The sequence below is a fragment of the Phoenix dactylifera genome, chromosome 6 (genome assembly GCF_051530095.1).
Source record: "Phoenix dactylifera cultivar Ajwa chromosome 6, Ajwa_hap1_PhDact_Kaust_v1.1, whole genome shotgun sequence".
NCBI classification, from domain to species: Eukaryota; Viridiplantae; Streptophyta; class Magnoliopsida; order Arecales; family Arecaceae; genus Phoenix; species Phoenix dactylifera.
This window is the reverse complement of record NC_143195.1, coordinates 552,679-695,467: the sequence shown is the minus strand read 5'-3', so window position 1 is coordinate 695,467 and position 142,789 is coordinate 552,679. Positions and strand designations below refer to the sequence as shown.

General features: G+C 40.5%; 11 protein-coding genes, 1 long non-coding RNA gene and 1 other non-coding gene across 32 annotated transcripts in view; 9 read left to right on the top strand and 4 right to left on the bottom strand.

Annotated features, from left to right (window-relative positions):
• LOC103712487 (serine carboxypeptidase-like 35) overlaps positions 1-2,612 on the bottom strand; it is a 9,478-nt gene extending 6,866 nt beyond the window's left edge. Inside the window, exons 1-2 of one of the 4 annotated variants that reach the window (XM_088724279.1) lie at positions 1,994-2,612; positions 1,581-1,910 (exon numbers count right to left, since the gene is read on the bottom strand). In XM_088724279.1, the coding sequence (XP_088580405.1) occupies positions 1,581-1,833 (253 nt within the window). In that variant the 5' untranslated portion in view covers positions 1,834-1,910; positions 1,994-2,612. Of the gene's footprint in view, positions 1-1,580; positions 1,959-1,993 lie in introns of those variants that run through there. The other 3 variants (XM_088724280.2, XM_088724281.1, XM_088724278.1) reach the window with 3 other exon arrangements.
• Positions 2,613-22,003: 19,391 nt separating this feature from the next.
• On the top strand, positions 22,004-27,602 carry LOC103712488 (serine carboxypeptidase-like 34). The gene is made up of 10 exons (XM_008799017.4): positions 22,004-22,344; positions 24,691-24,798; positions 25,205-25,300; positions 25,415-25,507; positions 25,617-25,705; positions 25,860-26,153; positions 26,314-26,450; positions 26,666-26,758; positions 27,145-27,250; positions 27,340-27,602. Exons 1-10 carry the CDS (start codon positions 22,071-22,073, stop codon positions 27,487-27,489), a joined length of 1,440 nt encoding a protein of 479 aa, XP_008797239.3. The 5' UTR covers positions 22,004-22,070; the 3' UTR covers positions 27,490-27,602.
• A 1,765-nt stretch (positions 27,603-29,367) lies between these two features.
• On the top strand, positions 29,368-38,199 carry LOC103712455 (Tetratricopeptide repeat (TPR)-like superfamily protein). Of its 10 annotated transcripts, none has more exons than XM_088724273.1 (4): positions 29,368-32,228; positions 37,223-37,290; positions 37,570-37,714; positions 37,803-38,199. In XM_088724273.1, exon 1 carries the CDS (start codon positions 29,591-29,593, stop codon positions 32,147-32,149), a length of 2,559 nt encoding a protein of 852 aa, XP_088580399.1. In that variant the 5' UTR covers positions 29,368-29,590; the 3' UTR covers positions 32,150-32,228; positions 37,223-37,290; positions 37,570-37,714; positions 37,803-38,199. The 10 variants fall into 10 exon arrangements, with proteins under 10 accessions (XP_088580399.1, XP_088580400.1, XP_088580395.1 ...); XM_088724274.1 differs by having other exon boundaries at positions 37,570-37,760; positions 37,841-38,199; XM_088724269.1 differs by having other exon boundaries at positions 37,212-37,290.
• Positions 38,200-41,245: 3,046 nt separating this feature from the next.
• LOC103712457 (sugar transport protein MST6-like) lies at positions 41,246-44,198 on the top strand. The gene is made up of 3 exons (XM_008798984.5): positions 41,246-41,553; positions 41,798-43,158; positions 44,130-44,198. Exons 1-3 carry the CDS (start codon positions 41,421-41,423, stop codon positions 44,196-44,198), a joined length of 1,563 nt encoding a protein of 520 aa, XP_008797206.3. The 5' UTR covers positions 41,246-41,420.
• Positions 44,199-46,129: 1,931 nt separating this feature from the next.
• On the top strand, positions 46,130-47,521 carry LOC103712458 (transcription factor TCP7). The gene has a single exon (XM_008798985.5). The coding sequence runs from the start codon at positions 46,378-46,380 to the stop codon at positions 47,062-47,064; it is 687 nt and encodes a 228-aa protein (XP_008797207.2). The 5' UTR covers positions 46,130-46,377; the 3' UTR covers positions 47,065-47,521.
• A 609-nt stretch (positions 47,522-48,130) lies between these two features.
• LOC120110908 (uncharacterized) lies at positions 48,131-53,610 on the top strand. Its single transcript, XR_005512032.2, has 2 exons — positions 48,131-49,802; positions 52,099-53,610. It is a non-coding gene; the product is annotated as an uncharacterized LOC120110908 (long non-coding RNA).
• LOC103712459 (putative RNA helicase SDE3) lies at positions 52,293-56,929 on the bottom strand. Of its 2 annotated transcripts, none has more exons than XM_088724268.2 (3): positions 56,007-56,929; positions 53,845-54,042; positions 52,293-53,340 (listed from the first exon to the last, which is right to left on the bottom strand). In XM_088724268.2, exons 1-3 carry the CDS (start codon positions 56,472-56,474, stop codon positions 52,402-52,404), a joined length of 1,605 nt encoding a protein of 534 aa, XP_088580394.1. In that variant the 5' UTR covers positions 56,475-56,929; the 3' UTR covers positions 52,293-52,401. The 2 variants fall into 2 exon arrangements, with proteins under 2 accessions (XP_088580394.1, XP_008797208.3); XM_008798986.6 differs by having other exon boundaries at positions 53,845-54,060; positions 56,007-56,927.
• Positions 56,930-67,145: 10,216 nt separating this feature from the next.
• Positions 67,146-68,837, top strand: LOC103712489 (uncharacterized). The gene is made up of 2 exons (XM_008799018.6): positions 67,146-68,308; positions 68,624-68,837. Coding segments are annotated over exons 1-2 (747 nt in total). The 5' UTR covers positions 67,146-67,562; the 3' UTR covers positions 68,625-68,837.
• Positions 68,838-78,190: 9,353 nt separating this feature from the next.
• LOC103712460 (myosin-1-like) lies at positions 78,191-129,426 on the top strand. 5 transcript variants are annotated; one of them, XM_008798987.5, is made up of 23 exons: positions 78,239-79,287; positions 82,890-82,991; positions 83,077-83,220; positions 83,354-83,504; positions 83,617-83,644; positions 84,908-85,073; positions 85,313-85,376; positions 85,506-85,519; positions 85,608-85,692; positions 94,793-94,896; positions 95,007-95,145; positions 102,163-102,281; positions 102,369-102,521; positions 102,599-102,688; positions 104,984-105,061; positions 122,281-122,439; positions 122,527-122,730; positions 124,510-124,715; positions 124,795-124,930; positions 125,285-125,414; positions 125,565-125,711; positions 125,807-125,886; positions 128,346-129,426. In XM_008798987.5, exons 1-23 carry the CDS (start codon positions 78,877-78,879, stop codon positions 129,015-129,017), a joined length of 3,582 nt encoding a protein of 1,193 aa, XP_008797209.3. In that variant the 5' UTR covers positions 78,239-78,876; the 3' UTR covers positions 129,018-129,426. The 5 variants fall into 5 exon arrangements, with proteins under 5 accessions (XP_088580388.1, XP_008797209.3, XP_038982822.2 ...); XM_039126894.2 differs by having other exon boundaries at positions 78,309-79,287; positions 82,877-82,991; XM_039126893.3 differs by having other exon boundaries at positions 78,737-79,287; positions 82,893-82,991.
• A 442-nt stretch (positions 129,427-129,868) lies between these two features.
• LOC103712461 (uncharacterized) lies at positions 129,869-133,045 on the top strand. 2 transcript variants are annotated; one of them, XM_088724264.1, is made up of 3 exons: positions 129,869-129,886; positions 130,122-130,573; positions 131,892-133,045. In XM_088724264.1, exons 2-3 carry the CDS (start codon positions 130,210-130,212, stop codon positions 132,794-132,796), a joined length of 1,269 nt encoding a protein of 422 aa, XP_088580390.1. In that variant the 5' UTR covers positions 129,869-129,886; positions 130,122-130,209; the 3' UTR covers positions 132,797-133,045. The 2 variants fall into 2 exon arrangements, with proteins under 2 accessions (XP_088580390.1, XP_008797210.2); XM_008798988.5 differs by lacking the exon at positions 129,869-129,886 and having other exon boundaries at positions 130,082-130,573.
• A 1,267-nt stretch (positions 133,046-134,312) lies between these two features.
• Positions 134,313-134,385, top strand: TRNAK-CUU (transfer RNA lysine (anticodon CUU)). The gene has a single exon. It is a non-coding gene; the product is annotated as a tRNA-Lys (tRNA).
• A 1,876-nt stretch (positions 134,386-136,261) lies between these two features.
• On the bottom strand, positions 136,262-138,209 carry LOC103712462 (GRAM domain-containing protein / ABA-responsive protein-like protein). 2 transcript variants are annotated; one of them, XM_039126891.2, is made up of 5 exons: positions 137,806-137,945; positions 137,486-137,718; positions 137,273-137,353; positions 136,878-137,152; positions 136,262-136,779 (listed from the first exon to the last, which is right to left on the bottom strand). In XM_039126891.2, exons 2-5 carry the CDS (start codon positions 137,637-137,639, stop codon positions 136,603-136,605), a joined length of 687 nt encoding a protein of 228 aa, XP_038982819.1. In that variant the 5' UTR covers positions 137,640-137,718; positions 137,806-137,945; the 3' UTR covers positions 136,262-136,602. The 2 variants fall into 2 exon arrangements, with proteins under 2 accessions (XP_038982819.1, XP_088580391.1); XM_088724265.1 differs by having other exon boundaries at positions 137,486-138,209.
• Positions 138,210-142,704: 4,495 nt separating this feature from the next.
• Positions 142,705-142,789, bottom strand: part of LOC148703049 (uncharacterized) — a 544-nt gene continuing 459 nt past the window's right edge. Inside the window, exon 1 of the mRNA XM_088724266.2 lies at positions 142,705-142,789. This exon is cut by the window's right edge and continues 459 nt beyond it. The gene's annotated coding sequence lies outside the window, so the exon portion shown is untranslated.

Genomic DNA, 142,789 nt, shown 5'->3' with positions numbered 1-142,789 from the left:
CTAAAGAGAGGAATGCCAGATCTAGACCTGTCATATGGAATTGTCTATGCACACCACCACGTCAAAAGAATGGTCCAATTATCTGTACTTACGAAAGGCTTTTTTTTTTTCAAAAAACAAAAGTACGGATCTATGACCTCTGCTTTGTAGAATGAGATGCCATGCTATATCTAGATTGATGTTATAGAAAATTATAATGTTACCAATAACCTTCTCTCAACTTTTTAATCAAGTAAATCATTTTTTTCCTTTAAATTATAGTTTTAGATGGCAATTTTGTAACAAACACAGGATGCAAAAGAAAAAGCTAACTAGAAGATGTTATTTGGATTCGTTAGTTCTAAGTATGAAGGTATACATAATACATGGCTAATATGGGATTAAACACACACTTGCATGAATTCTTCCATGCTCATCCTATTTAAGCTTTGGTGCCTTCGCTAAGATATGGATTCAAATTCAATCACAAATACTATAATTAATTTATGGTCAATACAAATAATATCGTGCTACAGTGTCTTCTGATTCATATGGGTAATAAGTCAAATCTACTCTAATAGCATTCGTAAGGATTAAGAACCTTATCCAAAAAGCTTGCTAGAAAATGTTATATGGATTTCTTGGCTATATATAAGTATCCAAGGTATACTCAGCATATAGCTGATATAGGACTAAACATATATCCGCACGGATTCTTATCACACTTTTTTTTTTTTAAGCTAGGTTAAGTTAAACATTGGATGACCTGCTTAAATTACTGGGGATTGCCTTGGCCAATGCGTACTTGTGGCCGACAAGACATGGATCAACCCTAGCTTTGTTAAACATGGTAGAGTGGGCACTCCCAACCAAACTGGTAACTAACTGTGGTTGAGTTTTCAACCCGGCCGGACCCAAATTAAACACATATTTTATATAGACCTTCAGGTACAGGATAGCGTAGACATGACCCCGTAGATTTCCAATTAACATCCTACAAAGATACAATAGGCTCAAGTCTTCGATCAAAAGATTAGAAGATTGTGTCAATTTCAAGCATGGGTATATAAGTTAATTCATGTGGGTTGCCCAAACGGGGCCTCCAAACATTTATCCATTAAATTGAAATTCAAAATAGAAGTGATGCAATACAAAGCATGAGCACAATAATGTAAGCACGAAGGAAAATTAGGATTCATCTTAGATTGATTGCCATTTTACATTTAACCCCTGGTCTGCCCCTTGATTTCATCTGCCATTTTGTGTTTACTTTCTACTCCGTGCATAAAGATTAAAGAATAAAGAATTACCACACCAGTTGGACTAAATAGATCAAAATAAGGAATTACTTCATCAGCCTTGGGCTGATTAATTTCAAGGTGCTCAGCTCAGAGAAGTTTAAATGATAAAATTGCTGGATGGGCAGATGGCAGATCTGCGCTTCCACAGTTACACTACTAAAATATTTAAGGCCGCAAAAATTGTCCTATATCTATATATATTTTTCCCGATTGCCATGAACGACGAGCACAACAAGCAATGTCCCAAAAACGAGAGAGAGAGAGAGAGAGAGAGAGAGAGAGAGAGAGAGATTTGCTGACCTCCATTGAGCCAGAGAACGAGAGGCTTCTTCTCGGCTCTTCCCTGAGCCTCGAAGAACCAGTAGAAAAGGGCCTTCCCCACCCCTCTCCCCACCATCACGTAGCCGGCGTAGTGCCGGAATTCGACCGGCGGCTGCCCGGGGAGACCCGTCACCCGGTCGGACTCCGGCCGGGACTCCACTCCGAAGTTCCGACCAGCCTCCAGTGGGGAAGCCAAGGCCAAGAATAGCGCGACCCAGACAAATGCGGCCATCTCTCTCCGTCTCAGCTTTCTTCGGGCAGGGCGCGGGTGGAGTTCACGGGGCGCACATAAATTATAAAGCGACGAGACTGAATAAATAATGGAAGGAATTATTTAACTGGAAAATGTTTGGGCTTTCTTGGGCATGGACTGAGGGCGTGCGGAAAATTACCTGCTGCATTTCCTTGTCGTCCCTTTGTTAATGCCCCTCCAACGATTGCACAGGCAAGTGGTCCATGGAAGCTGTTTCTTGTCCCCTCATTTACGAGAGCACCTTAATTACTCCTTATTTTTCTCGCCTCTTTACATGTGGAAAGCCAGAGCACCGGCAACAACAACAACAAAAAAAAAAAAAGGAGTATATAAGAATTCTCGAGAATTGGAGTACTAGGAAATTTATAACTAACAGGCAACGTTGCTTGTTTTCTTGCACTTCAATGCATGGCAGCATGGTCAGGGCACCGGTGGTGGGTGGCAAACGGTGGGTTGGATGATCGAGTAATGGGAAAAAAGATGATGGCCGCTGTAGCTCGGCATGGGTCGAGCCTCGGCTTGCACCCCGGCGACGGGGCTCCGGCATACTTCCTTTGAAACAGCTCCCATTCTGCCGCATAACTAGCGTCCTCTGCATACTTCTTTTTAACATCCATGCGCCACCTCTTCTGCCAATTCAAAATTTTAAATAGACACACAAATCTAGGCCTAGCTCGCCGCGAATTCCAAACTCCGTCACTTCCTTCGTAAGGACGTACAAAAACATGATACCCCACTTGAAATATTAGCTCTCTTTTTCTATTTTCTGCACAGCTTGAGAACCTGCTCCCTAGTTAAATGCACTTCCTCCATAGCCTGTTGCACCATCTCTTGGCTGGAGCAGTCAAATGATTATGGTATGATTATTAATTATCATTCGAGAAAAACAAATGTTTTAGTAGTTACTTTAGAAAAAAAAAATCTAGTAATTTAACTGCTATAATTATTATAATTTTAAGAAAAAAATTAATTTTAAAAAAATAAATATACCAGTTTTACCTTCTAAATTTTTGATGGTTTAAAAACTTTAAAATTCTTACCCTCTTCTTCGGACACTTCTTTCAAAAAAGTTATGACTCTTTTAAAAAAAATGTTGGTTTCAATTTTCATAGAGATATGATGTTTTTGAAACATCCCATCTTCAGAAAAGCCACACCGTATCAGTCATCGGACAAAGTTTATTAATAGGCTCTGGGTCTGAGTGTTTAGATTACTCAATCCACATTATTACTTCTCCGCTTTCTGAGACAAGACAGAGAATTCATTTCTTTTTTTTTCTTCTTTTCTCTTCTTCTAAGCCTCTTTCGAGCTTTTTTTTATAAATACAGACATCTGAAGGAGTCGGTCGGATCAAGCCTCCCAATAATTATTCTCGTTAGAGGAGGATCGGGCTGAGTCAGGTTATTGTATCTTGGGGATGAGATTGTTACAGACCTGCACGTAGGGGTTGAATCATATTCTTAGAACAATTAGACTATTGTAATATCTCTTTATTTCTCAATGTAAATGGCAGAGCACATTATCATAGATTTCGTAACTAGATTGCTTGGAACTCCCAGATATTTGGTATGGGCGACTGTTGATCAACTAACCAAGTTAACACACTTCTTACTATTTAAAGTTGGTTTTTCTTTGAAAAAATTGACAAGCTTGTATGTAGAGCAGATTGTGAAGCTGAATAGAGGCCCAATTACTATTGTGGCAGGCAGGGATACTTGGTATATATCTCATTTCTAGAAGCGCCTTCATAAAGCTCTGGAAACCAAATTGAATTTCAGTATAGTTTTTCACTCATAAAGGATGGACAGTCTGAAAGAACCATACAAATCTTAGAAGACATACTGAGGGCCTATGTCTTGGATTTGGGGGGTATGGAAAAATTAATTGTCATTAGTAGAGTTTGCCTACGATAATAGTTATCAAGTAAGCTATGAGGATCCATGTGGGCGTGTGTTTAGTTCCACATCGGTTATTCGTCTAAGAGATCTTAGGTACTTATACAGAATTAAGAAAATCATAAAAATATCTTCTGGCTAGTCTTTTTGGGTGAGATCCTAAATCGTTATAAATAATATCAAACAAATCCAGCCATAGGCCATGTAAACTAGGCGACACTATAGCACAGACTTATTGAGGTTGACCACATGCTAATCGTAGTGCTTGTGATTAGATTTGAATGAATTTATATCTTTAGCTTGACGACGACATCAAGAGTTAAATGGAAGAAATATGTGAGGACTCAGCAGACATATGTTTAGTCCCACATTAGTTATTCACCATGAAGATCTTAAGTACTTATACAGAACTAAGAAATCTAAAAAAAAAAACTTCCAGTTAACCTTTTGGGGTGAGGACTTGAGTTGTTACAAATGACATCAGAGTAGACCTGGCCTATAGCCTATGTGGACTAAGGAACATTGTATCACGGGCTCATTAAAGCTGATCATAGGCCGATCGTGGTGCATGTGATTAGATTTACATGGATTTAAACCCTTATCCTAACGAGAATGTTAGGGCTTAAACGAGAAGAGTATGTGAAGATTCGTGCGGGTGTGTGTTTAGTCCTACATTGGTTATTCGTCAAAGACATCTTGAGTACTTATACAGAACTAAAGAACTCGAAAGAAATACCTTCTAACTAGCTAGTTTAGGTAAGATTCTGGGTTGTTATACAAGCATTCAAATTGATCCTTTTGAGAAGTTGTATGATAGGAAGTGCAAGTACTCCATTCGTTGGGATGATGTGCTCGAGAGGATACTACTAAGTTGAGAGGTAATGCAACATATTGTGAAAAATGTGCAACTAATCAGGGAGCACTTTCACATAGCTTAAAAAAGAGTTATGCAAAAAAACTGATGCTGAGATGAAGTTTGAGATACACAGCAAATTGAACTTTAGATATCTGGGCCTATTTGAAATCTTGGATATGGTAGAAGAGCTGTCATATTGACTAGCATTACCACCAACTATCTCATGTGCACAATGTGTTTACATGTTGATGTTGAGAAATTATGTTTCGGATCCTGGCCATGTAGTGGAATATAAACCATTTCAGCTTCATGAGGACCTCACCTATGAGAAGTACCCAATACGTATTGTGGATAGAAAAGATCAAGTCTTCAAGCACCGAAATATTTTTGTATATAAAAGTTTAATAGAGCAATCATACAGAAAAGTAGGCTACTTGGAAGTTCGAAGATGATATAAAGGCCAAGTATCCTCTACTTATTGAAATCTTAGATAAGTTAATTTTCGGACGAAATTATTTTAAAGGAGGAGAATATAGGTGTTGAGATAGAGGAAGAAGAGAGGAAGACGAAGAAGGAAAGATTATGCTCTGTTATTCATGAAATAAACAGTGTCATAGCCCTCTCTTTTTATAGATGAGGGTAGCTATGTACAGCTAATATACAGCTTGTGTGTACAGCTAATATACGGTTAATAATATAGCTACTATACAACTACTAAGACAAGGCAAGTCATACTGCTAACAAGACAAGTCATACTGCCAACAGTCTCCCTCAAACTCAAGATGGTAGCGAAGATGCCAACTTGAGTTTGCGAACCAAATTCCGATGACACCCCGGTGGATGAGCCTTCATAAAAATATCAGCAAGCTGATCTACAGAAGCAACATGTACCAACTGAAGAGTGCTTTGCTTGATATGATGCCAAATGAAGTGGCAATCTATCTTAATATGCTTTGTTCGCTCATGGAATACATTATTATGAGCAATCTGCATAGCAATTAATGTTATCACAATTGAGAAAGGAACCACTGGTCACAGGAATACCCATATCATGGAGTAGCCATCGAAGCCAGACGAATTCAGAAGTAGTATCCGCTAATGCACAATACTCAGCCTTTGTACTGGAGCGAAACACAACTGTTTGTTTCTTGCTTTTTCAAAAAATAAGAGAATAACCAAGCAAGAAATAATAGCCGGTGGTAGAGCGACGATCTGTAGGGTCTCCAGCCCAATCAGCATCAGAATAGACTTGAATATTCAAGGTAGAGTGGGCTGAGAAATAAAGACCGTGAAATAATGTACCCTTAATATACTGGAGGATACGTAGGACTGCTGCATAGTGTGTAGAACGTGGTGCATGCATAAACTAATTAACCAATGTGGCTGCATAAGAGATATCCGGATATATAACAGTCAGATAGATGATACTACTAACCAATTGTCGATACAAAGTCACATCTGTCAATGGTTCACCATCAGTGGGAAGAAGCTTCACATTCATTTTCAGAGGGTTCTCCACAGTCTTGCTATCTGTCAACCCAGCACGAGATATCAGCTTGGAAGCATACTTAGCCTGGGAAAGCTAGTAGCCATCTGAGCTAGATGTCACCTCGAGACCAAGAAAGTAGCTAAGGGATCCTAAATCCTTCTTCTCAAATTGTCGTCCAAGAAACTGCTGAAGTGCATGAATCCCTGAGATGTCAATAACCATATCATTCACATATAACAAAAGAAGAACAATACCGGCCTTAGATCGGCGAAGAAACAATGCAGAATCATATGCACTAGGAGAACCAAGTGCGAGGAGACTGCTTAAGACCATAGAGCGCCTTTCGGAGGCGACAAACCTTTCCAGGTGGATGAGCAAGACCTAGAGGAGGCTATAGATAAACTTCCTCAGCTAAATCACCATTGAGGAAAGCATTCTTAATATTTATCTGATGCATCTTCCATCACTTGACAGCTGCAACTGCAAGTAAAGAACGAAAAGTGGTAAGATGTGCTACCAAAATAAAGGTCTCTTCATAGTCAATACCATACTTCTGAGTGAATCCTCGAGCCACCAAACGAGCCTTGTAGCGATCCACTGAACCATCAGCATGTATCTTGATCTTGTATACCCACTTGCATCCTACTGCAGCTTTCCAAGATGCAGGTCAGTCAGATCTCATGTATAAGTGGCATGGAGTGCTTGAAGTTCATCAGACATTACCTTCTGCCAAAGGGGATTAGAGCTGGCCTCGCGATAGTTACGAAACTCATAGAGGGTAGCAAGAGCAAAAAAATAATGATAGTCATTAAGATGAGATGGAGTGGATCATACCTTACTAGAGCGGTGGTCGGTGGAGGGTAGTACTAGGGAGGGGCTCAGGCTCGGATGATCCGGTTGTGATGATTGGATCAGTGGATGATCCAGCTCCAGTGCAGTCGGGCATTGAGCGGTCTCTTGATGAGCTCCCATCACCTGTAACACAAGAGGAATCTGGGAAGAGATCAATAGAAGGATTATTAAAGACTAGGGAATACTGAGGAGAACCCGTAAAAAGTGGAGATATGCTGGTAAACATTTTGTGTTCCCAAAAGTGAACATGTGAGATATACGAAATCGTTTGGCTATGGGGTCATAACAACGATAACTTTTATGTTCGATGCCATAACCAAGAAAACAGAAAAGATGTGACCATGGTCCAAGTTTAGTATGTTCATGTGAAGGAAGTAGAACAAAGCATGCATAACCAAAAACTCTTAGAAAAGAGTAATTAGGAACTTTTTCATAAAGAACTTCATATGGTGATTTATTTAAGATCGTGGGAGAAGGTACCCGATTGATGGTATAGACTGCTGTAAGAGCATCCTCTCCCCAAAAAGATACAGGTAATGCAGCAGAAAGAAGGAGGGACCTAACAATGTCTAAGATGTGTTGATGTTTTCGTTCGACATGACTATTTTGCTGAGAGATGTAAGGGCAAGAACGATGAGATAATATTCCATCTTGTTTAAGTAATTTCACGAATGAGGTAGAGGTATATTTCATGGCATTGTCACTACGAAAAACTTTTATGAGCCGATCAAACTGAGTTTTAACCATCTGCTGAAAATCACGAAAGGTGTCAAGCAACTCAGAATGATCATGTAAGAGATAGAGCAATGTATATCATGAGTAGTCATCAATAAATATCACAAAATATTTTGATCCTCCCTTAGTGATAACAAGAGCAGGTCTCTAAACATCAGAGTGTATCAAATCAAAAGATGCAGTAGAGAAAAAGACACTTTTATTAAAGGGTAAAGTATTTTGTTTTCCTAATTGACAAGAGACGCAATCAAAAGGTTGAAAACTAACTTTTTCCAAGTAAACATTTGAAGCTAAAAACTGAACGCGAGACAGAGAAGCATGTCCTGACCGAGAATGCCAGAGACTTGAGGATACAGCAGCGACTAATGGAATAGGACTAGATTAGGGACATGTAATGATGTGAGCTCAAACAAACGACCAACTTTATGCCCGATCCCAACGAGCTGACCCATCTTCTGATCCTGTACATCGCAACCTCTACCAGTAAAAGTTACTTTAAGGCCATGTTCCACAAGTTGACCAGTAGACAGTAAGTTGAAAGATAATTTTCGAACAAGATATGTATTAGGTAAAGAAAGGGTAGGAGTAGAGACAAAACCTACGTGGCTCACATCCATATGAGAGTCATTAGCAGTGTAAATAACAGAAACAAAGTTTAAGTTTGTGCTCGGAGAAATTAGGGATGAATCAAAAGTCATGTGATTATAACATGCGGAGTTAATGAACCAAAAGGAGGGTTTACCTAAGATGGTAGAGAGGGCAATGTGAGATAGAACCTAATGAACTATTGTCTCAATGTCAACTGTAGTAAGGGATAAAGTGGGCATAGAAGAAGAAGAGGATGCAGAAGCGGACAAATCAGTAGAAGCAACGGCCGCAATCCGGTGTGATGAGATCGTCTGGGCTTTCTAAGCTATTTTCATCTCCTTAGCTTGTTTCTTCCTGCATTCTGAAATCTTATGGCCTATTTTGCCATAATAGAAACACTGTTTCTGAAATTTGCTAGGTTTTTTCTTGTCTGACTTCGAAGAGGTAGCTGCAGCAACTGGAGCAGAAGCAGAGGAGATAAAGGGGGTGGGTGTCACGACCCCCGCCCCGTTCCCGGCGGGCCGCCGCGACGGTCCTAGGGTGCGGGTAGGCATAAGGCCACCAGCCACCACGTAGAACCCTACTACCTATCAATCATCCATAAATTCTGAAAAATTTTGGCATGATGCATGCACAAAATGATCACCTTTCCTATGGTGACCTGTCAGGATTATCTCAATACATATAACACACTACCTGTCAGAGCAGTAATCACATAATCTGTCACATAATAAACCTGGACAATATATAGCAATACATTATCACAGGCACACAACTGATCTGCACACACATATATATATACATGCTTCCCAATCCATCCATGGTCAACCCATATCCACAACAGGATCTATGACTGTAACTATACACTATATACAACAGAAGGTTTATAATACACCAAAAGGGTATAAACCTCTATCTACATTATGCTATACTATGGAGCGGCACAGCTAACAGGCAATCACTAATCCTGCTCCTCTCTATACAATACCTGCCCTGCAATCAAAAACACCAAACTGGGGAGTGAGTATATAAATACTCAGTGAGTGGAGTAGAGAGTACTATGCACATGAGACCAGATATAATCATGGCTCGAGGTGAAATCTCAAGATCAATAATAAGATGAACATGATCTCAACATAGAGAATATGGAGTAAGTCATCAATATCACCACAATCAATATCAACTCATCTGAAGCATATATGGAATAATCAAGTCAACATATATGCTACTCATGAATATGCTCAACAGATCATAATGCTGGAACATACAAATCAGGTGTCAATATGCTGAAATCATCACTAGACAGCTGTCGGAAGGTGGGTTTTACGCCCCAGGCGAACCAGCAACAACTCCCTACTGCCATATGCATATATCGAATATGACACCACACCAATATGTAAATCATCACTAGACAGCTGTCGGGAGGTGGGTTTTACGCCCCAGGCGAACCAGCAACAACTCCCCACTATCACATGCATATGCAGGATAAGACACCATATCGATAATGTAAATGCTAGACAGCTATCGGGAGGTGGGTTTTACGCCCCAGGCGAACCAGCAACAACTCCCCACTGTCACATGCATATGCAGGATAAGATACCACACTGATCATGTAAATGCTGGCCAGTATCCAGAACAGAAATCCATCTCACATCTACATACTAAACGGCACCTCGCGGGAATTCTACATCCGCGGAAAGCCATACTGCACCTCGCGGGGTCTTACTATGCCCGGCGGCAAGCAGAATATAAGTCGTAGGACCGGCCGATCCTACGCCTAGGGCCGTGTCCCTCCCTAGGAAGGGACTGGGCTCCGCCCACCCAGAAGGCTACTATGTGCACAAAGGCCGATGTTCAACCCCATCGACTATAGGTGTCCTGCAGATACTGCCAAGCCATGCATAAATGCCATAATGCACCCTCCCAATACTCTACTAAAAAGGAGCATAATCAAGACTACCACTCATAAGTCTTTGAAATAGAGGAAATGAAATCAATTTACAAAAGAAATCATTTCACAATTCGAAATCAATTTGATTACTCATCAACCCCTCGTAATTCCTCTCAATGTTTCCTCAAATGCATGTACAGAATAATCAAGCATGGAGAACAAAACATAGAGGAATCTACCACAACAATTAATCAATGAGCTCAGGTGGAATCAAGTTACACTTGGCAATATTCATGAAAATGAATAAGGAATGTGCTCATGGTGCAAAGTACAAACTCCCACTCACCTGTCAATCTGGCACAGCCCTGATACGCCTCCAAAAATCTACAGCTGGCAGTGGAAAACTTCTTCCTCTTGTTCCCTAGCTTCTTGCCCAACTGTGACATGCATTTACAATACATTTAGTCTTGTATCAAGGGCTATAATCTACGTGCCAATTATAACATAGGAAACTTTAATTAATTCAACTCCCCCGTTCCCTAAATCTTTTCTTTTCTTTCTCTTTTTCTTTTTCTATTAATTAACTCATCATTTATATGTATTAGGGACTCCCTTGCATGAGTACAAGGTCCCTTTTAGCTTGATCTAGGCTTAATACCCTATTATAGCATGAAATCCCCTATTTTCCACCCGGATGAACAGTAACCCGAACTGACAGTGGGTTACTTCATCCCGGTTTTGATCCACTTTCAGGACTCCAAATTTGATGAAATTTTTACCTAACATTCTACACTCATAGAGGATTCCAAAGAGATAACATGCATCATCATCGGAGGCCGTTTGACCCCCTAAATAATTCGCCAAAGTTGGGACTTCGACACAATTTTTCCGTAGTGCCGGAAAAATTTGTCAAAATCCGATTCTTCCTCTTTTAACCACCTCTACAACCCTTATCCTACCCCTCTAGACTATATCCACCCTTTGTATAGCCTAATGTCATCAAAAGACTAGATAGGAATGGATATTTACCTTTTTCTTTTTGAAAATCGAGGTCCTTGCGTAGAGGGGAAGGAGATCTACACTTTTTCCTTCAGCTGGCAGCGCAACCGGGATCTCCTTCCTTTTCTTTTTCTTCTTCTTCTTCCTCTTCCTTTCTTCCTTTCCTTTCCTCTCCTTCTTTTTCTTCTTCTCTGTTGCCGTCTGAGAACCCTCCCTTTCTTCTCTCGGTTTCATTCCAAAAGCCACAGTAAACCCCCCTTTAAATCACATCAAAGCACTATTCACCCTTTTTTAATATTATTAAATTCTCATTTTGCCCCTAACACTTCAACATATCTGCTGTTATGCCATTAACTTTTGATTCCTTCCCATTTTACCCCTTATATCAATTTTAAAGGACTATTCTATCCCTTTTTATATAAAAAAAAAATTTTGGGGTTATTACATCCTCCCCTCCTTATATAAAATTCGTCCTCGAATTTAAAAGAGTAAATTACCTGATTACTCAAAGGGGTGAGTGTATCTGCTTTTCATATTCTGCTCGGTGTGGTATTGGAAATCAAATCAATTAGAAGTGTTTTACTTTCTATCTCTACCACACAGGTAGGATACACATACTTCGCTTTTATACTATCCCCTACAGATGTACTAATAGCTAAGGGAATATGCATTAATATCTTATCCTTAGCTAACTTCTTAGCAAAATAAGGGGACACAAATGAATGGGTAGCTCCAGAATCAAACAACACTCTAGCTTTAATCTTATCAATGAGGAGCATACCTGTCACAGCTGCATTCGATGCCTGTGCCTCTTGTGGATTTACCGTAAACATCCTTCCTTGCCCTCTGCCTGCTGGAGCTAATGGCTGAGATGGTCCGGCACTCTGCTATGACACTGGTGTCTGACCTCTGCCTCTGCCTACAGGCCCCCTACTACTAGGCCTGTCCATCTGCACAGAAGGATAGGATTCCAAGGGCACAAACTGCTGGGTGGCACCCTGCGGGCATTCTCTGACAAAATGACCCGGCTGTCCACATCTGTAGCACACTCCCTGACCCATTCTGCATCTACCAGGGTGCTGCTTCCCACATATGCCACACACTGGCCATGATTGAAACTTGGATTCAGTTCTGGCCATAGTGACCGGAGGACGAGGTACTGATGGTAGAAAAGTATCTTGTGATTGACCTCTTTCCCTCCACTTCCTCTTACGTGGGGCAGGTGGAGCTGAGCGTACAGACTGCTCCGTCGGGCCCTCCGAGAGATCTACTCCCTCAGATCTATCTTTACTGCTTTGCTCCTTCCCCACACTCATTTTTCTCTGTTCTCTTTCAGCTCTTTCCTCTTTGTTTCTGGTCTCCCACTGTTTTGCTTTATCTATCAGCCTAGACAAGGTGGGGACCTCTACTGCCAACACCGCATTATAAAGCGGGGAAATCAGACCCCGCCTGAATCTTTCTATCCTGACAGCTTCAGTGGGGATGATGTAAGGAGCATACTTTCCCAATCTAGTGAACTCACGAGCGTACTCAGATACGCTCATTCCGGGCATCTGCTTCAGCCTCTCAAACTGAAGAGCCCGATTCTGCCTCTCAGCAGGAGACAAAAACTCATCCATCACTGCTTGCCTGAACTCTTCCCAGGTTGGAGGATTCCTACTGTACAATCTGTCCTCCATATGCCTCTGGTACCAGTCCCAGGCATCTTCCTTCATTGTAAGCCCTACAAGTTCTATAGCTCTTGCATCAGAACAGGGCAGTCTCCGTATCATCTTTTCAGTCTCCTCCAGGAATCTCTGAGGATCTTCACCTTCTTCCCCCTTAAACTCTGGGGTTCTGAGCCTCAGAAATTCCTGTACAGTAATCCCCTCATCATCTAGAGCCCGCCTGGCCAAACTTCTTGGCACAACTACAGGAGGTGGGATGGATACTACTGACGGGGCAGGAGATTTCCTCCGAGCAATCTGCTCCCTCAGAGCCTGATTCTCCGCCAGTAACTGTTCCATCAATGCATCTCTACTTCCTACCTCCCCTTGATCATCAACTCTCCGCCTGTCTGCAGGAGGAGATTTTTCTCTTTGGGGCTCGATATGTGTGGAACCCGCATCCAATGCTATATCTGGCTCCATCCTCCTTCCAGGACGAGCAGATCCTCTCCTTGGAGGTATTCTTTATATCTTTCTAAAAAAGTCAAAAAGAGAGGATGGTCGTTACACGCTGAGTCATGATATATTTTACTGAGTTGTAAATGACTCATAAAATAACATACAGAAAAATCCTATGCTCCATAGTATAATCCTATACTTAATCCTGACTCATCCTATTGCTCTGACAGGACTCTTCTTAACCTTTGCTCTGATACCAAGCTTTGTCACGACCCCCGCCCCGTTCCCGGCGGGCCGCCGCGACGGTCCTAGGGTGCGGGTAGGCATAAGGCCACCAGCCACCACGTAGAACCCTACTACCTATCAATCATCCATAAATTCTGAAAAATTTTGGCATGATGCATGCACAAAATGATCACCTTTCCTATGGTGACCTGTCAGAATTATCTCAATACATATAACACACTACCTGTCAGAGCAGTAATCACATAATCTGTCACATAATAAACCTGGACAATATATAGCAATACATTATCACAGGCACACAACTGATCTGCACACACATATATATATACATGCTTCCCAATCCATCCATGGTCAACCCATATCCACAACAGGATCTATGACTGTAACTATACACTATATACAACAGAAGGTTTATAATACACCAAAAGGGTATAAACCTCTATCTACATTATGCTATACTATGGAGCGGCACAGCTAACAGGCAATCACTAATCCTGCTCCTCTCTATACAATACCTGCCCTGCAATCAAAAACACCAAACTGGGGAGTGAGTATATAAATACTCAGTGAGTGGAGTAGAGAGTACTATGCACATGAGACCAGATATAATCATGGCTCGAGGTGAAATCTCAAGATCAATAATAAGATGAACATGATCTCAACATAGAGAATATGGAGTAAGTCATCAATATCACCACAATCAATATCAACTCATCTGAAGCATATATGGAATAATCAAGTCAACATATATGCTACTCATGAATATGCTCAACAGATCATAATGCTGGAACATACAAATCAGGTGTCAATATGCTGAAATCATCACTAGACAGCTGTCGGAAGGTGGGTTTTACGCCCCAGGCGAACCAGCAACAACTCCCTACTGCCATATGCATATATCGAATATGACACCACACCAATATGTAAATCATCACTAGACAGCTGTCGGGAGGTGAGTTTTACGCCCCAGGCGAACCAGCAACAACTCCCCACTATCACATGCATATGCAGGATAAGACACCATATCGATAATGTAAATGCTAGACAGCTATCGGGAGGTGGGTTTTACGCCCCAGGCGAACCAGCAACAACTCCCCACTGTCACATGCATATGCAGGATAAGATACCACACTGATCATGTAAATGCTGGCCAGTATCCAGAACAGAAATCCATCTCACATCTACATACTAAACGGCACCTCGCGGGAATTCTACATCCGCGGAAAGCCATACTGCACCTCGCGGGGTCTTACTATGCCCGGCGGCAAGCAGAATATAAGTCGTAGGACCGGCCGATCCTACGCCTAGGGCCGTGTCCCCCCCTAGGAAGGGACTGGGCTCCGCCCACCCAGAAGGCTACTATGTGCACAAAGGCCGATGTTCAACCCCATCGACTATAGGTGTCCTGCAGATACTGCCAAGCCATGCATAAATGCCATAATGCACCCTCCCAATACTCTACTAAAAAGGAGCATAATCAAGACTACCACTCATAAGTCTTTGAAATAGAGGAAATGAAATCAATTTACAAAAGAAATCATTTCACAATTCGAAATCAATTTGATTACTCATCAACCCCTCGTAATTCCTCTCAATGTTTCCTCAAATGCATGTACAGAATAATCAAGCATGGAGAACAAAACATAGAGGAATCTACCACAACAATTAATCAATGAGCTCAGGTGGAATCAAGTTACACTTGGCAATATTCATGAAAATGAATAAGGAATGTGCTCATGGTGCAAAGTACAAACTCCCACTCACCTGTCAATCTGGCACAGCCCTGATACGCCTCCAAAAATCTACAGCTGGCAGTGGAAAACTTCTTCCTCTTGTTCCCTAGCTTCTTGCCCAACTGTGACATGCATTTACAATACATTTAGTCTTGTATCAAGGGCTATAATCTACGTGCCAATTATAACATAGGAAACTTTAATTAATTCAACTCCCCCGTTCCCTAAATCTTTTCTTTTCTTTCTCTTTTTCTTTTTCTATTAATTAACTCATCATTTATATGTATTAGGGACTCCCTTGCATGAGTACAAGGTCCCTTTTAGCTTGATCTAGGCTTAATACCCTATTATAGCATGAAATCCCCTATTTTCCACCCGGATGAACAGTAACCCGAACTGACAGTGGGTTACTTCATCCCGGTTTTGATCCACTTTCAGGACTCCAAATTTGATGAAATTTTTACCTAACATTCTACACTCATAGAGGATTCCAAAGAGATAACATGCATCATCATCGGAGGCCGTTTGACCCCCTAAATAATTCGCCAAAGTTGGGACTTCGACACAATTTTTCCGTAGTGCCGGAAAAATTTGTCAAAATCCGATTCTTCCTCTTTTAACCACCTCTACAACCCTTATCCTACCCCTCTAGACTATATCCACCCTTTGTATAGCCTAATGTCATCAAAAGACTAGATAGGAATGGATATTTACCTTTTTCTTTTTGAAAATCGAGGTCCTTGCGTAGAGGGGAAGGAGATCTACACTTTTTCCTTCAGCTGGCAGCGCAACCGGGATCTCCTTCCTTTTCTTTTTCTTCTTCTTCTTCCTCTTCCTTTCTTCCTTTCCTTTCCTCTCCTTCTTTTTCTTCTTCTCTGTTGCCGTCTGAGAACCCTCCCTTTCTTCTCTCGGTTTCATTCCAAAAGCCACAGTAAACCCCCCTTTAAATCACATCAAAGCACTATTCACCCTTTTTTAATATTATTAAATTCTCATTTTGCCCCTAACACTTCAACATATCTGCTGTTATGCCATTAACTTTTGATTTCTTCCCATTTTACCCCTTATATCAATTTTAAAGGACTATTCTATCCCTTTTTATATAAAAAAAAAAATTTGGGGTTATTACAGTGGGTAACATACCAGCTGATGTGGCCATAACTATATCAGTAGAGACACCCCGACGAGTAGCCTGATGAGTCTTCTCTGAAATAAGCTCAGTGAGGGCTGCCTCCACAGTCGGTCGAGGAGATCAATGAAGTAAGGAAGGCCTAATGGTCTCAAATTCATCGAAAATGCCCATCATAAGCTAAATAAATTGTCGACGATCCCTATATTCTTGAAATTTCTTAGCAGAGTCCTCATCTATAAAATTAGGGCCAGCCTGGAAAAGCTGATCCCAAAGACTGCTGATCTATGAATAGAAGTCAAGAATGGATTGACCAAATACTTGATGCAACTGGTGAATCCTGGACTTCAACTAAAACTGAAGAGCCAAGTCACCTGAACAATTATAACGATTTGCCAGAAATTCCCATGCAAGCTTGGCATTTCAAAATTTTGGGAGGAGAGTTTGAATGAAAGGCACAGATGTATTAATAAACTAAGATAAAATCTTACAGTGTGTACTCTCCCACTCCTTCCGTCGTTTTTCAAAATCAGCATTAGGTTCTGTAAGACCCTGTGTAGGAGCATTCTTGTCTCCGGTGATGAATCTCCATAATCTACGCCCAATAAAAAAACAGGCATCTGTTGGGACCAAATATTATAATTGGTCCCATCCAGAACAACCTCAATAGGGTATGTAACATCAATAATTGACAAGGCCATAATTGAAATCTCAAAAAAAAAAATTAAATTTTAGGGAGACGTGACAGGAACTTTTTTTTTTGGGCTGAATACGGGTTTTCATATGATACGTGTACGAATACACCCAATAAAGTGAAAAAACACTAACTCATGGAGTGTCAGTGGCAGCTCCCCCTCCCCCACCCAAAGGGTGTACCCTGAATGATGAGCCGCAAAGGCAGCCACCCAATCGGCCGCCTCATTGGCTTCTTTGAATACATGTTTGGCCTGGACGGCCACCCCAAACCCGCACATCATCCCTATATCCCGAACCAAAGGGTGGTCTGTGTCCTCACCCCTCAGCCCCTCCTCGATCCATCTGATAACTGTGGTCGAGTCGCCCTCTAGGACAATCGAGCCAGCCTGCAGTACCTGCCTCGCATATCGAAAACCCATCCAAGCAGCTCGCAGCTCTATCCCGGGAACCGACGTATCGAACAACTAACAGCCACCTACTGCCACCACTCTGGAGTGTGGGTCCCGTATCACAAAGCCTGCACCACCTCGCGCGCCTCTATCCAAAACTGATCCGTCGAAGTTGACCTTGAGAAAACTTGGGGGTGGGGGTTCCCAAGTAAAGAACACTATTTGAGGAGTTGTCGGAGCAGAGAGGGAAGTTCAGGTATCCCGAACTATCAAAGATCCACCTCAAGAAGGTCTGTCAGGAACTTCTTTGTGTCACGTCTCTGGCTGGCTTCTTAGAGGCTTTGGATCACGTTTTAATGTCAAAAAGACGTGACCAAAAAGCTCTTTGAATTTTCAACTGCAGAGGGGTCAAGGGCAAAATGCAGTGACTGAGGGGGTGGCTCGAGGAACTGAGGCAGGGGTGACTTAGTGGCTGAGAAAGAAACAAGGACACCGACCAAAGTGGAGAAGGCTCGAGAGAAGGAGATGAGCTCCACGGCTTCGACCAAGGGAGAAGAGCTCGGGATCTCAAGGCTCGTGAGAAGGAAACCGGTGATGGTGGCGGGCTGGCTTCTCTTCGCTGGCGGGGGTGACAATAGGTGGGCTTCACTCCACCACGCCGTGCGAGACGCCGGATGCCGAGCTCGGGATTTGACGAAGAAGAAGCACCGGAGAGAAACAAAGAACTCTCGGGTCCTCTCCTCTGGAATCGGCGGCGGACGATCCTCTTCTTCGAAGCCAGCGCCGGGCGACGAACGGGCTTCTCCTCCGGAGCGGGCGACGCAAGGCGGACAAGCTTCTCCACTCCGGCGATGGACGACGGACGACGGACGGGCTGCATGGGGTGGTGCGGCGGATGAAGGAGCCGGTTACAAGAAAAGGTATATGTATGTTAGATGGTCGATGAAATGCCGCAAAGAAGAGAAATACACTCCCGAGCAGGATATTCGATGGAATGCCACAAAGAACAGAGGCCTACTCCCAAGAAGAATGGACGTGCCAGATCCCGACGATCATGGTGATGCTTGCTGCTGCCGAGGAAGGAGTGGCCGGCGGTGGCCTACGAGAGGAGAGAAGAAAAAAAGAAGAGGAAATAGAGAATGAAAAACGAAAGAGAAGGACTGCTTCAAAATCTCTATGGCTCTGATACCATGTTGAGATAGAGGAAGAAGAGAGCGAGACAAAGAAGAAAAGATTATGCTCTGTTATTCATGAAACAAACAGTGTCATAGCCCTCTCTTTTTATAGATGAGGGTGGCTATGTACAGCTAAGATATAGCTTATGTGTACAGCTAATATACGGTTAATAATACAGCTACTAAGACAAGACAAGGCAAATCATACTGCTAACAATAAGATCTAGTATGTTTGGAATGACCTTGACGGGACAACACCAACCCACCTAGCTATGGATCGGCGGCCTGCTCCACAAGCGCAAAAGCCTAAGATAGACTCCTGTTGGGGGTCTCCTTCCCTTGTCAACTCCGAGTGAGAATTGGAGTTCTAGGACTGGCGGACTCGAGCAGAACCTTCATGCTCTTCTATTAAAGACCCTCCCATCCCCTTCTACGCACCACCATCGCAGATCACCGCCCCTATTTCTCTCTCTTTCTTCTTCTTCTTCTTTCAGAAAACCCTCAGTGGTGCAAAATTGTTCTCACGAGCTTATAACTTGTTGGAAGACACTGTATAGGAATTCTGATTGACTTATAACTCATTATTTATAAATGGGTTAGTGAAAGCACTTATCTCATGATTGCTGCAGGCTTAGGTACGCGATTGAAAGAAAGTATACAATAGTGAATACTAAGCCATCATTGGAAAGCTTACATCCTTTTGCGACAAGCAAGGCTCTCCATTCATGGCCCGATCAACATGGGTCCGAGTTTGGAAATTCATTTGCATCCGATGGCATACATACGGTGTTGTAAGCAAAGTTTCGAAACTTGCAGTACAGTGCTGTACTGCGAGCTGGTTGGTAGGATACATAGCGTACCAACATTGCTTACCAGTTGGCATGACTGGGGCTGGTTGATGTACTCTTGGCAAAGCCAAATTTGCCTCGAATTTGTTTGTTCTTTTTTTGGATCCGTTAGTTTGGGGTTCTAATTATCATACAAAGTGAGACTAGGGGGAGTTTTAAATCCACCAAGATTCGACTTTTCCATTCCTTCTTTTCTGGAAAAATTAAAGTTGTCAAAGCTGTTTTACAAGCACAATGGTGATGCAGCTTTCATATGATAGAAGGCAAGCAGTGGCAGTAAGATATAAAGATCTTGTGTTCTAACTTTTATGATTAAGGTACCTGGTATGGTAAACTCTCACCTGGATATCACTATATATAAAGTTTATTTAGTCTTATATTTGATGAATTGTCTTTAGCTGTGACAAATAAGTATTTTGAGCATGATAATTCTCTAAGGGTGCAAGTCTCTTCCTCGACATGATGTTACTCAGCTGGAATTCGGTTGGTGTTTTTGGCAATGGTCGGAAATCAGATCTCTTAGGATTAGCCATGTTAACCCCTTTTAACTTCTCATTCTTATCCACAAAGCTTACGCCAATATTCCCTTGCGCCAATCTTTCATCCGCTTAAACCCCATCATGCCACCTAATCCCCTCCCATCCGCTACTTCTAATCTCATTAGGATTCAGATTAATCCAAGTTTCACGCCCCAAACCCTTCACACTCAAACACCATCACGTCCTCCCTAGATTCTCTCTCCAAATGAAACTCTAACTAACCATATTTCAGCCTAACCAACATTTGGTCCAACCAATTTCAGCCGCCACCTCAAATTCGTGTCCAATTTTAGTCAACCGGTTACTTATCCTCGAGTCCAATCTGATTCAACCAGCAACCCATCTTCTTCCTCCTCCATTCCACCCACAAAGAACCCTAGCCATCATTGACAAAGAAAGAAGAAAAAAAAATTCTGCAACCTACCCCGACTGCGTCATCTATCCAACTTAAAAAAACAAAAAAAAACCGTCATAAATTTGAAATTTTTAGCCATTGATATAATATATTTGAATGTGTAATATAGACATACTCCTATATTAGGCATTATTATAAATGGTCGGACTACATTTTCTTTGACAATAAATTTCTCTCTATGTTTACCAGCTGAAATTAAAATAGAGGAAATTCGGAACCTCTGTCTGATCAGATATGGAAATATTACCAAAGATGCGATGAACATTGCTCCAGTTGAAATCCTGAGATTTTGATAAGAGAATGGCTTGCTATATTCCACACTTCCCCTTTGAGCAGTTTAGCTGGATAGGGGACTCGCATGTGCTTGGACCTTTTAGGTAGGGATTGTTGGAAAATTTAATTCCACTCTCTTCTTAATTGCTTTCTCTCAAGAGAAAGAGCAATGTTATGGTAAGCCAAAAATCTTCATACTATGTTAAAACTCATCAGATTTTTAGCCATGTCCCATGCATCCATCCAACTTAAAAAAAAAAAAAAAAAAAAAAAAAAAAAAAAAAAAAACCGCCATAAATTTGAATTTTTTAGCCATTGATATAATATATTTGAATGTGTAATACGAATATAGAAATATCTCCTATATTACACATTAATATAGGAATTATGTAGCTATAATATACTTGAATGTGTAATTCTATTCGTATTAAAAGAATTATTTATATTCCTTTTTTCGTCCTTAATGAATGGCATACTAATTCGTCTCAATAGCCAATAGGTAATTAGAGATACTGAATAAAGGGAGATGACAGATTCGCTAAAAGATCCAAATCAAGATGCCGCATACAAGAAAGATCCTGCAACTATCTCAATGGCCATACTCGTTTGCCATCGTTTGCATTCCCGAAAAGAAAAAGGCATTGCAACAAATTAATCAGCCCCGCCTATCTTTGGAGCCGGAGAGAGAGGAACATCGAAGGTTTCCAAAGTAAGTAGATATAAATGAAAAAGAAAGGAAAAACTATTTATTTACCTTGTTTTGAAAGGAAGAAAAAAAGGTAAATAAATATATCAAGGTCCTTATTTACCTTGACATATGTCATGATATTTTATATTTTTATCATCAAATCTTTTTGTAACATTAATCCTATTCTCTTTGATAAATAAATAAATAAATATACTTCATTCTATTCTTTACGATATTTTCAAAGGTTAGCTATTTGAATATTTAAAAAAAAATTATACATAAGTTTTCTCATAAGCTTTCCGAAAATAGATAACTACTACAAATGTTAGAATTAATTATTAAATTTTACTCAGAATATAATTAACATCCTATTTTTATTAATACCGTCTAAAACAAATATAGATATATTTCATATCCGATTCCTCTCTTTATATGGATTTAATTTCGGCATCTGCTTAGCATCCATAACAGGATTAGTATATCTATTAGTATACGTTTAATCTGGACACATAAATGAACATTACCGATATAGTATTTTTTTGCATACCAAGGAAAAAATTTCCATCTTCTGTATCCTCCTTCCTTTATATATGGAGGAGAAGAGCAAGAGATGGTTCACATAAAAAAAAAACTACACAGGTCCAGGGCTCCAAGCCCCTACCAACTATTCACCGGATGGGTGTCTTCTCCTCTTCTCTCTTCCTTCCCCTCCTTCTCTTCTTCTTCTACCACTCGACTCTCGTCGAATCGAGTGGATTAGAGAATGATTTCTTGAAGCAGCAAGAGGCCGACCGCGTGTTCTCTCTTCCCGGTCAGCCGCCGGTGAGGTTTAAACAGTATGCCGGCTACGTCACGGTCAACGAGAGCCATGGGAGGGCGCTCTTCTATTGGTTCTTCGAGGCCACTCATGACGTCGAGAACAAGCCTCTTGTCCTATGGCTTAATGGAGGTATATACGTTGGGTATGACCGTAGAATTATGCTCTTAGTGTCCCATACTCTACGTCCAATCCATTATACCTTCTGTTTCACTCTTATTTTATTTATTTATGTATTTATTTATTTTGATGAAAACGGTAGTATCTGTTGGGATTGGGAGGTAACAACAAACAAGATAATTAAAGCACAATGGAATCAACAACTCTTCCATCTTGTGTAAACCTGTTAGAAAACAAACAACTAGAGCCAATCCACCTAATATATATATCAAGGCATTCACAAATACTTAGCTGATCAGAAAAAGAAAACACAAACACCAAATTTTTACGTGAAAAACCTTCCCAATGTGGAGAGTAAAAACCACGGGACCGTAGTCCACCCAAAATCTTCCACTATCAACAAATAACGTGTATACAATCTGTTCTCTCTAGCCAAAACTAGAGGCATATATCACCACATAATCTCAAGAACAATATTCTTGGCAAACATCAATAATAAGAGAGAAAGATTGAGAAGATCTCATATAAACAGCAGCCACGTTTCTGAAAAATCTGACTGTGATAGAAGACTGCAAATGGCGATCACACTGTACAGATTGAAGAACCATGTGTTGCGAACCTGCTGTCCAAATTTCAGCTCGATCGGACCACAGATCACCTCCCGATCATCGTTTGATCAAGACTGCGCGCTGAATATCAATTCTGCATCTTCTCCCCTGCCTCCCTCTATTTTTAATTCGTGGAAGATGGCTCACATACCCTGCATTCTCAACATAAAAGGTTGCCCTAATGGGCCTCACGTTTTGGACCAAAAATAGTCCAACTAAATAGGCTAAAACTAATTAATTTAGCCCACATTTGTTGGGCTAAGTCTCCTCCAACATAGGAGGGATAACCCAACAGTATCATGTATAACGTGTACGGATACAACTAAGAAAGTCCAAAAGCAAAATATCACGGGGAGCACTCGGCAACTCTGCCACTCCCACCGAGAGCTGGTTCCCAGAATGGTTGGCGACAAAGAACGCTATCCAATTCGCAGCCCCATTGGCCTCTCCTTTTATTGTGCTCGATGAGAGCTACTACGTACTAACTGCGATCTAATTCCATTATCTTCTCGTCACAATTAGTATGGATAATAATTAGCCTGCTGAATGGATTTTGTCTATGATGGTGGAGCGTCCTGACTTGTAATGGTAGGATGGAAGTATTAGAGTGGAGAGTCCTGACTTGAACATTGCATGGTATCTTGAGTTCTTCAAGCTGCATGGAGTCGGCTCCTAAGTTTGCATGGTGCTTTGTCCTTCGCTTCAGGCTTGTCTCTTCCCTCTGGTTTAATCAAGCAACATCTTCCATAACTTAGAAATAAAAAGGGAAGTATGCTTATAGCTCAGGGTGTGATTCCACCCTCATTATAAAGTCTATCAATCTGCTCCTATTTTCATATTGTTTGAAATAGTACTGTAACAACAAGTCCAGCATTGCAGCCATGATCCTAGACTGTAATTCAAGAGATCATTCATCAGTTTCATGAATGTTTACTTCCTTTGCTCGCTATACCGGCGGCTTGTCTAGTTTCATCAATCTAGTGAATATATTTTATTGGTGTTCATGATCACCACTTGATGAGATGACTTGTTATTTTTTTTCTGTCTGGAATTTACGCAAATCTTTTGTTTCGTTACTGACCATTATATCTGTTGTACGTGTTCTCTTTTTACCTAAATACGGCCTGTATATAATCTTGGATTTTTCAGAAGTGAAGTGTTATGCACATAGTTGACATCTTATTTGACCTTCTCTCATGATTTAGTTGATTTCCCTGAGATATTGATGATGAAACATACCTTGAAAAGATAACCATACCGGCCCTGGAGAAGTATCTTAATTCAAAAGGGGGACCATTGTCCAAAGAAGAACGATGTAAGTGGGAGAGACGTGTGGAATAGTTTGCTAGGACTAGAGCAATGGTGCCTCTGCCCATGAGCACATGAACACCATCATTTTGTAGTTTCCCCTCTACTTCTATTTCTATCCTCTTGCTTTCTTCCCCTGCATCAGATTTCACTAACACTATCCTTCATTTCCACTATAATAAGTGTGGGAGAAGTGCCTCATTTTCCTCCATTACATCTCAGATTTCCACTTTTCCTTAAAGTCACCATGCATCTGCCATTGTGTTGACATTGGGTTTTGGCAGTTCGAGTCAATCATCCATGCATGCATGCAAATTCTCATTAACTTTGGCTAGATCTCGATGGAAGGCTCTTATTTACTGCAGAATTGTATTTTTTTTTTACCTAATACGATTTTTTTTTCTAATGGAAAACATCAACTAACTTTTCTAATACATTTCAGGGCCTGGTTGTTCGTCTATTGGGTATGGAGAGGCAGAGGAGCTTGGGCCTTTCTTAACGCAAAAAGGTTGGCCGGAGCTAAAACTCAACAAGTACTCCTGGAACAAAGGCAAGGCCACTCATCACTCACCTGTAGCTGAATTTCTAATGTGTTAGGAAATACTATAAAAACTTGAAACGTTTAGTTATGCATTTTTTTTTCAACTAAAAATATTCCATGCAAACACCTATGCTTCTCTTCAAATCCAGACTGTACGGGTTCGGCATAAACAAACCCGGCCAGACCCAAAAATGTTGGATTTGAGTCAAAAATCTGGACCTGGTTCAGATCATTTTGACTGGTTCATCATGGCCTGACCTAATTAGGAGGAAGTGCGCCACTTAGCGGTCAATTTGCTATATATGGATGTGCTACATCCATAATCTCGAATTAGTTTTGTCCAAGAAAGATTACTGCAATTAAGAGAATTGCAGGAATAGATAATCAAACCCTAATCTTCTCGTTTATTATACAGAGGCTAATTTGCTGTTTCTGGAGTCCCCAGTCGGTGTGGGGTTCTCTTATACGAATACAAGCTCTGATTTGCAGCACCTTGGAGATAAGATCACTGGTAAGCTTGGGGAAGTACATTGTCATTGATTCAGTTATGGTCAATTTTAGTTGGTGGAGTTTGTATGCATTTTATGAATAATATTGACATTCTTCATATAATTATCATTAAAAGCTATCGACTCGTACAAGTTCCTTGTGAATTGGTTTAAGAGATTCCCACAGTTCAAGTCTCATGACTTCTACATATCTGGAGAAAGTTATGCAGGTAAAGATTTGCTTCTTCTAATGGCCATCACATTACCTTTCTAGCCAATTCATTTGTAATTCCTACAGCCGGAATATAGTTAATTACTTTGCTATCACATTATCCGCAGGGCATTATGTTCCACAACTAGCGGAGAAAATCTTGGATGAAAATAAAAAAGCCTCGGTGGATGATTATATAAATCTCAAAGGACTCATCGTAAGTTCTTCGGAAATACTGATCTCTGTTATAAACTTCCTGTGCTAAGCTCTTGGAAATGGTTATTTCTTCTGTCACCTCTCGGCCATCTTTTCTTTAGTGATCAGTCTTGCGCATTTATGCTCTTAGTCATGCATCATCTCTAATGATTCAGATAGGAAATGCCGCATTAGACGAGGAAGCCGATCAGCGGGGGATGATCGACTACGCCTGGGACCATGCAGTCATTTCTGATCAACTGTACCAGGAAGTAAAGAAGAGCTGCAATTTCAGCAATGAGAATGTTAGCTTGGCTTGCAATGATGCATTGAACGAATACTTCGCTGTTTATGATATCATCGACATGTATAGCTTGTATTCTCCTGTCTGTGCTAGCCAGAACACTTTTGCGACCTCTAGAAAACACTTTGACGTCGTAGGCGCTGGTTCTAAGCTCTTCTCCAAATATGTGAGCACTCCCTTGGCATTCTTGCTCTAACCATGCACGAGAATTACTTCAGATAACGCAGCTCCCGTCCTCTTTGAGGAGCTGCATTTTGGCCAACTCCATAAGGACGTGGCTGCTCTTGTCCAGATTTTGAAGATGATTGGCTCTCTCTTTGTTGCAGAGAGCGTGGCATCAGAAGCCGTCAGGCTATGATCCCTGCCAGTCAGAGTATACTGAGGTATACTTCAATCGTCCAGAGGTCCAAGAAGCTCTGCATGCCAACGTTACGGGTATTGGGTACAACTGGACTCACTGCAGGTACCCTTCTGATTCAGTCCCTTTGGGGAAGCTTTGGATGTGTCCTTGATTGTTCGAAGGAGTCCTCCTCTTTTGACGGACTCTAATTCTTATGATTCTTTCCTATGTTTTCTTAATTGATTTGGAAGAGTACAGAGGAACATTGGTTTCAATTGGAAAGAGAGCACATTATTCAATTACGATGGATGCTAACTATTTGCTACTTGTTATGACAGTGATGTGATTACCCAATGGAATGATCAGGCCGCATCTCTGCTCCCCGTCCTCCGTAAACTCATTGGTGCTGGCCTCAGATTGTGGGTTTACAGGTGAGTTTGTTTACCCGATTTAACTTTTTCGATCGATATTTAGCCATACATAATACCAACTTAGAGTTCATGTATATAAATTATCATGCAGCAGAGTCGCAGCACTCCATTCGAATGATGCTCCTAAAAACCACAAAACATGTATATAATTACCTCCACAACAGATAAAAGAAATTCATGCAATGTCCATTTAATACAGATTCATCGGCTTCTTACCTCTTAGATAGTGTATATACTTCACTATTTTAAGCCAAATAGATTTTGATGCAAGACATGCTCATGCCAGTGGAAGGATTTCATGATATCATCATATTGGTTAGTTTGATACGGTGGTTGCTGAGTGGTTCTCTTTCCTACTGACCTCGTTCTATCCGTCTACTGTGCAGTGGTGACACTGATGGAAGAGTTCCAGTCACGTCAACAAGGTATACATTGAACAAGCTTGGCCTCAAAACTGTTCAAGAATGGTCGCCTTGGTACCACCATAAACAGGTAACGATTGTTCTCTAAAACCTTATGGCTGTCTTCATCGTCACCTTAAAATAACTAGATGCGATAACTCCATGCATGCGATTGTTTAGGTTGGTGGGTGGACAATTATCTACGAAGGACTTACGTTTGTTACAATCCGGGGCGCTGGGCACGAAGTTCCAACGTTTGCTCCTTCACAAGCGCTGCAGCTTCTGGCGCACTTCTTGGCGAACCAGGAATTGCCTCCTGCAGCATTCTAGCAATTCAGACTCTCGATCCTATCGTCTCAAGAATTCGAGCAATGTAAAGAAAAAGAAAAAATAACTGTTGGAAATGGCTGAAATTAAGCCAAGTTTCCAGTCAGGCTGATTTAGCTGGGTGTTAGTACATGCATTGTGATTTCTATATATCATTCATGGAACTAATTTTGTTATGATTTATGTCCCTCCTCTTTGAAGTATTTTAACAATCAAGGATTATATCTTTGGTCAGAACACATCTATGTCTCAAGGAATATGGTTCATATCATGAACGTTTGGAATACTGCAGAGACGAATTTTGCTGATTTCTGGTGGGACTTTTCTTGCCTCTTGCATGAACATCTCCGTTCTAGGCCTTACGAAATGCCTCGTTGGCAGAACCACTTGCATGGATAATGAGAACGTTTATATGGAGAGCAAATTTGCTCTAACCAAACGGAACCAGTACGTATTTCCCTGGGATATTACTCATGGCTGTCCTCAAGAAAGAGCTTGTATAGTCTATAGACATTGACATGCAAATTTTCGAATTAGCTGAAGCTGATTTTGTCCTCAAGAAAGATCTTAGTCATGGCCCCTGTGGATATCCTTAAACTCATTTATAATTTTGTCCCACCGGTTGTTGTCTTTAGTGCATGCAGTGTGGTCATGTATGTTCTAAATTCATCAAAGTACGGTTTAAGCCCAACTGACATGCTTTTTCATTATGTAAAAGAACCACACTTTTCATACCATGCGGTCATGGTGAACCATGGGGACACCATGTATGGATATTGTCTTGGTTTCTTGATTCTCTACAAGTACCTAAAACCTATCCAATATATAATCAATGCGAGATTAAAGGTCCTGGCACACTTCCTTGTTTAATACCCACATGCAGCTGAGGTGGCTGTTTAATATTATTTATAACAATCTTGAACCTCATCCAAAAATACTATCCATATAGTATTATTAGAATTTCTTGGTTCTATATAAAGATCCAAGATCTCTTTCTCCACACTCTTGCTTGACTGGTCCTGTATCGCCTCTTCACTCCATCAAAAAGATCAAGAAGCATGCGATAGCCTGAAGAATTCCTCGAGTACCAACCTCTTGGAAATCCCCTCTTCGTGCAATGTGGTCAGCTCATTCAACCAAAATTGCCCCGAATACCTCCATGCAAGATCATTCATGTCTGACACCATTTTACACCACAATCGCATTGCAATAGGCTCGTATCCTTCAAGCCTAGGAGAGTAGGGAATACGACCAAAGCTCCACACTCCTCCTCAACGAAGAGGAATCCCCAAGTATCCCAATACATCTTGGCAATCCGCCACTATACCAAATATGATGTATGGGCTTTCACACAATGGAACAAATCCACGTACTCATTTAAAAAGACCAACTAGGATATATTATTTGAGTTTTTTGGTCCTATATAAAGAACTAAGATTTTTGTAGTACATAATCGATGTTGGCACTGAACACATACCGATACGGGCTCCTACATAATCTCCCATATATGCCCAAACTAAAGGTCTGAATTCAATCAAACCCAATCACAAACATCATAATTAATCTATAGTCAACTGAAAAGAATGTGTTACGGTATTCTTTATTCCACATGGGCTATGGGTAGATCTACCCTACTTCCATTTGTAACGACTGAGGAACTCATCTGTTCTATCGCCATCTGCTATCCAGCAAAACTAAATAGATTCGGATAGCCGATGGTTTGGATGGGAACGGTCATCGACCGTCCTTAGGAAAAATTACATCCTACCCTGGTGTACCAGCTTAGCGGTACACCGGACTAGTAAAATGCCGCCATGTGGGTATTCTAGCCACCTCAGCGGCAACAGTATATTATATCCTCCCGGTCACCGCGACCGATCCAGGTGCCTGCCTGTGGAATGCATGCCATCGCCCAGCTTGGAAGTTGAAAGAGCAGCAGCTTTTTGGATCGTTATTTATTCCGTAACATTTTTGTGCCTCTTCGTTCTTCCCCAAACTCCGCTAATGGCGGCTCTCTGCACCGCCCCGAGGAACCCTTCTCGCCGAACCATCGCTTGCTTCAAAATTTGATTGGATATCTTCTCTCGCTACCCTCCATCTTATCATGGCTTTAAGAGCAATCAGAACGACCAGCAGCTTTTCCTCTCCCAAACTACTCATTCCTTCGCTCCCATTTAACCCTAATTTCTACTCGGACTCCGCCCCGATCGATGCTTTCCTGCCGAGCATTCAACTAGTCCACCAACTGCTCGACCTATTCTCCCATCCACCCAGCCTCCGAGAAAGGAGCGAGGAGCTCAGCCACCTCGGCCGCAGACTGACACCCGAGACGGTCGAGACCGTCCTCAAGGACCTCGAAGGGTGGAGCGCCGCGCAGAAGTTCTTCCGGTGGGCCTCGTGGCAGAACGGGTTCCACCACAACTGCTACACCTACAATGCCATGGCCTCCATCCTCGCCCGGGCCCGCCAACGTGCCCAGCTGAAAGCCCTGGCGGCGGAGGTGGTTTCGGTTCGCTGCCCGATGACGCCCGGAGCCTTGGGGTTCTTGATCAGGTGCCTCGGTAATCAGGGCTTGATTGAGGAGGCCAATTTGGTCTTCGACCGTGCTGGGGATTTGAATTGCGTTCCAAATTCATACACTTATAACTGTTTGCTCGAGGCCTTGGCTAAGGCCGGTCGGGTCGAAGCAGTGGAATCAAGATTCCGGGAGATGGTGGTTGGTCGCGGATGGGAGCCTGACAAATACACCCTTACATCGGTCTTGCAGACATACTGCAATGCCGGGAAGTTGGAGGAGGCGTTGGAAATCTTCAACAGGATGAATGGCAACAGGTGGGTTGATGGGCATGTTTTGACGGTCTTGATTGTCGCATTTTGCAAGTGGGGAAAGGTTGACAGAGCATGCGAATTGATCCAGCGGATGGAGGATTTTGGGATGATGCTGAGCGAGAAGACATTTCACGTCCTGGTCCATGGCTTTTCGAGGCAGGGGAGAGTGGACAAGGCGCTCGAGATGTTTGAGAAGATGAATGGTTCAGGTTTTCGTGGGGATTTGGCGCTTTACAGTGTTTTGATTGAAGGGCTTTGTGAGCGGAAAGAGCTCGTGAGGGCTTTTGGTTTGTATATGGAGATGAAGGACAATTGTACATATCCTGATGCTCGGTTAATCAAGAAGATGATCTCAACACTCTGCGGGGAAGGAGACTTAGTCAATGCAAACCAGTTGCTTGAGGAAAATTTGGAGATGTTGAATTTGGGTAGCTTGGTCTCTCTTTACAATGCAGTTCTAGATGGGCTAGTTAATCATGGTGATGTAGACAAAGCTCACACGCTACTAAGGGCAATGATGGAATCGCAAAGCTTGCAGGCCTCCCAAGTGGAAGTAGATGAGTATGCATTTAGTGAATTGGGTGCTGCAACTGAAACCCTATTTCAGATCAAGAAACCTGTTTGCCCAAATGCTGATTCTTTTAATATTGTGATCTGCGGTTTATGCAAGATCCAGAAACTGGATGTCGCTTTAGTTCTTTTGAATGATATGATCAAAGTAGGTTGTAAAGGGAAAATTCTGATGTACAATAATTTGATCAGCGAGCTGTGTAATGTGGATAGGTTGGAGGAAAGTTATGAGCTTTTGAGAAAAATGAAGGAATTTGGATTTACACCCACAGAGTTCACTTACAATTCCATATTTTACTGTCTTTGCAAAAGAAGGGACTTATCAGGTACCCTTGAGTTGCTTAGCGAGATGCGATGTCAAGGATATGTGCCATGGATAAAGCATTGCACCATGATGGTCCAGCAGCTCTGCCAAAATGGAAAAGTTGCAGAAGCTTCTGGTTTTTTGGATGACATGGTTAAGGTGGGTTTTCTTCCTGACATGGTTGCTTACTCTGCGGCTATTGATGGAATGTGCAAGATTGGAGAGGTAGACAAAGCACTGAGCCTCTTCCGTGGTATATCTTCAAATTGTTATTTACCAGATGTGGTTGCTCATAATATTTTGATTAATGGATTTTGCAAGGCTGGTAGAATGAATGCAGCACAGGAAATTCTAGATGAAATGTTAGAGAAGGGACTTGTGCCTTCTATAGTTACCTACAATCTGATGATTGATGGTTGGTGCAAAGCTGACAGGATTGACAATGCACTTGCTTGCTTTGCTAAGATGATTGATGATGCAAGGTCACCCACGGTAGTCACATACACAAGCTTAATTGATGGCTTGTGCAATATTGGAAGAGCTGAAGATGCTCTTTCTTTGTGGAATGAAATGAGGGAGAAAGGATGTCTTCCAAACCAGATGAGTTACATGGCTCTTGTCCATGGTCTATGCAAGTGTGGTGATGCAGATGTAGCTCTTATCTATTACAATGAAATGAAGGAGAGGGATTTTCAGCTAGATACTTCTGTCTATTTGTTGCTGGTAAACTGTTTGATTTTGAAAGGAAACTCGGTTAAAGCTTTTGAGCTTTTGAAAGATGTTCTTCGAAAGGAAAGCTTTCCTTCTGCTGATTCTAAGAACTTCCGATTGATGAAGAAGGCAGTACACAAGCTATACAAAGATGAATCTACTTCTTTGGATGTGAGGATACTCATTGAAGGGGGATATGTTCCATTCATACAAAGTGTCCATGACATTGGGGAGGATGTGAGGGAATAACATATACTGTTTATTGATCTTGGAGAAAGGTTTCCCAGCATGCTTCATGCAAGGCTGCCTTCACATATAATGCTTCTGGGTACATGCATGCTTGAGCCTCATTTCTTTTACAAAAGGCTATAGGTTTCATTGCACTCTTTCTGCATGGAATGTTTTCTTCCATTATTGACCAAGGTTTTTACTATTTCAAAAGAGTTAACTAGGGGTTTCATGCTCTTCAACTTTTATTCCTTGAGTCATAGTTCAGTAATAGTTTATTTTTTATATATACAGGCATAAACAAAAAATTCCATTTCTTATACCCAATGTATCTCGATAGATTACAGGATTCTATCTAAATTAACAAAACTTCATTGCTCTAAAAATCTGATCTTGAATACATAGCTTGGGGCTCATTACGTATGTTTCTGCTTGAATTTCAGATAGGTCTTATGGAAGTCTATTATGTTGTAGATAAATGACTTACTACTGCACTGGGCTATGCATATATTTGTCCTTGACATCTAAATGCAAAAGTACTTCAAAATCTCTCATTAAGAGATGTCATCTCCCCATATATTCATTTATTATTTTTGTACAAACATGCTTTCTTTATGTCCAACAAAGAATATTTCATTTCATTAAATGTAACAGAACAAGAAAAGAAATAGATCTTAAGTTTCTCATAATGCAGGTCAAAGCACAGAGCTCAGTTTTTATGCTCCAATTAGATTTTAATAATTTCTTATATAATTTTTTAGGTTATAGAACAATTAATTTACTTTATGCGGCTTTTTGTACACCAGTTCCTGGCTCCAAAATATGAATAGGCATTAACAGAATTTTTAAAGAGACATCCACCTCACTCCAATATCTGTTTGCAAAAGCTTTAACAGTGGCAGCTGGCAAGTTCAACCCATTTACAAGTAGTTAACAAGAAGACAATTAATATCTTCTTTAATGAGGCCAAAATAGGCTGCAGCAGGGGTGTACACCACAATGTCAGTAAGATATGTGGTATATACATACATTACCGACTAGGACATGGTATGCTCTCGTAACTCAATATTCTAATTCTTGCTTAAAACCATGTCCAGGCAATGAGTATGCGTAAGAATACATTTCATATGTATTATAATTTGCATGATTACAGTGAGCTTCTCTATCCCCTAATGCAAATGAACTTCACTCCCATGTTCATATTTGGTTATTAGGAAACATGATTCTTGGGCTTTTTGAAGGCTAAAAAGCTTGAACTTTTGTAATTCTTATAAGCTATATTCATGAGTCTTTACTATTAAGCTATCGCACATTTTCATTTTAAGGGCTATTTTTCTAGGTGACTTGATATAAATGTAATGTTCTTGTACATTTTTAAAATATAGAGCTCATATTAAGGTTGCTAACAAGCTTGGGCCAGCGCCGGCCCACTAGGTCAAGCTTGCTTAGGATCTTGCCAATCTTGGTTAGAATGGGCCATGGCTTGGGCCTTGGCCTAAATCCTTCCCATCGACAACGGGCCTTGTATAAGTGAGCTCTAATCCATGACCCTTTCTTTTACCCTTCCCTCTCTTCTCGTTTTGACGAGCTTGCATGGTGGATGGGAGGCTGTGGCGAGGGCTGTGCATGGTGGATGGGAGGCTGCAGCAAAGAGGCCATGGTGGCAATGAGTGGTGGGAGATAGTGACGGCAGGGTGTGGATAGGAGGCAATGGTGGTGTTGGGCACTAGAGGGTGGTCATAGCAGTGAGTTGTGGATGGGAGGTCCTCGTGGTGATGAGCCTCGAGTGGGAGGCCATGGTGGCGAGAAGCCATGAGTGGAGGCCGCTGCCTTAGTGAGTAGGGAGGTGAGGTGGCCATGACAGTGTGCAAGGTGGGGAGGTTATAGCGAGGGCGGGTGGTGGAGGGGAGACAGTGGCAGCATGAGCTGTTGGGGGAGGCTGCAATGGAGGGTAGGCCGCAGTGGTAGGTAGGTAGAGGCAATGACGGAGAGGAGGTCGTGGTGGATAGTAAGCCTATGCTGTGACAAGCAAGGGAGGCAGGAGGGGAAGCAACTAAAGGAGAGCGGTGTCAGGATTTTCTTTTGAGTTTTTTTAAAAATAAATACAATGAGAAGTTTCTCATTTTCTATTAGACCGTGGGCTGATTCCGGGCCAAGCCTAGGCCTAATCTTCTTTCCAATAAGGGGACCTTGGCTAGGCCTGAGTTGATTGTGAATATGATGGGCCAGGCATGAGCCTAAAGTGGGCTAGCTCGATTACAGCCCATTAGCAGCCCTAGCCGATATCTTCTTGCCTATCTCCTCATTTTTCACATGTTTGTTGTTTCCCACCATATTAATTCATGCACTACCACATTAATATATGTTAATTACATACTGACCTTTTAGTTAAGCTTTCAAACTTCCCAAACTTTTTTATTTTGGCCTTCCCACATGAAGTGGTGAGCATGATTGTATTATGATTTGAATTGATTTTCATATTGATGGTCAACCTAGTTGAAGGCTACTTTGCTGGTGTAAACTTGGATGATACGTATTAGAATAAATAATATTGAGAGAAGTTTGGATAATGCCGTTCTTTTTGTAAACTATAACTTTGACTAATTTGCGATATTTTGGCATTGTTAATATGGCGAATGACGTTAGTTTGAACAGAAGCATTGTATTTGGTATACCAAAATATGTTTGGATACTTTAACACCATTTTTGGACCCTTGATAATCATACTTTTGTGTACACATTTGTTTCATGATTCACTGAAACTCTTCCTTAAATTGAGAATCAATCAATTCATGCTAACATTTTTTTTGGTACATTTGATTCCCTTTATTTATATATGTAACTTCCAACAGAAACTATTTTTTTTATAAACAAAAAGTTATTTGACCAGCTAAAGATTTAACAGATCTGAATAAATGTGCTAATCATTTCTAGATTTTGATTGATTTCAACTATAAATGGGTTTTAGAATTTTTTTCTAGAAAGATATGATCTTAGCATGTATTTGAGAGAAAAAGGGTGATATTAGTTCAAAATATCAGATACACAATTTAAGAATGTTGACCAAAAGGGGATGGAAGAGAAGATGATTAACCTTGATCAAGGGCTTTATTGGTTCTTTCTTATCGAAGGTGCGCATGATTGCTTTTTCCTGCTTGGACAAATACAAGTTCAAGCCTGATTATTAACAATATCAGTACTTGGAGCTTTGTCACTGGGCCTCAAGTGCTACAACATGCTGTACGCTTCCTTTGTTTGAAGATGGTAGATTTAGGATGGGGTAATTGACATCTGGTTCCTCTTGTTTGACTGCCATTTGATGTTTAAATCCGGTTGACTGAGTTTTTGTACCGCCTTTTGCTTTCAACGGAATGGCCATTTATTATTTAGTCCCTGGCTCTGTACACACTTACACCTGGGTGCAAATTGGATATGTGTGTATCCAGGAATGCGTTGCGAACAGGCGTAAGTGTATGCAGAACAGTAGTATAAGTGTGTACAAGCCTAACATTTAATGCTAAGTGTTTAAGGATTAAAAATGAAATGGCAGTCAACTAAAAGATCAGGTGTTATGTTTCCCATTTAGGATAGGACCTAAGGTGGTTGCTATAGCAACACTGATGCATGGTCTTAGTTGCTTGAATTGGGACCAGATGCATAGGTGGTTTTGGGTGTCAGAGTGGGGAGTCTTATTCATAAAAAATTTTAGTATGCAGAAGTGTCCAGAAAGTAATTATAGACTAATATTAAATATCATTTTTGGAGAAGTTGCTTAGTTGAAAGTTAGTGAGTTATTGAGAAGCAGGTGTCGCAGTAAAACAAATATTTTGAAGCAAGTGCTATGAGTATATCTTAGAGCTTAGTTTACTGATATGGGGCTTAGGGTTGGCAAGATGCTTAAGTAAGAAACAAAAGTTACAAGTTGCTAGAAGTTTCTAGTGAGAAACTAGTCAGTGTCCTTCGTGCCTCTCTTGCAGACAGATGAAATTGATGTTTAGGAGATCTCTTGCAGGTCAGATGCAAGATTACATGCTTATTGTCTGGTAGCTAATGATGTGAATTTCTTAGAAGTGATGTAGTCGTGGCACTTTAGATTGCAAGTGATCTTCTTTAGGATTGGTCAATCTATTATTGTTTAAGCTCTCTAATGGCCTGGCTGAATGGAACTGGGAGAATTCTGGATGTGTTATTTCTTCAAGGATGCTAACATTTTATATAGCTGATTTCCTGAAAAGTTGATGCAAAAATGAGGCTAAAGTTGATACAAAAATGAGACTATGTCATCTCATTTCTATCAGCCTGCAAACAAGAGTCCCTACCTCGTAATGTCGTCATGGACCATCACCTTGTGTCTAATGCCAAATTATACAAGAAAGGACTTTGAAAAGTTCTTGTTCAGTAGCATCTTGTATAAGCAAGCTATCCACCTTTCACTGAGGAAGGAACTAAGGCATCAAAGTGAAGGATATTCATAAGATTTCCCTTCAAGCTCCAAATGTCACCTCTTGATGGTTCATGGCGCTTATATGCTTTTTCCTGAAATCACTGACTTGCATCAAGTATCCAGAATCACCAACCTTGCGGATATTTTCCTAGATGCTGCAATTTTTAAGGTCTGTCTATAGTCCTATTTACCTAATTCTGTTCTGTGGCTATTATGATCGATATATGATTAGTGTTTGTTACTCTCTGTAAGATGCCATAGGTATAGCCGAGTATTTTTTGGTTCTGAAAGCACAGTTTTGCAAAGATGATTAAACCATCTCGGCATGTCTACTTGACCGAAAGTATCAGCTTTTATTTGAAAGAAAGATTTAGTCAAATGCATGAATGAAAGTAAAGTGCTAGGGATTCTGTTGTTATAATTAGAAGTTTTGCCGTCCACGGCAAATTTTTACTGTCTACCTAGCGTTTTGCAATTTTTCATATTATGTTATGTGCTGGTATTTCCTAATTTCCCAGTAAGTGCATCGCAAGGCTATTTAGTTGTAATATTTTTCTTTCTATGGATATCCAGTAAGCCAATGTACAAATGGTTGCTTATTCCTTCTGCTGATTGTATATCTGAAGCTTTACTTTTTAGTTTGATGACAGCTGGGCTCGCTTGGGCATGGAAAGGAATGACATTTCAGGCGAGCAAGAAATTGTTGATACAAATGCAGGTGTGTTTATTTTTGGCGCAACACTAATGCTTATGCTGCACTTCTCATCCTTGAATTTATAGCACATCTCTTGAAGGAAACTTGTACCTCGTCTTAAGCATAATTGTTTATCATAATGACTGATTTATACCGCATCTTGGAAAACAGAATATATTTTAGCACTTCTCGAGAATTTTCGATGGCTGATTTAATCAACTTTTAACTGCAAGCTGTTCACTGATTGCTGATACTTCTAGCTAACAACTTTTGTTTGTGTTATTTTGCTTGAGACGCGCTTAGGTGATCAGCAAAACAACCATGTCACCTGGGTTTTTGGCAGGAGAGATCATGCGAGTTGATACCAGGAGAAATCCTCACAGGAGGGTTAGTGTTTTGTTGTTGGAGTAATGATGCTTCAGTCGCTATCGAGCATGTGTCTCGACTGGTGATACGTGATGTCCTATTTGACTTTCGACGTACTATAATCACTGGTAGCATTCGCTTTCACTGATGGTAATTCTCATTGGCTGCAGATAAATTAAGTCAGTAATTATCCAATTTCTTGTAGCAGCTAGAGCAAGCTTATATCAGAACTTCAACTCTCTCCCCACCAACTTCTCTACATTTTGGACATGCATGGATTCTTAACGATGGGCCTGTCTTGCCTTTGCTATCTTTTGGCGCTTATGGAGGCAATGGAATGGACAAATCTTCATCAACAAATCCTCTTCTGGAAAATGCATGCATATATTCTTTGTAAACATAAGCACCTGCTTAGTTTCAGTGAAATCCGAAAAAGGAAAAACTAAGCATCTTCGAATTCACTCCTTTTCCTTTTTGTTAATTGGATGGTCTAACCTCTTTCCCATTCAAAGAAAATATAAGATGACTGAGAAGAAGAGAAATGAAATTCTTATTTTCCCCACCCTATTGGACCCTGTTTGGTTCGGGGGCAGCAAAACTAGATTAACTAGACTTTGGGAAAATATTGTGATGAAATATAGAGGGATGGATTAGAATAAACCTGTTCCATTTTTTTTACAGAGTCGTTTTTTCTAGATTTATCCAAACTTGATGGATTAGCTGGGTCAAAAAATAGTGTTGGCCGCATGTTAATTTTTTAAAATGCCTCTGTTGCTCCTCCCTTAATGTCTCTCTTCTCTGTTTATTTTTTTTTTGTCTTTTGTTTTTTTGGTGATACTGCGCTGAGTATGTGGTCATCTGGTTAGGTAATATAAGATGACAGAAATGCAGAACCAAACAGGCGTTGGTATTTATTTTTTCACCTGTGAGCCATATTTTTTTAGCTTCCATCGCATCAACAGACCAACTGTTGGCTCCATCTATTGGGTTGAGATGTACAGGAAATTGGCCGAATGGCTAGGCTTGGGTAAGTGAACAATAGCACCACTAGTGCCCAAACTGAAAAGAGATAGATAGCAGTGAGTTCTACTGCAGGACTTTCGCTATTGGCTTCTCAAGAAAAAGTGCGGTGACTAGGAGCTATGAGCAATGAGCTACAAATTAAAAACTAGCTAGGAACTAAAGAATATAAAACGAAAGATAAAGATAAACCCATAAAGAGACCGATCATTGATTTGGCGAAGAGCTTTTTCTCAAAGTTACAACTTAATAAATCGCTTCTATAAACTTCGAGGATATATATCGCTGCTTAGTTTTGACACTTATCCCTATTGATTTTCGCGATTATTCTCCTATATTTTGGGTAATGCTACCACTACTCTCATGTTCTGGATAATTGTAACTCCAATTAGCCATCCCTACTCTCATGTTCTGGATAATTGTAACTCCAATTAGCCATTCCTCTAGGGTTCTGCTCCATTAAAGATCTGATCTTAGGATGATAGCACTCTCATTCTCAATTTGCACCCAGATACTTGGACTGCACCTTCGTGTTACAACCTACACCTTTGGTGATTTGACTTGCACTCTTGATATTTCAACCTGCTTCTCTAGTATTCAATATGAGGTTGGCATCCTTTCGATACTACTAGGCTGATTGGTTGTGTACATTGGCTTGTTGACCAAGTACAACTTAGGTTGTTTATTAAGCACAAATTTGGCCTATTAGTCAAGTACTTTAGTGATCAAATTCTCAATTTGTAGCTTGGTACTTGATCGGAGGTTGAATTCGTTCCAGAATCTCTAATTAGGTCTGCAGAAGATGTTCTATTTGAAGACCTACACTACAGGAAAACTCATCTTTTCCGACGCTTTTTCTAACCTTTACCGATGCGTATACGCGTCGGCTAAAGGCCCGGCAACGCTAATTAAAGCGCCGCAAAAGCGTCGGCGATACCGGAGTGGCAAAAGTTTTTGCCGACGCTACACGAAAGCGTCGGCAAAAATACGGATTTGCCGACGCCTATAAAGCGTCGGAAAATCTATATTCCTACAAAAAAGAAATATATAGTCTATTCCGACACTTATAAGCGTCATTGTAAATAAAATTTTTTTAAAAAAAAATTATTTACAAATCTCTGGGGCCTTGAGGACGGCTTATAAGCCCTGATCATTGCCGACGCTACATGAAGAAGAAGAGGAAAGAGGCAACCTAGCCCTGATCATTGCCGGCATCTCAGAAGAGGGAAGAGCTCCAGATCTCAGGAAAAATAAACGCATGCCAACCTAGCTTAAAAAGGTGTAAATAAATAGCCATACCTAGCCCAGGAGCTCCAAATCTCTCTTCCCGCTATCCACAGCCATCACTGCAAAAGAGAGAGAGAAAAAGATTCAATCAAAATTTGTTCTCTGAAACTATATCTTTTATCCTAAAAAAAAGAAAGAATGAAGAACGGGAAGAGAAAAGAAGATGAAAAAGGAACAAAAAGAATAAAAGAAGAAAAGAAATGAAGATAAATAACAAGGGAAAATCTGAAAACCCCTCCGGTCGATGGAGCTATCATCAACAGCGAGGACGTGCAGCTCTCCACCGGTGCGCATACACCCTCTCTCCGTCGCCATCCACTGTTCTCCTCCGTCGCCATCCCCTCTCCGCCGGATCGAAATCCTAAAACGAAGTAGAAATATAAATAAAGAGAGGAGGAGGAGAGAAGAAAAGGACCGCCACTTTTCTTTGGGGTTGGAGCATCTCCTCCACCTATTTGAAGCTGGACCATGGCCATAGCTCCGGATCAGGGGTTAGGGATAAGGAGGGCGGCAGGCGGCGGGTGGCTAGACGGGTTAGGGATCGGGAGGGGTTTGTATATATGTGGGTGGGGGTGGGTGAAATGAGAAGCGTCGTGGGATTTATATATGTGGGTGGGGGTGGGTGAAATGAGAAGCGTCGTGGGATTCCGACGATGCTTTTAAGCATCATCTAATCTCCGCTTCTCAGATCTAGCGTTGTGACCACCGACACTTCTTAAAAGCGTCGGCAAATTTTGACGCTCGGCGAAAATTACCGATGCTTTTAGAAAGCGTTGGCGTGTATGCGTTGGCACGTTTCTCCTTTTTCCTGTAGTGCTACTACTGCTAACTGCATGTTGGATCACTTTTCGAGGTTTATTATTAAGCAGGATACCAATTTCAATGGTCGGTGTGGATGCCGTGTAAACACCAGCCCATGCATCCCTACAACTTTCATGAGACGACAATATCTCTCGATGCGTCAAAAAAAAAAAAAAAAACACCCAGCCATGACCAAAATTCTCAGGTTACCACGTGCTAGACGATCCGCACCTGAATCTCTGATAGCAAGTCAACAAGTCAACACAAACGTTGTCAAGATTTTGACCACGTCCTGTTCCTTACAACAAGCGGCTGACATCCAACAACTTCAGAATTTATTGGATTTCAACACGAAGTTAGAAAGGAAATAAGCCAACGGCCAAACCGAACATTGGAGACCTTAAATCCAAACCTCCCATTCACCTCCAGATCCTAACGAGGCTTCACTCTTATCGATCGAAAGAAAAGGGTAGCTTACGAAAGGCGGAGGACAAGACGGAGGCATACTCTCAACACCTTTCATGCATGGGCGATCAGACCAGCTTTGTTCTTGTTATTAGAAACCAAAAGGAGACAAAGGAGGAAGTGTAAAGGAGCCCTTTTAGATTTGGGAAACGTTTGCTTCCACCATTAGAAAGAGTAGGAGGGCGAGTAGGCTTAATTTTTTGTTAATCATCGGCATGGCTGGTGGAGGGTTCGTCGCACAGGGGGAGGTTAAGGACTACAATGGGAAGGTGACCTTGTTCGTGATCATCACCTGCATGATCGCCGCCACCGGTGGGCTCATCTTCGGATATGACATCGGCGTATCTGGTGATTACTCATCTCTCTCTCATTTTGGCTTCAAGAATTATGACTCATTTCATAGTTTGAGCTTTCTTCGTGACCGGTGTCAATAATCCCCCACGTCCACATTTATGCTCTTGATCGAAATAATCACTCACTAATTCGGATTTATTATATATATTTCGTTTTAAAGTTTGATTTTGCGACATGATGGTAATATTGTACATAATTGTATATATTAACGTTCATTTGATATTTGATATACATGCAGGAGGTGTAACTTCCATGAATGTTTTCCTGGAGAAGTTCTTCCCTTCGGTGTACGAGGATCAGAAAAATGCCGGGACATCCAAGAACCAGTGGTGCTCGTTCGACAGCCAGCTGCTAACCGCGTTCACCTCCTCCCTGTACATCGCGGGGCTCATCTCCACCTTCTTCGCATCGACGGTGACCAGAGTGCTGGGACGGAAGGCCTCCATGCTGTGCGGCGGGGCGGCCTTCCTCATCGGCTCTGCTCTGAACGGTGCCGCCGTAAACGTGGCGATGCTCATCATCGGCCGCGTCCTGCTCGGCGTCGGTATCGGCTTCGCGAACCAGGCCGTCCCCCTCTATCTCTCCGAGATGGCCCCGCCGAAGCTCCGAGGAGCTCTCAACATCGGCTTCCAGCTTGCGACGACCATCGGCATCCTGATCGCGAACCTCGTCAACTACGGCACCAACAAGATCAAGGGCGGGTACGGGTGGCGCATCTCCCTCGCGCTCGCTGCGGTTCCCGCCGGCATCATGACCATCGGCGCGCTCTTCCTGCCCGACACCCCCAACTCCCTGATCGAGCGAGGCAAGCTCGAAACGGCCAGGAGGATTCTCCAGAAGGCGCGGGGGACCGACGACGTCGGCGAGGAGCTGCAGGACATGGTCGAGGCGAGCCAGGCGGCCGGGCAGGTCCGGCACCCCTGGAAGAACATCCTCCAGAAGCACTACCGCCCGCAGCTCGTGATGGCGTTCTTCATTCCGGGATTCCAGCAGCTCACCGGCATCAACATCATCATGTTCTACGCGCCGGTGCTCTTCAAGACCATCGGCTTCGGGGACAACGCGTCGCTGATGTCGGCCGTCATCACCGGCCTCGTCAACGTCGGGGCGACCCTCGTGTCCATCGCGACGGTGGACAGGTTCGGCCGCAGGTTCCTCTTCATCGAGGGCGGCGCGCAGATGCTTCTCAGCCAGGTAGCGATCGCCGTCATCCTCGGGGTCAAATTCGGCGCGGACGGGACGGGGGCCATGTCGAAGCCGTACGCCGACGCGGTGCTGGTGCTCATCTGCACCTACGTGGCGGCGTTCGCGTGGTCCTGGGGGCCGCTCGGGTGGCTGGTGCCCAGCGAGATCTTCCCGCTGGAGATCCGGTCGGCGGGGCAGTCCATCGTCGTCTCCGTCAACTTCTTATGGACGTTCCTCGTAGCGCAGTTCTTCCTCTTGGCGCTCTGCCACCTCAAGTTCGGCCTCTTCTTGCTCTTCGCCGCCTTCGTGATCGCCATGACGCTCTTCATCGTCCTGCTACTGCCGGAGACAAAGAATGTGCCCATCGAGGAGATGAATGTGGTCTGGAAGAAGCATTGGTGCTGGAAGAATTACGTCCCTGACGATCACATGGCGGTGGCGTGAAGGACTGGGTCGATGCATGCATGGGGCTGGGCGATGATGGACTTCCAACCTCTTCTTCCATCTGCTAGCTACGTACTTGTCGTAAAAGCGCTATCAGGAATAGAGTTGAAATCTAGCTAGGGCCTAGGGAGCAGCGGCGTGAGAGGTATATATATATGGGCGGGAAGAATATTACAAGGCCTAAGGGGATGCTTGCAAAAGTTTATAAATCTTTATTTTTTCAATTGTTGATACGTAATTTCGTCAAAAGTACCGTATGCTCTCTTTGAACTCACACAAATGACACAGTTTTTCTTTTTTTATCAATTGTAGACATAGAATAATTATGTTTAAATAAATAGCTCAATTTACAAATACTCACTACAAAAAATCTAGTCTTTTCCGAAGCATTTTAGAGCTTCTACCAACGTTTATAAGCGTCGGTAATTTTGGTGCCGATGCTTCCAAAAGCGTCGGGTAGGTGGAGGTGAAAATTTTTTCTCCACACTTTTGAAAAGCATCGGCAAAAAACGGAAGCTATGTCGACGCTTATAAGTGTCGGCCCGTTTTGGAGTCCGCCGACACTTATAAGTGTGGGCGGAAACTGAAGATAGGCCGACGTTTATAAGCATCGTTAGAATTATTTTTTTAAAAAATAAAAAGGCTAATTAAAAAAAAATCTGTTCAATGGTTCTTTTACAAATGTCCGATATTTTTTTTTACAAATTATAATTCATATGATGTTTTTTTGACAAATTACAATAGAAGAGACCGATCAATGATTCTCTCAAATTCTATTTTCATCTCCTTCGCATCCCTAAATTACAATGTGGATTAAAAAAGAACATATATTTTTTAACAACATGGATAGGATTAGAGATGAATGCCACAAAAATACAAAAAATAGTAAAAAAAAGAATAAAAAAAGCATACAAGTGGGCAAACGACCCACTTTGGACAAGCTTCCGGAGCTTCTTCTCGGCGAAGGGTTTGGCGATGGGGACTGCAACGTCGCCCTCCGCTTCGGATAAGCTTCCAGCGATGGGGATGTAATGTCCCCCTGGTCCTCTTCGGGCTTCGCCATCTCATCAAATTTTTGGATCGCTTTCCGAACCACGAGCGTCGATCCCTCGAATGTGGAACTGTAGAGAACAGAGAACTTCGAATTCCTCTGGGCTCGGTTGGGAAGCAGGGCGTTGGCCAGAAAAATTGCAAACCTTTCTGAAAAGCATTCAGACATGCATGACATATAACTCTAAAACCAAAACATATAACCCTCAAACTTTTGATACTCGAATCGATCAAACAAATAGAGAAAGATGACTCGAGAATCAAAAACCTAGGTTGGAAAAACAAAGACACTAAACACGGGAAGGGGATCCCAAGTGCAAGACAGATTTGGTGAAATTTTTACTTGGACAAATCCAAAGTTCGGAGATGGCGATATTTAGGGATTTTCTTGCCAAGACAGAGAGAAGAAAGAGGGGGTTTGGAAACCTTTCGGCTAGGGTTTCCAGGGTCGTGACGTTTTATAAGGGGGGCGAGTGGGATGGTGTCCGACGATGCTTATAAGCATCGTCGGACACTATGGACTTCACCCGTCATCTGGGCCTGGGTTGGCGTCCGAAGACGCTTTTAAGTGTCGTCTGGTCCAGAATTTTAAGAGAAAAATTAGTGTTAAGTGGGATGTTTAGCGAATAGGATTCCGTCGATGCTTCTCTTTGGCCTCCGACGACGCTTAGAAGCTGTCTTATAATTTGCTTTGTACAACGCTATTTAGCGTCGTCTTAGTTTCATCTCCGCCGATGTTACTAAAATACATAGGTAAATTTTTGCACGCTTACAAAATTGCCGATGCTTTTTTGTTGTTTCAGCAGGAAGGAGTCGGAAAAACTAATTTTTGCAATAGTGACTATTGAATTTTTAGTTGAAAAAAATTACCTGTCCGGTGATCGATCGAAGAGTTCCACGATATGCTTATCATCTCCTCTTCAGAAGATGAAAAGTTGGTGATACGCCATCGTTGGCGTGATTCATGGCGGCAAGTGAAGCCATGGATTGACAGGGAGCGAGTGGATCCTTCCATGATGGCGAGTGCTCTTGCGGCCATGGCGTCAGATTAGCCTGGGAAAAAAAGGACATCAGCTTCTCCGCATGGCCTCAATCCGAACCCTTTTCTTTAAAGGCTCCGACACTTCGTACGTGCCACTACTGGCGGTTTTTTTTTTTTTTGAATTTACTGCGAACAAATGAGATAGCGTGGATTTTTTACCCACGTGTCAGTCCACAACGGCCTATTTCTCCCGTCCTATAGGAGTTCACATTCTCTCTCTCGCTCTCTCTCCTGGCTTGCATTATTTAATGCGCTCCTGCTACGACTTATCCAATTCCTCCCGTTCTTTCTCAACTACCAGCCTCTGCATGCAGTACCGGAACTGGAAAAATTACTCAGTTTGGCCGGAAATGAATGGCATTCTCTTAAATTTGTACATCGTCTCTAAACCCATGCGTGAAAGGAGCATCTAACAATCCTGCCCTTTCCCTCTTCGGAGTCTCGTCGTCTCCTCGTGAACATCTATTGGGAAGACCACGCATTTATGTCCTATCTTTTGTATTATCTTTTCTGATTTTGTTGGTTTCACTCAAGCCCGTCGCATATGGACTTCTATTATACAATATATAAATATATATATATATATATATATATATATATATACTTTCTTGGCCCATTCAACTTCAGCTTCAAGAGATGACGGTATTTCACCGCCTCCGCTACTTTCATGCGATTGATGGCTGAGTTTTTACCGTATTGCCGCCTCCGGGGAAGGAATTGAAGTGGTCGGTCCATGGAGGGGAGGGCAGTTGTGTTAAATGTTAATTGGGCCTTGGTGGGCCTGTAACCGGCCTGGACCACGGAGCCCCTCACTCGACATCGACAGTGACAGGATATCCATCTTTACCTACCACTCGCCGCTCGCACCCAGACTCAGACCACCACTTCTCCTTATCAATCAAATATCAGGCTCTACACAGCTCTCGCTCGCTCACCGAGAGTGACTGTAACTTGATAGACTGATTCCCTTCACCGTCCCTGTGCTCTTACCTCTGTCTCCACTCCCCTCCTGCCTCTCCATCATCAGGCCTTGCTCTCCTCCAACTCATCGCCTCTTTCTCTCTCTCTCTCTCTCTCTCTCAGCTCATCGCCAACAGATGACGGCGGGGAGCAACGGTAACGGTAACGGCAACGGCAACGGAGTCCCGCTGGCGGTGAAGAAGGCGACCTCGAAAGACCGGCACAGCAAGGTGGATGGGCGCGGCCGCCGGATCCGGATGCCGATTGTCTGCGCCGCCCGGGTCTTCCAGCTGACCCGCGAGCTCGGGCACAAGTCCGACGGCCAGACCATCGAGTGGCTCCTCCGCCAGGCCGAGCCCTCCATCATCGCCGCCACCGGAACCGGCACCACCCCAGCCTCCTTCTCGACCCTCCGTCACTCCTCCTTCGCCTCCGCCTCCTCCTCCGCCCCCCCTCTCGACCACAAACCCCAGCACCTCGCCCCCGCTCCCTTCATCCTCGGCAAGCGCCTCCAGGCCGACGACGACGACGACGACTCCGCCGCCAAAAACGGCGGTGTCGGACTCGGGCCGATGGGCGGTTTCTGGGCCGTGTCGGCCCGGCAGGACTTCGGGCAGCTGTGGAGCTTCGCGGCGCCGGAGATGGTCGTGCCGCCGGCGTCGCTCTCCGGGAGCTTCGCCGCCGCCGCGCAGCCCGTCGGGGACGCGTCGGCGGCGAGGGTCGACGGGAACTACCTCCCCATGGTGCAGGGCCACCTCAACCTCCTCGCCTCCTTGTCGGGCTCGCCGGCGGCGGGCAGGAGGGAGGACGAGCAGCCTCGCTGATTGTTCTGGCGTACGTTCTGCACACCTATCTTCCATGGAGTCGGGAGGGCAAAAAAAAGAAAGAAAAAGAGGTTCAGGTTTGTGCACTTGGAACGACGTAGTTAGGGTTTTATTGCTTTCCCTTTCTCCCTCTTTCTTTGTTTGTGCCTCGCCATCCCATCTTCTCCTCCTCTCTTCATTGGACCCCAGATTCTGGGATTGAGATGGCTCTCTCTCGATCAATCTCTCTCTTGTTTAAAGGAAATATTATCGGTTTGGGAAAAGCTTCTGTGCTTGGCCAGTAAGTTCTCCACTTTCAAAGCTCCTTCTGCATTCTAAGCCAGAATTCTTGGGTCTATCAGCATGCAAGTTTCTGTATGTAATTCTGGACCGTTTGAGTGATCGAGTGCAAATAAAAAGTGCAGCTTTGTACCAAAAAATAAAAAAATAAAAAAGCGTAGCTGATCTTGCTGCTGAACTTGGTTTTGCTCTCAGTATCTAATTAGTGTGAATACAAATCTGTATTCTCTCTTCTTTTGCTTCTGTGTCTCGCAAAAAAATAAAAGATAATCATCATCATATTCTAGTGTAGTTGAGCCTATGTTTGGTATTTTGAGTTTAATGGATTTATACTGTTCAGCTTTGAGTAAATTGTGTTCAGTAGATCACAAGCTTTATTCTTGAACTTTTTCGGGAAATATCAATAAAGACAGCAGATTTGAATCAAGTATTCTTTGCTAAACGCAGCAGTATCCCAAAAACTAGGACACTTGGATGCATTGGGGTATAGAATTAGGGTGATTCCTTCTAGGTTTGGTCAAGAAATATTGAAACCGACTCTAATTGATGCCATCCCGTGCAACCATACCCAACACTCTCAAGTTTGAATCAGTTCAATAGATAACAAAAATAATATATAGCAATAGATAACTTTTGCTTGTTCATAAAAGAATTCTAGGATGTTAAAAAATAAACAAACCATCCTGCTGAAGTAAAAACACAATGTTGTCTTTCTAGAAATTTGTCAAAAACGTTTGGAGCTTAGGATTTGGTTTGACGGCTTGAAATTTGAGTCATGTTTCCTTAGTGAAAATCAGAAGGATGGCAACCAATCTCTAGCTTGCCATGTTCAAGAGAACTTGGTTTTTCTTAGGTTGCCAAATGGCTAACCCAAATATAAATTTCTGCATGCAAATTTGCAAGTTCTAGCGGGTTGCTGGGTCTAGCCCAAGTTGCCACTCTCACACAGGATCACTAGGCCTTATAAAGATTTATTAGAACTTTTGCCGAACATAATTGGGAGTACAATCCAAAACAACTTCAAAAGTTGGTTTAACCATCAAACGGCTTTTAATACTAGTGGAATATTATCTTACCAAAACTAAACTAAATTATGTAATGGATGAGGTGACCCTACATTGCTATATATGTTAAATCAAAAAAGAATTATGGGCTGTTTGGAATTTCATAATTGGAATCTCATGCAGCACAAATTGCAAGTGCAGACTAACTTGCTTATTTGGATGTCTACAACTCAAATTATATAGTAAATTGCTCGATAGTTTCAACTCAGAATTATATTGCAGTAGGTGATGTTTGCATCTCAAATTATATAGTAAGTTGCGTGATAGTTTCAACTCAGAGTTATATTGTGGTAGGTCATATCTGCAACTTCAATTGTGCTCGATAGTTTTAAATCAAAATTATATTGTGGTAGCTCATCTCTACAACTCAAATTGTACAGTAAGTTGTTCAATAGTTTCAACTTAAAAACTATATTACGGTAGGTCTGACTTATAGTCAAAATGGGTGCAAAAAGAATTTGCAACCGTAGGCGCTGCCATCTCACTAAAACCCACATGTGAAAGTGAAGGCTTAACCATGATCTTTAAATCGACTATCCCAAGCGCCCCTCCGGCATTCGATTGCAACTTGGCCCACACCAGCCTCCACCACGGGTGGCCCCCAGCAAGGGATTTTTTTTATTTTTTAATCGCTTATACTAGGAATCGGACCTATGCTGTTGGCTCTGATACCACTGTTAGGACCGTAGGCGCTGCCATCTTACTAAAAACCGCACGTAATAGTAAAGGCTTAACCATGATCTTTAAACCGACCATCCTAAGCACCCCCTTGGCGTTCCATTGCGACTTGGCCCACATCGGCCTCCGCGAACAAGCAAGCCCTGCTGACTTGGCCCACACCGGCCTCCGCCAACAATATCTTATTATTTTCTTTAGAAAGAGAAAAAACTCTGTTCCTGCGTCCCTTCCCAACCTACTCTCGCTCCTTGCCGCCACCCTCGATGCTATAATTGGCCACTGCCGCCTCTGAGAAGCCCACAGCCACATCCTCAATCTCAAACTTCACCACAAAAGCTTCTCCTCCTCCTCCTCCTCCTTCCCTTCCTCTGTTCTGCCCCTGCCCCACTCTTGAGAACTTCCTCATCGCTGCCATCGATGTTGCTGCTGGCCCTCATCGCCTCCAAGGGATCCACAACTGCCTCCTTTGCATTCAACTTCATCATGCCGCCCTCCTCCTTCACATCACCTCCTCCTTCTCCACCGCTGCTCGCTCTCTCTACTCCTCCTTCACCTTCTTCGCCTCCTCAAGTGTTATAGTGCCTCCTGCTCCCTCCCCATGGCGGCCCAAATTCGTGCCCAGCCCTCTCCACCAGCAACTGTGACGCCGATCTCTTCAACCAGAAGACCACTATCTTCATGTGTGTCAAACACTCTGGCTTAGTATCCACTTGCAAGGTATTTGATGGAATGTCTATGAAAGATATCCCTCTTTGTTCCAAACTCTCTTCCAAAAATATGAATTGAGTTTTCTTACAAGTCAATTATTGAAATGTAAGTTGCAACGCAACTTGAGTTATAGTTAATTAAATTTCTTTGTATTTAAACTAGCTGAGATTGTTGTTAGGTTAGCAGACCTTGTTGAGTCAAATGTGTGTGAACTAAAACATAGTAATCAGGCTTGTGCTAATTAATTCAAAACTTGATTTGGTTGATTGCAATTCATGCATTATTTGGACATGCTATTTTGTAGATGTTTAATACTTCACTTGAGCTAAATATATAAATCAAAAGCAACATAGATTCTGGTAAGCCACTTTTAATGAGGATGCCATTTTGAAAATTATGCTAACACACGTACACGAGGAAACCCTCTTTCAAGTGAATTGCTTCAAGGAAGTCAATAATAGATGGGAATGCATGACAACCTTCAACACAACGTTCTTAAAGGCTTTATTTATGGGAGTGTCCATGATCCAATAGTCTTTCCAGAATAGTTTATCAATATCATTTCCAACTAGATATTTGGATATATTCTAAAATTAAAGCACTTTCTTTTAGGTTTCCAGCTAGGAGCTAGAAAGCAAGACTTTTTTGAAGTAAATAGAAGACAGGAGCTTTCTCCATGGATCTGGTTCTCTTTTGAGGAACCTCCAAGCCTATTTGGAAAGCAGTGCTTATCTGAAATCTTTGAGATTTTTAATATCGAAACACTCTGCTTCTTTAGCCATGCAAACTTTGTCCCAATTGATCTCATATGAGAGCCCCTGGATATTATCTGAGCCCTTCCAAAGGAAGTGCCTTCTTAGGGAATCAATTTTTTTGATAACCTATGCTGGATGTTCGAAGAGAGACATAATATAAGCGTAGAGAGGAGAGGACAACATTTATAAGTGTAAGCTTGCCACTGAAGGAGCAAAGTTTTCCTTTCCAAGCTGAGAGTTTCGATTCGATTTTGGCCACCAATGGGAGCCAATTAAGTTTAGAGAGCTTATTGGGTTTTAGAGGAATGCCAAGATAAGACATGGGTTGAAGAAAATAGTTGGTGGTACCATGGCAGTCATTGAAGAATTTGTAAGTCGGGTCTAATAACTCCTATATATATATATATATATATATATATATATATATATATATATATATATATATATATATATATATATATATATATATATATATATATATATATATATATATATTCTTCAGAATGCTTTTTTATCCTTTTAGCCAAGGGTTTGCAATTTTCTCTCTCCAATTTATACTCATTTTTATTGCTGCAAATTTGTTATGCACAATGCTTCTCTTGCTGGTCCTGGCCACGAAACCTATGTTGCCCCTAGAGAATTTGTTCCTAGAAATTATTGTGCTGAAAATTTTTATGGTTTTTAGGCTGTATTTAAATTGGGATTGGACTAATTTGGTGCTGATGCAGATGCAACCAAGTTTTAAAACTTTGATACTGTAAATATAAAATTTTGGTGCCCTTTATCGTTCTTGCTATTCTTTTTAGAAAAATTTAGTTCTTGCGCTTTCATGATTTATGCGTCTTTTATCTAGAAAAAATAAAAACAAATGTTCAAAACATATTGAACAGGGATTCTGTTAGCTCTTATTATAGTTTTTTTTTGCATATATATAAAAATCCTTTATTACTGTAGCTCCACAAACTCCAGCTTAGATCACCTTAAAATCGGCTATGTGGTTTTGTAATATTTGCTAGAGCAATGTGAGACCAACAGGCTAAGATTTCTAACTATTATATATTCTATTAATTGAGCGTAACAAATCACATATCATTGTTTTGGTATACTCCTGTTTAGTGCATTTACTTTCACTTTTTTTTTTTGCGAGAGAGAGAGGCATTCATGTGCTAAAGGTATTACCTTGCAAAATTGTTAACCTGCAACAAGTATAACATACTAATATAGTATCAAATCAAAGTATTATTGTTCTTCAAGTCCTATCTATTCTTCACCGCTTCTCCAGGCATACAACCGTCTGTGCTGGTACATAAACTTTCACATAAGATGCTCAACATACACATTGTTTCATCAGCTTCCTCATCGTAGTGCCTCTAAGGAGGCCATGCTTAAAAAAATATATAGCATCTAGATACGATACTTTTTATTTAGAGAAGTATCCTATGCAATTATAATCATGCCATCAAATATTATGTAATTTTTGAGCTCCCCCGTGCGTATAGCGAGGGGCTCTTGCTAGTTTATTATATGCTCATGCCGAAATAGGATTTCAGAGTTGCAAGGAGGGAGATCCATGCATGGGGTTCAGCTGCTTATATGCAACAAGACTGACTATATATATATATATATATATATATATATATATATATATATATATGCAAAGGTGTCGTGAAAAAAAAACCAATCTCCTGCAGGCACAGGAATTTCAGCTGCTACGACTGTAGCAACTTGAACACAAGATGCTGACTTTGTGGGCACTTGATCCATTATATATAACAAACCTTCCAGGCTCAAAACTTCAGATTAATTCAGAGTTTACATAAAGAAACATCATAGGATATGCTGCATGACACTATTTAGTTCTCGCTCTCCTCATCCAAGTTGCAAACACATAGCGGATCATTGCTCGAGTATGGCTCGCTCTCCATCAGTCTACGGAAGTATGATCTCTTCAAACCATTTCTTCGAGCCATGTCGGAACGCACTCTATCTGCATACTTGGTTCGCGAACCTGCTATCACAACTGCTGTCTCATCTGTTACAAAGTTTGCCAGTGCCACCATTGCATCAGGTTCGGTGGCTGAAGAAGCATCCACCATGAAAATATGAGAGAAATAGCCAGGGCTGATGCCATTGTCTCGAAGCCTGAAACAAGTCATAAGAGTTGAAACTATCACTCTGAACTTCTGGAGAACAGAGAGTGGAGGACTGGAGAAGCATTCGCCATCATGCGAGCACAGCGGGAAGACATCATCTGGCACATCTTCAACCTCCCGAAAACTAGCATTGGCCCGAAACAGATCCGAATCTGGGATTCTTTTGTTCAAGCAACTGATGAGTGTATCGCAGGTGTGGTTTTTAGGAGAGCACACCAATATGCGGCTGGTATCCATGTGGAAGTAAATTTCGAGGATTGCTTCTGTAATGGTAGTGCCAGCTTTGGAGAGAGAATTATTCTGTGTTACAGAAGGTGGTCCATTTATGAGATAAGGGGGAGGCCCTTTGAGCCGTATAATTTTGTGGATTGCTGAGATTTGATGAACACCAAGGCGTTGATTCAAAAAAGTTGCAGATGGTAGAGAGATCTCTGCGGTTCTTGGGTGGCAACTTGGGAAAAGCACATGATGAAACGAAGGAGCTAGTGCAGCTTCCACAGCCTGGTGAGATCTCTTTAAACAGGTTCTATTGAAGGAAAACTTAACATCATACTTGTATGATGGAGAATACTGTAAGAGAAGATCATTTCCAAACTCGGTCAATACGTGAGTACTCTTTACCACCCCAATCACTCTTCCCTGGTTCAAAAGAATGAAAAATTATGTCCTTCAAAGGAATTTTACCTCAAGAAAAAAAATGAAATGACCCAAAAAGTTTGATATGCTTATTTTTTTTATTTTATTTTACAGCTTGTTTGTCGATAGAACATATCAGGAATCTAAGACTTGGTTTTGCTTGTTCTATAATTTTCTTCTGTTGTCTTGCGGTGAGTAATCTCCAACGCTCACCAAAATGATGGGATGAATTTAGTTATAATAAAAGAATTGAGCATATGATGTCATTGCATAGATGAAGATTGCTTTTTTTTTTCTTTTTTTTTTTTTTGAGGAAATGAAGATTCCGGGTTAAAATTCTGCTTTTGCTTTTTCTTAATACTAAATCTTCTTGTAGTTGGTGAGAATTTCAGAGTATATCCATGCCGTGTTACTTCTAGGAACACAAAATTACAATCCAAATGTGATTATAAACGTGCAAGGTTGAACTGATCTTAAACAATCCATTTCCAAATTATAGATACTAACCTCAAATCTGGTCTTCTTTCCTGATCGTCGCACAAAGACATAGTCCCTTGATAATAGATATGGTCGTCTCTCAGGAATGGAAGTGATTTCGAATGACACATATGTTTTCTTATCATTCCAAGCACTCTTGCAGCTATTCTTCTTCTTCGTTACCTTCTTCCACCTTTTGTTATCCAGCTCCAGAGGTACTCTATACAACTGGAAATTGGTCCATTTCTGGTCATAGTAAATGCATATAAGTTGCTCATGGTAATAAAATGATGCAAAACGAACTAAATTCAATATCCAAGACTTAGGATTTCAGAATATCACATAGCTCATGAGCAGTTGTAAAGGGAAAGAAAAAATATTTGCCATCTTCTGAGTTGATTTTAGTGGTTTGTGCTATGTATTCAAGGTCTAGTGGCAACTACTCTGTATAGGCATTTAAATCTTTTAATGACGCACCACAGATCGAAATATATCGTTTCCACACTGCCTTTCCTGTATGGCTTGATTGTTGTGGTCCAGCAATCTCATCCATACTTGGTATGGGCCACTTAGAAGATGCGGTTCGGCTACCAAAGCTTAGTTTGGCTAGAGAAATTTGATGTGCTGAGGATAAATGGAGTGTGCCTCGCCCAAACTTTTTCTTTTAGTGGGTGTTAGTTTTTGAATTTGAGTAGAAATCAAACATCCGATTCACATGAACTCTATTTAAAAGGATTTCTGGTGCCTCTTTTAGAGTGGTGTGAGAAAAGAATGAGAAGGAGAGTGAGGTGAGAAGTGTGAGAAAGCCTTGGCACAATTTTTTTTAATTAAATATTTTTGTTTCCAATAATTATTTTTCTTCCAACACCTTTTATCTGTTTTTATTGTTTGTTGTTTGTTCTAGATGTTGGGTAGGCACGGTCGATCTACTCCATGTAGCACGACCTTCTATATAAGATTTATTTTTGTTCGATAACCATTCTATTATCTTAGATTGCCCAAAAGAAATTGGCAATCCAAGAAGCCGATAGCAGTAACCATTCGATTGTTCTTATTTATCTGGCTTGCAAGATAATTTCATATTGGTTATGTATTTTTGGATATAGTTATGTTTTAATATATGCAGCACTTGTAGGAGCTGCAAGAACACCTTCAGGGAGGTGTCACTAACAATTTGCAAGCTAAGACATCTTCATTTTTTTTTTTCTCTTCAGGGAATAATTTGTTTTAACCTCTTTGGTCCTCGTCAGGCGAGCCTTCAAACTTCTCCTATAATGTGCTTATAATAATTAAAGATATTTCCAATTCCATAATGTCCATCCTCCACATTTATAAATCACATCTACTAATTAGGTGCCCATTTGTTCGTAGTTTATGGATAACAATTAAAATGCAGCTAAATCTGAGAGGATGGCCTACCAGCACTAGTAATATGTGGACTAAATGGAGAAATAAAAAATTCCAATAATTAATGAAAAAAGCTGCGGATCACTTGATTGCTGCTATTTGTTGGAAAATATAGAAGGAGCAAAATGCTCGAATTTTCTTAAAAAAATCAAGTTCTATTTATTGTGTTTTGCAGAAAATCTTGTTAACTTGGAAACATCCGTGTTCAGAGAAGCTGCTTGATTTTTGTCTACAAAATTAGAATAATCTCACAACATTGGCGTCGCACGTTAAGAGACGTTGATCTATCTTTTAGAAGAAAACTAACTCATATAAGGAATACAAAGCTTATATAATTGATCCTTCAAATTACTTAGGAGATTGATTTGCTTGTTGAATAATTTAACATGTCTACTTACATACCACTATTTTTTGTAAAAGATTTTTATTGTTCTTTTGTAATTTGTTTTCTTGCAATTTTTTTATAAATAATTTATGTAAACTTTTCTTTGCTAATAAAGGCTGGTTGGCTCTGCCTCCCTCTTCATAATAAATAAATAAATCACACATCCTGCACGTTCATCTGGATTCCCATTGCTTCCTAAAATGTTACTGAATAGTTTAACCAAATATTTAGCAACTATAAATTCTAAAATTACTCTGCAATCTTAGCAATTAAACGCAATATTTTTTTTAAAAAAAATTACGTTTGATCTTCTGTTCAAAAACTGACCATGAATGAACACCTCATATCCAATTAAGTGAAGAACAACATGATATTTTTTTAATTAGGACGTATCTCTGACCTCAATGTAGAAGTCCTCTGCGTAGAGCAGAACGGCAAAATAGGCACCATAATTTGATGGCGAGAGAGTTTCATGGAGAACTTCAGGCACTGCATCCATCTCGATCTGCCGTTTCAGATGCTCGGGAATCGCATATACCGGCAGCCTTTTCTCCTTCTTCTTCCTCTGCCGATCAGCCGCAGGCGGTACATCATCTTTCTCTGAATCCGATTCGCCCGAAGACGAACCGGAAGGCAGTGGAACACTGATCAAAGAGTTTGCCGGCGATGTCCCAGCCACTTCTGGCGCTTCCTCGGCAACTGAAGCTGATATTTCCGGCGATTCTTTGGAAACCGGTTCTGGCGATTTTTCTACAGCTTTCCACGAAACCTGACCGGCCGCAGAAACTTGATCCTGTGGTTTCTTCACGGATTTGACCACCCACAGGGATCGAACCGAAGGTTTGTTTTTCTTGCCAGATTCGTCCATGTATCAAAATCGAAGGGAGAAACTACTGAAATCTTTCTAGATCGATCGGACGTAGCTAGGTTGAGAGAAAGCTTTGGTGATGGTGCTGCAGAAAGCTTGGGTAGATGGAGAAAGACTACCATTGACTAGAAAATCGCTCGAGTCGAGTGAAATAAAAGCCTTCGTTCGTAGCCGGTGCGGACCACGTGCTGTTATCTCCGCCAAGCTCGGGGTAAGAGGGGAGTAACCGCTCCTGCGGCTAATCAAAAGCAAGAAAAAAAAAGTGAACTTTGATGGCAGGATCTATGAGAATAAAGCACTAAAAGTATGGACTTCCTTATCAGCCAGCATCGGTGAGAAAGAGAGCACTAAAGGTGTGGACTTCGTTATCAGGGACCATAAGGCCAGATTAATAGTGGCAGAAGGTCGAAGAATAATTGACACCTCTGTTGTTAGTGTTGAACTTAGGGCATCATGAGGGAGAGTCACGTTTGCGAGGCAGGTAGTAGGGGCAGACTGCATCCTCTTCGAAAGAGACTTCATCATAGTAACCGAATGGATCCAAGGCCAAAGGCTTTGGTACTGGCTTTAGACCGCTACTACGTAATATTTGCAGTCTCTTAGCTGCGTATAGTCTCTCTCGAGCTGTACACGTCTACGTGGAGGCGAACAGTGTGGCTGATTAGACGACCTCATTCGCAGACTATATACTGAGAGATTCATTTGGGCTGACACCGGCAAGGTGCCCTACGTTTTGTGACATTTATTTATTTATTTATTTGTTTATTGATCCTCTTAAATATGTTTATGCCGATGTAAAAAATAAATAAATAAATATAAACGAGATGCAAGTGGAGCGCTCAGGAATGCATGTACGGGCTTTCAGAAAGAGTCGTGACAGATCGCCAGCTACATTTTTTCTCCATGTAAACATCGCAGCCAGCATGGACTATGTACTATTATCTCGGACTATGCTATAAATTAGCGAAAACGGGTACGGAGTTGAACAATGCCAATGGCAGCTGCGATTTTCTTTTATAGTACTTTTAATTAAAGTTCTCTAGGAGAGAAAAGAGATTTCCATGCTTTAATTATATCAGGAATCTAATCTGCAATCTTTGATGGTGAGGTAAAGAGATATCATCATGAGGACAAGCTTCACTTTATTCTTTCTCTAGAAGTTCAAAGGATGGATATCGATTGAAGGTCGGTTGCAGAATTCGATTTATTTTTCATTAATTTTTAATTAGTGATATATTTCGAAATTGATTTATAAATTTATAATGATGATATTATGAAATTGAATTTCCACTCTCAACCAAACATCTCTAGCATCATGGATGGTGGCTATTGTTATTGCTGGAAAGCGGACCTGAAGGTGATCGCAAATCAGGAGGAGAAGCTTCTGCCGCAGACAGTAGCGGACAGCTGTTGTCTTCGGCAGACCTGCAAGAAGCCTAGGCCGGAAAATTCGGCGAAGGCCCTCTGATGCTCAAGTCAGATAGGATTTGTAGATATTTTAATGGAAAAATCTTTTCTGTTGAGAGAAGTCTCTCTCTCCCCGGAGTTCCTCCCTCTTTATAGGAGGGGGTGTAGCGGTTACTCAGAATCGGATATGATTGCGCAAATCTTGGGTTAAATAAATTATCTTAGATGGCACGGAATTTCAGGCTAGCTAGCAATCGGTTGAGATTGCAAGGATTCAAATTTGACAGCTGTTGTGACAAAAACTGCAGGATTTGATTCCAAATATGGAGGATTTGGTGACCCCTTCTTTATGCAGTCGCTCCGATTTAGAGACCGGCTTGACCTCCTCGAGGTCAATCAAGCTTTGCTTAGCCAAGACCGAGATCATGCCCGCCGAGACCATGCTTACCGAGATCATGTTTGCCAAGACCATGCTTATCGAGATCACATTCGCCGAGACCATGCTTACCGAGATCACGTTCGCCGAGACCATGCTACCGAAATCACGTTCGCCGAGACCATGTTTACTGTTGGATTTGGGTGTTTTAACCCTATGCGTTGGGTGATCCACTTTCCCCCATCAGCTATGACAAAGACTATTAGCACTATGGGTTTATTAAGGCGGAGAGCAGTAGCCGGAAAAAATTTAAAAATATCAATCATTTTGGAAACTAGGTTAAATTTGTAAGAGTCAATATATTGAAATATCTATCTATCAATGCAAATTTGTGGCATCAAAATTTGTAGGGCCATATTGCAACAAAAATTAAGTGGCGGTCTTTAATTGAAATTTTTTAAAAATTTGGAATCGAAATATTTTTCGTCCAAGCTTGAAGGAATATCTTTATATTTTTTTCTAAGTGTAATATTTCATGGAAAATACTGCTTACAAATTATTCATTTTATTCATTTATGTAATGGAGTGCAATTTATTCATTTTGCATAAACTCTAGCAAACTACATGATTATGTACATGCATTTTACATGGGATCCCAATAACCTAGAAAGTATATACATAATTAGATAAATGGAATCAGAATAAAGATGGTCTGTAAAATTACTCTATTGTAACATCATGACTTCAAAACATGGAAGTATCTCTTCCCCAAATCATACAGGACTAGAGCTTATAAGTTACATACAACCCTAGTCCCTGGAAGTTGGACTAGCTGGTGCTTATCGACTGATTGCTACCATCACAACCGACCGTCCTACACGAAACCTATGCAATTGATAGCCTAGCTACAAACTACAAACCCCTGCCATTCTGACCATCTTACCCAATCCATCCATCATTAAACTTACCATATAATAGAGTAATTAACTTTTCATATCATTAAACTCCGTAGAATCGACTCCATAAACTGTGCCGGATCATAGATACAAACAAGCATACTCACTCTATTTGGTGATGATGTTTTGCGTTTAGAGTTGATGCTCGTCAGATGAGCACCTTCTACGTGCCATTGTTTTTCTCCTACTGTAGGGACAATATATCTAAATGGCTTCATATCTTTATCCGAAGGAGGAAGGTATCTTGATTTCGCAAAAAGATTGACAGTGTTATTTTCTTGGAAACTAAAATTGAACTTTCGATGATGAGCATAAAGATGTCCACAGCCTCATGAATACATGACACTATTGTACTACTAATCAATTCTTTGGCAATCTGTAAATCTTGAAACAACTCGATGGTGTCTAAGATAATGCTTTCATCCAAGTGGAGGATATGTACCAATTTAACCGGCTCTTGGTGTAACCAGAGAATCTAGAAGATGCATAGCTGTCCTGCAAGCATGCACCTTCTTATACTTTTCCGATGTTTATGTTGCAAATATAGTTCAATAGTTAGTTTCAGAGAGTGCAGCAATGTTACATCTTAACAAAGCAACAAAGCGTAGGAAACACGAAATCTATATGTTTGGGAATACGTCTTTTTGGTTATATACCTTTAAAAAGATGAACCCTTTCCAAAACCTCCAAGTCTCCCCGATCCTAATATTTTCAGGGTTGGAACCCAGGTCTTTAGCATAGCCTCACAATTAGGTTAAGCTTGCATCTTCAATGGCTGAGAAACACTTCAGGAAACAATAAGAAACTAGTAGTGGTTTCCTAATTTTTAAAGTATGCTACTTAGGCTTCCTTAAAATATCATTCATTCTTAGTGGAAACTAATTAGTCAAACGAATTAGTCCATGTTCCTTAAATGGACTTCTAAACCTATGAGATGCGCTAACTTTTTTTTTTTTGGAGGGACAACATGGGAGGACCACCAAATTAGAGTTTTTTTTTTTTTTTTGATACTAAGGGAGGCAAAAGCCACCCAAGATTTTATTAAAGAATTGGTAATTACTAAGAGGATGAGTTACAGGAAGTAGAGAGTTTGTCAGATCAGAATTGCAGGTGTTAGTTGTAACCAAACAAACTCATGAGAAAGTAAAGAAGATAAACATTTGTTAGCTATGTGTAAGCCAAAATAGAAACAAAAAGAAAGAATTGTGTCATCTTTTGAAGAGTAGACCAACCAACCACTTTAGCACAACCAAGAAGATCATTCTAATTGCGGAGTATAGATCAATCCTTAAACAAATGCATTACCTTCCAAAACTGTTGAGGAACATTCTAGAGTTTCTTTCCTCCTAGCAACAATACACAGTTACTACCACCAGCATAGGAAAAGCTCATTTTGTTGAGGAGACTATTAAGCAATATTCTTCCATTTTTCTCAACCTAGCAGCACTATATAGATCCTTGATAATGGCTGAAGTTCGAGCTTGGCAAATGATAGTAAACAAAGGTTGAACAAGAGCTGTAGCTAAAGGAAACAAAGTTGCCATCCCTCAGTCATTGGATAGGCTGATTATAGCTGAGGTATAGGTTGAAGGCGGGGCTAATCTATTCTGCACTTAGAGAAGATGTTACTGGCTAAAACTTCATCATATGCAACCAAGGCAGAACCATGTTGACAAGAAAAAAATAGAATCCTTTGCTTGACCAATTTGAAATAAGAGCATTTCGTGAAAAAAAAAATATTCTTTACAGCTCCCTCTGCGTCTTAGGATCGTATAGCCCCGACCAGTCATTGAAACCTCAAAGTTCCTCTACAGTAATTGAGGCAATTGAAGATCTTTTATTTAGAAAAATTCTGGAGTTCCGCTCTTTCCAATAGGTCCAACATATAGCAACAATCAGCATGAGAATGACGGTCTGAGCACATTTTGTGGTTCAACCTTCAATCAATGCATAGATTTTCAAAACTTAGTTGAGGATGAAGCACCCTAAGAGAAGAACAAATGGTCTTCCATATAGTGGAAAAGAACTTATAGGAGCAAAAGAGATGATCAACAGTCTCATTTATATCATGGAACAGAACACAACTGCCAAGATACTTACCCAATTTTTTTCAAGGTTGTCTCTGGCGTTAAGCTTCTTTTTCCAGCACAACCAAAGAAAGCATTTGATTTTAAGTGGTATTGAAAGCTTTTACAATGAGTGAGCAAATCTACATTTGATATCCCTGGTGTTCAAGATGTGGTAAAGTAATTTTGTGGAGAAGAATCCATTGCTACTTAATTTTCAACATATTTGGTCTTCTACCTGATTAAGAGTGACCGAAATCAAAAGAGACGAAAGATTAACGAACTAGATTCAAGCTTTCAAGGAGGTAGAGGATGGCCTCCTAAGCCTCCAAGACATAGAATGTGGGTTATAGTGATCGATAACAATGCCATTTTTTTTTCTACTAAGATTGTTTAAAGCTAGAAATAGGAATTGGAGAGGTGCATCACAAACCCAAGGATCTTTTCAAAATAGTGTATTATGTTTATGGCCAATTTTGAACTGAGCTCTATTCTAAAAGGCAGGGAGAGCATTAATAATGTCACACTATAGATTAGAACACCTTCTAATAGATTTCTAACTCATAGATAATTTGACTTTTCTATGGTATGCAAATTGTATCTGCTTTCTCCAAATTTTTGGGTCATTTGAAAGATACCTCCATCCCCATTTTGATAATAGGGACATATTCAATTCCGCCAGATCCTTGACTCCCGAACCTCAATCCTCCTTTTGAAGATAATCCGTACTCCAATTAATCTTATATGATACTCCATGACAACTCAAAGAGCTTGACCATAGAAAAGATTTTCAATATTTATCAATCCTCTTGATCACCCATGCCAGAAGCTTGTAAGTTGACATAAAATAGATAGGGAGAGAGGAGAGCATGGAGTTGATTAATGTTAACCTCCCTCCAAAATACAAGAATTTGCTTTTCAATGTTGCCAATCTAGCTTCAACTCTTTGAATCAAGACCATCCAATTAGCTTTAGTAGGTTTACCTCTACATAGAGGAAGCACAGGATATTTAATTGGAAGAGATGAGCAACTATAATTCAACCAACCTGCACATCTTGTTGTAGCCATGTTGTCCTATCCAATAGCTGAGATGGAGCTTTTTATGATAGTTAATAACAAGCCCATATATCATTTCAAAATAGTAGAGAATGATCTTCATAACAGCCATATACTCCTTCCTAGCATGAGTGAACACCAGAGTGTCGTCCACATATTGCAAAATCTTCATCCCTCTATAGATCCAAGGATTACCAAGCCCTTCAAAAATCTTAAACGCTACGGCGTAGTTGAGCATTCTACATAGGGGATCAGTAGCAAGAATAAAAAGATATGGGGAAAGAGGATCTCCTTGCCTTAGCCCTCTCCTACAAAAGATCCAATCTCCAATCTCGCCATTTATATTCACCACCTTGAAGAAAATTTTCTGACTAGAAGCAGATTTAGCAGAAATTTAGGGTCAATTCTATCAAAAGCTTTGGAAAAATCTAACTTACAAATGATTCCATCCGTAATAGCCTTTCTTGTTTGAAACAAAATCTTAATGGCATAGAAGATGTTGTCCATAATTGATCTTTCTTTATGTAAGCCGTCTGCACCGAGTCAATAAGCTTCTTCATAAAGAGCTGCAAATGACCCGCCAACACTTTGGTCACAATCTTGATGCAGCTATATATAAGATTGATGGGGCAAAAATCACTCGGTTTCGTAGCAGCTTCTTTTTTTGGAGTTAATATTAGTATTGCATAGTTTAGCTTGAATAGGCCAATATTGATGTCATAAAGTTGTTGAAAGAGAAAGAAGAGGTTATGGTGCAGAATACTTCCACAGAATAAAATTCCATTCTTATGGTGCAGCACTAAAAGTATGAGGTTATCGTATTGCATATCAAGTTAAGTCCATCCAATTTTGAGACTATTCTGTGGTTCTCGCATCAAGAAGCCTAGGTTGCCTGTCCTTATTTACCCATGTCTAAATAATGATATCCTAGAGTGCGGGGAGTACCTTACTCCTTCCACTTTTCTCCAAAAAAAAAAAAAAAAAAAAACATGATATGGGTGAAAGTCACAACTGACTTTTACATCTAAGTGGCAAAGTAAAATATGTATCATTGTCAAAAGGGAGATCCCATGCAACCATGTTACTAATTCTTAGCCATTTATGTTGTAAATTAAAAAAAAAAAAACATACTTTGAGATGTGCCATAGATATCATGCACACTGCCGGCTCGAGCCTTAGGCGACCGCCATGTTACTAATTCTTAGCCATTTATGTTGTAAATTAAAAAAAAAAAAACATACTTTGAGATGTGCCATAGATATCATGCACACTGCCGGCTCGAGCCTTAGGCGACCGAGGCGGTCGCCTAAGGCCCCTGGCCCAGGAAAGGCCCCCACCAAGGCACGACAGCCACGTTTTTTTTATTATTATTGTTTAATTAGAGAGTGGGTGACGACGGATGTGAAAGGCACTGGGGGCTGGGGGTGGGGCTGGGCGGTGGCGGTGGCGTCTGGCAGACGGCTGAGACGGGGAGGGGACTGGGCGATAGCTACGAGCTCCACCCGTACGCCGCTACAGTGCGTCCCTTCGGCGTCTCCCCGGCGTCACAAGCTAGGAACGTAGCTACGGTAGGCCCTGGGCAACGGCTACCGGCTACGACAACGTTGACAAGCAACGGGCAACGGGCCAACGGGCATTTCCTCCCCGGCTCCCCCCTTCTCTCCCCCCTTCTCTGCCGCCTTAATTTCTTTTTTATCTTGAATCCCATTGTACTTATCCCTTTTCAAAAATTCATCCCTAATTTTTATTGGATCTAGTTTAGATTGCGGCTGCGGCCTGCCTTTTTAATGCCTGAACCTTCTCTGGTTCTCGGCTCTCGGCACTCGGCAGAATCGACATTCGGCAGCTCGGCTTGCAGACTGCAAAAGAAACGATTTTAAGCTCCGCTCTCAGTCCTCTCTAGCTCTCCTCGCCGGCTCGCCGACGCCGCCGTCCTCGGCTCCTCAGCCTCCTCCCATCCTCCGGCTTCGGCTCCGCTCGACCGCTCGGACGGTCTGCTCTAAAGTCCACGGTCCACCTCCTGGTCCTCCTCCGGACCTCCTCCTCCGCTTTTGTCCGTGCTGCCTGCTTGCCTCCTCCTCGGCTCCGAGATCCTCGCTCCGGCCTCCCGTCCTCTCCTCTCCAGCTCTCCTCGCCGAGTCGCCGTCCTCGGCTCCTCTGACCTCCAGGCTCCGCGGCGACCGAGGCCTCCCGGCTCTCCTCGCCGTCCTCGGCAGTCGGCTCCTCCGACAGTCCGACTCCGAGTCGCCCCCACCCACGGTCACGGCCTCATGGGTCGGTTGACTCGGTTCCCACAGCCATAGGCCACAGTCCCACACTCCCACTTCACGGGTTGGCTGGCCCAGTTCCCACTGATCTCATTCCCAGGCACAGGCAGTGAGGCAGGACCGGCAGGTGAGTTAGTTACTAGTTTATTAATTAAATTTTGGTCCAATTAATTTTTATTTAGTCCAGTAATTAATTTAGAATTGATTATTTTTAAAATATTTTTATACTTATTAAAAAAATTATTATTTAAATAATAATAAAAAAAAGGTCTCTTCTAATGAGTTCGCCTAAGGTCCCCAAATGTATTGGGCCGCCCCTGATCATGCAAGTCTTTGTTTGTGACCGCGCCACTTCACCACTGGAGATCGAAGAAATGCATATAAGTCTTTGTTTGTGACCGCGCCACTTCACCACTGGAGATCGAAGAAATGCATATATGCATCCCTTTCAGTTTCTGATTATGGTTGCAGCCACGGATTAAATCTATTCGTTCCAACATCTTATAACTAGTCTTAAAGCTAAAGAAAGAGCAGAGGAAGCTTATGATTGAACCGGGACCTGCTTAATTAGCCTGCAACCTAACCTTGTCTTCCATGTTTCTCTGCACCATCCTTAGAGCCTAAGGCACCCTTCAGCCATCCATGAATTATTGCGTGGCCACCAAAGTGGCCCGGATCCTTTTTTTGACGAAGAATCTGAGGAAAAAGGAAAGGAAAGAAAGTAGGAAATTAAGAAGAGAGAAGCCGGCCCACCACTTTGTTGAAGTACTGGTACATGATGGATGACCGAGGGGGCTCCAGCGACATTGTGGGAACCCTCTCTTGGCCTCAATGCCGGTGGCCACTGCGCTCCCCGCGGCCTCTGCGCACGGCTCTCATAGAAAAAGGAAAGCACATGCAATCGGTACAATAGTGCGAGGAATCATTTCTTCCTGTCATGGTTTTTTGTAAAAAAATCTTATGCCAGGTACTCATTTGGAGAGGATCGGAATAAGAAGATTATATATATGGAAGCATGATAAATTATAACTTGTTTATTAAATTTTCATAGCATCGAGTTGTGGGGCCCGAATGGTGGATGTGATGAGCAGGTCATCCGCCAAGAGTGTTATGTATGTATATGATGGATTTTCTTTTATGATGACGACCATTTGGTTGTATTCAGCATAAATCTCAATGCACTTCAAACTCTACAATCATCTGCCTCTTATATTGTTATACAGATCTTGAAGAGACCATTACATGAATTAATGGTGGATTTGTGCGAAGGAAGATGCAACCCCTGTCCAAAGGAGGAAGCCCATGGGGAAATGCTTGCACGGTGAGGTCTACAACCATCTAAGTTTGTTGTCTGCATTTTCCTAAGATGATATCACCTATAAAGTCTCTAGGTCATGCTGTGCAAGAAACGAACAGGGATCGATGCAAAAATTAGTATGCATCAAATTTTAAATATCTGTCTATATGAAGATGCATAACTACACATTCTCTAATTTTGCTAGATTTATGTTTTCCAAAGACAGCAAGATTTTATTTTTTAAAAAATTATGCTTAGCAGACATTTTTACAAGAAAATAAGATTTTAGGATAATTTTTATAACAATAAACTAATATTTGCCTCTTAAAATAGTCTGCATGCGCAGTACATCTACAGTTGCCAAAGATGTGGCCGCCAAAAAAATTCATTTTGTGGGGGCTTTTTTTTATATAAATAATCAAAGTATTTTGCATAAGTCAACATATTTCAGTCATAATTCTTCTCCTTGACTCTATCACGAGTCTTGGCAATTACTACTCTTACTACATTCATGGATGAGCACGATTTCGCTCTAAGAAAATACTATGGCTTCTTCCCTTGGTATCACATCCACTCACGTACATTGCATGTGCAATGGCTCGTGTCATATGGTGCTGGAGAGCTAATAATTTTAATGCTGTCATTTGTATGGTGAGCAAGTACTGGTATCCTACGCACAAAAAAAATTAAAAAAAAAAAGATTCACCTTTCTTTGCACCAACCCACTATTAGATCACCTAATGCGCAAATCTTTGAGCACTCCAAACTTCCATATATTTATATGACTCTCAAAGCGAGTAGTTGATGATCCAACTTTGGATAGGTGCAAAGGGTGGAGAAACTTTTTTTTGGTACGAAGGATAAATAAGGGAGCTGTATCTTTCAGGAGAAGAAGGATTTAGTTTTCTTAATCGCCATAAATAATTCTACTGTCTATGCAAATCTATTGTTGGTTCGTCCCATGGTTATTTTGAGATCTATGCAAACGGATGAATAATAAATTAGAATCAACTGAGATCTGTGCAGAGAATGATTCAACGGTGGATTGGCGCGAAAGATGCAATCCTATCTCGAAGAATACAACTGTGATGATTTACTTAGAAAAAGGATACAACTATGATCCTCTAGTACCTCCCCAAACCTCTATCTTGTTTGCCGGCGCCCGAAACGTATCTAATGGGCTCAATACTCGCCTCCACGGCTCATTCCCTTCAACTACTTGTGCTCCCTTTTAAATACCAATTTAGCCTAGGCTATCCTGCAAATAAGGCTGTGCCCCCCAGGGGCCCCGACATTTGAACCAACCTCCTCCTCTCTCTCTCTCTCTCTCACACACACACACACATCACGATCTCCTCGCTCCTGGATCCCAACCAGCAAAAAAGAAAAGCTTCTCAATCACCGATAATGACCTGAGCCCGCGCCGCCCCCCCCCCCACCATATCCTCTCTTCTCTTTCATCTCTCTTCCATCCTTTCCTCTCTTTGTTCTTCTCTTTGGCCCCTTCCATCCACTCCTTCCCCTCTACTGATAGCCTGTTGTTTCTGTAGAATTTGTTGGTGCGATCTATATATATATATATATATATATATATATATATATATATATAGAGAGAGAGAGAGAGAGAGAGAGAGAGAGAGAGAGAGAGAGAGAGAGAGAGAGATGAGGCCATTATCCATGGCTGATATGTTCTGGAACATGAAGAAGAAGAGTGGGCTGGAGATGGCCATCTGGTCGGCCAAAACCGCTTTCCTCCTGATAGGCTTCGCCGCCGCTGTCGTCTTCGCCAGCCTCGCTGTTGCCTCCTCCCTCGGCCTCCTACTCTGCAGCCTCTGGATCGTCATCCAGATCATCATCGTTGCTATCTGGAAGCTCTCCGATGCCAAGCCCCACGGCGACCAGCCCCACCACCCCGAGGTCCCTGTTGCCCCTCCTCCTGACTCGCCGGAGACCTGGTACGACGTCCCTTCCTCCCCCACCACCTCCACCGCCAGTTCACCAGAATTCAAGTCCTCGCTGCCACCGGAACACGTCAATCCACCGGAGCCGTCCGTGACGGAGGCGGCGGCGTCGAGCCCTGATGATGGCAGCAACAATTCATTGGACGGGATATGGAGGGCAGTCATGGAGGGCGGCGGGTTGCCGGCAAAGCCGGCGTTGAGGAAGAGCGGCACGTGGGAGAGGCGGCAGAACGTGGCGGAGGAAGCGGTGGCCAGGCGGGAGATGAGCAAGTCGAAGACGTTCAAGAAGGAGGAGGGCTGGAGGAGGAGGGATGTGCTGGTGGTGCGTCAAGACGAGCTGTTCCTGCGCGTCGAGACGCTCATCAAGAAGCACCACGACCATCTCCGGATCCAGCGTCAGGAGTCCGAGCAGCGCCGCTTCTTGGAGAGGCTTCGCCACATCTACTAGTAGATTCGAATGATCTCCTCCTTTCCTCCAAATCCGCACCTCTATCAAAGCATCCAAAAATAAATAAATAAATAACTTTATTCTATATATCGATTACTACTACTACTACGACTACTACATGTTTTCTAATGTAGTGCTCGTAAATGTGATCTAATTAAAGAGGAAGTGCAGTCCTCTTATCCTCTTCTCTTAATTTAAGCATCTTTTAAATATAGTCATTTACGCTGAGATTGTTGGAGTTTAAATTTTCAGGAAAGCTATGTGCCAGCGTTTGGATATCACTAAGTTTCTTCTTGGCTTTATATATTCTGCAGGCTCGCGCATTGTTTATGCTGGAGATGGATGGTGGAGACGGATATTTCACTCTTAAAGCTTGGTAAACTTCCTTAATTACTGGATTGAGGTGTTAGTGTGCTGTATATAGTACATATATGCTTTGTGGAAATAGCTAGCAGCTGTAATCGCAATTTCAAGAGGCATCCATACGACTGCTTTCTATGGTAATTAGTGTACTCTTTGTGATCCAAACGACATGCCTCTCCTCCTCATATTTTCAGCTTTTAGTTCAGACATGTCATATAGAATAAAAAAACTTAAATCAATTAAGATATTTACTAAAATAACAAATATATGCAGGGACTCGCACATTATTTAGTAGATACTGCCCATGCACAGTTTTTAAGTAGTTTTATTTATATGCACTTAAATGGCAACAAGTAATCGGATAGCTAAAAAAGTTGTTCTATGGCAACAAAACATTAAAAAAGTTATCAGCAAAATTAAGCTATCTGCACATTTGGTGCTTAGCACATGAGATGCAGGCCACATATTTAACTGAAAGAAGCATGCAATAAAGGGATGGGCTTCCATTAATAAATGAAAGTTAGATTTATTTTGCTATGAGGTATCTTTTGTTTATGAGAACTGATTACTAAACTCATTCTATTGTTTGATATGTATGGAATTCATTAAAACTTTTGGTGGTGAGATGAAAATGTCAATTAATTCCACAAACGATGTATATATGTCGTAGTTTTTCCTTTGATGTAAATAAAATATGGATCAAAATTGGTAGCAATTCAATGTAATATATCTTTGATTTATGCTATTCATATATGTATGGTGAGTGCTACTTGTCTGTTGTAAACATAAGTGAATATTAGAAAGAGAGAAGAGTTCATCAGGAGGGTAATTATCTTATGGAATGAGACAGGGCAAACAAATTTTGCTTCACCTGAGTTAGAAAATTCTATATCACATTTGAAACTTATGCTATTATAGAAAAAGAAAAGAAAAGCTTGCCTAGCAACAAGGGCAGTCACTAAAATACGGTACGTAAGAAGGAGTTGGAGAAGTTACGTACAAAAGCTATATATGTGAACGTGAGTGCGCGGAGAATTCCAGCCAAATATTTAATTGAGGTAGTGCAAATTTATATTATTATCAGTTATCAAATAATGAGTGGCTTGTGAAACAACAAACGAACAACTAAAGAAAAAGCATATGGTTAATCCTTTAGCAAGTGATATTGCAATGGTTAATCCTTTATCTCTATTATTATCTTATTCATCTTTATTTCTGCATAAGAAGGCAGGATTATGCACTTTTTCGTTCATCCAAAATCTCTCTCACTCTTTCTCTCGCTCCCTCCCCCTACCATCTCTCATCTATGATAAATCATAGGACTTTTGTAACAATTCAGAACCTCATCTAAAGAGGTTAGTTGAAAGGTATTTTTTGAGTTCAATAAATACCTAAGAACTCTTCGACGAATAACCAATGTGTGACTAAACACACGCTTGCATAGATCCTCATATACTCCCCTCGTTCAAACTGTCTTAAACCTTAAGCTATGATATCTAGGCTCTAATAGTTTTCCTGTCACAATCCCCAATAATCTTAAACCTATGCTCTGATATCATTCCCATTACAATCCCAAATGATCTTGAACCTTCGCTTTGGTAGTTTTTCTATCACGATTCCTAATAATCTTAAACCTAAGCTCTGATACCACTTGTAACAACCTAAGACCTTATCCAAAAAAGCTAGTTGGAATGTATTTTTTGAGTTTCCTAGTTATATATATATATGTACGTAAGATCTTTTCAGCGAATAACCGATATAAGACTAAACATCCGCCTGCACAGGTCTTCACAGCTTTTTCATTTAACCATATCACATATAATGCTCCACCAAATCTCTCTTATATTAATATACAACTACAACTTCCATTTTTACGGGAAAGATACAATTGATCAGTATCTTCTTGGACTTGGTCACTTGCTTCATACTATTATTTAACATTGACTCTTGACTGATTGTGAGAAAATATATATTTTTAGACATCCATCATCTTGGCCAGATAAAATTATTTGATTAGACAGAGGAAGCTTAATAGTCTATTAGATGATCCACTTAAAACCTACTCTCTTCAAGTACACCGGACCCTCTCTTTTTGTACATACAAGCAAGTCCCCAAATGACCTCATACTTTCATGCAATCATATTTGTTTTCAGCACTTCTGCCTTCTCTAAATTCCAACCAAACTGATATCCATCCATCCTATCAGACGGAAAGAAACCACCTTGAATTGATATTGTTTTTAACCATTGTTTCATTATTGGGTGTTACGTACTATTAAGCTAATCTTCAAACTGACTACAGTTATAATAGATTACAGTTGGATTTTTGCTAACATGAAGCTTGCTTTATAACTTTTCTTAAAGCTGAAGTTTGGCAGACCCGTTCCAAGCCACAGCCATGACCCACAAGCTTTATATTGTCAATACTGTCAAGTTCATGAGGTCCTTTTTGCATAATATATGCCCGGTATGGGCTATATTTAATATAAAGGAAGCGAGCTTTCACCTCATAAAAGTAAAGTTGTGACCCAGTTTCAGAAAATATATATATGATTCTCAACTCGCTTTCCAAACAAGAAAAATGATGGAAATCGACAAAAAACATGACATATGCTTTTTATTTATTATAATTATAAGAATTTTGTTTGATAAAATTATCTTTCTTCATATGTTTATTCCCAACTCAGTAGCTTTGTTCTGTGCAAACAAGTTGTGATATGCAATATCTGAATCAATATATAATCCTCAACTCATTTCAAAAAAAAAATGTGATGAAAAAAATCGATAATAAACATGACATATGCTTTTTATTTATTAGATTAATAAGAATTTTGTTTGATAAGAGTATCCTTCTTCATAAAAAGAAGAAGGAGGAGGAGGAAAAAACAAAGAAAACGAAGCCCAAACACAAAGTAGCTCTCTAACATGTTACGCTTGTATATATGATGGGGATTTGAATATATTTTGAGGAAGATGTTAAGAACTCCTTACTCCGAACTTCCATCAATAATTTGCTTCATGTTCATAATATGCATGTACTCCTAGAAGAAATAGAATTTATCCTCACTCTCAAATGGGTGCATCCAAAGAAAATATTGCATTTCTCCAGAATACAGAATTTATAGAAAAGCAGTAAATTATAAAAAATCAAAATACTTTGCATTTATAATTTATTTTGTTTGATCTTTTTTAGAAAGATTCTGCTTAAAAATTTTAATAGTGGATGTGAAAAAGAAGTGTCTCTTTAGGTTATAGAGCAAGCGTCAGGGAATGCTACCATGGACGTTGCATTAAAAACAAAACCACGGAACAGTTGAAATCATCTCAAAATTGGAATTATGATTAACAATCAAGATCAATGATGCAACTAAATGCAACTTGTTAATCTCACGCCATTGAGCGGTTTTCTACTCACTACCATAAAGAAAGGTTCAAAAGAACTAAAGAGGAAAGTTAGCTACATAGAACTAAAGAGTGGCTTGCATTATTGTGAAGATCTGAAAAGATCTTGGATTTTTATACAGGACTAAGAAACCCAAAAGAAATACCTTTCAACGAGTCATTTTAGGTGAAGTCCTGAGTTATTACAAATGGTATTAAAGCAAACTCGTCCCATAACTTATGCGGACTAAGGGACACTACAACATGAGGTCATAAAAGCTGATCACGGGTCGATCATGGTGCTTGTGATTAAATTTGAATGGATTTAAATATTTTTAACCTGACGAAGATGTTAGAGCTTGAATAGAGAGAGTATGTGAGAATCCAAAGGATTTTTAGATACTTAAGCAGAATTAAAAGATTATCAAGGAAAAATACGTCCCAACTAGTGGAACCATCTTTTCCCTGAAAACTCGTACACCTCCCGTTCCCGTCCTACCTCTCAAGGTTCGCTATACATGCATGTTGGCTCCTGTCATGTAAGACAGTTTCAGCCTTTTTCTTTAATGCAGATGGGATGTTTTCACATACAACGGAAGGATCTTTATGCATTAATTAATCACAATCCACTAGTTCATGCTTAGCATACTAAAGTTTATTAATGAAAACAAAGTATCCCAACCAATAGAGAGGCTTTATCGTGGCTAAAGTAACTACGCCAACTCAATGGGCCAGATTGGAGCCTAGTTGGAGAAAATGCTACAGATGGGGATCAATGAATAGGGAAGCTCAGAGTGCTAACGTGTCCTGGGGTCTGCATGAAGCTGGAATTAATCAGTTGACAGCAGCTCAAGTCCCACTGTGGATTGAGCGGTAGGAGTTACCAAAATGCAAGGGGAGTGGATGCGTCAGTGACGGTGATGGTGATCGTTCATTTCCGTTCAAGGAGGGGTCAAGGTCAAAATCTTCTTGTAGGTTTCAGCCGTGGCTATGAACTTCTTAAACGACGGGAGGAGAGGAGGTGGGCAATGGTTTTGGTGGCTTGTGACCGGTCAAACTCTCCCAGGTTTCGAAAAATCTAGGACAGGATCTATGGGTCAGGCTCGAATCCAGGTTATTCTTATTCGACATTGTCTTGTCTTGTTTCCAGGGTGTCAACAGAACCGATAGCCGCTTCTACAATCGGATACCAACCCAGTATGTAAAGCTTGGGTGTTGGGTCTGAAAATAGAACCGATAAACCATTATATTGGGTCTAGATCTCAACATCACACCTCAAGTTTCATTGAATCAAGCTTAGATTTCAGGGAATTCATACACACGTATACATCCTTATATGTATATGTATGTATCTTCTCGTATCAAGAGAAGAAGGTATTTATTTGGTGCATCGAAATCAAAAATTCATACCGTTAATCATGGTCTATCTATATTATAAAAATATTCCTCTATACCGATCGAGAATGCCTCTCATCTTAAAAATATACTAATTAATCTTCACGTAGAAGTAAATTTAATTATATCCTCCTCTATTCTTTTTCAAATTAGATTTAATTATGCTTTTCAGAGAAAAATCTCCTAACCAAATTGCACTCTATCCATCTCATATTTTACTTAAATATTTTTATTTGTATATGCTCTTTCTTCAGAAATCCTTGCTCGGTGTTGCAAAAGAGGAAATCTACTGGTTCGAATACACAGAAGCAGCCCGGCAATGGCACCGGGTGCATGCACCAGCATGAGACCAAGTGGATTGCGGGCTAAGCGAACCAAGTTGTAAACTCACTGTAACTCCTGCCATCAATGGTACTAAGAAAAGATTTTTAAGCTAAGAGGGGGTGGGGTGGGGTGTCTTATTCATAGATCAGGGGAGACGCACCTCCTTCCATTATTGCATCGTGAGAGAGGGCCCCTCGTGCCAAGAGATGCAGTCAGCTCACCCCATCTTATTCCTCTCTTTCTCCTGTACCCATTGCTCTCCCCACCCGCCACCTTTTTAAATTATAGATATACCCACACAAAGGCTTGTTCGTTAGGTTGGGTTCTCTTTTCCGCTCCTCCATGCTGCGTCGCATTCCTCATGACTTCTTACAACTAATTTATTCCTTAGATTTCCATAACCAGATCAAATCTAGATTCAGCCCTACGTATCTATATCTTGAAAGGGCACGTGGCAAGCTATAATATGCGACTAACTTATTTCACAAAGTCCCACTGGCTAGTTAGGCCCGGACCTCGTCCGAAGTCTCTAAGATGACCATGCTAGATTGCTTAAGAGAGAGCAGCTTTTAGAAACCACGTAACAACGTATAGTATTTATTATATTTTTTTTATTAGCATGATTCGACGTCGGTATATATTATTTTTTTTTATTAGTAAAATTTTGTTAGAGTGTTTTGAGAGGCCACATAATAATTTGTATTACTCAGTAATATTTTTCATTATTTTTGTAATTTTATATCAATTTATATTATTTTTTTTTGTATTTAAAGATTTCTCCAACCCAGCTGAAACTCCCTGGTAGCTATAAAGTCCTTTCAGTTGATCGTCTTTATCCCATGTCTGTAGTTTGTGATGGTGGCTGCTGTTGAGTGGGTCTTGGTTGCCTGTCAACTTACTGCTTTACCTTTGGGACCCTGTCCTCCACTGCCGTGTCCTAACTATAAACAACCCGGTGGGATCCACACAAAAGCCCTAGTACTTGCCACTTGGCAGCTAGTCTTGAATGGTCTCTGGCACTGACAAGAATTTGATGGGAATGCTCTCATTTTTGCTTTGTAAACCTTCTGGCCTTGTGAATGAAGGCCCCGCTTGCAACATTATAGGTACTTGGTAAAGGCTTCATGGAAGGCAGGCACGGGTCCGAATTCCCTGCTCTTCTCCACATGCTCGTCCCCTTTAATCCCCTCCATCGATCAAAGGACATAATAATCAAGAAGCCAGCCAGTTAATTAGAAACCTTCATTGATTAGTTTATTGCACCGACTCTGATATATTAACCTACTCTGATATATTATAAAACAGCCAATTCTTTGGAATGTTCCAACCACTGGTATAAGAAGCATGTGACATCTCATCAGCTCTGAGTGAGATATATCTTATTATAGCTTAAAATTATATACAATCTTGTCTATTATAATATATATGAATATTGAATATCATAGCTACGACATATTGCATGCATAATTTTGATATGATATCATAACTGCCACATATTAAATGTACAATATTGATATGATATTACGGATCAATCTTCAAAAATTAAAGAATTTAATTGTCATATTTAAAATTAATATTTGTGTCAAATCATATAATTTTGCTATTGTATTATACTATATCTAATTACTCTGATACCATGTTGAAATCACCACTAATCCTAAAAACTTAAGTTGATAGAATGAGGTAGCTTTATTTATATATTTTATATTTTCTTACTGTCACAAATTTTATTTTACTTTGGGTATAATTTTTAAAATATATTTTTGGTTGAGGACACTTTTTTCTATCTTTTGAAAAAAAGGAGCAAGAAAAATAATGGTTTTGTATAAGTTGTGAGCGAGTTTGACACGTATAATTATCCTTTATTTATTTAGATATATTTGGTTCCCGATAAATACAAATTAATAAGTTCGAATAAAGTTTATCTTTTTAGCATTCAAGTCTATCAGGAAAAACAAGTTTTTTTTGCCTCTAAATAAAGCCATTTAACTTATCTAGACATGTTTGTTAAACGATTCGGATTTAGGTTTAGACATTTGGCCCATTTTACTCATTTTGACTATTTAATAATTAGGTCAAATCATGATCTAACCCATTTAACTTGCTCGGGGTCTCTTTAAAACCTGCTTAACTTATTTTTATCATGTTTAAGTTGACTCGCTTGACCTATTTAACTCATTTAAATCAATTTAATCCGTTTAACTTGTTTAATCTTTTTGACTTGACTCTACCAGTTTAGTAAATAGATTATTCGGATCAGACCGGTTATCTATTTTATAAATAGGTTTGGTTTACATCTAAATTTTTGATCTATTTAATAAATATCAGGATTCAGGTTAACAATTTTTTAATCTGACATGCATCCAACCTAACCCGTATCCGATCCGATTTGACCCAATTGCCAAACCTATGTTGCAATGATCACCATAATCATTTAGAAGCTTTTTTGTATAGTATATGCATACCAAATAGAATTGTTATTTAATCATATTTCCATTGATATGGCTATTTATAAGGCGAATGAGAAAAATTCTAAAAGATAATACGAATAATGGCTATCATTTTATTTTTTCTTATTTTCTATAGCATGAATAATTATTTACATAAACAATGTAAAAAGAAAAATTGTGATACCTACATAGGGATTTGTTGAATAGCATAGTTAATTTGCTGTGGATATGTTGGTAGATAACAATTACATGGTGGATGCAATTGCAGTGGTTGCTATGTGCACCATATAGTTGGGGAGCATGCATCCAGAGACAAGATGCTCAAACAACTGAGCGGAGCCCCAGACCTTAATTCATCTTGTCATTCAAGTGCTACTTGATTGAACATATTGTAATGGTAGTTGCATGCAACCTTAAAATAGACATAAATATATAATCAAATCAAAAGCTAGGGTGAAACAAAAGATATCATTTATTTTGTTATAAGATGATCAACATTCATAACCTCAATGGTTAATGTTAATTATTATTATTATTTTTAATAAAACAACTATTTTATAGAGGATTCGAGATTCCTACTGTCTACTGTAGTGCCCGAGTCTTTTGTTCTTCTCACAATCTCCACCACCCATCACCGAAATTGGCTCCAAGCATACATCTTATATGTGTGTTTCGTCCCTTCTCATTAGAATCTAGCTGCATCACCATCAGAGGCCCAAATAAGAGGACAGGGATCAGTGGGGAGGGTGACAGGGGTAATTCCTCGGTGATGAAGAATATATAGTTGGCACCACGTGGTAGTAGAATCAATCTTCAATAATAACGAATTTGGGGCTAACAGTGCATGGGGTTGCAGCTGGCTCATGCGATGGGAAACTTGGGGCCAATATTACGTGAAACTTGGGACGGATGAATGAGTTTTCAGGTTTATGGGTGGGATTTTCGAGTTTTAAGATCTATAAACGCATTCCTTCACGTTTTGTAGGATTTTTGAGACTGAAAACTCACCTTTCGATCAGCCAGGATATTGGCCGGTTCGACTCAAAATGGTGAAGACACGACAAGCCAAATGTATTTTTGTAGGTTTTTTTTGGTACACCGACTGCTTGCACAAATTTTACGTGAGCATAGCTAACAGAGTCAAGAGAAAGAAGATGGCTTGGCGGTGGAGGAACAGATACATGACAAGTCTAGAGAACCTCTTCGAAGTGTTGGACAGTAAAAAAGGCGGCCTAGTCAGCTGCCATAATCGCCTCTTGGTACATATGCACAATTTGGAAGGCACCACACTCTCTCACCAACTAATCTAGCATGGCCTAGAAGGCAATTGAAACGTATTTTAACAGGCTTTCGCAAGTCTCTTTTTTTTTCTTTTTTTTTTTGCGCTAAAGTAAGTATTTCATACATTATGTGTACGAATATACTCAATAAAATCAGAAAACAAAAGATTGCAGAGTACCAGCGTCAACTCTCCCTCTCCGGCCCATAAGGTAACTCCAAAATGATTAGCCATATAGGCAGTTACCTAATTTGCAGTTTTGTTATTCTTTAAATATATGTTTGGCTTGAAAGATCTCTTTATTTCTCATCATCAACCAATTCGCAGAAAGGAGTGATCCAGCCACCACCCGTCGGACCGAGGCATCCTTTTTGCCGGCTTTTCCCAGCAAACCCATAGAAAATAAAATTAAAAAAGGATCCCCCTCTGAACCGTCGGATCACTTTCTAGCGGCCCTAATTTAAAACGGGCCCATGTCCTCGTCCTATTCGTCAAAGGCCCGCGTCATTTCCCCCGGCCTCCCCGCCCCGCATCTCTCTCATTCCCTTCTTTACCCTCTCTATCTGGAAAATGATACCAAAAATACTCCCCAAAGATTCAGTCATTAATGAGAACTAGTAAGGGTACATCAGTCATCTACGCCTAGCCGTTAACAAAGTTTTGGGGTCGGAGACGGTACCTGACCACCTGTTAAAAAAACCTTCCATAAAAAAAGAACAGAGGCAGTGACGACCGTCGACGAGCCCCAACCTTTCTCTCTACGAAATGAATCACTGATATCATTTTATACTCTCTTTCTCTCTCTCCGATACGATCCATAAAACTTTTTTTTTTAATACCATAAAGAAACCAGGAACGAGAAGAGAAAGAAGAAAGGCAAGCACAGTAGAAGTCGAAGGGAAGGTGGTTTCCTGTTTCTTTCTTTCGTCTCCACTCGCGCGATCCTTCTCTCCTCCACCAGTCTCCTTTGATCCCTTCCAATTCCCTCCCCACTCCCCTCCTCATAAAATTTTCCTCATCTTTCTCCAATTATTTGAGGTTTCTCTTTTCTTTACTTTCTTGATTTTTTTGGCAGTTTTTTGATCATCCCCCAGCCTCAAAGTTGCTTTTTTCCTTTCTTCTTTTTTTTTTTTGAGAATTTTTACTTCCGGGCGGTGATTTAGATCGAGAGATCCTCCACGTTCATTCATTCTTCTATTTTTTTTTCTTTTTTTGGTTTTTTTTTTTTTGAATTTGTCCTTGGGATTGAAGATAAGAACCTTGAAGGAAGTGTAGTAGAACACGGCAAGAAGTTTTGAGGAATCGAAAGAATCGATCTTGGGAGGTTATCTAGGTTTCGAGATCAGGTGGGAAGAGATTGGGAGCGTCCGGTCGAATGGCGTCCGTTGAAATGAGGTCACGGAGGGCGCCGAGCTCGAAGAAGACCAAGCCGGAGAGGTCCAGGGTGAAACCGCGGGCGCCACCCCGGCTCCAGTCCACGAAATCGCTGCCCCAAGATTTTAGTTTCACCAGCGGCTCCATGCCTTCCTCCTTGGAGGAAGCCGGCGACAGGAAGGAACTGAAGGAATCGAAGACGGATCTTCCTTCTTTGGATGAAGAGGACATGGGGAGTTTCCAGGGGAATGATGAGTCGCCGTACAGTTCGAGGACGACTTCCCGGGAGAAGAGATCTCCGGAAGGAGAGGGAGATGATGCATCCGAGGATGTGACTTCGAGGTTGCCTGTCGTCGCTCCGTTGCGGATTGACTCCAGATGGAGCGATACCACCTCTTATGGCCCGAAGAAGGTAAGTCTTTTGTTCTTCTTTTGGTTAGAGATCACTCCTTCATGAGGGCGAGACCGGATTTAGGTGCAGGGATGGTTTTGTTATTTTTTCTTGTAAGAATTAAATCTACACCATTGCTACATTTTTCTGCATATATTCTCGCAACCTTAAAATTGGGCTCGGAGCATACGTTTTAGTTATCGAGAACAAACAGAAAATGCAGGGGTATTTATATCTTGCCTCGGAAATGGTTAAATGTGTGATTTTCATGGATTTTCAGTAACGATTTTTCTTATTTATATTATGTATGTACTTACATTGTACTTGTGATTAGGAAATTTATTTTTGTTTAATTAGGCAGAGTTGAGGGGAATTATAGATCATCAGGTATCTCACTCTTGGTCGTTGTTGTTGCTAGCTTATTGATGCGCATTGGCTTTGTTCCCTATTCAGCTGTATCTGCTTCCTTAATGTTGAAGTTTATTTGTAAATTTCCTCAGGCCATTGACTTGATTCGTGTTTGATCTTCTCTACTTTCTTTTTGCGGGATTCACATTTTTAGCTACAGCACATTATGCTGTGAACTGTGCCCATCCATCTAATTTATGGTTCGCCATATCGGTCTGTACCGGTATCTGTATTTGGTATGGAAGGTGTACCGATACTTAGTATGCTGAAAAAATTTCGTACCGTACTATACTGATATGGTCGTAGTGTGGCACATGTACGAGATCTAGTACCGAAACGGTGAACCTCAATCTAACTTCACTCTAAAGGGATATTAGTACTCTTCTACCTTGTGAGCCATGTGCAGTGGTCCATCAGTGATCTTCTGCATTGTGTTATAGGCTTATTATTTTGGGTTCTAGCATGTAGAATTTTTTGTCTTCTTGTAACTGTTAGCCTCCGCTAGTCAAGTATCAGTTAAACTTCCCATTTTTTCGAAAAAGCGACACTGTAGAGAATTATACTGGGATTAGTTTTTCTACATACCTACTTCTTGCTAACAATAAGAAAACAGCACGTCTCCTTAAGATAATGTTTATTAACTCTACCAATGACCATACCCACTCTTTGAGAGAAATCCTCATAATAGATGCTTCGGATTTCTTTGTGGTTTGGTGCTCTTTATCTAACATCCCATGGGACGAGCTGCTGAGTGGTGTTTTCATATGTTTCTGAGGTTAGAACTTCTTGGTCTCTTAGGAGTTCGTTTAAGGTCTTACCCTCCCCATTGGATTACATATTATCTTAAGGCTGGAAATTTATTTATCAGTAACCTGAGAACCATCCAGTTTGTTCAGAATCCACTGCAATCCATGCTTTGAGAATCATATTGGTCAGGTTGTTCAAGTTGTGCATGAGCTAAATTTTCCAACTCATGTTCTTGGAAGCAAGTTATAGATCATGGAATGCCGTACCGGCCCGTACCGGCCGGTACGGGCCGGTACGTACCGGTCCGGCCGTGGACCGGTACCGGAATGGATAAAAAACCGGTATTTCCTGATTTTTTATCCGAACCGGCCGGTACGGGTGCGTACCGGCCGGTACCGGCCTCGTACCGGTGCGAACCGGCCGGTTCGCACCGGTACGATTTTTTTTTTTTTTAGAACCACAGCGCCGCGCGCTGTGGTTTTTGAAACCACCGCGTACCGGCCGGTACGGGACCGGTACCAGCCGGTACGTACCGGACCGGACCGGTACCGTACCGGTCCGGCCGGCCACCGGTACGCCGACCGGTATCGGTACGGCGGACCTTGTTATAGATAGTCCTGAAGTTTTTCTGACAGTAGGATAGAGCATGTAATAATACATTTCTTTTACCATCGGATGTGTGTGGCCTTAATCCTAGCTTGGGCATCACTTAGAGCATCTTGCCAGAAGTTATAAGTATTTCTCCTTGTGACTTTCCATATTCAGAAGCCTCTTAATTGCAAGAATGTTGCATTCTCATGATATGTCATTTATAGTCTCATCACATTTATACATTGGTTTCCTGCAAAAGTTAAATCGGGAACATGTTTTTGTAATTGACAGCTTAATATGACTGTGAAACGTTGAACTTGATAACTTCATAATCCAAACTTTTGTAAGTTCAAGGTGATGGTCATGTTTCTTAAAATTGTCAGGTTGTGTGCTGGATTAATCTCTTGCATTGCCTGTCACTTTCAGTTGTCCATCTCTTTTTAGGAGAAAAGAGGAATGTTTTGGGTTCGGAAAAAGAGGATAAACATGTCAAAGTCCCTTTTTAAAAATAAGAAAACAGCATTTCTCCTTAAGATGCTGTTCTGAGCTTTAGCAATGAGTGCACCCACTTTTTGAGAGTAATCCTTATATCAAATTTTTCATATTTCTTTTTGTTTCTTACTCTTTATTCAAATCCCTCGGGACCAGTTGCCTAGTGGTTCTTTAATATATTTTGAGGCCAGAACTTCTTTTAGGAGTTGGATTAAGGTCCTACCCACTCCCATCAGGTATTAAGTCTAGAACTTCATGTATGAACTACTTGAGAAAGTTTGTTTAATATCTACCATGATCCATAATTTAGGTATCATATTTTGGTCAGGTTGTACCACTTTTGCGTAAATCCAAATTTTCCAAGAAGTTTTCCTCTGAGGCAAGTCATGGAATATAGATAGAGCTGCAATGTCTTGATAATAGGATAATACATGTAAAATACACTTCTTTACAACCGGATTCATATGTCCTTTGGCTGATCTGGGGAATCATATATTAGTGCATCCTGACAAAAGTGATAAGCATTTGTCCTTAAGGCCTTCTATATTCAAAAGCCTTTTAGTTGTTCTATGCATCAATTTTGCCATGCTATTCCATTTGTAGTCCCATCATTTTTATGCATCAGTTTCCTGCATATGTTTGTGGGGACCTTTTTTGTAATCTTCAACTGAATAAGGATTTAAGGGTCACATTTGATTATTTGATAGTCCAATTTTCCTTGTACTTTTCATAAGCTCGACAATGATTCTCTTTCATTAAAATTAGAGTTGTCAGGTTTTATTCTGCATAATCTCTTGCATGATTGGTCTCTATCTTAGAAAAAATATTATTTCTCCCATGTCATATGAATAACTACTTAGAGTTGTTACAAATAAGGCTTCTCCTCGTACTTTAATTTTACACTTATTGCTTCAGCGCATGGTATGCCGTACCAGCCCGAACCGGGCGGTACAAGGCATACCATACTGTATCGGTTTGGTATCGGTATCCGGTACGGATAGCGTACCGACATGCGGTATGCTAAAAAAAATCCGTACCGTACCAACCGACACTGTGCTGGTGTGGTACTGGTACGGGATCCGATACTGAGACGACGAACCTTGCTTTAGCGTATCTTAATGGGCAAATTTGTCCCAGCATATTTGAATAAAGAAACATTGTATTGTCAACTGCTACATATAATCTTGTGACTCTTCTGATAAGCAAATGGCTTCTGGAAGTTATGGTTGCTTATGTTGCTTTCTTGTATAATATTTTAATTTAGATTCCTACCAATATTGAGTACATTTTTTTTTTAAAAAAAATTAACTGCTGCAGTTGGTATGATATGATCCACATACTGTCTATTGATTGTAAGACCTACATGTTAAAGTTTATTGTTTCAGAAGGTTCAAGCCTGGTGCAAACTTGCAAATGGTGATTGGGCATTGGGGAACATTCTGTCAACTTCTGGGGCAGTATCTGTTATATCTCTTCCTGAGGGTGAAGTAAGCTATTCTAGTCCAAATATTAAGGAACCTTTGTTTTCTCTTTTACAATATTCTAGCTTGTCATCTAAATTTGTGTTTGAAGGTTTTGAGGCTGAACACTGAGAGTCTGTTACCTGCAAACCCTGAAATTCTTGATGGTGTGGATGATCTTATGCAACTCAGTTATTTAAATGAACCATCAGTATTATACAATCTGCAATATAGATATTCCCAAGACATGATATACGTGAGTACTTTCACTAAGTCATGCTCCCTGTAGATTTGACTGAGTACTTTCATTAATTCATCTTCTCTCTAGATTTGAGAGCTTCATTATAAATTTTCTTAACACATAAAAATCTTTTCATCTTGCAACTTAGACTAAAGCAGGACCAGTTTTGGTTGCTATCAACCCATTTAAAAAAGTAAATCTTTATGGAAAAGATCTCATTGAAGCATATAGGCGAAAAGCTATTGACAGTCCACATGTTTATGCAATAGCAGATACTGCCATTCGCGAAATGATAAGAGGTAATTTATCTCAAGTAAGCAATTTGCATCATAATTACAACATGTAACTTACTATTATATTTAGCCACCTTGAACTTTGACTTTGATTTTCCTTTTCCCCCCCTAATTGCAGATGAAGTTAATCAATCAATTATTATAAGGTCAGTAGTTCTTCATCCAGTTCTTTGATAATTGCAGATCATGGTCATGGTGTTACTTTTTCAGTATTCTTTAGATAAATGTTGCACTTTTCTCCTTTCACTTTTTTCTGTTGCTTTTTGTTGGAATAGATGCTATTACATCATATATAAGATGATGTTTGTTTCAAGTGAAAGGTGGAACTTCTTCCTCTGTATGCATGATATTGAACTGAGCAATATATCAAAAAGAATAACAAAATCATTCTTTTCATATCACTAGAAGAGTGGGCTGACTAAGAAAGAAAATTAAATAGCTCATTATATGAAACTAAAAGGGCACACAGAAAGCAGACGTTCTTTCTATGATGTTCTTAGTTGTGTTTTCTGTAATTGAAATCTTATCTTTTCCTTGTTTATGTGCCTTATGGTTGTTCTTTCCCAACACTTTTTTTTCATACATAGGTTATTAGAGTTGGATAATATACAAATAAAATGATAAATATTGCATGACTGCAGCATCTTTGATCAAAAATCAGCAGGCTAATACAAATTATAAATCACGTCCTTGTCATTTTTCTGTCAGCCATTTATTTAGTGGTGGTTTATACATCTGATTCATTTGTCATTTCAGAATTTGTATTTCTCGTTCAATTCTTGAAATAATAACAACTTAAACCTTATTTCAGATTCTATATCAGTTTCTGTCTTACATCTCTAGGAGGAGATTATGGCCTATTACTGATTGTAGTGCGATGCATCCTAGATGAAAATATTAGATATTTTGTGATTATATAAGTTGCTCAAAATATATAGGTGACTTGCAGATGTTACACATGTAATGCCTGCGTCATAAATATGCTTGCTTAATATTACAACTAGAAAGTCAGCATCATGACTTAATGGACCTCCTGGTTACTTTATTTTTCACTCTTTGAGATTGAGCAGTAATCGAGCCATGAGATCCTTGTGGAATCAAAATTGCTTTTGGAGTTGAATAAAATTTATAAAAGGTTATCAAAGATCTTTTTTTTCTTCTTTTACTGTAAGGACTTCTTTCTAGTTTCTAAAGTAGGGAAGAAAAATATATGAAAGAACAAGCATACTGGTTAAAAGTATTACCATGATTGATTTATTCTGACTAAAAAAATTTATATTATATTCTGAGAATCTGTTATCTTCTTTCTGTTCTTTGTCTGGTATTTGTTTAATGTTTCAAGTTCAGAAGTGAATTTAATGAAGCAAATTCTTGTACTCTTAAATCACTAACTGTGGTCTTCTTTCTAGTGGTGAGAGTGGAGCAGGAAAAACTGAAACAGCAAAAATCGCAATGCAATATTTGGCTGCTCTCGGAGGGGGTAGTGGCATAGAATATGAAATCTTGCAGACAAATCCTATACTAGAAGCATTTGGCAATGCGAAAACATCAAGAAATGACAATTCCAGTCGCTTTGTGAGTTATTTAGCTTCAATGATTTTTACTCTTGTTAGTCACCGGATACTTGTAACAGTCTATTCCAAGCCTTCAATTTCTCTTAAATATTGGGAGTTGAAATGTTGAATAAGGTAGATGGCTTTTGAAATCTGCCACTTCATAGACTTTGAAGTAATTAGTTTCTGTGTGCAGAACATTCATGTTAAAATTTGAAACCAATTTATATTTTTTCATTAAATCCTGGTGTCTGACTTCAGGGCAAGCTGATTGAAATTCATTTCAGCATGACTGGGAAAATTTCTGGTGCCAAGATTCAAACATGTAAGAGGAATGTACTTTGAATCACTTTGTTTTCCTTGCAGAATATATTTTCTTCCATTTTTTCCAATCCGACATTGATTGCTTTACCCTTCTATTGTTTCTGCCTGCTCAACTTCTATGTGTGGACAGTTTTACTTGAGAAGGTACTTTTATCTGTCTGGTGAGATGATTCTTACTAGTTTTGTGCTTTCTGTCCCATGATGTATTTTAATTTTTATATGCTATATGCAGTCAAGAGTAGTTCAATGTGCCATTGGTGAACGGTCGTATCATATCTTTTATCAACTCTGTGCTGGTGCTTCATTATCTCTTAGAGGTATGTTATCTCCGTTCTTTTTTTTTTCCCTTCATATCTATGTCTTGGGCTAGTTTTCTTGACTTCCATTGGACTCTGTCTCTATAGTTGTTGCTGGCTATTTCGAGTTGGAATTATAGTCATGACACTTGAAAATTTTCACCCATAAAGAATGTGGAATATCACTAAAATGTGATTAAATATCTTTTAATGGGAAAAGTTATCTTTTATAATGACCCTACTGCAAATGTGGTTAAGCTCGGTATACTTAGTAAGATGACCTTGATTTACATATGCAGCATAGCCTTTTCTTGACTTTTGCTTGCATACAATCATCATGAAGGGCATGGATAGTGATGATGATGACCCCCATGTGTCTCCTGCTTAGTTAGTATTACAAGACCTCTGTAATAATGCATGGGATCACATGCAATTATCAAATTGGAAAGAGATAGCACATGGGTAATCTTGTTGTATCCAGAATCCCTCCATCTACATGTGGAAGACTAAAAAGAGGTACATTGTATTTAAAACCTCGCTATCAGCAGTTAAGCAATGTGAGTGAGAGAGGGGTTGGGGGGTGGAGTGGTTGGGGAGGGTAGGAGAGAGATTTCAAGATGAGATCAGACAGGTATAGCAAATGCAGGAGCAAACAAAATTTTAAACACTGAATCTGAAAGTACTGTCTCAGGCTAACCTAGAAAGTGCTATGCAGAATTAAGATCTCTTGGATCATAATGTATGAAATTTTTCTCCATTTTTCTTCTTCATGAAAGGAAAAGGAGGAAGTTTTTGGCTTGGTAATATGTAAATAAATATATAACTAAGGAGAGAGTCTTTTGCTAGTAATATATAAATATGCAACACTGTGCATTAATTGTCCAACATATCTGCCCCTGCCTCTGTTAGATGCATGTGATCATATCTTTGAGGCATTTTAGTCATTGGTGAGCTGTATAACTCTTAATTTTGTGGGCTTTGCATTTTGTAACATGCACATGATCTATCATATTTTCCTGCACACTTGTTATGTAGTTCTTAAAATCGTATATTTGCATTGGTATTTAGTTAACACATTAGTAAATTAGGTATAGAGTCATTCACAATCGCAGTACTTTGCCTGGTAACTCCCCATCGACAAGGACAATAATGTGACTTGCTATTGCATAGAAAGCTTCGACACTTTTATTATGTTACTACTAATGGTGGAGAAGTGAAAACCTCGGTCTTATAACTTCTTTCGGTCATTCTTATGGTTAGTCGTATTAAGAGAACCTTCTGCTATTATATTTTTATCTATAAAACTTAAAGTTGGTGAAAATGTAAAACAGTTTCTCTTTCTTTCTTTAGGATCTAGAGGTGGCTTCCCTGCAGTATTTTTACTTTGTCTTTTTTTAGGAGCTATTGCTAGGCATCTAGAAGAGAGACTCATCCTTAAGATTTTATTTGCATTCTCATAAATTTAATGAAAGAAAAAGAGCCAGGACACTGATTATGAAACTGGCTATATTGGAATGTTGCAGATATAGGGCATGGACTTCTCTTGTTTAAGAGTCCTCAAAAATTGACTATGCTTGTCTATCAAATACATTATGAGTTATGGAAGCTCGAGACCACCTTGTTGTTCTTAAGGTTTGTGGTAGATGAAGTGTTTTTTTTTCCAATGTACGAGCATATACATGTATTTGTATATGGATTCTATTAAGGTCTGCCGTACCGACCGTACCGATGTACCAGTGGGCATCGGTACCGTATCGGTACGTACCGAACCGAACCGGTACCGTACCGGTACGGCTGGTTCGATCGGGTTTCGGCCTCGGCGTCATTTTTTTTGGAGAGTTCTCTCTTTTGGACCTTTTTTTGATGTTTCTATGTTTAGCTTTAAGATTTAAACTAGATGATGCATCTTATTACTTCCAAATGATTCAAATCATGAGATGAAAATAAAATATTTTCAAATTAAGATACAATCAATTATATATATTTAAAACTCTCGAATATCTAAAATCGGATCGAGTGGCGATGCTTCTCGTCGATATCCTGATCATCAGCATAATAAGGAGGCAGATCAATCCATCCCTCTAATCAAGCAGCATTGTAGTCTTGTATACTCAATCCCTGAGGAATGCGCATCGGGTCATAAGAACTCTCAGATCTCTCGCCGAAGCTCTAGCTCTGAGAGGTGTCATGTTGTTGATAATATCGCTGTAGAGGGACTGGTTCGCATCGGTACGGAGTCGGAACCGATCGGTTCGGACTCAGATAGGGTTGGAACCAATTTCAAAGGTTGTATCGGACCGGTGCCTGTCGGTACCGGTCCGGTACGGTCTGAATCTGTAATGTCCGGGCCCAATACTAATTGGGCCCAATACTTTTGAGGCCTAGTTTGAGGGTATTTGGGCCAGGTATTGTGGGTTGTATTGGACCCATGGATGGCAGCCCATGGAGGGCTGCCACCTCACGCCTGAGGGTAGATATGACAGGGCCCTAGCTGGCTAGTAGAGAGAAGGCCAGCTGTTGGCCCTTAACCATGCAAATTAGGAGCCCGCCACCTCTCAGCCTTGGTTAATGGAGGACTTAGCTGGCCTGAGGAAGGGGGGCAGCTGGTGGCTCCCGGAGCAAGGGGGAAGGAGAGGATGCCACCTCTCCAAGGGGTCAAATCTTAAGCTACACTATATAAACCCTTAGCTTGCTAACCCACGGTTTACTATACCCTCTTAACCTCTAGCTCTCCAGAATACTGCACCAGAGAAGCCGGACCTTTGGAGCTGGAGGCTAAAGGAGCTCTACAGCCCTAGGAGAGGAAGGAGGGATTTTGTGGAGGTGGTATTGCTCGGCTACAACCGGCCAAAGCAAGGTAAGAGCTACTGTACTTAAGTAAATAGGGTTTAAACTAAGTAAAAAGGGGTGGAAAACTACTCTGTGGAGTGTTCTCCTCTGTTCTCCTCTCTGTTTCAACAGTGAAACAGAGGGGAGAAGACTGGCATGGAGGAGACGGGAGAAGGGCCACCGGACTTCACTACGGGTCAGACTTACAGGCCACGGGCCGGCCTGAGAACGGCCCAGGCCCAGGCCCGATGTTCATCCGGGCCGAGCCCTACTGGACTCGGCCCTGCGGGTGAACAGGGCACAGAGGCTGCCATAGGCCGCCGGGTCTGGCCGAGCCGGCAACAGATGCGGCCACAGGGCCGCCAGCCCCAGTCGAGCCCCCACCTCTTCTCCGGTGAAGAGGTGGTGCGTCGTTATAAAAAAGAAAAGAGAAGAGGGGAAACAGAAGCAGAAGAAGGTAAATTAAAAAAAAAGAAGGGCTTACTGAACCCTTGAGGCTTCATCCTCGGACGGCGGCTTTACCTCGCCGTGGTCGGAGCAGGTGAGGACCTTCCGGAGGAGATCGGGCCTCGGCCCCACCTTCCAGCCCTTCTTCTCTTCTCCGGCATCACTTCGGAGAAGAGGAAGGGCCGGCCTCCCGTCCGCTGCTGCTCCAAGGTGGAAGCACCGCCTCGGCCAGTGGATCAAGGGAGTCTCACCCCTCCCCCGGTTGCCAGCGAGAGGAAGGAGAGGAGCCGGAGGGCTGCGAGGGAAGAGGAAGAGGCCAGGGGTTTTGGCCAGAGCGGCTAGGGTTCCGGAGAGAGAGAGAGAGAGGAAGAGACTGGAAGAGAGAGAGGGGAGCGGGAGACGAAGAGGCGAAGCCTCAGGAAGAACCGAGAAAGACCCTAAAACAGGTCTGCCTAACGGGTCGGATCCGAATTCGGGTCCGAAACTCGTTAGGCCCAAATTAAGAAAATGGGTTTGGTAAACCCAATAAAAATTGAACCGAACCCAATTGAATAAAATAGGTTAAATTCAAGCCCAAATAGCGTCGGGTCTGAACCTAAATGAGCCTGGATGAACCCAATTAAGCAAATTAGGTTAAATCCGAACCCAATTAAGCCCAATTGGGCTGGGTCCGAACCCCATTCATGTTATGTTAATCTCAGCAGGCCCAATTAATTGTAAATTAGACCCAGTTCAAGTCCAATTAAATTGACAGAAGGCCAAATTGGCTAGAAAAGGCTAGACTTAATTATAAATCAGGCCCAACCATTTTATTAAAAGCCCAATTAACCCATGTGGACCCAAATTGGCTTTAATTGAATCTCAAAGGCTTCAAATTGGGTAAATTGAATTGGGCTAAGATCCTTGGATGGGATCCAAGCAAGTCCATAGTAAGATGAACTAAATTCTATAATAAATAAATAGAGAATAATGTGATTCTTATGATGTGGTTTTAGGGATTAAAGATCTATCATTTGGATTTGAGAAATTCGGATAACGAACTACTGTAAGTAACTTGCCCTAATCTTTTATGGATCATGTTATGTTACATGAATTATCAATGTATAAGTTATTTATATGCAAATAGCCTGCTCTTTAATCTTAATATGGATCATGTGAGCATCATATTTATTAAAAAAATTTAAGTATTGTTCATATACATATTTCATGTATAGCATACTATGAAAAGTAAGTAATATGCTTGATCTCATAAATTATGGCTATGCATGCATCATGTTTATGCTGATTTTTAAAGTATCATGCATGCAAGTTGATATAGCAATTGCATCTAGCTAAGTGTACCGCTTGCAAGAGGTATTATGGGCTCTTGATGCTACGGGCTGAATGCAACTGAGCCGGCCTTGCCAGTGGCCGAGAATGACTAAGCTAGCCCCGCCAGTGGCTGATAAAAAACTGAGCTGGCTCCGCCAATGACCGTTAATGAATTCGCCCTAGCATCCAAGAGGTATTACTTGCAAGAGGTACTATTAATGGGCTCTTAGATGCTACTGATTGAATGCAACTGAGCCAGCCTTGCTAGTGGCCGAGAATGACTGAGCCAGCCCCGCCAGTGGCTGATAAAAAATTGAGCTGGCCCCGCCAGTGGCCGATAACGATTTCGCAGTAGCATCCGAGAGCATGAACCACGGCAAGCCGGGGGTATAGTTTTTACATTATATGTGTATATATTTTTATGAAAATTTTTGTTGACATAAAACACTGATTTGTTTACTCAGTATAAATATTTTATCATGATGAATCATTAGATAGTATACATATCAGCTTCTCAAACCCTGTTTAAACGTATTTAGAATTATAGTTGATCCGATAAGATTATGCAGGATTACTTACTGAGCTGTGTAGCTCATATCCGTTTATTTATATTTTCTTTCAGATCCTCACCAGTGATCGCCGTCAGAGGCATTTTTCTTTTGCAACAGGGCTTCTTTATTTTTGAGTGAAACATATATACTTTTGTGTACATATAAACAGTGTAGAGGCTCTGTATTTTGTATCAAGCAGCAGGTTGTAATGCACATATTTTAATATGTAAAAGTTTGACTGCTTTTGGCTACCTGTTACCTATGTATGAGGCTTCGTGCTATTGTGGGCGGTAGTCAGCAATAGCACGGCCGTGTCACGGATCTGGGCCCGGGACGTGACAGAACCGACCGGTTCCGTTCGGTTCAGCATACCATGGATTATGTACATGTTGCACCCCTCGTGGTTGCTTTCTAATGGTTGTCACTAGAAGTCCAAATGGGATCCTATTCATTCTAGCACATGCTATTCAATTCATGTATCAGAACCCAGATTCATAGACATTATGTGAAGACCTCTGACCAGATCGGTTTGCTTACGGAGTAGGGGCCGGAACCACAGTAACATCGGCCGGAACCGGTCGGTACTAGACAGAAACGGATGGAACTAGGCGGTTCCATCCGGTTCGATCAGGACTCGGTGCTGTGGCATTATTGCTCAAATAAGATATTCTCTCAAATACATGATCGAAAGATGCTCGGACGAGACCACTACACTATTCGGTCAACTATGTCAGGAGGGCGACATAGTTAGGTAGAGGGGCACGAAGGATAAGAAGACAGTTGCCTAGCAGACCAAACAAGAAAAACAAAAGGCCCCAATGGAGAGTGTCAAGGAGGAGTCCTAGAGCAGCAGTAATGACAGTTTTGGTAGTCATGGATCTGCAGTAATGACAGTTCTGGTGGTTAAGAATCTGCTGGCCATGGAGAAAGTGGAGGACAGAAGACTACTGTTCATGAGACAGTCGCAGGATGGTTTGGCAAGTCCCAGTTTACGCATGCTATACAGGATCGGGAACACGGTGCACGAGCTGATGGAGCCCACTAGGATCCGATTGCATATAGGAGATGGGCTCCTCGAGGTCATTCAAGAGGACACGATGCAGCTGCAAATGACCTCCCACATGGAGTAGGATCCATAGACGTATCAGGTTCCGAGTCTTATACTGGATACTATTATCCGTAGCCACAGGCAGCCTATGACCCATATGGATATAGTACATCTAAGACATCTTTCGATAGCTACTATCCTACGCAGCCTGGAGCATCTCATGGGTCGGATTTGACTGCCGGCATAAAAGGATGGGCCTCTCTATAGCTGTATTATCAGCCAGAGGACACCTCTCAGAGCCAGAGCTTCAACGAGAGATCCGAGAGTGCTTTTAACCTGGTGCGCGTGTTATGAGATGAACATGCAAGACTACAACGCCGCTTGGATAGAGAAGTGGGTTGATATGCCTTCTGATTATACTGATGATCCGGATATCTACGAGAGGCATCGCCACTCGACCCGATTTTAGATATCATTATGTATGTTTGTTGGCTTTAAAAGTGTGTAATTGATTGTATCTTGATTTGAAGATATTTTATGTTGTTCATTTTATGATTGGTATCATTTTAAAGTATTAAGATGCATCATCTAGCTTAAACCAGAATCATAGAAACATCAGAAAACATAAAAAAATCAAATTAGACTTAAATTTATGGAAAAAGTTCAAAAAGAGAGAACTTCCAAAAAAAATAAAAATTAGGACGTACGGATGCGTGAACCAAGCCAACCGGTTCGGTACGGGTTTGAACCCGGACCGGGCCCGACCAATACGACACCCAGTATCGGTTCGGCAATCCTTGGAGCTATCAGCTGTTTATTTAACTAGTGGATGGGATCTTCTCACTGTGACTAATGCTACAGTGCTGATGTTGCTAATTTTAGTATAACATGAATCTTAATCATTTGACTTGCTTGTTGGTGTACCACAAGAATGATTTTTTGAATTTGATCAATCTGTGAGGCTTAAACAGTCTAGTCGAAGTTGTTTTAAGTCTACTCATGTTCATTGCTGAAAAAGTGAATCTGAAGCATGCTGTAAGCCATTGATGAATTGAGAATTAGAGACTAGAGGTGATCTTCTAATTTTTATTATTCAATCCCATCTAGTTATCATGTATTGAGATTGGTAGTGGAAGGGCCTTGTAACCTCTACCGACCATTTCCAAGCCATTTGAATTCGAACTTCAGTTTGGTGGTGGTTGGGGGAGATTCCAGAAAACAATTTGATTTAACCTGATTCAATTTTTGGTTAAAACCACCTTTAATCCATCAACCTAGGCAAGCTCCCTTTGATGTTCCTCTATTTCCCTTTAGTAGGGTTTATGGGGATTTTGGGTCTCTTTCTACAGAGTAGTCATCGAGTTTACTCGTTTTGCTGGTTACTTTATGTTAGATATCTGTTATGCTTAAATATGTTTGAAAAGTTCTTTTGATATGTCTCTCCTTTAATTCGTTCTCCTTCTAGCATCAACTTTCCCTCTTTCTATTTATTGTTTGCGCCCTTGCTTTCTTCATACTACATTTGGGTTTCATTACATCATCTCACTTGAGGGGTTACCATAACATGAGCAAAAGCCAACCCATTTTACTTTTATATTTCTGAAATGCCTTTTTGGATCTTCCTCAATATACCAGCTATTCACAGAACATTAGAAGAAGACAAGTAATCATCAGCTTTTGGAAGAAATCAAAGAATTTGTGGGAATCCTAGAAGATCAATCCATTCCTCCTTCTCTGAAGATGATCATAACATCATCTTTGTTTGAAATTTGATCCATATTCAATTGACTGTTTCATAATTTGAACCAAGGTACACCGGTACTGGTAGGCATACCGGTCACCTACCAGACCAGTACGGTTCCAGTTCGGACCGGTTTGAACTAGTACTGATAGAGCTAAGTGCACGCTCTTTCCCACGCGCGGGCCGGCACAAACCGGTCCGGTTCGCACCCGTATGCAATGAAAACTGGTCGGTTCCAGCCGCATAGGGGCCGGAACCATTTTCCACGGCTGAACCGTATCGGTTGGCACCGATACTGGTACAGTACATGCTGAACCGGACAATACGGGCCGGTTCAGCAGACTATGTTTTGAACTATGTTGTATGACTGACAACCTACTTGATGTCAGCCACAATTCATTCTTTCGTGGGACAGCTTTCATTAGGGTGTTATGTATGCAGGCAGTAGATATGCTTTATTTGTTCGGCAAATGTAATAGACTATCCCTGGCTTATCTTTTTCACTTATTGACAATGATAAATTGGCAGCTTCCTGCCTGCATTTATGTCATGTATCGAGATAAATCACCACATCTACTTGTTTATTAGTTGAACAGCTACAAACCTAACCTTTATTAAAAAAGTCTTCTCAGATAATATGTTAAGCTTACACAATATATTCTCAGTTATTCAATGATTCAAAGATGGTGAACATACATCTAACCCTCCAAACTTTTGATACTTACCTGATCTATGAGATAATTAATCCTGGGGAAACGCCAGCGAATGGCGTGCAATGTTTGTTTGTGTTGACATCATTGCTGAACTAGTGAGAGTAAATTGAATATCACTATTATTGCTCCTTTAATCAATACAACACTGCATGCTTACTTTTCCAAAGTTAGATGTATCCAGTCATGATTTCTTTAATTCTCCTTTAGTCCTTTATGTCCATATTGGTGAGTTAAGCCTCTAAATTTAGTCATTTTTTTGTGTTTACTAATTATAAGTTTTATTAGCTTTTTGACACTTTTGTCTTCCCAAGAGTAATGTTCTCATTATAATGATACATTATTCATGGGTTTTGTGATTTGTAAATTATTTGTGTTTATTCATATAGATATGTGTATAATGCAGAGCTCTATTGTTTATTCCTTTTTCCACTTCCTACCTGTTAACCGCTGTTTTTCTTTTTATAATTCTTTTTGAAAACAGAGAAACTGAATCTGAGAAAAGCAGATGAATACAAATATCTGAAGCAGAGCAATTGCTATTCTATTGTGGGGGTTGATGATGCTGAAAGGTTCCGTACTGTGATGGTACCTCTGATGGCCTTTCAAATTCATGAATATCTTTATTAATAAACGATCCTTTCTCACTAATCTTCATAATTATCATTATCATGCTCAAAAACTTCAACTGTTTCCAGGAAGCTATGAGTATTGTTCATATCAGCAAAGAGGATCAGGATAATGTATTTGCAATGCTAGCAGCAGTTTTGTGGTTGGGCAACATCTCCTTTACTGTGCTAGATAATGAAAACCATGTTGAAGTTGTTGCAGATGAAGGTAAAGTCTTTCATGTGTACTGTGATCCATTTAAGAGATTTAGGTGTTGTTTCGCTGTTCAAGAGTTTTCCCATTTAAAAGATTGATGTCTAAGATTATACTTTGAATTCTCTTTCTTTTCCCTTTTTTTCCCCTTTTCTGTCTCTTTGTTCATGCTGTAAAAGAAAATGTGGTTCCAGTTTCTCTCCTTTTCATTCTTCATCTACTTTGCTCATAATACTTGATTTCCTCGTCTCTATTGAAGTCTTTCCACTTTACTTCCTTCCATATTTCCTGTTCTTTCTTTTGTCTCCATCAGATCATTGGATTTTTATGAAATTGATAAATATCTAATAGTAGCACAATTCTTGCAATATTGTTCTTTATTTTTCCCTTTTATGTAATATTTCATGAACTTCCACTTATCATAATCCCTAAGACCATAAAACCTAAATCTTCTCATGTTCATTGCAAACTTTTGTAGAAATCTGTCAAGTATGGATATTAGACTAAAAAGGAGCAAATCCTGATTTTCCAACACCTCCCTCTATTTTTTCAGTCCTGGCCATGTTATATCTTACAAATGCAAACCATTTCCATTAGGAAAACCTGTCACTAGATTGCAAGGATGCTATAGCTAAGAAGATAAATGTTCATTAAGACTCCTCAAGAATGGGATCACATCCCTCATGCAGCTGACATAATTTTATTTCATGCATGTAGGTTTACAAGATCAAAACTATTGCTGATACTTCAGTTGTGCAATAATATTGCTCAGTGGCTGAGTGCTTTTCTAGGAGCAATGTGTTGATTTTTGGGAGAACATTTCTCTTGTGACCAAGCTTGATCATAGTGGCGTTATTGATTGCTATTGCTGCAGTTCATTGTGGCCCTTTAACTTGCTGGTTGTGAAGAATGATTTTCTTCACAAGAATCTTGATTCAAAAACTTGTCCATGACCCCTCACCTTTATCCCCTATGGTATTTTTGCTGCCTATATTTGGTCTTGAATGCATCCCTTGTCCTTGATCTGAGAACTGCCTTCTTACTTTGTTTTGAGAAGTACATCCTCACAATTTTGATCCTTGCCTTTTGAGTATGGCATGTCATTCTCTCATCTTTTTGAAGCTGCATTATTATTCTTCTGATGGAGGTGAAATAATTACTCGATGGGAAAAAAATCTTTTGATGATTAAATCTCAAACATGAACATCAAGATTCAGGACACTTAATTTGATAACATGGAGATGACCATGATGAATATAGAAGGGATCAGAAAATAGGAACGAGTTTAGTTAGTTTTTCCCACTAAAAAGCTATAGTAATGGGAATTCTTTAGTAACTTTTTGGTTGGCCAAGTCCAAGGTCTACTGAATCGGGCCGAACCGCCTGGTTCAGGCAGTACTGAACCGATCTAGTGCAAAACCAGGTCGGTTCGTCATTCAGATTCGGTTCTAGCTCCTACCAGCCGGAATCAATATTGGACTGGCCGAAACCGGTCCTTTATCATCCGGAACCAGCTGGTTCGGTGCCGACTCAGTGCGAACTGGCTAGTTCGCACTGAGTCAACCTGGTTTCGAACCGGGTAGGGTATGGACCACCTGCCACTGCCCTACCAATTTGGTTTGCTACCGAACCGTATCGGATGCCGACTGGTACGGGTCCTGGTACCAGTTCGACGGACTTTGGCCAAGTCCTTTTCAGTCCCTTTCTAATGGAAAAGAATTCCATAAACTAAAAAGAAAAATTGAAAAGCTATACATTATTTGTGATATGGGCCCCTCATTCATCAAAAAAACAATTACTCAGATATTTTGTAATCTAAGACAATTAGGTTTAACTCATAAATAAAACAAAATAGAAGGCTACATGTGCAACCTTGTCATGACCTGTCTAATACCTGTATATTTAAACTCATGTTGATCTTGGCAAGGATTGATGGGTGTTCTAAGACCCATCCACAATCCAGGTTGTTGCAGAGGTGCTTACCAAATGCTATTTTCAAAAGGTGGCCCTTACTCATTCTAGTTATGATCCTTGACATGGTTGCTTTTTATGATCTTGGGGTTTACCATAAGTTTTAACATCATTAATACACTGTCAACTAATGACCATCCAAATCACCTAAAATACCATATAACAGTATTTCAGGTTTGTTATGCTTCATCATGATAGTTGCTTCAATTTGTGCCTATAAAGTATTCTCTTGCATTGGGCCAACTGCGCCTGCTTGGATTCTTGTATAGCCATGCATGTCTCAGCTGCCTCCATGTCATCCAGATCGGACAGCTCGTCCTTGTCCTTCTCATTATCTTTGTGAGAATGGCTCTCGTCTACCTTGCGGTTTATGTGAGCCCTTTGATCTCTAGCTAGTTTCTTTGCTTCATTCAAACTGAACAAATGGTTCCTCATTGCTTTTCAGACCTCCCTGGACAACTTAGTACACTTCTAGACATCTTTGTAGCCAATTGATGACTCCACCTCCTTTATTTGTCATCCTACAATAGTTGCATATCCAATATGTCTTTCCATGCCTATCTTTCCATGAAGCTAGCCGATATTGGGTTTGTTTTGTTTTTTCTTACTAGACTCTATTTGGCCACCGAAAGACCTATGCTTACCATACATTCGATAAACAATTTCCAATATAGTCTGAAAAATTGTGGTGTTTTGTGTTAATTTTCTTAAACTTTAACCTAACTTTTTTTGCCTTTAAACAATTATTAATAATTAATTGTGATTTGAAATAAATAATTTGGATAATTAGTAAAATTCATGATTGTTTTATTAAAAATCAACTTCTAAATTATCTACACATGTTCCATACTTTTACCTTTAATAAAAATTTTAGATTTTTTAAATATTTTTTGAGAAACAAGTGAAAATCATATAAATTCTGAAATTACTAAAATGAATGATAGCTATCTTAATAACATTTTCTAAAATATCTTCATGGTGGATGATTTTCTTTATTAGTTGATTCCCCTCTATTATTGGATAATTTTCTTCATTGGGCGAATCCTTTCCATATGTAAGGGATGATTTTTTTATATGTGTATGGGGCCTAACAAGGTATGCAGAACCGACTGAACCGACGTACCAATGGAGGCCGGTACCGTTTCGGTACCGGTTCAGACAAAAAAAAAGAAACAAACCGTGCGGACGCGCATGCGGACACGCGCGCATCCTCGTTATGCTACAGAGTGGCATTTAAAAGCCCACGCAGGGCAGCGCGGGGGCTCGCTGCCCTGTGCAGCGAGCCCGTGCGGGGAACCATGCGTGTGCAGCGAGTCGGGGCGCGTTTCTCCACTCACGCCCATGCCCCCGCATGCAAGCGTGCTCCCCGCGGCATCTCTCTCTCTCTTTTTTTTCTTTTCTTTTTTTTTCCCTTCTCTTCTTCTTTCCGAGCTCCTCCTTTCTTCTTCCCTTCTCTTCTCCTCTCTTTCCCCCTTCTCCCGCGAGCAAAGAAGGTCTTCTTCCCCACGAGGCGCTTGGGAGGAAGAAAAGAGGCCTGGTAGCACAAGAGAGGTCCTCTTCTCCCTTCTTCCTTGTGGGTACCGGTGCGAACCGGTGCAGTTCGCATTCGTACGGGCAAGAAACCGTTCGGTTCCGACCTCTTTAGGGTCGAAACCGAATTCTATGGTTGTACCGTACTGGTGGAGGCCGGTACCGGTATAGTACAGGCGGAACCGGTTGGTTCCGACCGGTTTAGCAGACTTTGGGGCTTAATAAGGAATAAGATATGGCCAACTAATAACTTCTAAAGGGGTTATTTCCCTTCTTATGTGATAGCCTCTTTTTGGAATGACTTGTAAAAGGGAAAATGTCATAAGGACAATATTATAAATGAAAAGAAAATAAGATCATCCTGTTAATCCTCACTTTCCTTCCAATATGTCTCTCTTCTTATTATTCTCCACCACTTTTCTTCTAGTAGTAAATCTCAACTCTACACATTTTCTTATTTTTTTTTACATTTAATCAAATTTCATATAATTCTAAATAGTTTCTTGAAAATATAATTTTAATTCTTAAAATTTAAAATTAGTAAAATGCATAATAATTACTTAAAAAATATCTATAGATTATCTTCTTATCAAGGAATGCAGAAACCATCCCGAACTACTTGATTCTGGGTATACCGAGCTGTGCCGACGGCGGACCGAGATGGTTCCGGCATTTAAAATGAGAAACTGGCGAAGGAGAAAAACAGGAAGAAGGAAAGAGAGGAAAAGAGAGAGAGAGAGAGAGGGGAGGAGGGAGGAAGAGAGAGGGAGAGAGATGGAGGCCATTGGAGGGGCCCAGAGAGAAAAAAGGAGTCCCGATGGACCCCTATTTTGAAAGAAACAGAGATCCGAAGGGAGAAGCCCCTACTCCACCCCTCTGCACCACCTCTAGCCCTCTGCAGGCCTTCGGCAGCCTCCAACAACCTCTAATGGCCTTCTGGCAGCCTCCATCTCTCTTGTCCTCCCTCTTCCTCTCCATCTCGCTCTCTTCCTCTCTCATGTTCTTCCTCTCCCCCACCCTCTCTACTACATCGAGCCATGCTCCACAGGCCTCCATTGGTTTTCATCATCTATCCCTCCCTTCTTCCCTCTCCCTCTCTTTCCCTTCCTCCTCTTTTTTCCTCTCTCCTATTCTCTCTCTGCCCCTCCTTCTCTGCTGTGTCGAAACGAAGTTGGCATGGAATGACACAAGGGCATACCAAGTCGTGTCGTTAGCCGATAGGCATAGAAAATCTTGCTTCTTGTATTCCTATTTCTAATATTTAGGCTAATCTCTATAATTTTTAATTAATTTTCATTGAAAATTAAATACAAATTATATTAAATTTGAAAAACTAATTATTTTGAGAGCTTTTATAGGCACTCGTAGGCATGGTCTGCCGTACCGGTCGGTACGGGTCGGTACCGGCCGGTGGTACATACCGGTATCGGACCCTACTGGTACGGTACAACTATATATTTCGGTACCGAATCGTACCGACGGGTACCGGCCCGTACCGATCGGTACCGGCCCGTACCGGCGCGTACCGGCCCGTACCGATCCGGTACCGGCCCGGTACCGATCCGGTACCGATCCGTACCGATCCGGTACCATCCGTACCGGCTCCAAATTTTTTTTTGGCTTTTAGCCCCATCGGTACAGTACCGGTTCGGCTCGATTTGGTTCAGTACCATACCGGTATCGATGCCCACCGGTACGTCGGTACAATTGGTACCGCATATCTTGCCCGTAGGTGTACTACCTATATTTGTCATTAGATGAACAAAAGCTTATTTACTAGGATAATTTTAAATTTCTCATAATTTCAAATTTAGGCTCAGTTGCTCCCAAATGTGCCCTCAATTCATCCAAACCTAGCAATAAATTAGTAGCATGTGCACTCTACTCTATTGATGCACATATTCTTTCTGTCCCTGAAATTCTTCTAATTTTATTTTTAATAATTAATTTAATCCAAAAGTAATAATTATTTATAAAATAAAATATGTGCAAAAGAATGAAATTAGTGTGCATAGGATAATGCCCACCCCACAACATATCCAAATTTCATGCCAAAGGGAAAAATTTTGAATGAATTCCCCTATTTTTCCCTTTTATTGCCAACTTACGAGCAAAAAATAAAAAAGGGTGTGGGATTGGGTTCTCACCGGATCCAGCGGGTGTTCGGCATCTAGGAACCTGGATTTTAGGGTGGAAACACCTCACCCACCCTCCTCCTTCCCTTATTTTCTCTCCCTTCTCTCTCTCTCTTTCTATTCTTCTCCATCTCTCCCTCTTTCTCTCAGTCAAGAAGGCACTAAATGGGATCCCAAAAAACTCCTTGTGATAGATAAGTGAAAGGCAGCCTAGCTGGCTAGTTATCTCTCACTTATTTTTTGTGAAATCCTGCTCCCTGGCATGGACTTAGTGCCAGCTGAACCATTTCTGGTACTAGTGCATACCAGCCAGCACCTATCGGTACCAATGGGACATGCACCAGCACCAACATGTTTCGGCATTCTGACCACAGTGCTTTTGCTGGTTTCTTTCTAGAATCATATGGTATTGATGGTCCTACCGTACCATTTAGATAGTTTTTAAATCCTTGGAAAAAATTCCTGACTCATTCTAGCTATGATCCTTGATGTGGCTGCCTTTTAAGATCTTGGGGCTTACAATAAGTTTAGCATTATTAAGAGTTTAATACTGTATACTAATGGTCATCCAAATTAGTTAAAATGCCATATGACAACATTTCTAGTTTGTGATGCTTCATCATGATAGGTTTTTCAATTTGTGCCTATATTCTTTTGATAGCCCAAAACCCGTGAGAGATGAAAAATGGATTATTTTAAGGGACAAATAAGCCTTGGGTGCTCTGTGCCCATCATTCTGAATGTGTCAGATCTACGAGTATCTCATACATGTTTGGATCATGATGTGGCAACTGCTATGCAGGCAATGCTAAAAAGATATCTTGTTTGTGTGAGGTGCAAGCATGCCCAAAATACAAGTGGCGGCAGTCTAAATGACCTGTTTGATGCACTGACCTCCTACATTTGGACTGTGATGTCGAGTTTTTGAAAAAGTCTAATTCATCAGGTTTTTGAATGTTCACATGCTTGCACGTATGCATGCCTGATTCACTAAAGTATTTAAAATAATATATCTACATAGAATATCAAATTGCGCACATGTATGCACACACTTTCACTGCAGTATTTAAAATAAATATCTGCATAGAAAATCAAATAGGAAAGATCTATGATATCTATATGGTGTCTTCTTGCTTAGGTATGGGTTGCCAGATATGGTTTATCCATTCGAACGCTTGAGCATTCTTTTGTCTGTTTTGCCATCACTTTTGGTATTCATTGATTGTCGTCTATACTTCCAAATTAAATTAAATCAATTCTCGTACAAAAATTGTTTCAAACCTTAAAACTAGATTGTCAGTAAAAATTCTCTACTTGCATCTTTTGTGAAATATATAAATAGCGAACTTCAATATTCTAGTTGTTTTTCAGTTAATAATATTTCATTTTGTTTCAGGGGCACATACTGTTGCAAAACTTATTGGATGCAGTATTGGTAATCTAAAGTTAGCTCTGTCAACTCGTAAAATGAAAGTTGGCAATGATAATATTGTCCAAAAACTTACTCTTTCACAGGTTTGTTAGAATTCTTAACTAGAAGAATTACTGATTTATTTTAATCTCTGGTTTCTGAAGATTTTCATTCAAATTCCTTTTCTCTAGGCAATCGATACAAGAGATGCATTGGCCAAATCATTATATGCTAGTCTTTTTGAGTGGCTTGTAGAACAGATCAACAACTCACTTGCTGTAGGCAAGCGCCGCACGGGCAGATCCATCAGTATTCTTGATATTTATGGCTTTGAATCTTTTGATGTAAAACTCTTCTGCAATTAGTTGTCCCAGTTGGTTATATTGGATATACTCTCATGATAAATTTCTTGTTTTTGCAGAAGAATAGTTTTGAACAGTTTTGTATTAATTACGCCAATGAAAGGCTGCAACAACATTTTAACCGCCACTTGTTTAAGCTGGAGCAGGAAGTAAGTTTCTGCAGTCTTTAATTGATTGAAACAGTGGGAAGGCGCAGACATAAAAGAAGGAACTTACGCAAAATTACCTGTTTTACAAATGCTGAACTTGGTGATAGAGTACAGATATAAAACCAAGGAATCATGAAAATTTACCAGTTTTAGGAATGCCGAAAGTAGTGATATATTATCATAAGTCATTTTTGCAGTGTTTTGTGGTGCTTATTTAAAGTTGGTTTGTTTTTACAATCTTTTTTTTCTTCCAGAGAGCTAAGTCTGAATATTTTAATATTTTTTAGTGATAGTAAATTATATTTCTATCACATTCTAAATAGCTCCCGTGACATGTCTTCAGTATCACATGGACCCTCTTTTATCCTATATGAATAATATGATACCTTTTTTCTGTTTATTATTACTCCATTGAAGATGCCTCATAAGGTTGATCCGCTTTATGTTGCACAAAGCATAGGTCCACTAGAAAAATATAAATATATACAACGGCTGGATCCTAAGAGCCAGATAGTATGCTTGATACATATTACATAATGGGATTAAACTATGAGTGTCTTTGGGGAAAATCCATCATGTAGATATGAGAACATTGTGATCTACATGTAATCATATTGAATCAATATGCTCTCATGCAACGTATGAATAACTATAACCAAGGTATGCCATCTCGGTACCGGGCCTTGTACCGGTGCCACCTTGTCACCGTGTCGGAATGCTTGACATAGGGGCTGGTTTGGCATACTGAGTGTCTAGTACACCCTCCGTACCAGTACGGTATGGTATGCTTAATATCGTCCAGTTCAGTACGCTCCGTACCGCCCGATTCGGTATGATGTGGCATACCATGATTATAACCATCAAGCCTTGTCCCAATTGTTGGGGGTTCGATATTTGGATTATCATTTGCCAAGCATTTGTGTTTGGGGCAAGAATCCTATATCAATATGAATACTACATGCGCTAGATCTAGATGAGCAATGAAATTGAAAATGAATATGACTGAAGCTGCACCTGAAACATCAATCATATGAGATTAACGTGACCATATTTTCAAGTTCTTCTCGCCCATAGCATGATTTGGAAGCTTGACTTGATCAAGAGGACTCTTCTGAGCTTGAATAATGAGAATGGGTTAATGCCGAACTTTCTGTTTCTTTGCTCGAACCCTTAGCTTCTCTACTTGTCTTTGTTCCATACTTGTAAAGTCCACTTTATTTCTGTGTTAGTGCTGGTCAACCTGAGGCATAAGACATTACTTGGTAATAGGTCTTAAGTGTATAGAGGGGAGATCCTTGGAGCACTCCCATAATGAGTAGGGGAGGTATAGGAAAGCCTAAGTCAACTCAAGTCTCCTCTTGTAGTGACTACCAAATAAGATGCTTAAGATACTGCCTACTGTGATCTTATAACTAGATTCCTTCTGGAAGAGTTCATGTACATAAGCTTATGCTATAACTTAGTTCATTTGTTATTTCATACCAGTGATCATTATTTAGGGATACCATGGCCATTAGCATGCAGGAAATGATTACATGACTAAGGATGGGGCCTCAAATGAAACCATGAGTTGTCAAACCTTTCAAAAGCATTAGAACTAGATCATGCTTGATGAAATCACCAACCCAAACTAGATATATGCCACATTGGATTCCATTTATGGATGACCTACCCAGATTTCAAATCTAATCTAGCCATGAGGCTTCCCCATCTATATTTCACTTGATTATTTTAGTTCACCTTGAAGTTGCTTGGACGAACTGTTGTTAGTTGTGTCAGTAGGTCTGGACTGCTTCTAATTTTTGAATATAGATTCAATACCTTGAGTCTTTATTTTCGTTTCAAAGATGTTTGATATTCTTATCTATTGTCACCCTAGCTACCATGAACCTTATCCCTACTACAGGTCTTAAGCAAGCCAAAAACTGAACAAATATATGTTCTGTTGTTTTTTATTTTTTAAATTTGCTTCAAACATCACAATTTTATGCCCCTAGCTGATGCTACACATTCTCTCATTGTGTAATCATGTTCACATGCATTTTAGTAGTAAATTTTCTAATTGGTTGTTCATCCTGTATATTAAGATGCTGTAGTTGTTTATCATTGGATCCAAAGCCGTATGAATTAGTTTTTAATATAAATCCATTATATTTATCTCTTATTAGTCTAAGAATTTAACAATTTCTATTATTCCATGCATAATCGTACCACATTTTTCTTCGATCTGTTTTTATATCCTAAATTCTTGATATTCATTGGACATTTAAACATGGTTTTGATTTCTTATATTAGGAATATATCCAAGATGGCATTGACTGGGCAAAAGTTGACTTTGAAGACAATCAGGATTGTCTAAATCTTTTTGAGAAAGTAAGTTTTTTCTATGGTTTCACTGTATTGTACTTCTTGATTAACTTTTTATAGTTTTTATTTTAAATGCCAATTAAAACTAATGATCCTTAAAAGAGGATGCTTTATCTTTCGCCTCTAAATTATTCTAATTTTCAGCATTAAAAATGTTGGAAGTAGTGTATGCCCTAAAAGCCATTTGCCATATTGAACATGGTATGTTATGGGGATCTCCTGTACATGGTCATAAATAGTTAGAGAATGGTGTAACACATTAGCATACAAGCTCGAAAAGAGGCTACAAGTTGTTATTTATGGGTAGAATGACCAAGTGGAACGTTGTACATTTCCATGGGAAGAATTTGGATCATTCTAAATATTGAAAATTGTTTACAACTACAGGTGAGGTTTGGCATTGCACTCATATGTCTGCCATGGTGTACAGTGTCTAATAATCGACTGGAATGACTTTTCTCATAGTTATTATAGTAGCTGACTTTGCACTTTTACATAGATATGCTTCATACCGAATTGTCAATGGAATGAAACCACCTATTGGAAACCACTATCAGAGTTGAAGATGATGATCCTATAAAAGTAGCATGTAAGTTGTCCCCTAACCAGAGGGCACGACTACCCACTGTGATTTTGGTTTAACAAGTTTGCGAACAAACCATGCAAGGGTTATTGTACATTTCCACTAGATTAAGTTGTCATTTATCCTTGAACTAAAAAAATTTATATAATAGTTTTGCATTATTTATTTGAGGTGGAACCTCATTATCTTGGGTTGCAGATGAATATGATTGGTCCTTGTTTATTCTTTTTTTGCAAGGAGTGCTCCAAAGCCGAGTTTGGGCTGATGGGAAGATGGGATCTTTCAGCTGGAGTAGTGGGAGTTTAGATTCGTGGTAGTGGATAAGTGGTCTAAAAGATATTATAGACTTTATTTAAAATTTCATGACTTTTAGTTGTGGATGGTTGGTCCTTGGAATTTTTAATGATGGTTTAATCAGTTGGTAATTTAAATTCCTTTGATTACATTGATATCATGATATGTATCATGCAACATGTTTCACCAGTATAATGACATGCTTTCATGGTCATGATTGCTGGGATTGATTGGATTTATTATGAAGATGGGATCTTCATGAGATGACCATCTATACCTAAGGTGCAAGTGTTGGAATGAGTGGAATTGAATCTATGAGTGTTAATGAGTCAGACTTCAAAACATATGCTTTTGGCTTATATACTTAGTAAGTTAGTATGTTGAGTGAAGATTTTCCTACTTAACATGTCTATTGAAGTTAGGAGATAGCCAACTAGTATTCATATGTCCATGGTGATTGAACTCAAAGATTTCTTAAGAAGCATATATATTAATTATCTTGAGCAAATAGATTAATTATCCATAAATGTTTCCTAGTGTTTTAATTAGAGAAGGAGAGATATAATCTCCACCTAGCAGAAGATGTCATATGTTAGCACAGATCTAAGTTATTCCATATTCATAGATGATGATCAATTCTATAGCTATCAATTGACACTTCTGCCAAAAGAGGCTAGATTAGATTGAATCTCTATGGGTGTTCTAAATTTATAAGAAAAATCTAAAAGGAGAGTTAGACTTTCCTATGTGAAAAGGCAAATCCACATTAGTAGGAGTTATAATTACCCTTCATGGTTTTGTGCATACAAGTTGGTTGCTGTTCTCTACACAAGTATGCATGAAGTAAGGGAGAACTTGAGATAATTGATTCCTCGTTCTGCTCAAATTAGTGGTTATGTTTTTACAAATTATATAAATTATACTTGAGATGCTTTCAGTTCATTCAATGAATCATGATAAAATTGTAATATAATACGATAAGGTCTTACTTTGCATTGGCAATGGTATTTTCTAGGCTAGCTTTAATGTTACAAGAAGATATTTGTGGCTTGGAGGTTATAACAATGTGAGTGTACACTTTTTACTGCCACATAGGTAGGTTACTACATGTTGGGAACATGCACTTACATGGCTTTAAGTGCAAGTAGGAGCTTATCGGAAGTAGGAAATGCTGTAAAAGCAATTTTTGCATATTGAGCATGATATTTAAAGATATTTCATGGGTATCTCTCCTACACAGAGTCTTAAACAGTTAGAAGGTTTTGTCACACATTAACCTATGAGCTAGAAGAGTTTATTTATCTCTTATCAGTAGAATGACCAAGTGGTTGGTTGTGTATTCTTTAAGGAGAATTGGATCATTTTAGACACTTGAAAATTGTTCACAGCTAAGGGTGAGCTAGGCATCATACTCATATATCTGCCATGGTATATATTGTCTGATGATGGATTTGAGTAGCTATTTTCTTGTAATCATTGAAGTAGTTGACTTTGTACTAGCACATCGGTATATACTGAAATGTCAATGAGACGAGACAATCTCTTCGAAACCATTGTCAAAGTTGAAGATGTATATATTACATGCCTGTGGTTCCCTAATTTGAAGGTACAACTACTAACTATGATTTGGTTCAATAAATCTGGGGCCAAACTGTGCATGGATATGTTACGTGGATTTATCCTTGATAGGGAGCGCAATTATTTATTATGTGTTGCCCAGATAGACAACCCAAGAGGGGGGGGTGAATTGGGTTTTAAAATAATCTTACAATTTAAAACGATGTGGATGACTAATTAAAGCTATTGCAAGTTGTTCGATTAATTGCTATGTGCTGTGAGTGATATGAGAGTAAGAGAAAGAGAGACAATCAATCACAAACACCAAGTTTTATAGTGGTTCGGAGCTAACCCTTGCTCCTACGTCCACTCCCCAAGTCTCACTTGGGAATTCACTATAACCCCTTGGATTACAGCCGGTTGTTTTCCAAGCTCACAACCAAACTTGTTGTTTTACGAGCTCACAACGAACTCGGTCGGTTTTCCCAGGCTCACCGACTAGAACCAACCCCGATTGTTTTCCCGGGATCACAATCGAACCCTTACACGTTGGTTTTACACTCGGCTCACCAACCAACCTCTATACCCTTGATTCAATCCCCCGATTGAACCAAGCAAAGACAATGTGTAGATGAAAAGAACAAACAGAAAAATACAGCTTCTCAAAAGCAGATAAATGGCAATATGAACAATAACGAAGTTAAGAGCCCTCAAACGCTTTTAAGTTGGAGAAGAGGAAGGGCTTCTTGAACTTCGGGTCTCCTCTTGAATGTGTAGTCGACTTGAATGCAGGAGGAGGCTCTTTCAATGTTGGGAAGAAGTAGGTGGATGCAGTTAATGCTGCTCTTCCCTCTTTTTCGTTGAAGAACAAGTTGCAGAGATTGAAAGCTTGATTACTTGGAGTGGAATGGTTGTTCTCTGCTTTGCTACAGTCCTCTGTGGCTATTTAAACCAACCCCCACGGAAACTAGCCGTTAGAGAGCTTTTTCTGCCCGTTCTGCACACTCTGTACACCCTGACAATGTGTCCGTTGGTGGGTTGGAGTCGACTCGCGCGATCAGGAGTCGACTCGGCTGTAGCGGGAGTCGACTCATGCTTTTCTGGAGTCAACTCGGCAACTGTTTCGGATTTGAATTAAAGTAGCCTCTTAGGCTGGGAGTCGACTCGCCAACTTCTGGAGCTGACTTGGCTTTCTCGGAGTCGGCTCATCCCATGGAGTCCGTGGATCTATTTTTGAATTTGGTCCACTCGAGTCGACTCGACAATCCTGGGAGTCGACTCGGCGCTCAGAGCCCGAACTCCCTATCTTCTGTCTTTTGCCTCGTCCAGTCTTGGAGTCGACTCGAACTTCCCCGGAGTCGACTCGGCTCTCAGTTTCCGAAACACTGTCTTCTGTCTTTTTGATGTAGAGCTGCCTTGGAGTCGACTCTAGCTGTCTGGGAGTCGACTCGAATCTCAGAGACAGTAAATTGGTCTTCTGTCTTCTTTGTGGTTGCGGAGTCTCGGAGTCGACTCGCGTATTGCGGGAGTCGACTCGAATCTCAGAGTTCGAAAAACGTTCTCTGACTTTTTCCTTGTGTTCCTCTGAGAGTCGACTCTCACTTTCTTTGAAGTCGACTTGCCAACCATCGGAGTCGACTCGCGTTCCACGGGAGTCGACTCGAATCTCAGACCCGAAAACTGCTCTCTGACTTTTCTGCCTGTGGCTCCTTGGAGTCGACTCTTGCTACCCTGGAGTCGACTCGGTGAACATCGGAGTCGACTCGCGCACTTCAGGAGTCGACTCGCTGACAGATTTTGAGTTGATGCTTTCTGTTCGTCTGTCTGTTCTAAGTCGGAGTCGACTCGTATTTATCCGGAGTCGACTCGAGCCCGTGCCAGTGAACTTGATACGCTTGGAGTCGACTCGTGATACTCTGGAGTCGACTCGAGTCTCAGACTTTGGTTCAGGCTGACTTCTTAACTTATCCAAAATATTATGAACCAAGTCTAGAGACACTTAGACAAGATTTTCACTGAAACACTTAATTGAATTCATTAGTAAGCAAGAGATATACTCAAATGCTTTGAGCTCATCAAAATCAAATAGGGTTTTAATCAATCACTCCACAATCTCCCCCTTTTTGATGATGACAAAACATTGAGTATATGTAAAGTGAATTGCTCAATAAACAATGAAATAAAATCCATAATTGAATTCAAATGTCTGGTAATTCAATTTATCCAAGCTTGAAAGGAGTGAAACAATAAATTTCGGAGTTAAAGCTCCCCCTTTCATTTAGAATTATATAAGCCTTCATATTATACAATCAATTGTTTGGCTTATATATCTTTAATGATTTAGCTTGATTAATATTCAGATTCTCCCCCTCAACATATGCATTCTACTATGTTTTGATTCTCTGAATTTCCTTTTAATGCTTTGAAGTTTTTGAACTGAATTTTTTGTTTTTAGAGGAAAAATCTGTCAATTTGTTCTTGAGTAGGATTCAGCTAATCTCCGAATATCCCTTGAATAGATTCTGGAGATTACTCCATTAGGAGCCCCAAAAGAGAGATAATGAGCCTCGAGGTACCAAATCCACTTAGAACAAATTTTGTGTGTTTTAACAGTTTTTTTGATTTTCATTGATTCCTTTTACATATTTTATACATATTTCTCCCCCATTTTGTCATCGTATCAAAAAGAAGGTAAGCACACACAATCAATGGCACAACCAATCAATCATCAAATGGCACAGAATTGAAGAAAATATGGCTACTCATTGTATTAATTTGCATGTAAATACATTTGAGAGTACAAAATAAATAAGGCAAAGCAATACAGTCAAAACAAAACACAAAAAGTAGCTATGGTCTCCTCGAGGATGTAGCTCCTCCTCTCGAAGATGTATCTCCTCCTCTCGAGGACGTGGCTCCTCCTCTCGAGGATGTATCTCCTCCTCTCGAGGACGTGGCTCCTCCTCTCGAGGATGTAGCTCCTCCTCTCAATCTGCTCTGCTCCATGAGGAGGGTGACTGCATCTGTAACATGCCCGAGCTGAGTGATAATGGACGAAGTGGCTCTGCTATGTGTAGTAGAGAGCTCAGTCACCGACGTCTGAAGTGCGTCCAGCTTGTCGATGAGCACATTCGACAAGCGCTCGGCCCCCTCGGTAGTGGTGTGCATGTCACGACCGATGTCCTCCCTCATCTGTCGAGTGGTGCTCGTGACCTCACTCATGCTATGAAACTGGGCCTGGAGCAAAGTCCTCATGTTGTAGATCTCTTCCCGCACATGAGCCGTCATGTCAGTCACGGCCGTCAGGGAAGGGACCAACGCTGAAGATGGAGCGGGAGAGGGAGCAGGCACCGAACCTCGGAGCTCCCGAAGCAACTCATCCCTCAGATCTCGGACTATCTCCTGCCGCAGCTCCCGGAGCTGCTCAGGAGCGATGCGGACCTCCATGGATGGTGGAGCCGAGGAGGAGGGTCCGGCGGAGGTGGTAGGAGCAGAAGTGGATGGAAAGTCTGGTAAGTCGGGAAGGTCAGAGTCTAGCTCAGGACTGGGGGAAGGTCTGGTGGTCTGTGTGGTGATGGAAGACTTCCTAACCCATGTCCCCTCTCTCTTCCGAAACCCGATCCTGTGTAGGGTCCCTGCACGCGTGCGATCAGTCCATCGCAATGCGCGAAAGGGTTCCCCCTCAGGGATAGGAATCTCGTACTCCCTAAATAACAAGGTGAAGACCATACCGTAGGGCAAAGTGAGCCTAGGTCTGTCTAGTGGCTCACACATGTATCGATATATGAGTTTGGGGAAGTTGATTGGGGTGTCATGAAGCATGTAGAACATGAGAGCTAGGTCTCTCTCGGATACAAAGTCAAATCTCCCGGTCTTAGGGAAGATGGACCTAGACAATATACTTAGGAGGATCCGCATCTCAATCGGAAGTGAGCTAGCGGATACCTCGTCTAAGGGTGACTGGGGTGGATGCCCTAGAACGGCCGTAAGGGCCTCAACCCTGTCCTCGGGATGTGTGGGAGCCACCCCTACTAGTGGAAGGTGGAGGATGTGGGCAATAAGATCCTCCGTAATGAACAGAGGGACACCGGCTATCGTGCCCTCGATACCCCCATCTCCCCGATGGACGGTACCGTAAAACTCTCTAATGAGCCCTGGATATGTGGGGAGATCTAAGGTGAGGAAGTACTCTAAGCCCTGGGCCCTAAGTCTATCACTTATAGTGAACCCTTCCCGGGAGAGATAGTCGAAGTCGACATATCTCCCGGTGGTGACGGCCTTCCCGGCTAATGGCCTCGCGGGAACCGCCCTTGGCGGGGAACGAGCCGGAGGTTGTGGCCTCGCGGGATCGTGCCGAGCCTTGGAGCGCCTCTCGGGACCGGCCTCGGGTCGGGACCTCTTCCGGACTACGGTTTTACGCGGCATAATGACCTAGAACGGGATGAAAACCTAAAGGATGGTGAAAGGTCGACGGAGAAGGCTTGGGAACGACCGGGGACGACCTAGGAAGGGAGGAAAACCCTAAGGGACGGTGAAAAATCGACGGGAAAAGGCCTTTGGGACGACCGGGGACGACCTAGGAGTCGGCTCTAGGGCTTGTGAACAGTGGCGGCTGAGAAAGAAGTGTTTTCGAAACGACAAAGTTAGGGTTAAAAAGTCGGATCCCGACTGCGAGTCGACTCCACTGAGTCGCGAGTCGACTCGACCTCGAGTCGACTCCAGAATATGCGCGAGTCGACTCTCCTTATGCGCCTGTAGACCTCGAGTCGACTCCCGACTATATGAGAGTCGACTCCCCCTCTGCTGCCATCTTTGCGAGTCGACTCCCCCTTAGGAGCCGACTCTGAAACTTACTCGAGTCGTCTCTAACTTTGGCACGCACCTAAAAATCATGTTATGTTCGTGCCGAATGAGGGAAAATCACTAAATTATGATCTGATTTGATGATCATTGAAAAGAAACTCTATTTTAACTACAATCTAATCATCAAAATCAACGAATCTAGTGGAAACTACCACTAGGATGGATCAATCACTCCTAATCCCCTCCTAAGCACACTAAACCTCTCTTCACTTAGGGGTTTTGTAAAAATGTCTGCTAATTGATCATCAGTACAAACAAATTGTAGTGTGACATCACCATTCAGTACATGATCTCCTATGAAGTGATGTCTTATCTCAATGTGTTTAGTTCTTGAATGCTGAATTGGATTTTTAGTTAGATTAATGGCACTTGTATTATCACAGTTAATAGGTATTTTATCTTGTTTAATGCCATAATCTTCTAATTGTTGTTTGATCCACAAGATTTGAGCACAACAACTCCCGGCTGTAACATATTCACCTTCAGCAGTAGATAATGCAACCGAGTTTTGTTTCTTGCTAAACCATGAGATTAGGTTTTCTCCTAGAAATTGACAAGACCCGCTGGTACTTTTTCTATCAAGCTTACATCCAGCGAAGTCTGAATCTGTGTATCCTATTAAGTTTAGGCTAGATTCTTTAGAGTACCATAACCCTATATTCTTAGTTCCTATTAAGTATTTAAAAATTCTCTTAACTGCAAGTAGATGTGATTCCTTAGGATTAGCCTGATATCTAGCACACATGCAGACACTAAACATAATATCAGGTCTACTTGCAGTAAGATACAATAAAGATCCTATCATACCTCTATACAGTTTCTGATCTACAGATTTACCTGATTCATCTTGGTCTAATTTGCATGATGAGCTCATGGGGGTGCTGATTGACTTGTTTCCCTCCATATCAAACTTCTTGAGCATCTCCTTGATATATTTGGCTTGATTGATGAAGATGCCTCCTTCAGACTATTTGATTTGAAGCCCGAGAAAGTAGTTCAGCTCTCCCATCATGCTCATCTCAAATTCACTCTGCATCAAATCAGCAAATTCTTCGCAGAGGCGATTGTTAGTAGCACCGAAAATGATATCATCAACATAAATCTGTACTAGTAGCATATCTTGGTTTTTGTTTTTCAGAAATAGTGTTGTATCTACATTACCCCTAGAGAACTCATGTTCTAGTAGGAATTTGCTAAGCCTCTCATACCATGCTCTAGGTGCTTGTTTTAAACCATAAAGTGCTTTGTTCAGTTTATACACATGATTAGGGTATTGATGATTTTCAAAACCAGGAGGTTGTTCTATATATACCTCCTCATTTATATACCCATTTAAAAATGCACTTTTTACATCCATTTGAAATAGTTTGAAGTCCTTAGAGCATGCATATGCTAATAATAATCTAATAGCCTCAAGTCTAGCTACAGGAGCAAAGGTTTCATCAAAATCTATACCTTCTTCTTGATTATAACCCTTTGCTACTAGTCTAGCCTTATTCCTTATAACAATTCCATTTTTATCAAGTTTATTTTTATAAATCCATTTAGTACCTATAATCGGATATTCAGAAGGTCTCTCTACTAGATTCCATACCTTGTTTCTAGTAAATTGGTTTAATTCTTCTTGCATTGCATTTATCCAATTTACATCATTTTCGGCTTCTTCTATATATTTGGGCTCAAAGTGTGAGACGAAAGCTAGATGGTTATTTAAATTCCTAAAAGATGCTCTAGTCCTAACCGGTTGAGATGGATCATCTAGAATTAGTTCCTTAGGATGCCCGTGAGCATACCTCCAAGCTTTAGTTAGCCCATGATTCACAATAGCCTCTTGGCTTGATGATGCTCCTTCAATCAATTTTTGATTATCATCTTGTAATGTCATCTCATCTATCTTTTCTTCAAGAATTTCAGCATCATCATCAAAGTTAACTTTCTTACTAGAGGAGATGTCACTAGAATCATCAAATACAACATGTATAGATTCTTCTATAACTAAGGTTCTTTTATTAAAGACTCTATAGGCTTTACTAGTTGTAGAGTAACCTAAGAATATTCCCTCAACAGATTTAGAGTCAAATTTACCTAGATTATCTTTCCTATTATTATGAACAAAACACCTACATCCAAAAACATGAAAGTAATTAACTTTTGGTTTTCTGTTTTTCCAAAGTTCATAAGGTGTTTTCTTTATGATGGGTCTCAATAGAACTCTATTTAATATATGACAAGAAGTATTAATGGCTTCTCCCCAAAAGTACTTAGGGAGGTTACTTTCACATAACATAGTTCTAGCCATTTCCTCTAGAGTTCTATTTTTCCTCTCCACAACTCCATTTTGTTGTGGTGTCCTAGGTGCAGAAAAATTATAGGTTATCCCCTTTTTACTACAAAACTCATCAAATGACTGATTTTCGAATTCGGTACCATGGTCACTTCTAATGGCTATTACTGAAGTATCTCTAGCATTGGTTACTTCCTTATGAAACTTTTTAAATACTGAAAAAGCTTGATCTTTATGTGCTAAGAACATAACCCAAGTGTATCTAGAATAGTCATCTACAATAACTAGACCATATTTATTTCCACCTAGGCTAGTGGTTCTAGTTGGTCCGAATAGGTCCATGTGTAATAATTCTAGAGGTCTAGATGTAGAGACACATTTTATGGATTTAAATGAGTTCCTAGATTGTTTGCCAAATTGACATGCTTCACATATTTTGTTCTTCTCAAATTTTAATTTTGGCAAACCTATCACGGAATCTCTTTTAACTAGTTTAGTTATTGTGTCCATGCTTGCATGACCTAACTTACGGTGCCATAACCAGCTAGCATCATTATCCTTAGTTTCATTAACAACTAGACATTGGTTATGTTTGGCAAGATCTTCAAGGTCTACAACATACACATTTCCACGTCTAATTCCTTTAAAAACTAAACTATTGTCATTAGGGTTTGTTATAATGCATAGTGATGGTTTAAACATAACATCATACCCTTTATCACATAATTGACTAATGCTTAATAAGTTATGCTTAAGACCATCAACATATCTAACATTATCAATAAAAGTGGAAGGGGTAATTTGAACTTTACCAATACCAATGATGTGACCTTGGTTGTTGTCTCCAAAAGTCACAGCACCTCCCTTCTTAGCTTCAAGGGTGAAAAATTGATCCTTGTCACCCGTCATGCGTCTTGAGCAGCCACTATCCAAATACCAGCAGTTTTTGTTGACCTTGGCTGCAAGACACTCCTACACAAGCAAATCATATCATCTTAGGTACCCAAGTTTTCTTGGGTCCTTCATGGTTAGTCAAGTTGGTTCCTTTTGGAATCCATACCTTTTTAATTTTTCTTTTTGTTTTACCTTTCCTAAAATTACACATATTTGCTTTATGACCTATAGTTCCACAACAAAAGCAGGTTATTTTCTTAGTTTTACTTTCCCCAGCTTTAACAAAGAAGTTACTAAGAAGTTTTTGTTTATTTCTTGGTTTATATCCTAAACCCGCTTTATTAAATACTGCTCGTTGACTATTTAGTATCATATTTAACTTTTCAGAACTATATGTAAATTTTTCAACCAAAGGTTTGTATTTGTTAAGTTCTTTAGTTAGTGTTTGATTTTCTGCTTTTAGATCATTTAGTTCTTTTGTGAGATCCTTGTTTAAGATTTGTTTATGGTTTTTAAGTTCTGAAAATTCCTTAATTAGTTCTTCGTTATCTTTACTTAAGGTGTTAGTTTTCTTAATTAAGAGTTGGTTGCTTGTCTTAAGTTCTAGATTTTCTTTGGTGATACAGTCCTTATCCTTAACTAGTTTATCGCATTTAAGTATGTATGATTGATTAGCTATTTTTAGTTCTTTATTCTTAAGATTTATGGCCTTATATTCTATCATTAATTCATTAAATGCATCATAAAGTTCATCAAAAGAAAAATCGAGATGTGATTCAGATGTTACCTCATTTTCATTGGCCATGAAGCACAAATTGGCCTTTTCTTCTTGTTCTTCATCCGATGATGAAGATGATGCGTCGGAGTCCGATAAGGTGGTGACGAGGGCTTTCTTCTTCTTGTACTTGTTGCCCTTCTTTAGTAAGGGACACTCAGCTCTGATGTGTCCCGGTTTTTTACACTCATAGCAGCCAATCCCCTCATTTTCCCTTTCCTTACCTTTGTCCTTGCGGTAGGAATTTGAGGAGCCTCTCCTTTGATGATAGGACTTCTTGTGGTTGATGAATTTTCTGAATTTGCGCACAAGAAGAGCCTCACCATCATCTTCCTCATGTTCTTCTTCTTCACTGCTGCTACTGCAAGACAAGTCCTTGTTAGATGAAGTAGATTTAAGAGCTATTACCTTTTTCTTATGGAAGGACTCTTCCTCGTTGTGTTGCTTCATGGTTAGCTCGTGCGTCATTAGGGATCCAAGAAGCTCCTCAAGTGGTAACTTGTTCAAGTCCTTGGCTTCTTGGATTGCCGTCACTTTAGCTTCCCATGACCTTGGTAGACAACGAAGGATTTTCCTGACAAGCTCACTGTTAGTATAGTTCTTGCCAAGGCTTTTTAGGCCATTGACAATGTCAGTAAACCTAGTGAACATGCATGTGATTGTTTCATTAGAATCCATTTTAAATAGTTCATACTTATGAACCAAAATATTTATTTTGGATTCTTTGACTTGATTCGTGCCCTCATGGGTCACTTCAAGTCTGTCCCAAATCTCTTTTGCAGAATTGCAAGTTGAGACCCTATTGAATTCATTTCTATCTAAGGCACAATAAAGCACATTCATAGCTTTAGAGTTTAGTTGTGCCTTTCTCATGTCATGTTCATCCCAATCCTTTTCTAGTTTGGGTACCGTGACACCCTCTACATATATGAATGGGATGTATGGGCCATTTACTACAATGGTCCACATCTCATAGTCTTGGGCTTGGATGAATATTCTCATCCTAGCCTTCCAATATGAGTAGTCGGATCCATTAAAGAATGGGGGTCTTTGGGTGGACTGACCCTCAATGTGGGAAGATCCAAATGGGGTTGTCATTTCGATCTTTTACTCTTGGGTGGAAGAGTTTAGGCTCTGATACCACTTGTTGCCCAGATAGACAACCCAAGAGGGGGGGGTGAATTGGGTTTTAAAATAATCTTACAATTTAAAATGATGTGGATGACTAATTAAAGCTATTGCAAGTTGTTCGATTAATTGCTATGTGCTGTGAGTGATATGAGAGTAAGAGAAAGAGAGACAATCAATCACAAACACCAAGTTTTATAGTGGTTCGGAGCTAACCCTTGCTCCTACGTCCACTCCCCAAGTCTCACTTGGGAATTCACTATAACCTCTTGGATTACAGCCGGTTGTTTTCCAAGCTCACAACCAAACTTGTTGTTTTACGAGCTCACAACGAACTCGGTCGGTTTTTCCAGGCTCACCGACTAGAACCAACCCCGATTGTTTTCCCGGGATCACAATCGAACCCTTACACGTTGGTTTTACACTCGGCTCACCAACCAACCTCTATACCCTTGATTCAATCCCCCGATTGAACCAAGCAAAGACAATGTGTAGATGAAAAGAACAAACAGAAAAATACAGCTTCTCAAAAGCAGATAAATGGCAATATGAACAATAACGAAGTTAAGAGCCCTCAAACGCTTTTAAGTTGGAGAAGAGGAAGGGCTTCTTGAACTTCGGGTCTCCTCTTGAATGTGTAGTCGACTTGAATGCAGGAGGAGGCTCTTTCAATGTTGGGAAGAAGTAGGTGGATGCAGTTAATGCTGCTCTTCCCTCTTTTTCGTTGAAGAACAAGTTGCAGAGATTGAAAGCTTGATTACTTGGAGTGGAATGGTTGTTCTCTGCTTTGCTACAGTCCTCTGTGGCTATTTAAACCAACCCCCACGGAAACTAGCCGTTAGAGAGCTTTTTCTGCCCGTTCTGCACACTCTGTACACCCTGACAATGTGTCCGTTGGTGGGTTGGAGTCGACTCGTGCGATCAGGAGTCGACTCGGCTGTAGCGGGAGTCGACTCATGCTTTTCTGGAGTCGACTCGGCAACTGTTTCGGATTTGAATTAAAGTAGCCTCTTAGGCTGGGAGTCGACTCGTCTTGACCTGGAGTCGACTCGCCAACTTCTGGAGCTGACTTGGCTTTCTCGGAATCGGCTCAGCCCATGGAGTCCGTGGATCTATTTTTGAATTTGGTCCACTCGAGTCGACTCGACAATCCTGGGAGTCGACTCGGCGCTCAGAGCCCGAACTCCCTATCTTCTGTCTTTTGCCTCGTCCAGTCTTGGAGTCGACTCGAACTTCCCCGGAGTCGACTCGGCTCTCAGTTTCCGAAACACTGTCTTCTGTCTTTTTGATGTAGAGCTGCCTTGGAGTCGACTCTAGCTGTCTGGGAGTCGACTCGAATCTCAGAGACAGTAAATTGGTCTTCTGTCTTCTTTGTGGTTGCGGAGTCTCGGAGTCGACTCGCGTATTGCGGGAGTCGACTCGAATCTCAGAGTTCGAAAAACGTTCTCTGACTTTTTCCTTGTGTTCCTCTGAGAGTCGACTCTCACTTTCTTTGAAGTCGACTTGCCAACCATCGGAGTCGACTCGCGTTCCACGGGAGTCGACTCGAATCTCAGACCCGAAAACTGCTCTCTGACTTTTCTGCCTGTGGCTCCTTGGAGTCGACTCTTGCTACCCTGGAGTCGACTCGGTGAACATCGGAGTCGACTCGCGCACTTCAGGAGTCGACTCGCTGACAGGTTTTGAGTTGATGCTTTCTGTTCGTCTGTCTGTTCTAAGTCGGAGTCGACTCGTACTTATCCGGAGTCGACTCGAGCCCGTGCCAGTGAACTTGATACGCTTGGAGTCGACTCGTGATACTCTGGAGTCGACTCGAGTCTCAGACTTTGGTTCAGGCTGACTTCTTAACTTATCCAAAATATTATGAACCAAGTCTAGAGACACTTAGACAAGATTTTCACTGAAACACTTAATTGAATTCATTAGTAAGCAAGAGATATACTCAAATGCTTTGAGCTCATCAAAATCAAATAGGGTTTTAATCAATCACTCCACATTATGTCTTGTCGCCAATGAAGGTTAAGAACTAAAGATTGTCTAATAGAATAAAGACATGTCTAACTGAAAAATCTTGGTATCAGGATGTTATTTAATTAAATCATTTTCATTATTTCATATAATATAAAGATTATTTATTTTGGATATAACCAAAATATTTTATTCAAATTGCTTTTGCACGTACATCAAGTTTTAGTTTGACAGGCTATGAAATCAATTAACTATGGGTTTTACATTGCTTATGTTTTCCCAACGGTCAATCAAGGATAAAGAGATAGATGGACTGAATTGTAGAAACAGTTGCTGATGCAGCACGAGGTGTAGCCAGCAGGTACTATGACCAGCTAGACCAGGCTAAGCATCGCAGGAGCTAGCGGATTCACAGGCGAAGACTACAATGAGCTAATGTTTGTTTTATTTCCATCCTGTGAGTGATTGTGCGAGCAAATGGGATTTAGTAATTTTTTTCAGATTTTCTTATAAATTTTTTGTTAGGGGCAATATCAAATTTTAGCCAGGTTTTCTTATTTGTAGTAGAATAACTCTAGCATGTTTCTTCATTATCGAGTCCTATTTCTAATATGATTTTATATCAAATTTAATACCTGAATTAGGGTTACGTGACCATGTCCTACAAATATGCATCTAATGTATTGTAAGGGATACCTTTTGAGATATTAATAAAATTCTTTTTCAAGAGAATTTCTTTGACCGATTGAAGGATACTTCAATCCAGTTTTCTTCTATTTACGTGTTGATCTTCGAAACATAACCTCGTCGATCAAATCGCCCCTTCTTCCTTTTCCCACTATGTCAGTTGCTGTGCATGGAGGGAGACTTTTCTTTCCATGCTATCTATCAGAGATTAGTACAATTATACATCTTTATATTATAGTAAGCCTAGTCTAGCTTGCTTCATTGTGGCTGTGCACACCTATCAAGTAAGATGGGACATGGCAAATTAGAAACCCAAGTTTACCTCAAGATCTCATGCTTGTTCGCCATCCTTTTTATTTTTTTAAAAAAATGTCTCTTGAGTCCTCACCAAATACAAGCTCAATCAAACTGAGTAGATGGACCAAACTTTGGTATAAGGATTGGTTCATGGGGGTTAGCAAGGTCCCAAAAGCTGGCTTGAAATGCTAGGCCAAAATCGACGCATAGGGTTCACTCTAGGTTGCTGACCATAAGAGGGAACCTTGGGCACCAGCCACGTACTTAGGATTTCCTAGGTGGCTGTCTGATACACTATAGGTTCTCCCTGGCACTGTCCCCTTCTATTATACATAGGAGAGTAGGGTGTAGAGATTTTTGTGAGTGCATGTTTTGTTATCTCACACAAATATCTCAAGTAAGAGACCTCTAAATGCTGCCCAAAAAAGAGATATAGAAGGAAAAAAAAGCAAGAAAGAGATGAGGAGACTTCCAAGTAGCTCTTGGAGGGCTTGTCGGGTGCGAGAACTCTATATGGTGCCTAGAGAAGTCTTCATCCATCTTCCTTTATCTTCTATTGTTTTCATATCTTCACTTCAGGTATTAATATATCTTGCTAAGCATGTAATGTATGCTTTTTCATGGTGATATATTGAACAAGAGCGATCTGATCCTAGTCTTCTGTTACATCACCATGATATTGGATTTCATTGGACTCCTTCAGATTTGATTATTATTGGCATATCTTTTGCCATGTGTGTCTGATTGATCTCTTATTCTCCAACAGTAATGGTTGTGCTGACTTTGCTATAAATGATGGACGAAGTTTGGCAGGAAAATGTCTTGTCCTTCATTCCCCAATTATTTCTGTAACCTTTATACTTACACAATCAAAAAAAACAAGCCTAAAGTCATCTATTGGAGTCACCTTCATTCATTTGTGTTATACATCTCATTCCCATTCAAAAGATTGCATAATGTCACAGTAGCCTTGTTAAATCCTGTTTTATTAATCGTGACAGGCTACAAGATTTTTGGACGTCTAGTGAATGGAAGTATATAAGGACATGAATCACTCCATAGAACTGGTAGGCAACCTTACCCTCTTTATCTGATACTAGTCCTTGTTGAATATTCGGGGACCTGGTGGAGATATTGCACATATTTGGTATGAAAATATGTCTCGACTTTCATTCCCCAGTGATTTCTGTAACCCATATACTTACATAATCATACAAAACAAGCCTAATTTCATCTATTTGGAGTCAACTTCATTCATTTTTGTTATACAGATCATTCCCATTCAATAGACTGCATGCTGTCGCAGGTAGCCTGGTTTAATCCTATTTTCTTAAGCATGGCCAGCTACAGGAGTTATGGACATCCAATGAATGGAAGTATTTAAGGACATGAATCACTTCATAGAAACAGTATACAACATTATCCTACTTATCTGATGCTATTCGTTGTTGAATATTCAGGGACCTTGTGGAGATATTGGACATGCATACACGCTACATACATGTATCTTCATATGGGCATGCTAATTCCATCAGGGGCCCTAAAGGGGTTATGGTTCATCTTCCTTCCACTTGTGCTATTTGATAATTAACTACTTTATGGCCATGGATGCCTCAAGACAAAGTGGTACCCTTGTGGATTGATTGGGCACCAGACATACACTAATACACACAAAAAAAGAAAATCTAATGTAGACACCAATCTTGATTCTCATGTATGGCCAAAAGGTAGCTCCACTGCTGAAGAGCTAAGAGTCTATGGAGCATACCAACCTATATTATGATTCTTCTATAGTGGTAGTATCAATGTTAAAAATGCTATTATTTAATTTTTTCGAGTATGGATCTTAATTCATTGTTAATTTATATCTCCTGTCTGTCTTCTTTCCACTGCAGAAGCCATTAGGATTATTGACTCTTCTGGATGAGGAGTCCACTTTTCCAAATGGTACTGATCTAACTTTTGCGAACAAGCTTAAGCAGCATCTTAATTCGAATCCTTGCTTCAGAGGGGAAAGAGGCAAAGCTTTCACTGTTCATCATTATGCTGGGGAGGTTGTTGCTGATATCCTTCATAACTCTACACAAAATGGTTTTTGAAATTTTGGTTCAAATTTATTGATATTCAACTCCTATAATCAGGTGGTCTATGACACATCGGGATTCTTGGAGAAGAATCGGGATTTATTGCACATGGACTCTATTCAACTTCTTGCTTCTTGCAAAAGCCATCTTCCTCCAACATTTGCATCCAAAATGCTCTCTCAATCTGACAATGTGGCTGGCAATCCATATAGATGCAGCGCTGGAGATTCCCAAAAGCTAAGCGTTGCAACAAAGTTTAAGGTAAGGAGCTTATTTCTGTATATACATTCTGCAGTTAGATATTAAACAGGATATGGCTGCCTTTTCTCGTTTTCTCTTTCTTTGCATGATATAAACATAAAGGTTAGCTGATGGAGTGGTGTTTAACAAATTGGAGGAGTCATGGGTGTTTCATTCTCTGGTTGTTTATTCTTGAATGATGCCAAAAACAGTGAGTTGCAGTATGATTTATTGTTTTTTGATTTTGATGTATAACTTTTCTTTGTGCTTAAAATTTCTAATGTTTGCCGTATCAGGTTCTTGAGTGTTCTAAGAAACAAACTTCTAATTCTATCTCACTGGTGACTGCCTTTTGCAAATATGGCAGTCTATACCTAGTTCAAAATCCCAATCATGGTATCAGGGTCTTAGGAGCACTGGTGAACTGGTATCTTGCAGAGAAACCATATGCTACATTATTACTACTGCCCGAAAGATAGCAACTGTCTTCTACTTGCATTACTTTACTAGCATATTTTGTGAAAAGACTCTAATTTAAATTGCAATTGTTGGTTCCTCCTTATATATTTTCAACATTTTGATTAAGTCTTGTGGTACATACTCTTCTGTATAAGTCATTAGTAGTCTTACATCTTAGAATTTGCTTAAAACAATTTTATCTGCATAATCGGAAAAAAAACACATTTTGATTTTTTCTCTGGTCAACACTTCTCATTGCTTTATACATTTAAGCCAGTGGGTCTAATATACAAGTGAAGCTTGTACTCCTTGTAGAGCAGGGGAACCAATTGATAAATTACTCGACCAGGCTCACTTCTACCTCTTTTGAAGTACTTATAATTTAGGGCACCCGGTATGTCCCAATACCCTGTTTGGTTCAATAACATGGAAGATTAAGTGGCCAAATACGCCCTAATTTAGCCAAATAGCATCCCATTATCTTGATTTATTCTGGATTAGACTATTTAGGTCAGTTCCCTCTATTCTGTGTGAATGATGCCTTCTTGGGATAAGCCATTCCTTCAGGTGGGGTGTAAGCAGTTATTCCTGAAACAAAGGGGAAATTTCTTCCATCCAATTTTCTAATTCTAGCTAATTTTATTCGAAGGCAACCAAACATAATTTATCCCACAAGCAAGCTTAGTGAGGACTAGAAGTAGGAATAGAAGTCCTACGTTTCACTATGCTGCAACCAAACATCAGCTAGAAGAATGTGTTCCTTCACTATTCTGTTATGTAGATTTACTTGAGTTTTCTGTAAAGCTCCATATTGATTTCAAGGAGCTAAATTTTTGGTAGTTTTAAAATCCTATTTTGTGTAGTTCACTATGAAAGAGTCATATCACAGGTATTGGTTGGTTTACATTGTTTATGGTTTCTGTGATCAACAATTATGAAGTTTTAGGGTCTTTGAAAATGGAGTTCTGGAAACTCATATTTCATAAGTTCTTTCATTTTTAGTTTTTATTAATTTTTGTATGGATTATTCTCTTCAAGGGACTCTTGACAGTGTTTTCAATCATGATTGGAGCCCTTCTCATCTTAGGAAAGCAGGGTTCCTTTATATCTATTTTTTATCCCTCAAGCTATACATTGGACCAGTAGTGGCTCCTGTAAAGCCTACCTTCCGATATTGGTCCAATGTATATAGTGAGGTGAAAATTACTTCTTGTCCATTAATTGACAACTTATACACCGAAGCTGTGTCTTAAGATATACTATCGAAAATTCTCTTGCATGTCAGAATGGTGTTGGTAAATTAGCGCACTCTTTAATATTCCCATTTTTCCCTTTGTTTAGGGGCAACTATTTCAACTGATGCAAAGACTTGAAAACACCACACCCCATTTCATACGCTGCATTAAGCCAAATAACTTACAGCTGCCTACAACTTATGAACAAGGATTTGTACTCCAGCAACTTAGATGTTGTGGAGTTCTAGAAGTTGTTCGGATATCAAGATCTGGCTATCCTACCAGAATGTCTCACCAAAAATTTGCTAGGAGGTAATTCAATGCATCTACCAGAATGTATATCGTCTATTAATTTGACAGGGAACAAATATATTTTTTTAATTTTTATCAGGTATGGTTTTCTTCTTCTTGAGAATGTTGCATCTCAAGACCCGCTTAGTGTTTCAGTGGCAATTCTTCAACAGTTCAATATTCTCCCAGAGATGTATCAAGTTGGCTACACAAAATTGTTCTTCCGTACTGGACAGGTGAGATAAATACTCTAGATAATAGAATGTATATAGTTGCTTGAGTGCTCAATCATCCCTTATCTTTATCGACTTCCTCAAATTATTCATGTAATCCTGTAATATTGAATTATTTTGAGGCATGTCATTTTGTGTTCTGTTTTCCTACAATGATTGCTTGTGTTTTATTTATCTTGCTCCATAGCCACTATTCTGTTAGGATGTAATATCAGCTTTACAAAGGATAACATGCAAGAGTTGTGGCAAAGTTGTCACTAATCCATTGATTCCTTTTATTTTCTCCCTTTTATGTGCCTATTAGATCAAGTATATCAACTGTCTTGTTCTTCTTCTCTGAACTGTTGCAATTTATAGATCGGTGCACTTGAAGATACAAGAAATCGTACCCTTCATGGTATTTTGAGGGTTCAGAGCTGTTTCCGAGGCCATCAAGCTCGTCGTCTTGGGAAGGAGCGCAGAAAAGCAATTGTTACATTGCAATCATGTATTTTGTCATCTCTCTTTAGTTATTTGTTTGGTTCTATATTGGGAAATTATTTATTTATCTGGCTATAGATATACAATGGAGTATTTTTGTCTATTGATATCATTAAGAAATTATGAAAGTTTTAGCTTTTCTTATATCTTTTCCCAGTCATTCGAGGTAAGAAGACTAGACAGATTTACTCAGGCTTGCTACAGAGACACAGAGCTGCAATTGTTTTACAGAGATATGTAAAATGCCAATCTGCTAGGAAAAGTTTTATCGATGTTCGTAATGCTACAGTTACAATACAGTCTGGTAAGAACCTCCACATTCTACTTTAGGTTCTTCAGTGGACTTGGTTTGGCAGATCATAATATTTAACTTATCAATTCTTTAATTATATTAATCAGTTATTCGTGGACGGCTTGTTAGAAGGTGTTCTGGAGATGTTGGTTTACTAACCACTGCCAAGAAACTTGAAGGCACAAAGGTAATATGCATCCTTTTGTTTCATCATCTAATATTTCATCTGTTGTTTTTTTCTTTCTAGTCTAAAATCTAATTTCAAATTGTCCACATGTATACAAAATTGCAGTATTCTGTCACTGGCTCACTGCAATAAGAATTCTGGCTCAATTTATTTTCTCTCTCACCAATATTCAACTGCAGAGATTAGTTAAATTCTTCTATCATGTATCATCAATGTAGGTATGCTTGACCAACTAAAATATCGAGAATCATATTTGATACTTCATTTGGCTGTTTAGCAGTCATTTGGTTTATGGAATGTCTCAATGCTTGCATTATCACTTCCTACGAAACCTTCTCTCATTTCCTTATTTTCTTCCTTTTCCCTCATTAATCTCCTTCCACTTCTACCAACTGAGCAATCCTTGTGGCTTTTGACTTACACAACTTATCCGTATATTCTACGAATTCCTGTCCAATACTTGTTGTGACCTTTTGACAAACAGTGACACTGCTCCGTTATGAGCAAGATGTATCTTCTCATGATGTATTGCTGCTTTTGTGATTTTGGCACAAAAATTACACTTATGAAAGCTGAGGTCAATATTTAATAGCTATAGAAGAAAAGGTTGAATGCAGCATGTATAAATCTAATAACGTGGGAAGAAAAAAAAAATGAGAGTAGGAAACTAGTCATAAGAACTAATAACCATTGACATAGACATATCATAGATTTATGGAGAAGTTATTAGTGAATAGAAAAGGTAATTTAATTTTTAATGTACCTAATCACTCGAGTGGATTCTTATTACTACATAGATAATCACATAGACTCGACAATTATATGTGAAGTCATGATTCATGAATATGAGATTCAACACTATGTTTTAAAAATCGGCAACAATATACCTCAGTAACATATTCAATATATTCAGGTAAGCGAAAATATATTTGGCAACTATTATTGAACAATTAAAGACTATGTAGTTCCTAGTAAATAGACAATTCAACACAGCCACCAATGATCACCAAACCATTGATTCAGCATTATATCTAATGGAATAAAGAGGTGAAGAACTATAGCAATAGAATTATCCATTAAAAGGAAAAGGAATAATAAGCATAGAAGATGAAGTAAAAAATGGAAAAGAGCAAAATTAAAATAAAATATTAAAACAAAATGACTTTAAAACTAGAACGAAGGAAAAATTATAGGAAACAAATGAAGTAAAATAAGCGTAACAAACAATAAAAACATAATAAAAGAATAAATAATACAAGAAAGAGTAAAGTGTTGGGCATGAAATTTACACTGATTCATATTTAATATGAGACATCTTGATTCAATTAGTCAATGTTATGGAATCTAGCTCCACATTTGGTTGATGATTTGGTAATGCTGAATGGATTATAATAAGATATCGGATTAATGGTTGGAGGATAACATGGTGATGGTTTCAACACTGGATCAAGATATTTTCCAAGCTTGTTATTTGATCAAAGAGCCGAGCCACTGTTACATTGATTTGGATGGTGACACCGAACCTTATTGCATATTATTATCAAGCTATTTGTTACGCATGCAGCATCATAAGACATTGTGATAAGTCCAGAGGGAAGTGGAATGTGAGAGTTAAGCTTTCAAAAATCATAGCTTAGCTCCATTATTTGGGGAATGACTGGTGCAATTGCTTATATAGGAAGTATAGAATCCAGCTTCAACATTAGTTGTAGTTTTTCGAAATATTCCATGAGCTTCACATGAATTGTAAAAGGTATAAAGCTTGCACAACATGCAATTGTTTATTCACATTACAATTGACAATATATTAATTTCACTTGTATGCAATAGAACTTCAGCCTAAAATTTACTGCATAAATGAAGAACCTATGTAGTACAAAATGCTCTAAAGTTTTGGCTGATTGTGTTTCTTGGCTTCTTTTAATTTTCTTTTTTTTTTAATTCTTTGAATTTTTGTCGGGTTTTCTGATTGAAACTCGAAAACCCTGAGGGGAACTTCTGAAGCTGTCAAAAATGAGGCTCCAGAAATTGAAACTCCACAAGATCCAGGGGAGACCAAAAGCCCATGCAAGTTTTCAAACTTGGTCATATGTGAGTTGAACTCATGTATTTGCACATGTACATTAAAGCAGATGCCTATGCCTTCTAAGTCACCATCCTTAGTCTTGTGATTTTTAGTGCAGCCCTTTATTATGCTGCCATTCTATTGTTTTCTCGTTTACTTTTTTTTTTTTGACATGCCAACCTTGTTTTGTCAAGTTAAACAAGAAGCTTGTAATTCCATCAACAACTTTCAGGATGAAACAAAAACAAGGCTTGGCCTGTTTCTGATGGATTTAAAAAGCCTCTCTGTCCTTGCCACCTGTTTAAATTATTTCTTAGCAATAACAACTCATAATCTTATGCTGCTCCTGCACTTGGTTTGATTGGTTAAATCCACGTTGAGATTTTTGCTTCAGGAATCCGATGAGGTGCAGGTGAAGGCATCTTTCCTTGCAGAGCTACAAAGAAGAATTCTGAAGGCTGAGGCTGCACTTAGAGTGAAGGAAGAGGAGAACGACATACTCCATCAGAGGCTCCAGCAGTATGAGAGCCGATGGTTGGAGTATGAGCAGAAAATGAGATCCATGGAGGAGGTGTGGCAGAAACAAATGAGATCCTTACAGTCGAGCCTCTCAATCGCAAAGAAAAGCCTTGCCGCTGATGATGCTGCGCGAAGATCCGATGCATCTGTGGATCAAAGCTGGGACAGTAATGGAAACCATATTGGAACCAGAGGGCGGGAGGGGAGTCATACGCGATTGGGGTCCCGCGTCCTGGACCGAGATATGAGTGCAGGCCTTGGCGCTATCAGCCGCCTTGCTGAAGAATTCGAGCAGCGGAGCCAGGTTTTTGCAGATGATGTGAAGTTCTTGGTGGAGGTGAAGTCTGGGCAGGCAGAGGCAAATCTAAATCCAGAAAAAGAGCTGAGGAGGCTGAAGCAGAACTTTGAATCATGGAAGAAGGATTTCAGCATGCGACTCCGAGAGACCAAGTCAATCGCGCACAAGCTTGAAGCTGATGGTGCTGCAAGCTCAGATAAGGCAAAGAGGAAATGGTGGGCAAGGTTGAACAGCACAAAAATTATGTAGCTCATTCTAACATACGTACATGCATACCATTTCTTATAGCTCTCATGCTGTTGGATGACCATCTGCGGAGAGAATCCACGTATGTCAGTGCAGCTCAAAACATTCGAGGATAGTCCACCCTACTGCTTATTATGGGAAGCCCTCAACTCAGCGTCCGTAGGTAGCAACAAGCCAATGTTGCATGGGTCCATAATATATGACAATTTATGCTGCTCGCTGCTTAGTTGGGAACCATGAGAACGCTGCATTAATTAGCTACCAGTAGGGTTGCAGAGAAGAGGGCATGCACACTTCATCATTTTCCAGTTTGAATAAAACAGTTTGTCTGTTGTCTGCTATGGTCCACATAGAACTTGAAACATCAGATAGTCGAGCAAAAGAGCATGAATAAATTATTTTTTTACGTAAATATTGCCTGAAAAATATTTATTTAAAAATTATAGAATTTTGGTTTTTTTATCTCTAAAGAACGGATTCTTAAGTAGGCTATGATTTTTTGCTTTTTTGAGACAAAATCATAGATGGAATCTATCCCCACTCTAATTTCGTTTTCTATATCCAGGATCCAACAACTAGTAGAGAGAGAGAGAGAGTCCATGCGTTTTGAACCAGATGGTCGCTACGTTGACCAGAACCAATTACGTGATTGCGTGAGACTTGGTTCAAATTTTATTTCTGCGGGCCGGCATGCACGTAGGTCCAAGAGGGAACCAATTCCATAGATCAGATTATCAGAAAAGATCCCTCACATCCAACAGCGAGAGCCGTAGATTCCGTGGATCTATGAACTGTGGACCTGCACGCAGGAATTAAATGTGTTTCAAACCTGTACGCAAGGATTTCATGTAGTTCTGGATACTATCGCATGGGTAAGTTTGGCCTCATCATCATAAAGACTAGGAGGAAAGCTCTTCTAATTGTTCATGATGATTAATTTCTCTATTAGTGGCTATTCTATTTCTTTAGGAACCATTATTTCTCTATTATTATTCACAAAAGTTACTCAGATCGTCGCAGTGGGGCTGGACTCTAAAGCCTATCCTGAATTCGGGTGGTTCCGTAACTGAATAATGAAGTAATTCTAAAGCTATCACGTGGTCGCAGCTCAACGGCCTATTGATAAGGACGCTGGGGCGGACGAAACCCTAGTCCCCATCTTTGGCCGGCCCGAATCCGTATATCCGGCACGGCCATGGCGAGGCGGGAAAGCGCCGAGCGCGAGGAGGAGGAGGCGAGGGTTTGCATCAACGAGGCCCTCACTGACGACGAGCTCCGAGCGGTGCTGGCGAGGCTGGAGAGAGAGGAGGAGAAGGACACGTTCGGCCTCGTCTGCAAGCGCTGGCTCCGGCTGCAGAGCTCCGAGCGGCGGCGCCTCCGGGCCCGGGCCGGCCCCGCCATGCTCCGCCAGATGGCGCAGCGCTTCTGCGGCCTCGTCGAGCTCGACCTCTCCCAGTCCGCCTCCCGGTCCTTCTACCCTGGCGTCACCGACTCCGATCTATCGGTTATCGTCGACGGGTTCCGGGGCTTGCGAGTTCTTAATCTCCACAACTGTAAAGGTGAGATTTTTTGACTTTGGAGGGTGGAATTCAATTTTCTTCCTTTTCTCTCCAATTTTGCTAAGTTTTTCGGCGGATAATTTTGATTGAATTTACGAATTTTGTGCTGTTGTCGTGCTTGTTGATTGTGTTGATCAACTGGGCGGTAAAAAAAGGGGCCAGTTTTAGGCTTTGGACTGAGGTCGCTTTTTTGGCATTTAAGTTTCGATTTATGTTGGAGATTTTGTAACTCTTGTTGGCGATGATGGTGAAAATTGGTGATACGACCGAGTGGACTTTTACTTTCTTTGAAGAAAAAAAAAAAAGCTCAGAACTCAGAATCGAAAAACTTCTTTGGTTATGCCCTTTTGAGGCTACTTAAGAAAGAGAATAGCATTTTTTCCAAGTTGCTCCACATTATTATAATATTATCTTGGTACAAAGGATGAAACTTTAATTTGCTTGTTATTGTTGAATGATGTTGGTTGCATTTTGTTCTAATATGATTTGAATATCTGTTGTTGGTTGTTGTTGATTATTTAAATGTAAATGATGCGGTTGTTGGTTAGAATTATAAGATGATATTTATTCTTTGCTTTCTGGAATCTGAGTCGTGATTGCATTTTTTTAAGGTCGTTGACGTAATTTAGTAAAAATATATTGCCCAAAATGAGCTTTTTGAATTGTAGTCCATTCATTTGGATTTGAAGTTGACAGTCTATTTAGACAGTAAAATGTTGTTGTAGAATGAAAATCTCTTTTTACTGAATGATCAGAATCCACGTGAACGATTTAGCGTGAGGAATTCTTTATTGATTTTTTCCATGAGAATTAGTTTTGTGAAACTTTTACGCTGCTCTGTAGAGTATTACAAGCCGAGCATTTTGCTTTAATAACAGGGAATCAGTAATTGTATAAAGGCAGGGTCTTCTGCTTTTATTTCATGAAGTCATTTTGTAGAACCATTTCGCTTCAATGTAGTATTTGAGAAACACATTTCTGATTCAATCTCCCCCCCCCCCCCCCCCCCCCCCCCCCCCCTTCTCTCCTCTCTCTCTCTCTCTCACACACACAATCACACACTTTTTTTTCCATTTGATACATTTGTTTGATTGTGGTATGGAATTTAACAAGTTACCCAGAATCACAACTGTCTTACATTGTTAACATGTAACTCAATATTAAATCAGTAATTTAACTGAAAAATTAAGAGAATAAATTCTTCATCTAGGCCGACATATGTTTATATTCATGAGTTGGTCTTCTTATGGTTTTGAGGAACTAGCTATCATGCATTGCTTCTATCTGTAATAGAAATGATGTGTGCACTGTTGGACAGGTGTTACTGATGCTGGGATGATAACACTGGGAAATGGCCTTCCGTCGCTCCAGTCCTTGGATGTTTCGTACTGCAGAAAACTCACAGACAAGGGATTGGCAGCCTTTGTACTGGGTTGTTGCAATTTGAAAAGGTTTCACCTTGCTGGCTGCAAATCCATAACAGATCATCTATTGCAAGCTTTATCCAGGAGCTGCTCTCACCTAGAAGAGCTAGGACTAGCAGGATGCAACAGCATAACTGATGCTGGGCTCTCGATTCTTGCAAATGGCTGTCGCTATATTAAATCTTTAGATGTTAGTAAATGCAGCAAGATTGGTGATTTGGGAGTCTCGAGAACTGCTGAGGTCTCTTCATCATCTCTGAAGACCCTAAAGCTGTTGGATTGTTACAAGGTTGGTGATAAATCCATATTTACCTTGGCTAACTGCTGCCATAACCTTGAGACCCTGGTTATTGGTGGATGCCGTGATGTTTCTGATGAATCAATGAAATCCCTAGCACTTGCCTGTGGTGGCAGCCTGAAGAACTTACGGATGGATTGGTGTTTAAACATCACCGATTTATCCTTGAGCCGCTTGTTGTCAAATTGTAGATATCTTGTGGCTCTCGACATTGGTTGTTGCGATAAAGTAACAGATTCAGCATTTCAGGCACTAGGAATGGGAGGGTTTGAGTCCGATTTGAAGGTCTTGAAGGCCAGTAACTGCCTGCGGATCACGGTTATTGGAGTAGGCACAATATTGCAGTACTGCAAGTCCATGGAGTATCTTGACCTGCGGTCCTGTCCAAATGTTACAAGGCTTGGTTGCGAACAAGCTGGGTTGCATTTTCCAGAACGCTGTCGAACGAACTTTGATGGCAGCTTATCAGAGAGCGATGCTATGATTGGTGGCTTCTTTTGAAGCCAGACCAAAATAAGGGAAGGCTCTTGGCCGAAAGTTGCTCATGTACAAGGTCACATCATAATCAGCTTCCCAATTTGTTTAGCAGCCAAGTGAGAGTAGTAAGTACGCTTAGCAGTGCTGTGAATTCGTATCATGTTTCATTGATTTATATTGCTTGTCAATCTTTGTGATTGAAACACAAATGCCTCAGTGGATTTATGTAAATATGTTTTGATACTTTCAGAGCTAACTACTGTTTTTGATGAATATGTCACTTGGACGATGCGTTAGAATAGATGAGAATAAACATAGTGGCTCTAGCTAGTACATATGAACATCATGCTTTAGAATTCAAGGGCATTGCCTGATTCTACAGTGGACGCATGGAAGAGAGGGGCTGTTTTGATGGCTGCAGTGTGCCTTGATCCAATATTTGCTTTTTGTGCAGCCTATTATAGTGACATGCAGCTTCTGTTTAAAACTCCTGATATGAATTGCTCGACTTTAAGATGGGTTTTTTTTATCCTACAACGAACAAGATTTTTATCAGGCATTGGATCATGATCTGCATAAACCAATAAGAAATATCCACATTATATTTAGCATGGTTCGGGCAGCGCAGGTCATACCATTGATACACGGTACAAAAAGTGTAGGCTGAAAATATTTTGTACTCCATCAATACTGGACTAGTGTGGCACAGTATCGGGTTCGGTATCGATAAATCTTGATATTTAGGGTTTCTCTGTGCATTAAAATTTCCTCGACAAACCACGGGCAGAATATAATATACTTGCTGAAAATTTGTAGTTAGATTGCTATAGTGCCACATCAAATATATGATATTTGCTGACATATTAACTTGATCATGGCTTGTTCGCCTCAGCTTTTAAAAGACGAACAAAAGCTATATAAGAAGGACAGGAAATGAGCATGGCCATGATTGGTCCGTCCCTGGCCCAAGCCGGGCTCCTTAAGTAAGCTGAGTTGGGCTTTGGTTTGAAAGTATTCGGCACCAAGCGGGAGCTTGAACTCCGATGTGACCTGATGAGGGATTGGGGAGGGAGGGACCGGGTTTGAGAGAGATCGAGTCACTCGTCACTAGTTTTCGGCTTGCCCATCTACTTCAGCTGTGTGGAATAACTTGCTTTTAAAGACCTCCCAGCATATCTCAGACTCGTTAGGAGCAGGCTGTCTTGTTCTTGGCATCTCCTAATGTTTGTTTCCTTGCAAACTATTAAGATGAAATCAATCCTTGCTTACGCTCTCTGGTACATTTGGAACTCTCAGAATTTTCACATCCTTGTTCGTTGGGATTCAGTAAAGCTGATTTTAGTGGATCGATCCGTCCCGAATCTGCCAGCACCGGTTTTATGTTGTTCAAGCAGATCGCCATCAATGCTGCCGGCAGCTAGAAGGGCTTCGAGTTACCAGGGAGGGTTTTGACGTCGTTTTACGTTGATATTATTTGTGAAGGTAGCCGGGTATACGCTTCTCTCTGTCTAATATCATTTTTATGCTCTGCAACCAGCGAGCCCGTCTAGCTCAGTCGGTAGAGCGCAAGGCTCTTAACCTTGTGGTCGTGGGTTCGAGCCCCACGGTGGGCGCCTTTTGGGATTTCTTTTTAAAGTTTCTTTTTTTTTTTTGTCTTCCTGAAAGAAAGACTATATTATTCTTTGGGGAAAAAACAACCCTGACCGGTAACTATTCCGTGGATTTTCTTAACTCAAGCCTATACTGCTGGATATATGTAGACGTATAATAATGTCAATTAAAATTCTGTTTTCAGTATGTAAGCAGTGCATTGTCTAATTAGGCAACCACTAGACTAATGTCATGAGAGCCAATCTTTTGAAAGACATTATTGCGTATCCAGTTATCCCATCACAATGGAGGTAGAGAAATTGCCATCACCTGGATCGTTGCGTCAACAAAATTACCATCAAGAAAACTTCCAGTTCCAATGACTGATGAATTATTGGATGAACTGAAGAATGCAAAATTTTTCTCCAACCTTGACCCACGCTTTGGGTATCTATGGAGAAAATTGCCTTTAAGATGATAGATACCTCATGGCCGCCATGAGCTTTTTTTAGTGATGCCATTTGGTCTTTTTAATATGCTGTCCATCTTCCAAACATTGAAGAACATAATATTTCAAAAATATGTCAGAAAATTTATTCTTACCATTCTTTATGGTAGATCATCAATGCTTGAAGGGTGAAGGTACCGTGGGCTCTTTAAAATGCTCAAGAAAACTAGGACCCTAGCATCCAAAATTGTAGTTAGCTGCTGGTCCACACGTTCGTCGTCCAATATTTCACAACAAGAGTTCTAGTTTTCCTCCATGGTGCGGCCTTGCACCATAAAGTATTGTTCGTCCCTGAATGGCCATCATCATGAGATGGATGGCTATCAAACAATGGGCGCCATGCACATGCTCATAAACTATCTTCTTTGATGGTCATCCATTTTGTGATGGCAGCCATCTACGACTGCACAACACTCTACAGTGCCGTGCACACACTGCACACCGTAGAGAATCCATGCTCTCCGCTAGATAGTTCCTATATTCTCTTGACATCAAAAAATGTTCTTATATTCTCATCTTTGGTTGTTAGTGACTCAATCATATTTAAGTTCTTTGACATCAATGAGAAAGCTCCCTCCAAGTAGCCCAAATCTTTCCTTTTCTCGATTCCTGTTTCTTCTGAAGGGAAGCAAGAGGTAAGCCGCAGCGAAAGCAAGTCTTCATAGGGCGATTGTCACTGCTTATGGACCCGAACATGGATAATCTATTGATGAAGCTTGGGTGAAACTAAGTAGAGGTCCGAACCGACTGATGTTAAAGAATCAGTGGATGAGTTGTGGTTAGTACCAGACTTCCTCATAGGCGATTAAAGGGATTGGGTCCATACATGATGCTTCCTTTTAGAAAGGACCGAATGGAACCAAGGGAATTTTATTTTGGGAGTTGGTAGTTGATTTGCAAACCCCGACAAGAGGGAGGTCTAGGAATCCTCGACACTAGAAACATGAACATCGCTCTGCTCTGTAAATGGTGGCGGAATTCCTTTTCTAACAGGGAAGAGCTATGGAGGAAGCTTCTTCTTGCTGAGTACACCTGCAGTGCTTCAGTTTGAGGCATGCTGGACACAAGGAATGGCAGTGGCTCACAGTTTTGGAGAGTGATCAGGAAGGCCAAAGTTATACTTTTAGTATATGAGATCCAAGAAGACATGGAAGATCATCGTTTCCTGGAACAAGCTATGTTCGAGGATGAAATAATGTTCATAGAGGAACATTGAGTTCAAAGGATCTATGTTGTCAGAATGGAGTAGCTTTCTCAAACTAAAAGGACAGGCCGGAGAGGTTCGGACCACCTGGGTTTGATTTTTCTTGTTTTCAGGTTCTGTTACCAGCTCTTGGTCAGCTGTGCTTTCCACCTCTCTCATTTGAATGAATTTGATGGAGATCTCAGCATTGAAAGCCACCCGGATTCAGCGCCGAGTGTATTTTATACTGATAGAATTTTGTCACTCGTTAATCATCAACTTATTTGTTGAGTAATACATCGAAACCTTGTCAAAGTTCGGCATACAAGCCTCGCTCATAGTACGATGAACGCATTGCTCTTAATTTGCATGATGTCATAGAAAAGAAGAAACAAAATCGACACCCTTTTTTCTTTAAGACTGCATGGAACATGCTCTGATGGAAAAACGTGTCGCAGTTTTCGTGATAATTACAACGAGACATTGTACACTAAAGACTTCTTTTCATTTCTCGAACATATCATATGATGAGTATATTCTGCCGAAAGGTCATCGTAATTCTGAGATTGCCCGCTGTAGGTATCTGAAAGATCTTTGGTATCTGATAAATCCCATAAACCAAAACTCAAAGTCATCCATGGTGACCATCTGGATGTACTTCTGGTTTGGCTTGTCCAGATTCTCACTCGACGTGGCTTTCTTCATCATTCTCAACGGAATCAAAACCTATATATCGAAGACACCAGATTCAGTTAGAAACTGAAATAAGATTCAGAATATTATTCTCTAATCTTGTGCATGAGAGCCTTTGGAAATGAAATTACCTTGTAAGGCACTCTGGCCAGGTCTCCTTTGGAAGAAGTTAGCGTAAGGGACTTGTCGCTGTGGAATGCAACCTTCTCGGTTGAGATAAAGAGCATCCCTGCAATAGGGCCAGCAGTGGTTGACAGATAACACTGGAAGGTCTTCAGCAATTTCTCTCCTTTTTCAACAGAGAAAGCTTGCCTGAAAACTCTCTCCACGCCACCCGCTTGAAGAATCCTTGCCCCTAAGCTCAACTTCCCCTTCATAGTTTCAGTGATCTTAGGCCCCAAGGTCACTGCAATTTCGTAGGGGAATAGTTATTATCATTTAATATAATATACTCTATGGATTATGGAAACAAAACATAATTGCATTGTACTGAAATTTGGGTAGGAAGGTGGGGGTGGATGGTTACCATGTTCTCGGATTCCTTGCACATAATTGTCCGCTTTTTTGCTGAACTTGCTCATCCGATCGACAGCTGAATCCTTTTTACCTACAATTCCAGACGATTCCCATTAATATACAGCTGAAGGATGTCTTTCAAATGCTATGAAAAAGATGAAAAAAACAAAAAACAAAAAATTCAGAACAATTGATATGAGAATGCGAGGGAGATGATCATTACTGTGTTTGCAGTACATGGACCCATATGAATCGGATTGCAGGTATAAGCTAGCAGGCTCGGCAACAGAAGCAGGCTCGCTTGGTAATTCCTCTGCTGCATATGTGACAGAGCTGACAGGAATTCCAAGGACATGGCCATGGCTTGGGTTCTTCATTTTTGGGGGTGAAGCTCCTTTAGCCCTTCTTAGCTCCGACCACTCACTCTTGAGGTTGTTTCTCTCCGAGAGCCGCTCCCTGCTCCAAACGCCCGGCAGAGAGTCCTTATAAGGTGGAGAAATCTAGGAAGTGGTGAATGCATTCAGCAGGAATAAAGTGGCTGACCGAATCAGCTCTTTTATCTTGCAGAGTCATCATCAGCTCATCCGATATAAAAGAATTGTAATGTAATGAACCAACCCAGAAAGAAAGAGAGAAGAAAAGTCTCCCCCTGCTTTTGTGCCATCCATCCCCCTTTTCTAGAATTTTCCATGATCAAAGGAGCTGATGAAGCTTAATCATGCAACAACTTCGATACTGACCAAATGACCAAGTTAGGTGAATAAGTTCTCTGTCCTGTTCATCTTTGAAAAGGAGCGCCACCTCCTAATCCGTGACATCCGAGCCATGGTCTCTGGCAGAATGGCCTTCCAAGCTAAGCATGTCTATAGAGAGGCCAGTAAAATGGATGGCCTCGTACATAGGCAGCCACTTCGCAGATGAAACCATGAACACAACCTAACTCAGCTGATCGATCAACTTCTGACACGTATCTGGATAAAGAATGGATCTTGCTCTCCAAGAAAAGGGTCCTTTTTCCGTCGAGGGTTATGCACCACAAGTCTTCGGCTGGCGTGGAATTGGACCCATATGATGTGTAAGACCATCCTTCCATAGGATTGAGGTAAGAAACGGATAAGATAATCTTTCCCACCTTTCCAATTCTATTCTTTTCCTTCGGTTCCTCGAAGCTTTGCACCGCATTTACCGACGTCGGCTGACGCAGCAATGAGTCGGGATCTCATCCCACGCAGAACTGAGTCAGCATTTCATTACGTGTTTGGAGATCTGGTGTTGACAAGAGAAGCTTCTTTGGATATGGAGGTGATAGATAGCTTGACCGTCTATTTAATAAAACGGATAAGACTCCGGCAAATTGAAGGATCAGGAGCTGACATATATATTTCTTCAAGTGCTTCAGAAAAACAACCAACGTTATTTTCTCATGCAAAGGAGAGAGAACGAAATAATGATCAAAATGGTGCAAGCGAAGTTGTAGGAGTAGAGTAAAAAATACTCCCAACACTTGGGATAACCTGCGTCACAATAACTTCTGGCTTGCATTAAAAGTCGGTGCATTTTCCTTGTTTTACTCCAAGAATCAAAACCGACAAAAAGAAGGCGAATCTCATTGGACACAAAAAGGAAAAGAAAATGCATACACCCTTATGCTTATCTGTAAAACTATCTTTTTCCTGTTATTTTCCTGGTTTTGAGGTGGAGGTGCATCATAGATATATAAGTCATTAGGCTGCTACTTTTCTCAAGTTCTGTATGTAAACCTACTGCTGGAATTGGCCCGCACAATTGTGACCATCACATGTTGCAGCAGAACTGGAGGATTGTGCCATTAAACAATGGCCACCACCATGTGGCAGTCAAGGCATTGCCTTCATCCGCAACCCTGAACTTTTCAAGGAAAAGAAGCCGACAAGTTGTAGTGGATTAGGCTCACCTTGCAGGAGATGGCCGAATCAGCCACCTGCATTCCACTATAAGACTGTTCACAACTTCATGTTCAAAATTGGCAGCACTTCGATTCAACCTTACTTAACAAACTACAAACAGTACTATCCAGAAAATTCCTCGACATCCTCTGGAGTACATAAAACAGAGGCATTTCATAAAATATAAAAACAAGAGGAATCAAGCTCATAATTTCACACAAAAAAAAGATAGTCAGAAGGTGTTATTTGGGTTCATTCGCCCTGTATAAGTATACCAAAATCTACCTAGTATATAGTTGATATATGATTGAACACGCACCCGCATGAACCCTCACATATTCTCTCCTTTTAAGCCCTAGCGTTCTAAACATACGTCTCCATGGATTCTCATAAGATCCGCTAGTTTTATCAACATAATCTATACTCTTATCACATCTAGCCTTGCTGATTCTAATGTCAAGGAGGTATGAATACGATGAGATAAAAGGAACGGTTGTAAGAATTTCTCCACCGACGGCATGCGTGGGGCCTATCTTTCTGTTGGTATGGCCTTATTCGGAGATGATGGAATATGCTGACAAAACTTAACTGCTGACTGCCACGTCCCAGCTGTGCATGGATTCTCTGCCCGCGCATATTTCACCTAGAGTTGGAATTTGCCTACAAGCAGGTTTATAGAGGATTTGCAGTTCGGGAACTTCATGATGTGCAGAAGGAAACTTAGGATACTCTAACTAGAAGGAAAAAAATAAAAAATAGAACTATCCAGACTACAAGCTTATATTTTGATGGATCTACTAAAATATTGTTTGAGAACTACTCGGATATACTTTTGTTACTATTGTCTGTCCTAGATTCGATGCCCACTAAAATCGCACCTACCAGCACGACCGACTAATGACTGGGTGTGGCATTGTGGCACGTAGAGTCGACGGCTAAGCAAACCTCTAAGCAAATAGTGCGCAGGCGTTTATAGCTTGGCACGATCTCCGCACACCAAATAAGGAAGGGTGTACCTTCTTAAAGAGCCAGATAAGAAAAGAGTATAATAGCTCATCCGAAGATTGCATGACCAGATCACAATGGACTCTCGCCCTCCTCTCTATATAAACCAAGTCAGGGGATCCTAAGTATGGGACCTTCGCTGCTCTTCATCTTGGATCTCCGTTGTTCCACCAAAATTCTGCCTAGCTTAAACATCAGAAGGTTCTTTGCCGAAAACATTCCGGCAACCTCTGATTGCTTCTTTTTTTGCAAGTCGGATCTCCCATTGTGCAGCTCAGCTCTAGCCAAGCCGACCGGTCTCCAATCGCCAAATTGCCTAATTCTAACCAAGTAATTTAGGATCTTCATGGAGAGTTGTTGAAGAGTTTACCTTGTGGTCCTTCCCCTACACTAAAATAGATCCTTACCCTACCCCTTGTTCTTTAGGTTTACCTAGGATTTCTAGGCTCTAAAAACTCCACGCAATGACTCCAACGAAACCCGACCTACAGAAGTAGGCGACACTCTCAAATCCATTAGATATTTTACTGTGGTTGCTAGTATAGTGCAAACCAATTAAATGGGGATGATGCAGGGTACGAAGCATAGTCACCATCTCTTTTCGTAAATAGACGGTCCCAAATTCTTTTGAAACAGCACCGTACTAGTAAAATTAAGAGGGCAGCCTTCCAAATTAGAGCAGGAGCGCAATGGGGTATAGTTTTTGAGATTCCTCCTCACGTAGATATGATTAGTATGATTAAGAGATTGGGTGGTTGTAGATTGAGAGACACGGTAACAAGAGCTGCAGTACCGAGTACATCAATCAATCAAAGCAACCATTATGACCCGGCTGGGATTCCTCTGCTTTCCCCAGACGCAGCAGCACCCATATTGTAGTTAGTAGCAGCGGCTGCTAGCGTTGCAGCAGCCTCACTCATTGATGCCGGAAGGGAATTAAAATTGTCCGTTATAAAAGAATGTTCATTAAATAAAGGCGTTGAAGGGAGAATTATAAAAAATAAAAGTGACGTCACTAAGAACTGATTGGCTCTAAACACCAGGATGAGAAGCGCAATAACGTTATAAAGATTGATAGCCTCCTGCTCCGTCCAGAACTAGAGAAGCTCAGCCGCGCTTGATCGCTACAGCCCAGGTATTCATCGAATGGTAGCACTTCAATTTGAAATGGTACAGAGCAACGGAATTTTTTTGGATGGAACGTATTCAATGGCTGATAGTCAATGCCGTAATCAAAAATAAAAGGAGGTTGTCTTTCAGTCTGTTATGGCATTCTTCTTTCTTATCTTCTCTGTCTCTTTTTTTCGTGTATGTATGGTGGAGAAGCATTCCTACCATCAAAGAATTAAGGCATATAGATCGATCGAAACTGACTGAGTTGAGTACGGCTTGGACATTGGGCGTGAATGTTTCGTGTGCGGATGATGTCATGCCGGTAACATCGATGGAATCTTGATGATCATTGAAACTCTCGGTTAGAATGCGGCCAACTATGAAAAGCTCCTGATATGTAAGCTCGGCGGTATGATGTTGGGCCTGTCTAGTGGCTACTCTTGATCTACCACATTTTGGCGCCATAATGTGTTTTAATTAGTTAAACCTTCTGATAAGCTGTAGCAAGAACCATATACATCAAATGCCTTTTGCTATCTTGTTATTTTTCATCGGCTACTAAGCTTCTGTTTGTTTTAATACATGGTCCAGAAATGGTCATATAGATTTTCTTTAAAAAAAATTAAATATAGTGAGATTGCCACCATCCGACTGAAACTTTCACTATGCACGCGATTGAGAAGAGCGCCAGACCCAAAGGACCCAAGTCCGGTTGGCGGTAGACTAGTTTTATGACATAAATCTCCAATTAGAGGTGCTTGTAGCCCAAGGTACTTACATTTGCTATGAATTATAATTTTATGCAGGTTTCCATATCAAACAAATGCAGTGCAATGTACAATTACAAATTGTAATTTGGCTTTAGAAGCATAAATAAGGTTTGTTTCTCGCTTTCTCCTTAATTTCGGGCATGGAGTTGGGTGTGCATAATTAGGTTAGATTTGGCCTAAGTATGGCATCATTTTCGCATAGATCTCGTGGGAAGAATAGGGATTTATAAAACCAAACACCTCTAAATGCCACAGTCGAGCTCATGGGTGGGGAAGGCATGAGTAAAACCGGTCGGGGTGCTAACACACGGCCATATCTGCCCTCATCGAACATTCTCTTGGCGGGGCGGGGGCCCAGTGGAGGCTGCTATGCGGGGGTGGGCTCCCCCCTACCTCCCCCCTACCTCCTTCTTCTTTAGCAAAAAAAAAAAAAAAAAAAAAAAAAAAAAAAAAAAAAAAAAAAAAAAAACCGCCTCTAAATGAACCGGGGCCATGCATAAACGTCTGAAAAGCCGGTCAAAATCGTGATCATGGCAAGTATTTTTGGAGCGTCCGAAAGATCCTTTCAGACTTGGAAAGAGAAAGTGCCGAACTGGATTTCTGCTTCTCTAACTCCATAAAAACAGATGCACCCAAAACTAACAGAAGTTGATTTTTTTTTTTTTTTTTAACCAAAACAACCAAGAAAGCTCCACAGTAGTCACTGCCATTTTC

Coding starts and splice junctions, on each gene's coding strand:
- LOC103712488 (XM_008799017.4), top strand. CDS start 22,071: ATGGGTGTCTTCTCCTCTTCTCTCTTCCTTCCCCTCCTTCTCTTCTTC. Junction 22,345..24,690: donor TGTCCTATGGCTTAATGGAG/GTATATACGTTG, acceptor AATACATTTCAG/GGCCTGGTTGTTCGTCTATT. Junction 26,759..27,144: donor CTCAGATTGTGGGTTTACAG/GTGAGTTTGTTT, acceptor TCTACTGTGCAG/TGGTGACACTGATGGAAGAG.
- LOC103712455 (XM_088724273.1), top strand. CDS start 29,591: ATGGCTTTAAGAGCAATCAGAACGACCAGCAGCTTTTCCTCTCCCAAA.
- LOC103712457 (XM_008798984.5), top strand. CDS start 41,421: ATGGCTGGTGGAGGGTTCGTCGCACAGGGGGAGGTTAAGGACTACAAT. Junction 41,554..41,797: donor ATATGACATCGGCGTATCTG/GTGATTACTCAT, acceptor ATATACATGCAG/GAGGTGTAACTTCCATGAAT. Junction 43,159..44,129: donor ATTGGTGCTGGAAGAATTAC/GTCCCTGACGAT, acceptor ACTTTGGACAAG/CTTCCGGAGCTTCTTCTCGG.
- LOC103712458 (XM_008798985.5), top strand. CDS start 46,378: ATGACGGCGGGGAGCAACGGTAACGGTAACGGCAACGGCAACGGAGTC.
- LOC103712459 (XM_008798986.6), bottom strand. CDS start 56,474: ATGGACGAATCTGGCAAGAAAAACAAACCTTCGGTTCGATCCCTGTGG. Junction 54,061..56,006: donor CAGAGGACTTCTACATTGAG/GTCAGAGATACG, acceptor TACTATGACCAG/AAATGGACCAATTTCCAGTT. Junction 53,341..53,844: donor GAAAGAAGACCAGATTTGAG/GTTAGTATCTAT, acceptor CTTTTGAACCAG/GGAAGAGTGATTGGGGTGGT.
- LOC103712489 (XM_008799018.6), top strand. CDS start 67,563: ATGAGGCCATTATCCATGGCTGATATGTTCTGGAACATGAAGAAGAAG.
- LOC103712460 (XM_008798987.5), top strand. CDS start 78,877: ATGGCGTCCGTTGAAATGAGGTCACGGAGGGCGCCGAGCTCGAAGAAG. Junction 85,693..94,792: donor TGCTTCATTATCTCTTAGAG/GTATGTTATCTC, acceptor TTTTGAAAACAG/AGAAACTGAATCTGAGAAAA. Junction 102,282..102,368: donor AAAAACTTACTCTTTCACAG/GTTTGTTAGAAT, acceptor CCTTTTCTCTAG/GCAATCGATACAAGAGATGC.
- LOC103712461 (XM_088724264.1), top strand. CDS start 130,210: ATGGCGAGGCGGGAAAGCGCCGAGCGCGAGGAGGAGGAGGCGAGGGTT. Junction 130,574..131,891: donor TAATCTCCACAACTGTAAAG/GTGAGATTTTTT, acceptor ACTGTTGGACAG/GTGTTACTGATGCTGGGATG.
- LOC103712462 (XM_088724265.1), bottom strand. CDS start 137,639: ATGAAGAACCCAAGCCATGGCCATGTCCTTGGAATTCCTGTCAGCTCT. Junction 137,153..137,272: donor GCAAGGAATCCGAGAACATG/GTAACCATCCAC, acceptor ACGAAATTGCAG/TGACCTTGGGGCCTAAGATC. Junction 136,780..136,877: donor TGGCCAGAGTGCCTTACAAG/GTAATTTCATTT, acceptor TTCGATATATAG/GTTTTGATTCCGTTGAGAAT.